Genomic DNA, 144,179 nt, shown 5'->3' with positions numbered 1-144,179 from the left:
CGGTGTGGTTGTCACGGAAGAAGTTGACCGAGTTTTGAAATCAGTGGAATGCCTGGTGGAAGCAGAGAGATGATTGCCAAATGCGGAGAGTTCAAAAAGAGAACACCGAAAGAAGACTGTTGTATAAAACACTTGTCTTTGGATTACATCTTCAAACTAAGGGCAACCATGGCAGACTACTTTCTTTGCTACTAATTTCATACTGTGAATCCTTAATGAGATGGGTGGGGCTAAGGCTTAAGAGGGTGTGAACGATGCTGAATGGGTGTAGACAAAGAAGAGCTCTCCAGTAGAGGTACCAAAACATTCACGGGCTATTTTCTCAAAAGTGGGGTTACAAGTTTATAAACTTTCAAAGCAGAATTACTTTCCTATTGTTCTTCAACTGCAGTGTATGATATACCATTTTCTAGCTCAGTCTCTACTTTTATCCAACAATTATTTTCTTCACATTTTACTACATAGGACTGAATCCAGGTGGTGGGTCACATTTGTACAGTTCGTGAAGCTCTGACTTTCAGCTCTCCTGTCTTGTGTTGCTATAGCAACCTCTAAGCTGATTAAATGTTTATTTTATGTGGTCACAGACAACCACACACTCAGCTAACAGCATCCTGCCTGCCAGTCACAGCATGAAGTGATAAACCCGCAAAATGTTCACAATGGCTTTCAAAATAGATACGATAAGGGCAATGTTTCTAAGGGTGATGTTTCTCTGCTAAAGGTTGTGTTTCTGTCTTACCGGACTGAGAACCTTAGCAGCCTTGAGGTGGGGGACCTGGTAACCCAGAGCTGTTACTGTTATAGCAGCAGTCCCAGACTGGTGGTGGACAAGGACCGTCTGACGACCTGACAAAGAGGACATTTCTGTTGGACAAAACTGTTGAAATTGCCTGCAAAAACACCTGGTATTACACCTGGTTTCACCTGGTATTAGACTAAAGAATAAAAACAAAATCAAACAAGGACACCATCATGAGAAATATCAAAGCCGTACCATGAAGTTTCTTCTGTTTGTTGCTGTCCTGTAGTAGTTCCAGTCCCATAGGCATGGTAGGTTCGATACTGGCCAGGGACACCTTGGTCGACTCCCAGACGATACTCAGAGAGCTGAAGTTGTCAAACTTCCTGCCTTGCTGGTCAAAGGCAGCCAGGTCCAGCACAGGGTTGCGGTAGTTTGAGACAGGCACCTGCAACAAATAATGTTCCACACAGTTTTCCCCCCACTCTATTTCTTTCTTTCTAAGTTAAACTGACAGGGAGGCAGACATTCAATACAACTTTATTTATCCCCCCATGTGCAATTAAGAGGCAGAAAGGCAAACTTGACATGACCTTCTCTTTAGTTGTCCCCCATGATGAATTTCTCTCTATAGTTGTCCCCCACAATGAAATCGGGGAGGGGACTGTGGATCTGTCTCCATCCGTCAGTATGTTCGTTCGTACATTAGTCACACGCGATCGCTCAGACAACACCGGCACTTGGGTGAATGACGCGTCTTGCCATAGAGATCCGGCATATACAAAATTACACTGATTGGCTAGATGGTGGCACTATTACAAGAGTTTGAAAATGCTAACTTTTTAAGGTCACCCCGTTTGGTACATAAGTCCCTCTCCTCACAAGGAACAAAATTTGCCTCGGGGACCCCTAAGGTCGCCATGATGGATTTACCGCCATTTAGAATTTTGTGAAAAACACTTAAAACGCTACTCTTCTGGCACCGAATGACCACTCTGCACTAAAACTTGATATGTGGCATCTATGGACAAAGATCTACATTTTCCAGACTAGTACCTAAAACAACATGGCCGCTATTGACCAATACACATTCACGTGGTCTGGCACATAAATGCATATAAATCAGTCAAGGATATCCGTATTGTAACAACATTTGGTACACATGTTGCAAACACTGTCAAGACTCAACATGTGCAAGAACATTCATATCGAGCTGACGTGGTGCTATAACAGGCACATATATCGCTTGATCTATTGGACTCAGAGTGATGAAATTTGGCACACTTGCTCAGGGATATGAGTCTAGCTAACCCACGCGATATCTCAGCAACCACTGGCCCAATTTTTTACTAAACTTGGGTGAATGATGCGTCTTGCCATAGAGATCACTTACAAAACGACACTGATTGGCCCAAGGGGGATGCTGCATCACTCGTGAGGGACGACATGTTTACCGTTGCCTTGTTTATTTTTGTCTAGCTAGCTCCTGTGCCAAGTGTGTTTGTTTGTGTGCTGTGTAAACACTGCCTTTTTCTTTCTCTTTTTCTCACCAGTTGTTTGTTCTGCTGCAGTAGAGGGCAGGTGATGTCCAGCTGGGGACCTGTGTACACAGGGACCAAGGTGAGGCGAGAGGGAGGGGCGCACACAAACATCACCACCGCCGGCTCCACCGCAGGATAGGGATTGGTCAGACTAGGCTGGTTCCCCACAGTAAGTGCCAATACCTGGAGAGGTACAGTTATAACACGCTTATTACCTGTTCATAACACACTTATTAATGTTTGTAACAAAGCATTTCATCTACAAGGTATCTTAAAGAGCTAGAACGTTTGTTTAAAGCCTAGGGTCATATTCAGTAGGTGCCAAACAAGGAAAAGCCCATTCCCTCACCTGTTCTCCCAGGGCTCTACAGGTGGCTCTGACCCAGTGTCGGAGGTAGCTACGGGAGGTGGGCGCGGTCAGAGCCAGGCTAACACTGTTCTCATCCTCAGCCTTCAGGTTCCGGAAGAACTTGGAGGGTTCTAGGACCCAGGGCTTGGGCCCGCCCTCAAACAGCATGTCCTTAGAGGAGCCCAGGGTCACCAAGGCAACAGAGGCAGGGTCCACAGCCTGCACATGACAACAGGTAGAGCATGTACAGGTTAGTGAATGGAGAAGTGATATACTGTATGTTGTAAAGTCAAATTATATTTGATGAAGCACATTTACTGCTTATTTCTTGCTGGTCCACCTCCACATTTGTTAGATTTTTTCTAGATAAAGCTCAGAGGTTTGACACTGCCAATCCTAAATGGTTCAACTTCAGGAGGTTTTGCAACCCTCTCTGGGGAGAGTGCATGAATGTGTTCAAGTCAGACAGCCAAACTAGGTCAAGGAGGTTGACAGACAGACAACGTGGTAAAAGGTTGGTAAGGTAAATGCTACAGTAGCTATTTGAAGGGAGCGTGAACTCCTTCTCTGAGTAAGAGTAATGACTGGCTCACTCAGAAGCTTATCTTTACCTCCTAAAATAAAACAATTTCCCGTTAGTGTACCAAAGAGTACTGTCTTTATTTTTTATTATTTTAGGGGGTAGATCAGCCTTAATATTGCAGATAGATTGTAACTTCCATCAATGTAATTGTCTGCATCACTTCCAATCCCCCATATGTTTTTTCCCCCTCGTAATATATATATATCCTTTAAAATATATATATATTTCCCTTTATTACCCTCCAACCCCACCACCCCTTCCCTAATTGGAGCAAACTAGTGAACAACAATGCTTAGGCCTCTACTTCCAGTTTATACTATATACACAATCCATTTTACAATAATTCTAATTTTTTTTTTTTTTCTCCTGAACTTCCTCTACCCTCAACCTCTCTGATGTCCATCCGGTTTGCTTCTATATGCCATATCTTTCTAACTGTGCTCTTTCACAAAAGCTCTCAACGTATAACCTATATACTTATTATGGACACAGTATGCTTACATTATTAGTTATCTTGTTGTTATTAGCTGTTGTTAGTTGTTATTAGTCCCATCCTTCAACTCCATTCAACACCACCCATCTATCTCTTAACACCATCCATATTGGATTTCTATTCGCCATATATTTTAACTGTACTGTGGTTCTAAAAAAGTTCTGAACCTTTCTATTCTCATTGTTTCTATAGATTGTAAATTTAAAATAATTTTTTTTGCTAAAAGTATTATATTATTGATCGACTATGACTTTTCAGATCACCCAGTAATGCCATCTGCAGGGTTAGCTCCAGGTAAATATTGCAATCCTTAAGCCATTCCAGGACCTGTGTCCAAAAACAAGCTACAAATGGACAGTACCAAAACAAATGATCTAATGATTTTGTCTTACCATGCACTTGGGTTAATGGGATGAAAACCCATGGTAATGGAAGAGAGTATGCATGACAAAATTATGCATGCATAGAAATGGAGATGCCTCTCCCATAATGCCTCTCTGCTTTACATAAATTGTCCATTCTATGGGCCTAGTTGACATTAATTCCATTACAGTAAAGTACTTGAGCCAAAGCAGCAGGAGAGAAAACAAATCAGTGTATTGAGTGCATGAGGGCATAATTAAAAATGCACAAAACACTGACGAAACCAAGGAGGAGGTAATTTAACACTAGCTGATCCTTGCACTTCTGCCCTGATTGCAGAGAGAAAATGTGTGTGTGTGTGTGTGTGTTGTATTGTGAAAGTGTGTGTGTAAAGGCGTCCGCATACTGGTTCGGTTTGCTCCTAGCAGAACTCGGCTAGGCGAAGCGAACGTCTGTGCCTCGCTTAAAAGACCTTTGCTTGAAAAAAGAGACATAACGGCAATATTACGGTTTGTCCTGCTTGAGACGCCGTAGCAACAACATAGCCAGTATACACTTCCTCAAAATAGTCAGAATGAATAAAAGATAAATAAAAAAAGATTGGTAATTAAATTGTTATGTTTTTGCAGAGGAGGTCTTAGTCGCACAATTTTACATCTAACTAAGATGTTTGGTGCAGTAAGTGAACAAATTGCATGAAAACTAGTTGTCTCTTGTTGAGTGGCAGCACTTCATTGAATAATCCCATCTATAGTTCCCACTCCTACTATGAGTAGTACTGTTGACCAATCACCGACGAAGGGGCGTAGACTGGGCGTACATCACTGGGGCCGAGCTCCCTGCCATCCAGGACCTCTATACCAGGCGGTGTCAAGAGGAAGGCCCTAAAAATAGTCAAAGACTCCATCCACCCAAGTCTTAGACTGTTCTCTATGCTACTGCACGGCAAGCGGTACCGATGCCCCAAGTCTGGAACCAACAGGACCCTGAACAGCTTCTACCCCCAAGCCATGACTGGAAAATAGTTAGTTAAATAGTTAACCAAATAGCTACCCGGACTATCTGCATTGACCCTTTTTGCACAAACTTTTTTGACTCATCACATATGCTGCTGCTACTGTTTACTATCTGTCCCTTTATTCCTAGTTATATGTACATATCTACCTCAATTACCTCGTACCCCTGCACATCGACTCTGAACTGGTACCCCGTGTATATAGCCAAGTTATCATTACACATTATGTATCTATTATTACGTGTTTTCCTTCTCTATTTTCTTTCTCTCTGCACTGTTGGGAAGGGCCCGTAAGTAAGCATTTGTTTTGCTGTTAGTCCACAACTGTTGTTTATGAAGCATGTGATGAATAAAATGTCATCTGAATTTACTTCGGCAACCGAACTTCGACTTCCTTAAGAAAATGTTTTGTGTGTGCGAACAGCTGAATACACAAAAACCAACAAAAAAAGTCACAACATTTCGTCATAATACAGGCGTGAACTGTTTCGGCTGGGAAGCATGCGACCGGCTTTAGCTCGAAAGTGTGTGCGTGTCCCAACCTTCTGCTAATTAAGAGAGAAAGGCTCATTTCTGCTCTGGGGAGAGTTGGCTGGGAGAGTAGAGTGACTGAAGATCACTGGGCAGATTTGAGATAGCATCACAACAAAGAAGACAACTCATCAGGGTTTGTAGGTGCAGGGGTTAAAAACAAGCTTTACAAATCAATACAATAGTACAAAACACAGCTACAAAACTACTTCAAGCTCAAGTCTCTTTTTGTGCTTTTGACCAGGGAAGAGATTGAAGTAAACCAATATGAAATGAATGTGTGTGAATAGGCCATGCCCTACGGTACAGGTAGGGGGGAATGGACTCACTCTGAGTGGTGGGTAGGCAGCGATGGTGATCTTGGCGCTGAGGTGGACGTTGCCGTGGGTGTAGCTGACCGTCAGGGTTGTGTATCCTGGGGCTAGAGCCTGGGCCCTTACACCACTGCAGTGGTCCTGCCCTGGAGCCAGTCTACCTGTAGGGAGTGAGAGAGAGAGAGAGAGAGACATACGGCTGCAATTCCGGTCCTAGAGGACAACAAAGTCTACCTGCTTTCATATACATCTCTTATCCAACACAGACGCACAACAGACAACAATAAGATGCTTCAAGTCCAAGGCTAATCATAAAATGTATGAGGCGATTGAAGTGGTAGATATTATGCTCCTCCATGGATCAAGGGAAATTAAAACCGTAGTGCCAATCTGAGAAGGACATAAAAGACACTACAGAGGCTCTTTGTGAAGGCTCTGCCTCCCAGCTAGGTAAAGTATGGTCAGGGTTTTTCCTACAGGTTTCTATGAGCAGTGTATGGGGGCATGCCTCACCCTCCAGCAGCTGGAACACTCCCTGGGTCTCCTCCTCCACCTGCAGGCCAAAGTGACTGCAGTCGCTCAGCATCACCCGCTCCTCCACTCCCCACTTTCCCCCCTCCCCTAGCAGGCTAAAGATCCGGAGGGGCAGCTCCAGCACCAGGCTAATGCGGGCCTCCACCGGGCAGGGAGAGAAGTCCATCCCCACGGGCTCTACAACGTACACCTGGGGGTGGGGGTTAGGAGGACAGTGAGACCGGTCAGAAGAAACAGCTGAAGTCGAGACAATGGGAAGAGATCTTGTTACATTTTTCAATGGACTTGTTTAATTCTTTCATTTACGTAATATTCTTCCAAACATTATAGATTGACTAACCAGTACAGTTGTAATATCAGTTCATAAAGACGTAAGATAGGTAATGAGGTCATCTCACCTTCATCATTCCATAGTGCATTGGGTTGCGTACATCATGGGCGTACACCACACTGACGCCGATGTCACTGACTGTCGTCATCACTCCTTTCACTGTCACTGTGGCAACGGCTAGGTTAGAGGAGGACCAGCTGAAATTCCCACTGCCTCCCGCTGCCTGGGACACAATGCAACATGGGTAAATATTGACGCAGAGAAAATACAATACACCAACATCGAGAGACACTTCAACTTTTATCTGTCATTTTAAGCCAGTATCTGGCCATATACGAATTAGAAGGTAGTAATAAGAAGTAATGAAAGATGACAATATAAATGTCTAAATATTAAGGCTGTCCCCGAAAATACACTGCTCAAAGAAATAAAGGGAACACTTAAACAACACAATGTACAGTGGGGGAAAATAGTATTTAGTCAGTCACCAATTGTGCAAGTTCTCCCACTTAAAAAGATGAGAGGCCTGTAATTTTCATCATAGGTACACGTCAACTATGACAGACAAATTGAGATTTGTTTTTCCAGAAAATCACATTGTAGGATTTTTTATGAATTTATTTGCAAATTATGCTGGAAAATAAGTATTTGGTCACCTACAAACAAGCAAGATTTCTGGCTCTCACAGACCTGTAACTTCTTCTTTAAGAGGCTCCTCTGTCCTCCACTCGTTATCTGTTTGAACTTGTTATCAGTATAAAAGACACCTGTCCACAACCTCAAACAGTCACACTCCAAACTCCACTATGGCCAAGACCAAAGAGCTGTCAAAGGACACCAGAAATAAAATTGTAGACCTGCACCAGGCTGGGAAGACTGAATCTGCAATAGGTAAGCAGCTTGGTTTGAAGAAATCAACTGTGGGAGCATTTATTAGGAAATGGAAGACATATAAGACCACTGATAATCTCCCTCGATCTGGGGCTCCACGCAAGATCTCACCCCGTGGGGTCAAAATGATCACAAGAACGGGGGGGACCTAGTGAATGACCTGCAGAGAGCTGGGACCAAAGTAACAAAGCCTACCATCAGTAACACACTACGCCGCCAGGGAATCAAATCCTGCAGTGCCAGATGTGTCCCCCTGCTTAAGCCAGTACATGTCCAGGCCCGTCTGAAGTTTGCTAGAGTTCATTTGGATGATCCAGAAGAGGATTGGGAGAATGTCATATGGTCAGATTAAACCAAAATATAACTTTTTGGTAAAAACTCAACTCGTCGTGTTTGGAGGACAAAGAATGCTGAGTTCCATCCAAAGAACACCATACCTACTGTGAAGCATGGGGGTGGAAACATCATGCTTTGGGGCTGTTTTTCTGCAAAGGGACCAGGACGACTGATCCGTGTAAAGGAAAGAATGAATGGGGCCATGTATCGTGAGATTTTGAGTGAAAACCTCCTTCCATCAGCAAGGGCATTGAAGATGAAACGTGGCTGGGTCTTTCAGCATGACAATGATCCCAAACACACCGCCCGGGCAACGAAGGAGTGGCTTCGTAAGAAGCATTTCAAGGTCCTGGAGTGGCCTAGCCAGTCTCCAGATCACAATCCCATAGAAAATCTTTGGAGGGAGTTGAAAGTCCGTGTTGCCCAGCGACAGCCCCAAAACATCACTGCTCTAGAGGAGATCTGCATGGAGGAATGGGCCAAAATACCAGCAACAGTGTGTGAAAACCTTGTGAAGACTTACAGAAAACGTTTGACCTGTGTCATTGCCAACAAAGGGTATGTAACAAAGTATTGAGAAACTTTTGTTATTGACCAAATACTTATTTTCCACCATAATTTGCACATAAATTCATTAAAAATCCTACAATGTGATTTTCTGGAATTGTTTTTCTCATTTTGTCTGTCATAGTTGACGTGTACCTATGATGAAAATTACAGGCCTCTCTCATCTTTTTAAGTGGGAGAACTTGCACAATTGGTGGCTGACTAAATACTTTTTTCCCCCACTGTAACTCCAAGTCAATCACACTTCTGTGAAATCAAACTGTCCACTTAGGAAGCAACACTGATTGACAATACATTTCACATTCTGTTGTGCAAATGGAATAGACAACAGGTGGAAATTATAGGCAATTAGCAAGACACCCCCAATAAAGGACTGGTTTTGCAGGTGGAGACCACAGACCACTTCTCAGTTCCTATGCTTCCTGGCTGATGTTTTGGTCACTTTTGAATGCTGGCGGTGCTTTCACTCTAGTGGTAGCATGAGACGGAGTCTACAACCCACACAAGTGGCTCAGGTAGTGCAGCTCATCCAGGATGGCACATCAATGCGAGCTGTGGCAAGAAGGTTTGCTGTGTCTGTCAGTGTAGTATCCAGAGCATGGAGGCGCTACCAGGAGACAGGCCAGTACATCAGGAGACGTGGAGGAGGCCGTAGGAGGGGCAACAACCCAGCAGCAGGACTGCTACCTCCGCCTTTGTGCAAGGAGGAGCAGGAGGAGCACTGCCAGAGCCCTGCAAAATGACCTCCAGCAGGCTTACAGCCCAACACCGTGCAGGACGTTTGGCATTTGCCAGAGAACACCAAGATTGGCAAATTCGCCCCTGGCGCCCTGTGCTCTTCACAGATGAAAGCAGGTTCACACTGAGCACATGTGACAGACGTGACAGAGTCTGGAGACGCCGTGGAGAACGTTCTGCTGCCTGCAACATCCTCCAGCATGACCGGTTTGGCGGTGGGTCAGTCATAGTGTGGGGTGGCATTTCCTTGGGGGGCCGCACTGCCCTCCATGTGCTCGCCAGAGGTAGCCTGACTGCCATTAGGTACCGAGATGAGATCCTCAGACCCCTTGTGAGACCATATGCTGGTGCGGTTGGCCCTGGGTTCCTCCTAATGCAAGACAATGCTAGACCTCATGTGGCTGGAGTGTGCCAGCAGTTCCTGCAAGAGGAAGGCATTGATGCTATGGACTGGCCCGCCCGTTCCCCAGACCTGAATCCAATTGAGCACATCTGGGACATCATGTCTCGCTCCATCCACCAACGCCACGTTGCACCACAGACTGTCCAGGAGTTGGCGGATGCTTTAGTCCAGGTCTGGGAGGAGATCCCTCAGGAGACCATCCGCCACCTCATCAGGAGCATGCCCAGGCGTTGTAGGGAGGTCATACAGGCACGTGGAGGCCACACACACTACTGAGCCTCATTTTGACTTGTTTTAAGGACATTACATCAAAGTTGGATCAGCCTGTAGTGTGGTTTTCCACTTTAATTTTGAGGGTGACTCCAAATCCAGACCTCCATGGGTTGCTAAATTTGATTTCCATTGATAATTTTTATGTGATTTTGTTGTCAGCACATTCAACTATGTAAAGAAAAAAGTATTTAATAAGATTATTTCATTCATTCAGATCTAGAATGTGTTATTTTAGTGTTCCCTTTATTTTTTTGAGCAGTGTATATTGGTCGACCAAGAGTAGTCTGTTCTTTCGAACAGTCAAAATGTTAAAAAGTGTATTTTTTCATATAGACACATCCTATGTGTTTTAAATCATATCAACTATATGCACTGAGCTTGTCTGATGCTTAAAGTGCACTGTTTGATGAAGTAAAGAACACACACAAATTACTAGAGGGAGCAATTGATTTGACTGTACTCAGACTTGCTGCACAGTTTATCACGCTGTCCATGTTGCTGAAACTGCAACATACAGTGCATTCATAAAGTATTTAGACCCCTTCCCCTTTTTTTTATGTTCATCAACAGCCACACCATACCCCATAATGACAAAGTGAAAACAGTTTTTTTTTTTTTTTTACATTTTTGCAAATGTATTAGATGGGGCTTTATTCAATTGGCTGTGCTGATCAGCGTGGCTTTGTATCACATGGCTCTTAGAGGTCGTGCTAGAAATTCAAGGGAATAATTTTTTTAATAGGATCATACTCAGATTCACATAGCTTTGTGTTTCTATGATCATTCTATTATGGATGCCAGTCACACAGCAGTTTGGTGTTCCCAGTATTTCTCAACCAACTGAGCCATCAAGACCACATTTCAGAGCTACACAAGCTACATTAGGAATCTGTCGGCGCATAATGGACACTCCTCTCACTCTTAATGGCCTCTCCACTACACCTTTACAGTACATACTTGGTCAGTTTTACAAGTTGACAGTATCATACAGTGCATTCGGAAAGTATTCAGACCCTTTCCCCACATTTTGTTACGTTACTGCCTTATTCTCAAATCTACACCCAATACCCCATCATGACAAAGCGAAAACAGGTGATCCAATTTTTGCATATGTATTAAAAATAAAAACAGAAATACCTTATTTACATAAGAATTCAGACCCTTTGCTATGAGACTCGAAATTGAGCTCAGGTGCATCCTGTTTCCATTGATCATCCTTGAGAAGTTTCTGCAACATGATTGGAGTCCACCTGTGGTAAATCCAATTGATTGGAAATTATTTGGTAAGGCACACATCTGTCGATATAAGGTCCCACAGTTGACAGTGCATGCCAGGGCAAAAACCAAGCCATGAGGTCGAAGGAAATGTCCCTAGAGCTCTGAGACAGGATTGTGTCGAGGCACAGATCTGGGGAAGGGTGCCAAAACATTTCTGCAGCATTGAAGGTCCCCAAGAACACAGTGGAACCAAGACTCTTCCTAGACGTGGCCGCCCGGCCAAACTGAGCAATCAGGGGAGAAGGGCCTTGGTCGGGGAGGTAACCAAGAACCTGATGGTCACTCTGAAAGAGCTCATCTGTGGAGATGGGAGAACCTTTCAGAAGGACAACCATCTCTGCAGCACTCCACCAATCAGGCCTTTATGGTAGAGTGGCCAGACGGAAGCCACTCCTCAGTAAAAGGCACATGATAGCCCGCTTGGAGTTTGCCAAAAGGCACTTAAAGGACTCTCAGACCATGAGAAACAAGATTCTCTGGTCTGATGAAACCAAGATTGAACTCTTTGGCCTGAATGCCAAGTGTCACGTCTGAAGGAAACCTGGCACCATCCCTACGGTGAAACATGGTAGTGGGGATGTTTTTCAACGGCAGGGACTGGGAGACTAGTCAGGATCGAGGGAAAGATGAACGGAGCAAAGTACAGAGCTATCCTTAATGAAAACCTGCTCCAGAGCGCTCAGGACCTCAGACTGGGGAGAAGGTTCACCTTCCAACAGGACAACTACCCTAAGCACACAGCCAAGACAATGCAGGAGTGACTTCGGGACAAAAGTCTTTGAATGTCCTTGAGTGGCCCAGCCATAGACCAGACTTGATCCCGATCAAACATCTCTGGAGAGACCTGAAAATAGCTGTGCAGCGACACTCCCCATCCAACCTGACAGAGCTTGAGAGGATCTGCAGAGAATGGGAGAAACTCCCCAAATACAGGTGTGCCAAGCTTATAGCGTCATACCTAAGAAGACTCGAGGCTGTAATCACTGCCAAAGGTACTTCAACAAAATACTGAGTAAAGGGTCTGAATACTTATGTAAATGTGATATTTCAGTGTTTTATTTTTAATACATTTGCAAAAATTTCAACAAAAAAAACTGTTTTTGCTTTGTCATTATCGGGTATTGTGTTTAGATTGATGAGGGGAAAAAAACAATTTAATACATTTTAGAATAAGGCTGTAACGTAACAAAATGTGGAAAAAGTCAAGGGTTCTGAATTATTTTCGAATGCACTATAATTACAGCCATTTCTGACTGAAAAGTTCTGTCACCGAAATCCCTCATTTGTTTAGGAAAAACATTCCCTATTCCCTCAACCCTTGCTCTCTTTACATGACACATGTATGCATCGCATGCACGTGACCAATAGGGGAATGTTTACTGGTTGCTCCAGAGGTAAAAGAGAAGTCGGATGTGTGTAATAAATTTGACTAGTTGTGGGAAATACTGGAGATCAAGAAAAAGAACGTACGGAGCAAGCGCTGCGTGCATATTTTGTGTGCTGTTATATTACAATATAATTTTTCTGACAGTTTGGAACAATGTAAACACAAAATAAATTATAGCGTACCAGAGAGTCTGTTGTAATGTTTTTTTTGTTGTTTTTTTGTAAAGCCTTTATTACAGCAAAGACTAAAAACAGTCGCATTCATTTGTGAATGCAATTTCCGAAATGGAACGGTTTATATATATATATATATATACACACACATACACACACACACACATACATACACAAGTATTGAAATATAGGCTTAATTAAGTTACGATATTAAGACTAAACAGGATGCGCTCTTTGGCCTACAACTCGATGGTGGTTATACAAGGCTGCTATACTAAGATTACTAATGAGAACGACATTAGGCCGGACAAAACTGATTCACTGTTTAACGGATTTTCAGTACTAAGGAATAACAGGACTTTACCACATTGTCCTAGGCACTTATGCAGGCTCTAGGCCTAATGTGAACCTCAAGAGTTATATTATTCCATACCAAAACCTACACTATTTTTATTTAAAAGAACGCAGATGTTACAATGTTGTAATAACCATGAGAAATAAGACAATGTGACAGTTTCTTTATTCCTGATTTAAAAAAAGATCTCTGATAAAAATCAAGAACAGCTTCACAAGACACCATAACTAAAGTTGGCCATGTGCAGTAGATCACCTACTGGGTGTCAACAAACAATGGCGATTCAACACGTGGAATCGTCTGGAAATGAAAATGACGGCCAATGTTCTGTGGTCAGAGGCAATAGCACAATCACCTGCTGCTTTTTACTGTTCAACAGCACGGTCCGTTTAGTCCTTTATTTGTTTATTCTGGTCTCTAAGATGTCCATTTCTTTTTAAGATTTATTGGAGCTCTCGTAATGAATTGCTTCCCTTCTTGATGACACACTGGGCACATTGGCCTGACATGTTGGAATTGTTGTTTGAGCCTCACCACCTCTTCCCCCTCAAGAACATCTGGACATCCACAATGGACAAACACATCTGGGAATGACACTGTGATTTCTGAGTAATATTGTGTCTCCACTTGCATTCCACAGGTTAGCCCCTTGAAAGCAACTATCTGCTCGTGATATGGATAATCTTCTTGGAAAAGCTCTGAACCACATGTAGAAATGTTCTCGTCCCGAATGTGTTGGGACTGCTTTCTGTTCTTCTTTAGACAGCTTGCTTTAGGCATACAAGCACCTTGGTTTCTCACATTCAACACAGTTGATGGTCGCTCTCACCTTTGCACTGACCACGGCAGCACTCATCTTTACATTTTCTATATTTCTATATCATCCACACATAACATTTCACAGTCCTTCTGCAACATGCAGGCAAACTGTTTAATGTAGTTCCACTGTACTGTAACAAACTTTGGGTCTTGATGTCCTTTTCTTATCACCCGAGACTGGACCATGAACTTGAGGTCAAACATTCCGGTGTACTGGAGAGCAGACATGAACCATGGATTCTTGGGTGTAAACTGCTGTCTTAGCCACTGTATTGATGGGATTTTAGTTTCTGGTGGAAGCTGCTTTTCCACTGTGTCACGCAAGTCCTCAACTGATATAGCAAAAGGTAAGTACAAGTACTCCCCATGTCTGTGATCATTGACCTGAGCTGTGTATTCGTTAAAATACTTCTGTACTTCATCCCAAAAGGGCTGGAATGAGGATTGTGGTTTGCCATTCAGTTTCCTTAAATCCATGATCAGTTCTGGGTCATCACCATCAAGGAGGAACAAGGATATTCTCTCATCAAGTAGGCCCTGTTCATCATCGTTTGCTGAACTCTTGTCATCTGTCAGAAACCAATACATTTCTCTCAGGAAGTAGCTGTTCACTTTGGCAGCATGTGCGTATTTGTTGAGGAATGCTTTTTGCATTGCTCTAGTGTGGTATGTTGGTATTTATTTTCTCAGTGGGGAGATGACAGAAGCTTGCCTGGTCTCATGAACGCCATTGCTATGTGAGGATACCATCCATATGAAATGTCATATGAGTGCCTAGGTAGTTACCACAGGCATACTTGTACAAAGTGAAAGTCAATGGAAGTTTCAAATTGTCAATCCATTTCCTTCTCTGGAATCTATCCTCAGGAGCAAAGTCCAGTAGAAACAGGGGGTGGTATTGGGGCACTTTCTCCAAAGCTTGTAACAGAGTGCTGTACTGGGGGCTGACCGGTTCGCATTATGCTCTCACAGTGTAGCATAAAACATCAGACTCTGGTGTACGTAGGGGAGTGGGCTGTTGGTGACGTCTGGACATTGCTTGATTCACCTTCTCCAAGTGGGATGCATAAGTTGCTATGGACTCTGTTAGATGCACCACATCTTCTCTGAGATCTAATGTGAACAAGTAGGCAGGCAGTTTTAGTTCAGAGCTTTAAAACAAAGCTTACACTTACTTTTGAAAATAAACGTTTTACATTTCCTGAATAAATGGTGACATTTTACAATAGACACAGTATGTTTAACATGAATCTAAAAGGAGTAGTAGTGTGCCACAAACTTTATTGATATAGAAAAATGACAATACATTCATTAAAATACCTGTGAAGTGATTCCGGTGTGCCCAGGGCTGGGATATTGAGATAGAAAGCTGACTGCAATTATCCCGAAACTGATCTTGACTTAGTTTTGGTGCCTTGTGTCGTGTTTCCTGGTATCTGTTGTAGGATCCAAGGCCTTGAGGTAATTGCAGGAATCTGTCTGGTATGGCTAAGCCTCTCTCTTTTAACTTCTCTAGATGGGGGTCCATATACCAGAGTGCTTTTATAATCGGTTAATTAATGTCCAGGATACATGAAAAATTGGAGAAATCTGATTATCAGATTTTTATTATTAATACACAAATTAACATTAATGAACATTATTCACATATAATATTGCGTTCTATTATACATCCTATCATATTCTAAAAATGTTGGGGGAAAAAAGTAATGTATGAATGTATTATCAGTTCATTAATCTACTTAATTGTATAGCCTAACAAGGCTTTAACAAATTAAGACAATGCAAATATAAAAGGCCTATCATAGACTACCCTTTCTAGGAAAAATATGCTATTGTTAATAAAGGACAATCATTCGAATTAGGTCAAATGAATGTAACACTGGAAAAAGCGGAATCCAATCTCGTAATTTAATGTTATGTATAGGGTAATAGAGTAGACTATAAAAATACAAAAATCTAATTCAAGAATGATTAACAATAAATAATTGTAATCAAATTAAAATGCTTATGTATAATAATGAGTTCATTAACTGAATGCATCTCTATAGCCTATAGGTGTTAACAAAAGATTCATACAAATATGATTAGGCCTCTCATAGACTAGGCCTTGTAGGAAGAGGGTCAATCAAGTTACATCTGCCAAATTAATGTAGCATTGGAAGAAATACATAAAATCAAGCCATAGAGTATAGCCTGTCATCATCAAAATAAAAATAAATGGTTTATAACATGCACAATTAGAAGCATCAATCTATATAGAGCAAGCTTGACTAAATTCGAGCCCAGTAACTTCGCTCAACGCACCCTCCTTCGATTGTCTCGTCTGGCTGCTACCAAAAGCCCCCACCTTGGAGACCGTCGAGCACATCATTGTGCAGCTGCTGATCTGCATGAAGTGTGTGCGTGCTTTGCTGGACATGCTAGCTGTTTTCGGCGGCGCACCATCACTTCTAAACGCATTCCGTCTTGATGTTATCGGTTGGCCTACTATTACTGGTAGTACCGGTAAAACGTAAGTTATGAATCGCAAATCAACATACAGCTGACACTTCGTTTTCATCAATCATTTTGACTTCAATTTGGTTGTCCAAAATACTATCAGCTTGCACTGCATCTTTACTGATGAATGCCCTGATCTCTGGCCAGTCAATGGATTCAATGACATTGTTGTTTCGTCTATTAAAATCGCTTCTAATAGATCTGAAAATGATGCATTACCCCTGAAATTAACCGACTGTTTGTTTATGAGGGACGGCCCACGTTTAACCTGGAAACATAAATAGTAGGCATTTGCGCTGGCTTCAGCCATGACCACATGAGAGAGAAATGAAACATCTGCACGCCGCCTGCAGGTGCGAGCGTGTGTGTTACACTGTCCAATCCGAGGCTCGAACACGACTGTCCAATCCGAGGCTCGAACATGATCTGAGCGCGTGATCTGAGGCTGTTAAGTCTCTTGAGCATCAACTTGGGAAAGCCAAGGGAGAGCGGACAGTGCATTACAAACAAAGCTCCGCATATATTGCCCAAAACATTACACTTTATTTTATTTTTGCGGGGTGTGGAGAAAAGTAAGGCGGGGCATCCGTTAAACAGCAATTCAACTTTGTCTGGCCTTACTTATTATTATAACGATAATAATAATAATAATAATAACAATAAGGAGATCACGAAAAATGAGGGTTAGTATTAGAAATACTATTTCTTACAATTTGGACACTAAATAAAATACCAAAGAGGCTGTTCTAACGAAAATAAAGTATAAAGCCTTTATTACAGCATAGCAAATATTAAAAACAGCCAGATTTGTGAAATTGTTTATCCGACATGTTGTGGTTGCGTTAGGCTTGGTACTCACGGAATCAGTAGGTGTTAAACAAATACTCAAACAGAAGCAGGATCTGAATTACTTCTCCAGTCAAAAGTTTCAAATATAAAATAGCCACCCTTTGCCTTGATGACAGCTTTGCACACTCTTGGTATTCCCTCAACCAGCTTCACCTGGAATGCTTTTCCAACAGTCTTGAAGGAGTTCCCACATATGCTGAACACTTGTTGGCTGCTTTTCCTTCACTCTGCGGTCCGACTCATCCCAAACCATCTCAAGGTCGGGGATTGTGGAGGCCAGGTCATCTGATGCAGCACTCCATCACTCTCCTTCTTGGTAAAATAGCCCTTACACAACATGGAGGTGTGTTGGGTCATTGTCCTGTTGAAAAACAAATGATAGTCCCACTAAGCCCAAACCAGATGAGATGGCGTATCGCTGCAGAATGCTGTGGTAACCATGCTGGTTAAGTGTGCCTTGAATTCTAAATAAATCAGAGACAGTGTCACCAGCAAAGCATCCCCACACCATCACACCACCTCCTCCATGCTTTACGGTGGGAACTACACATGCGGCGATCATCCGTTCACCCACACCGCGTCTCACAAAGACACGGCGGTTGGAACCAAAAATCTCAAATTTGGACTCCAGACCAAAGTACAAATTTCCACTGGTCTAATGTCCATTGCTCGTGATTCTTGGCCCAAGCAGGTCTCTTCTTCTTATTGGTGTCCTTTAGTAGTGGTTTATTTGCAGCAATCCGACCATGAAGGCCTGATGCACATAGTCCCCTCTGAACAGTTGATGTTGAGATGTGTCTGTTACTTGAACTCTGTGAAGCATTTATTTGGGCTGCAATTTCTGAGGCTGGTAACTCTAATGAACTTATCCTCTGCAGCAGAGGTAACTCTGGGTCTTCCATTCCTGTGGCGGTCCTCATGAGAGCCAGTTTCATCATAGTGCTTTATGGTTTTTGCGACTGCACTGGAAGAAACTTTCAAAGCTCTTGAAATGTTCCGTATTGACCGACCTTCATGTCTTAAAGTAATGATGGACTGTCGTTTCTCTTTGCTGTTCTTGCCATAATTTGGATTTGGTATTTTACCAAATAGGGCTATCTTCTGTATACCCCCTTCTACCTTGTCACAACACAACTGATTGGCTCAAACGCATTAAGAAGGAAAGAAATTCCACAAATTAACTTGTAAGAAGGCACACCTGTTAATTGAAATGCATTCCAGGTGACTACCTCATAAAGCTGGTTGAGAGACAAGAGTGTGCAAGGCTGTCATCAAGGCAAAGGGTGGCTATTTGAAGAATCTCAAACATAAAATACATTTTGATTTGTTAAACACTTTTTTGGTTACTACATGATTCCATATGTGTTATTTCATAGTTTTGATGTCTTTACTATTATTCTACAATGTAGAAAATAGTAAAATGTAAGAAAAAACCTGGAATGAGTAGGTGTGTCTAAACTTTTGACTAGTACTGTATATATGGATGATCTATAATGCCAGGCATCTTTAACAGTTAGGATATTGATTATAGGCCTAATTAAGTTGGCGTTTCCTCTCTCCTCACTTTTCGTAGACAATTAAGACAAGTGCTGTTTCTCGTCTCCTAACGCCGCTGCTGCCTCCGCCGCATTGTTCTCAACACCAATATGCCATTCTGCACATAGTAACATGGTCTAGGAAAAGACGCCAAATCAATAGCGCACTGATGTTTCAGAGCCACAGACAGCGACCGCTATCCAATGCGGGAGAAAGCGCATTCGTTATAAAATAATATCATTTGTATTAGTGTTGTACCATTCTTCTTACGTAATATAACCATATACAATTTCACGTCTTAGTGATGGACTGTGCCATCCCCACGGCCTCCACGATAGATGAATCCACTCAGACAGGCACCAATCAGACAGGTACACCATTCAATTGTTATTATTTTTTGCTACTGCTTGACTAAAGAAATCTCAGTCGACCAACAGCCTATCAACCAAACAATAGACCAGTCGACTAAATGGGGTCAGCCCTACTAAATATAATCAAATCATACACAAACACACAACTTTATGCAAATCTAGAGGCTGATTTGAGAGATTCTTCAGCAACATGAGGTTCCAAAAGAAAGGACATCAGTGAACATACACTGGCTTGTATTAAAAAGGGACAAATACCTGTATTGTGTACTGGTAGGCTCCAACCTTTGGCTGCCATGGAAACGTGAGGATACTGGGACTGAGGACTATGGGATTGTAGATTTCTACATCCTGTTCATTGTGGACTGGGTTGGCCAGCTCATGGACTCTTCCATTCTAGAACAGAAAAACAACAACCTTGTTAAGACATAGCCAAGCTATTTTTAACTAATGATAATGATCTCTCCACAGTTGGATATAAGACAGTATAAAGTACTAAAGATAACACATACTCAAAATATCTGCGAAGAAACTAATTCAAGGTTATGACAAAACTCACTTGATCCACCACAGATTTGAGCACAGCTTCAATTAGTGTTAGCCCGTTTTTCAGAGCCTTGACACGGTGGTAGGACCCATTCAGGGAGGACTCCAGAATCTCAAAGTACTCCTCTGGAAAGGCAGCATCGATCCGAATGTTCTGCAGACAGAAACAATCAAGATAGTAGCACTTAAAAATACAGAAGGAAATAAGACAAAGAAGAACTGTTTTAAAGTGTGGAAAAAACAACCATCAAAGAGGACAAAAGATATAGGACAAAAATGTCCTAAATCTTCCTTTCCAGTATTTTTATGTCTCCCAGCTGTATTTCAGTCTGCAGTTCATTAAACATCAAGAGGAAGATGCCAAATTATACTGACAATAAATTCATTTTTCCATTTTATAAGTGGGAGAAGATTATGGAGAGTGACAGTGTTACAGATCTAACAAACAGATCAAACAAACAAACAATGACGGTATAGAATGAAGACAATTTAGGCAGAGCTTACTTACATCAGATAAGTAAATCCTATTGCTTGACTTGTCAAACACTTCGATGAGGATATTATACACTCGTCCTGTTTCCAGGACCCAGCTCTCTCCAGGATTAATCTTAAATCCTGGGAGAGAAAGACAATACAAGTTCAAATTTGAAGTGGAACAGTTTACTTTAAAATTAAAATCGCTTATACACGAGGATGAAAGCCTGCAAACATACCCAAGTATCCCGGTTCCACCACATACAGAGTCCCGTTGGGCAGGCGAGACACCCCTTGCATGCGAAGGCCTGAGCAATTGTTATTAGGGACAATAACATTAGGTACACAAAGAGTGGCATTCTTGGACCGTTTTTTTTTTTTGTTATACAGCCTCCTCTGACAACACGGTTCATGTCTCGTGTTTGTCAAGTGCACAATAAGACCCTAACCCAGCGGGTTGTAAGTAGAGAGCTTTAGCTAGTCAGTCTGTCAAGTCCTGTTATATTACTGCCCGTCTCTGCTCCACTAGGCGAACTCACCTCCTCTCTACATACAGATAAAGCACTGCAATCCACTGAGGAGGATATATTTAAGCACTAAGGCCCAATGTGGTGTAGTATATGGCCAATATACCACGGCTAAGGGCTGTATCCATGCACGACGCAACGCGTGCATGGATTAATCAACAGGAAAACGCTCATCCAGATGCAGCGCTCCTAGTGGCCGGGGACTTTAATGCAGGGAAACTTAAATCCGTTCTACCTAATTTCTACCAGCATGTTAAATGTGCAACCAGAGGAAAAAAAACTCTAGACCACCTTTACTCCACACACAGAGACGCATACAAAGCTCTCCCTCGCCCTCCATTTGGCAAATCTGACCATAACTCTATCCTCCTGATTCCTGCTTATAAGCTAAAACTAAAGCAGGAAGCACCAGTGACTCGGTTAATAAAAAAGTGGTCAGATGACGCAGATGCTAAGCTACAGGACTGTTTTGCTAGCACAGACTGGAACATGTTCCGGGATTCTTCAGACAGCATTGAGGAGTACACCACATCAGTCACTGGCTTCATCAATAAGTGCATCGATGATGTCGTCCCCATAGTGACCGTACGTACATACCCCAACCAGAAGCCATGGATTACAGGAAACATCCGCACTGAGCTAAAGGGTAGAGCTGCCGCTTTCAAGGAACGGGACTCTAACCCGGACGCTTATAAGAAATCCCGCTATGACCTCCGACGAACCATCAAACAGGCAAAGAGTCAATACAGGACTAAGATTGAATCGTACTACACTGGCTCTGACGCTCGTCGGATGTGGCAGGGCTTGAAAACTATTACAGACTACAAAGGGAAGCACAGCCGCGAGCTGCCCAGTGACACAAGCCTACCAGACGAGCTAAACCACTTCTATGCTCGCTTCGAGGCAAGCAACACTGAAGCATGCATGAGAGCACCAGCTGTTCCGGATGACTATGTGATCACGCTCTCCGTAGCCGATGTGAGTAAGACTTTTAAGCAGGTCAACATTCACAAGGCCGCAGGGCCATACGGATTACCAGGACGTGTACTCCGAGCATGTGCTGACCAACTGGCAAGTGTCTTCACTGACATTTTCAACATGTCCCTGACTGAGTCTGTAATACCAACATGTTTCAAGCAGACCACCATAGTCCCCGTGCCCAAGGACTCTAAGATAACCTGCCTAAATGACTACCGACCCGTAGCACTGACGTCTGTAGCCATGAAGTGCTTTGAAAGGCTGGTCATGGCTCACATCAACAGCATTATCCCAGAAACCCTAGACCCACTCCAATTTGCATACCGCCCCAACAGATCCACAGATGATGCAATCTCTATTGCACTCCACACTGCCCTTTCCCACCTGGACAAGAGGAACACCTACGTGAGAATGCTATTCATTGACTACAGCTCAGCATTCAACACCATAGTGCCCTCTAAGCTCATCACTAAGCTAAGGATCCTGGGACTAAACACCTCCCTCTGCAACTGGATCCTGGACTTCCTGACGGGCCGCTCCCAGGTGGTAAGGGTAGGTAACAACACATCTGCCACACTGATCCTCAACACGGGGGCCCCTCAGGGGTGCGTGCTCAGTCCCCTCCTGTACTCTCTGTTCACCCATGACTGCATGGCCAGGCATGACTCCAACACCATCATTAAGTTTGCCGACGACACAACAGTGGTAGGCCTGATCACCGACAACGATGAGACAGCCTATAGGGAGGAGGTCAGAGATCTGGCCGTGTGGTGCCAGGACAATAACCTCTCCCTCAACGTGACCAAGACAAAGGAGATGATTGTGGACTACAGGAAAAAAAAAGAGGACTGAGCACGCCCCCATTCTCATCGACGGGGCTGTAGTGGAACAGGTTGAGAGCTTCAAGTTCCTTGGTGTCCACATCACCAACGAACTATCATGGTCCAAACACACCAAGACAGTCGTGAAGAGGGCACGACAAAGCCTATTCCCCCTCAGGAGACTGCAAAGATTTGGCATGGGTCCTCAGATCCTCAAAAAATTCTACAGCTGCACCATCGAGAGCATCCTGACTGGTTGCATCACCGCCTGGTATGGCAACTGCTTGGCCTCCGACCGCAAGGCACTACAGAGGGTAGTGCGTACGGCCCAGTACATCACTGGGGCAAAGCTTCCTGCCATCCAGGACCTCTATACCAGGCGGTGTCAGAGGAAGGCCCTCAAAATTGTCAAAGACTCCAGCCACCCTAGTCATAGACTGTTCTCTCTGCTACCGCACGGCAAGCGGTACCGGAGTGCCAAGTCTAGGTCCAAAAGACTTCTCAACAGCTTCTACCCCCAAGCCATAAGACTCCTGAACAGCTAATCATGGCTACCCGGACTATTTGCACTGCCCCCCCACCCCATCCTTTCTACGCTGTTGCTACTCTGTTAAGTATTTATGCATAGTCACTTTAACTCTACCCACATGTACATATTACCTCAACTACCTTAACTAGCCGGTGCCCCCCGCACATTGACTCTGCAACGGTACCCCCCTGTATATATAGCCTCCCTACTGTCACTTTATTTTACTTCTGCTCTTTTTGTTCTCAACACTTTTTTTTTGTTGTTGTTTTATTTTTACTTTTTTTTGTTTAAAATAAATGCACTGTTGGTTAAGGGCTGTAAGTAAGCATTTCACTGTAATGTCTGCACCTGTTGTATTCGGCGCATGTGACCAATAAAATTTGATTTGATTTGATTTGATATACCACAAACCCCTGAGGTGCCTTATTGCTATTATAAACTGGTTGCCAACGTAATTAGAGCAGTAAAAATGTATGTTTTGTCATACCCGTGGTATACATACCACGGCTGTCAGCCAATCAGCATTCAGGGCTCGAACCATCCAGTTTATAAGATAGAATGGAACACTCAACTTCCTCCCTTCCTACACAGTACACCATTCATTTTACACACCATTGCATGTCATTACATTAACATAAACCATTATGCAACCCTGTTGATTTGACAGTGTTGTGACATGATTAGGGCTGTTACGGTGACCGTATTACCGACACACCGGCAGTCACAAGTCATGACCACAGTCAAATTCCACATAACCATTGAGTCACAGTAACTAGGCTTCTCCAAAACTGCGCTCTGATGGTCATTAGTAGCCTACCAAACTTGCTAACGGCCAGTCGCTAATGTACAGTATTTTCCCTCTAATCACTCTGACATCAATGCAAATGGCATCGAAAATCTAATCAAATACTTAATGAGAGCCCTGGCATTCAGAGTTTGAGTAGAATAGGATCACCTGTCGCGCAGCAAGAGCCAGCTCCTCATAGCTGGTTGATGCATGGAATGAAATAAGTGTTCCTGTAAGCCCATGTTGCACAACATTTCTATAGGCTATGCTATGCTATGCAATTGCGTGAGAAAACAGTGTTTTGATGGTCTATTAAAAAGAGGAAGATCCCATCAGCTTTCTATAGGCTAGGCCTACTATATTTATTTCTCAACATACCTAATATTAAGCACATTGCTTCTCTTTACAACCGGAGTAGCCTACCTGGCTGGCATGAAAATGAACCGAGGGAAAAGCGTCCTCCATTTGCTATTAAAGTGCATATGAATTACATGTCTTTTTTTACCCTGCTCCTGTTCCAACAGGTGCATAATAATGGCCCATTCTAAATCAAAACTAATTTCACACATATATTATTTAGTATATATAAAGACAAGATTACATTGAGAATAGTCTGATGGGTGACAATATTATCACTTGTGTGCAGTCTAAGGCATTTTTTTGTCACTTTTTCCAAATGATAGTCGCATGCATCATGTAGCCTAGCCCATAGGCCTATATGTTTTGAAAAGGTTTTGTATCACAATGCCTATAGGCCCAAGACCCCTGGAACACAGTTAGAGAGCACATAGCCTACGGAGCCTAGTGAAACACGTGTTCTTATAAGCCCTGTCAATGCGCAATCGTGTGTGAAAACAGAGTTTTGACTGGCCACTATTTAAAAGAGGATCCCAGCTTTCTCATGCTGCTATATTTATTGCTCAATTCTTAAAATTTAGCCCATTAATCCGCTTTACAAACAGTGTAGCTTACCTGGCATATTAAAAATTAAACGCACTAACCTCCATTCGAGTGCAGGCTACGATTACATTTTGCTTCTCCTCACATTTATTAGTAGGCTATATGTAAAGACCTGATTAAATTGAGAATAGTCTGATGGGTGAGAATATTATCAAGTGCTTGTCAAATTGTGAATGAGAGACTGATTAAGTGTGTGCGGTCTGTGCAAGAAACAGAACCGAGTGCTTGCCTTTCATGCAACTTTTTTCAAATCAGCATCAGTCACATCATGCAGCCTTAGAATGTATTAGAAATCAAAACATCAAGCTTAACGTTTGTATCTCAACTAAAGTTGGATAAATTACACTAAATTAAGCATATACGAGGACCTGTTTCTTTGTTAACTGCTCAACACAGAATAGCCGCATTTGCACACTCCATCAGAAATCGTTTGGGAAAAATATCCTTTCTATTTTATTCAGCTTTGTTCAATTGTATTGTTCTTCCTATAAAATAATGCCACTGGAACTAAGCAAATCTTGTCTGCTAAATGAACTAGTGTAGCCCACAGCCATATGGCATAGTCAGATCAGGGCTTAACATAAGGATGACTCAGAATACGCTATTCTGTTCTTCTGAAATAGGCTACATTTTCTTCATATCATGTTTGCATAGACTTACCTAAAAAAAATAATGGCATTATTGTGATGGTGTAGGCTATATTAAATGGATTTATTCAACTTTTTTAAATGTAGATGTTCCAAAAGGTCCACATCAGTGGCTTGTGGGCTATGGGTGGAAGCCATAGACGCAAAACGTGTTTATGTTAATTGACGGACAATTACCATGAGACACACTGTTATTTGCATGACAATCACCGGCTGACAAAATTTCATGATCGCCACAGCCCTAAATGTTGTTGTATAATTCCCAACTAATGTCATAGCACTGTAGAGGAGTCCAAAACTAATCAAGATCATGTAAAGTGTGATATGTCTTAAAGGATACTCTTATGATCCAGCACCACATTGATATGTCCCAGGTGCAGGGCATTGACAGTGGAGGTGCTCTGGTCCAGACTAGCCACGGCCAGCTCTGGGTTTCCATCAGGCCCTGCCACACTGTTCTGGAGGTGCAGCTCATACTGGTCACAGGGCATAGATAACTCTGGAACACAACAGAACTAACCTGGGTTAGCTCTTTATAATAAAAACCCATCTCCATCATTTACTTCATACACTTGTAACATGCCACCCTGAGCTGTGATATGAATATAATCTAACAATTTTTGGTACATGTGATTCAATACGTAATTTATTGTTAGTTTGCTTGACTGAGTAAGTTCAGACCCACCTGCGATCTTTCCCTGCCTGATCTTCTGGACCTTGTATTGGATGGATGTGCCCACCAGCAGGTAGACATCATGTGCAGGGCTCAGTAGGATATTCTCCAGAATCAGCAGTTTCACCTCTGCTGCACCGACATCCTGTGTGAAGGGCAGATACCATAGTTACGGCACAGCAAACGACACATGCCTTTTGACACGTCGAGAAACCAGACCAACTCGGTTACAGTATGATTCACACGCCATCAATAGCTCCCAACACTCCATCATGTACAAAACGACTTTAAATGTTTTGTATATACAGTGAGGGAAAAAAGTATTTGATCCCCTGCTGATTTTGTACGTTTGTCCACTGAAAAAGAAATGATCAGTCTATAATTTTAATGGTAGGTTTATTTGAACAGTGAGAGACAGAATAACACCAAAATAATGCAGAAAAACGCATGTAAAAAATGTTATAAATTGATTTGCATTTTAATGAGGGAAATAAATATTTGACCCCCTCTCAATCAGAAAGATTGAAGATTAGATTAGAAGCACACTCTTAAAGGGAGTGCTCCTAATCTCAGCTTGTTACCTGTATAAAAGACACCTGTCCACAGAAGCAATCAATCAATCAGATTCCAAACTCTCCACCATGGCCAAGACCAAAGAGCTCTCCAAGGATGTCAGGGACAAAATTGTAGACCTACACAAGGCTGGAATGGGCTACAAGACCATCGCCAAGCAGCTTGGTGAGAAGGTGACAACAGTTGGTGCGATTATTCGCAAATGGAAGGAACACAAAAGAACTGTCAATCTCCCTCGGCCTGGGGCTCCATGCAAGATCTCACCTCGTGGAGTTGCAATGATCATGAGAACGGTGAGGAATCAGCCCAGAACTACACGGGAGGATCTTGTCAATGATCTCAAGGCAGCTGGGACCATAGTCAACAAGAAAACAATTGGTAACACACTACACCGTGAAGGACTGAAATCCAGCAGCGCCCGCAAGGTCCCCCTGCTCAAGAAAGCACATATACAGGGCCGTCTGAAGTTTGCCAATGAACATCTGAATGATTCAGAGGAGAACTGGGTGAAAGTGTTGTGGCCAGATGAGACCAAAATGGAGCTCTTTGGCATCAACTCAACTCGCCGTGTTTGGAGGAGGAGGAATGCTGCCTATGACCCCAAGAACACCATCCCCACCGTCAAACATGGAGGTGGAAACATTATGCTTTGGGGGTGTTTTTCTGCTAAGGGGACAGGACAACTTCACCGCATCAAAGGGACGATGGACAGGGCCATGTACCGTCAAATCTTGGGTGAGAACCTCCTTCCCTCAGCCAGGGCATTGAAAATGGGTTGTGGATGAGTATTCCAGCATGAAAATGACCCTGAACACATGGCCAAGGCAACAAAGGAGTGGCTCAAGAAGAAGCACATTATGGTCCTGGAGTGGCCTAGGCAGTTTCCAGACCTTAATCCCATAGAAAATCTGTGGAGCGAGCTGAAGTTCGAGTTGCCAAACGTCAGGCTCGAAACCTTAATGACTTGGAGAAGCTCTACAAAGAGGAGTGGGACAAAATCCCTCCTGAGATGTGTGCAAACCTGGTTGCCAACTACAAGAAACGTGTGACCTCTGTGATTGCCAACAAGGGTTTTGCCACCAAGTACTAAGTCATGTTTTGCAGAGGGGTCAAATACTTATTTCCCTCGTTAAAATGCAAATCAATTTATACAATTTTTGACATGCGTTTTTCTTGATTTATTTGTTTTTATTCTGTCTCTCACTGTTCAAATAAACCTACCATTAAAATTATAGACTGATCATTTTTGTCAGTGGGCAAACGTACAAAATCAGCAGGGGATCAAATACTTTTTTCCCTCACTGTAATTGACTATTGTACAATACACCCTTCAGTGGTACTGTAATCTCTCTCTGTAATCGAAATGAGGCCTACCCTATAACTGTGGAGTCTCATTTCACATCATCTTCTCTATCATACTATCCAGGTCTGTGCCCAAACAGCTTGAGCTTCTACTTCTAATAATCCACCTTTCCAGAAATAAGTCTCTCACTGTTGCCGCTTGCTACAGACACCCCTCAGCCCCCAGCTGTGCCCTGGACACCATATATGAATTGACTGCCCCCCCATCTAATTTCTACAAGCATTTTGCAACGGCTGGCATGCTTTCCACCTGGCTACCCCTACCCCGGCCACCAGCTCTGCACCCTCTGCTGCAACTTGTCCATGCCCACTGGTTTCTCAAATGACTGCCTCGCCTGGTTCACCAACTACTTCTCAGATAGAGTTCAATGTGTCAAATCGTGGGGCCTGTTGTCTGGACCTCTGGCAGTCTCTATGGGGGTGCCAGAGGGTTCAATTCTCGGGCCGACTCTATTCTCTGTGTATATCAATGATGTCGCTCTTGCTGCTGGTGACTCTCAGATCCACCTCTACGCAGACGACACCATTTTGTATACATCTGGCCCTTCATTGGACACTGTGTTAACAAACCTCCAAACGAGCTTTAATGCCATACAACACTCCTTCCGTAGCCTCCAACTGCTCTTAAACGCTAGTAAAACTAAATGCATGCTCTTCAATCGAACGCTGCTTGCAACCGCCCGCCAGACTAGAATCACTACTCTCGGCAGGTCTGACTTAGAATATGTGGACAACTACAAATACCTAGGTGTCTGGTTAGACCGTAAACTCTCCTTCCAGACTCACATTAAGCATCACCAATCCAAAGTTAAATCTAGAATCGGCTTCCTATTTCGCAACAAAGCCTCCTTCACTCATGCTGCCAAACATGCCCTCGTAAAACTGACTATCCTACCGATCCTTGACTTCGGCAATGTCATTTACAAAATAGCCTCCAACACTACTCAGCAAATTGGATGTAGACTATCACAGTGCCATCCGTTTTGTCACCAAAGCCCCATATACTACCCACCATTGTGACCTGTACGCTCTCGTTGGCTGGCCCTCACTACATATTCGTCGCCAAACCCACTGGCTCCAGGTCATCTATAAATCACTGCTAGGCAAATCCACCTTATCTTAGCTCATTGGTCACCAACTACCTCATCCCCAAATTGTTATTTATTTTGCTCATTTGCACCCCAGTATCTCTATTTGCACATCATCTTCTGCACATCTATCACTCCAGTGTTAATACTAAATTGTAATTATTTTGCACTATGGCCTATTTATTGCCTTACCTCCATAACGTACTACATTTGCACACACTGTATATAGATTTTCTATTGTGTTTTTGACTGTACGTTTTGTTTATCCCATGTGTAACTCTGTGTTGTTGTTTTTATCGCACTGCTTTGCTTTATCTTGGCCAGGTCGCAGTTGTAAATGAGAACTTGTTCTCAACTGGCTTAGCTGGTTAAATAAAGGTGAAATAAAAATAAAAATGTCAGACGGGCTAGACAGACTCTACTAGCTGTGACATCACAGATAAGGCTGGAGAGGAGACATCACTGTTCCGCAAGTCAAGATTGTTATGTATAGCAGTCTATGCCCCTGGAGGGCTGCTGGGATGAACGGATACTACTTCAACTAAGCTCAAGTTCTTATACCCCTCTGATGTTCCCTTCCCTCGCTTCTAAAAAGATACTTCTGATTTGAGGTCCTTAAGCCAGTATTTAATTATTAACTATACAGTATGATAATCCAGCTACAGTCTACTTCAAAAACAAGGTAAGAGATTCAGGAAATTTTTTAACAGAATACCTTATACAGAGATTCTTGTATTTTAGCCTTAAGCTTAGCGTGGCCCGTTTTCAGTCCTGACACCAAGATGATATCTCCCTGTTTCCCCACTTTCTCCATCTCAGAGATGTAACCAGGGGGGGTGTACGTAGACTCAGAGAATTTAAGAACCCTTGAGGGAGGGAAAGGGATTGGAAAACACATTACAGGCCTATTATCGACAGTGACAAATGGACATATTACAATTAACCTCTACATACAGAAGTAATATGTTAGACCTGTGATAAGAACCTGAGGCCTATCCTAAGCTGTAGTTTAAAGGTCAATTCTGGCACAAGGCAAATCATAACCAAATGTATTTAAATAACCTGATAAGTCACAGGTAAGATTGAATTTGCATTGAATTGCCATCCTTAAACCAGTTCTTGTTATAATGATGTTGTTGACCATTTACTTTACATTCACTCTAACAGGCAGGTTATTTTCTCCATGATGGAGTGCATGGCAACGCACCTTAATGAGTTGTAGGAGTCAAGGAATCCATCCGTGTCTGCATCTTTCACTATGGTCCAGTCAAACACCAGGCTTGCTAGAGTGCTGAAGGTGTTTCCTGCACAATCAACAATTTGGGGGTGAGAGACATGGCTAAGCATATGCTCCCATTGCTTGGGATTTGATTTATCGTACATACAAATGTAGATGGTGCAATTTAAGTATCAACATTAAAATATATATTACACTGCTACATGCAAAACATTGTCCTGTGAATTTGTGTTGAAAGGACTTAAATCCCTGTGGACAAGAAGGCAAATACAGCACACCACTTTGACAAGTCCCTAAAGGTTGCAGTCCTATAAACCCAAACACCAATAATCCTCTTTCAACACAGTATTTCAGCTATTCCATTTGACAGATCTGAGAGTAGTACACATAAAGGCTAAAACAAACAACAAAATGCAGCGCGCCTTAGGGGCCGTCATCAAAGAGAATCAGGTTGGGGCTTCAGCTCATTTAACAGAGTGTGTCTGTGCCTGGCCCAAATGGAACCAGTGAGACAGAACAAAGAGAGACATTTAACCGCTGCCTGAGGACAGGGAAGGCCTGCCGTGGGGGATCACAGTCATCCCTACTGGAAAAGTCATTAAACTGGCTAGTCCACACAACAATACTGTGGATCTCTCTACGCATTATACTTAACGCTGGTAGCACTTTAAAGTTGTTCATATATCTGTAGTAATGCTGTAATTACTCTACTAAGAACATTGTATTAACATGTTGTTGCATAGCAATTTAGTCATTACATTGTAAAAAGTTTACACAAGTGGAATATCAGGACATTGTTGATACAATGTTACTACAGTAAGTGCACTGTTACTACATAGGTAGGTATAGAGCAACTAAATGTAAAGTGTTGTGATGACAGTATACCATGACGTAAATGTCTCTGAGCAAAAGACAACTAATGCTACAAGCTGTCCAATAACGCATAACAGTGTATCCTTGAACACTCCTCACCCTCAGAGTCCAGTGCGTGGATCTTCAGTTCCAGTGGTGAGTCCTCCAGGTGCAGCTCCCTGGTGGTGGACACTATCTGGATCTCACTGATGATGTCCACGATGGCATCACAGCGCAGTACCTGTCCCGTTACTGAGTACAGGAGAAGGGGACAGTCACACACAGGTAATGCAGCCAGTTATCATCAAACGCACCAAACCTTAGCAATGAGTGATACAGTCCTCGAGGTGTATTCAATTCAAGAAAGGAAACAGCTCAGAGGTCATTCTGTGATGAGCGATGGGCTACATTCAGTATTACTACACCGTTCTGTGCAGTTTCAACATGACTGTTGTTAGAGAAGTTTATAAGAAAGGCATCTGAAAGGGCCTGTGTTTTAGGCACTTCTAATTACAGCCTGTATCGCCAATGACTGCTCCATGACAAGCCAATAGCGCTGGAGTAAACATCTGGCTCGCAGTACTATCGCACAATACTATAAAGCAGCGTTTTTCGTTCCTTTTTCTGGGCCCCACAGGGATGCACTTTTTTGTTCTAGCCAAGCACTTACAAACCGGATTAAGCTAATAAAGGGAAATGTTTCAACATATAGTTCATAGGGTCGACTTGAGCAATACACTGAGTAGATTATCTAGTTTTGGCCTATAGACTAAATCACCTCAACTTCCATGGACTGAAGCATAACAACCAGTCCTTACCATGAACCAGGTTTCCCTCCAACCCTTTGTGAGTAAAGCATGTTGAATACAAAATGTCACGACAGACCTAATGGAAACAGCAAATATGCTAGACATGGTGGGAACTTTTTTTTCAGTTTATTAGATTACAGATTAAATCAATTATGATGAACTTCACAGGGTGGGGAAAGTGCAAGGTGATGAGCTTGATACGCCTTTCCAATAAATAGAGGGTGTTATTCTGTTGATATGATGATCAATGCTTGGCTGCCATTTGACACATTTTTATAATCTCGCTCTTTTGTCCATAATAATGTCATCATGTAGGCTACACCCGCACTGTATCTGTGAGCGGTTGGCTAGAGAGTACATGCCAATAGCATTCACTATATAAAGCAATTTTCTTTGTGACAAAACCATCAGTAGAGTTGAAAATGCGATGGAAACCCATTTAACTAGTATTTTTTATTCGGTACATGGGAATTTAACCGCAAAAGTCATTTTTATGTGCACTACGTCATCACGCATTGACTTTTATCTGCAACTAGTCAATTTGATGGAAACACATCTCTGGTAGGAAAATGCGCATATTTTAAGTATGCGTATTTTAGAATATTCTCATGGAAATCTGTCACCATTGGATGGAAACTCATCTATGTAGAGATTAGAGAATAGCCTATGTGAGAATATGCTCTCTCAATTCTACCCTCATGAACTTCCGGATTAGCAGGTAGGCCCATTTCACCTGTTCATGTTAGTCTCGTTTTATGCTGGTTGACAAGGCCCTCCATGGTTGTTTGACCAAAAGCTTAGCCACAATAAAGACACATTTGCATCTCTCTTCATCCAACAGGTACTGAACTCACCGACATCCTCAGCCAGTATGATGCTGGTGAGTCTGGAAGGCTGGGTGGAGCGGGCCTGGAGGACAGCTCTCTGGGAACACTGTCTGCTGATGTCAACTTCCACAGCCTCGATGCTGGCCACCTCCGGTCTGGTGGAAGACCTAGAGGTATGAAAGGTATTCAGACACTCTCTGGGGACAATTGAAGTTTATACAGTGGCTTGCGAAAATATTCACCCCCCTTGGCATTTTTCCTATTTTGTTGCCTTACAACTTGGAATTAAAATGGATTTTTGGGGGGTTTGTATCATTTGATTTACACAACATGCCTACCACTTTGAAGATGCAAAATATTTTTTATTGTGGAACAAACAAGAAATGACTTGAGCGTGCATAACTATTCACCCCCCCAAAGTCAATACTTTGTAGAGCCACATTTTGCAGCAATTACAGCTGCAAGTCTCTTGGGGTATGTCTCTATAAGATTGACACATCTAGCCACTGGGATCTTTGCCCATTCTTCAAGGCAAAACTGCTCCAGCTCCTTCAAGTTGGATGGGCTCCGCTGGTGTACAGCAATCTTTAAGTCATACTACAGATTCTCAGTTGGATTGAGGTCTGGGCTTTGACTAGGCCATTCCAAGACATTTAAATGTTTCCCCTTAAACCACTTGAGTGTTGCTTTAGCAGTATGCTTAGGGTCATTGTCCTGCTGGAAGGTGAACCTCCGTCCCAGTCTCAAATCTCTGGAAGACAAACAGGTTTCCCTCAAGGATTTCCCTGTATTTAGCACCATCCATCATTTCTTCAATTCTGACCAGTTTCCCAGTCCCTGCCGATGAAAAACATCCCCACATCATGATGCTGCCACCACCGTGCTTCACTGTGGGGATGGTGTTCTCGGGGTGATGAGAGGTGTTGGGTTTGTGCCAGACATAGCGTTTTCCTTGATGGCCAAAAAGTTCAATTTTAGTCTCATCTGACCAGGGTACCTTCTTCCATATGTTTGGGGGAGTCTCCCACATGCCTTTTGGCGAACACCAAATGTGTTTGCTTATTTTTTTCTTTAAGCAATGGCTTTTTTCTGGCCACTCTTCCGTAAAGTCCAGCCCTGTGGCGTGTACGGCTTAAAGTGGTCCTATGGACAGATACTCCAATCTCCACTGTGGAGCTTTGCAGCCCCTTCAAGGTTATCTTTGGTCTCTTTGTTGCCTCTCTGATTAATGCCCTCCTTGACTGGTCTGTGAGTTTTGGTGGGTGGACCTCTCTTGGCAGGTTTGTTGTGGTGCCATATTCTTTCAATTTTTTAAATAATGGATTTAATGGTGCTCCGTGGGATGTTCAAAGTTTCTGATATTTTTGTATAACCCAACCCTAATCTGTACTTCTCTACAACTTTGTCCCTGACCTGTTTGGTGAGCTCCTTGTTCTTCATGGTGCCCCTTGCTTAGTGGTGTTGCAGACTCTGGGGCCTTTCAGAACAGGTGTATATATACTGAGATCATGTGACAGATCATGTGACACTTAGATTGCACACAGGTGGACTTTATTTAACTAATTATGTGACTTCTGAATATAATTGGTTGCACCAGATCTTATTTAGGGGCTTCATAGCAAAGGGGGTGAATACATATGCACGCACCACTTTTCCGTTATTTATTTATTCACATTTTTTGAAACAAGTACCTTTTTTCATTCCACTTCACCAATTTGGACTATTTTGTGTATGTCTATTACATGAAATGCAAATAAAAATCCATTTAAATTACAGGTTGTAATGCAACAAAATAGGAAAAACGCCAAAGGGGGTGAATACTTTTGCATAGCACTGTAGATAAATAACTTATTATTTATTAAAAACCAAAGCAAAGCAGCACACTCTAGGAGATCAGATGCAATAATTGAATAACCTAATAACCACATGTGAATTAACCAATGCTATCAGGCCACACCCAGCCATGATTACAGACACCTGTGTGTGTGTCCTTTGACACTATATAAACTAGTGAACCCGCAGTGTTTGTCATTATACCCTGATGAAGACAGCTTGTGTGTCGAAACGTTGGTTATTAGGTTATTAAATTATTACATCTGAGCTCCTAGAGTGTGCTGCTCTCCTTTTCTTTTTCAAGTGTTCTACTCCGTTAGCCAGCACCTCGCCTAAACAGGTGTGCGTTTATTTCGCCTCTATAATACTCTTCAGTATAACCTGATGAACATAAAGCGGTCTAATAACGGAGATTAGGCTAAATGTGAGTTAACCCAGAACTGAAGTCTTGCGTAATTGGTCAGATGGTCGATTAAGTTTTGGGTCCATAATTGTTAAGAATAGCGATTGAACAAGGATCGGAATGAAGAGCTCCACACAGCTCCACCCGATCTCTTTGCAAGTTACAGGCAAGTCTGTGCCAAATGTCCCCTCCCATTCCTAAATTGGAAAGATGCTAAAGTGAAATCGTGATTTGTCCAAAGCACTGGAACTAATACTGCTCGTTATCGCATATTTCCCATTGAATCATGACAGATCTACGGTCCCATTTATGTTTACCTAGTCTGTCCACGAGAGATTATATTTTGCCCAAGGACATGTGGTTATCTATCTAATGAAAGGAAATAATTAAATCTGTTTTGACAGGAAATGTCTATGATTGATGAGGCACAGATTCTAAAATTAAAAGCATAAAGTTTATTTCATTTGTATCTCTCTATGCACACTCACGCTCCAACACACACACATAGCATGCACACACATTTAAACTGACTCTACACACACGCTCACACTCACATACAATCTTCATTTAAGCTGCTGCTATTCTTTTTATCATACATCCTGATGCCTATTCACCTTACCCCTATACATACAGTATCTACCTCTATCACTCCAGTATCCATGCACATTGTAAATATGGTATTGGAACTGATCCTGTATATAGCTTCTTAGTTTCTCGCATTCTTCTTATTTCTATTTCTTGTGTGTTTTTGATCTACCTTATGTTATATTTAGTACTACATTGATATTGATTACTGCATTGTTGGGTTTAGAGCTTGCAAGAAAGGCATTTCACTGTACTTGTGGTCATGACATTAAAACTTGAATTGGTAGGGTCAGCTCTGAATGAGAGTTTGAGAGTCTGTACAGTCTAGCTGGACAACTGGGGGTGTATTCATTCGTCAGATTTCGTTGCAAAACGTTTTGCAACAGAAACCGTTTACTATAGGAACCAAAGGTATTTGCAAACAGTCTAACCGTAAACCTTAGCCATTTTAAATTTCAACTTCAATAGGCTCGGGACATCCCAAGAATCCCGGATAGCACGGACCATTTGTGCAAACAGAAAGAAACGGAGAGGGACCTACCTAAATTTGTCCAATTTTTCGTTTGGAGTAAACCTACTAATGAATATACCCCAGAACATGTGCCACTGACTATCACTAAGAGTGGACACTGGACACCGTTTATGGGGGGCACGTGGCAGGGGCTGGGCTCATGTCCATGTGCATGATCACCAGTATTTTCCAGACAGGGTCATGCCTGTTTGATAATACCCAAGCCACAACTATTGCTTCCATGAATATATTTACTTTCTATCAAATAAAACCATTATTCTGATTTAAGATTTAGCTATATGCCACAGTGCACAGTAATGACCTAGTATGTAAAATGATACATGCGCGGACCAAGCAACTCTGTTTCCTGGCGGGTAATATTCTAGGAAAGATACCTATCTCTTTCAAGATATTCACTTACCATCTGTAACAGCCTTCAGTTGCCTCCAGTGTGAAGTTAATTCTAGTGCTTCGGGCAAGTGGTAATAAAACTTTGGGGATATTCAACTTTGAGGCACACGTGGTGTGAATTGAACTACATATCAATAACAAAAACACTGATAGTGAGCTCAGCGCAAAAACCGCCATTTCCGACAGCCAGATAGATTGCAGATATATTATAAAAATAAAAAAAGCTATTCAAATTGTTAGAGGTTATAGCCTATTACAGTGCAATAATTGTATCATTCTTTGATCCTCAATTAGCATTTCCGACTGTGAGTGATCACCAAGAGGTACGCGTTACATTAAACTAACATTGCTACTGTAACCATTTCCTTCAGCAAATATTATAACCATTGATAGGCTACTTAGTTTCAATTCCTTAGACTAACGGAGAGCCGCGACAGCATGACTATGATAATTTCGCTTGTTCCCCTAAATTTACGCTTTCAATTCAAGTTCCCTACAAAGCTCTTAGATAAAATATACAGTAGACTTTCCCCTAACGTCTAAATTAAGGATAACATTAATTTAGACAAAAAATATAGTTCACAGGACTTGTAGAAATACCCGCCATTACAAATAATTGGAGCTGCAGCGTGCATGCTGGGAGTCAGTTGACGTCATTTACAAAGTCGAAATGTGAGGCGATGATGACGCTTTGCCTTAAAGATGCAGAGGTCCGCTTTTTGCCGGAACCATTTATGCCTAAACGTTTTATTGTACATGAAGAGCTCTGCTTTAACTCACCAGCATTCCAGCAACATACAGTAGGCTGCCTATGCCTCACCACCACTTACTTACCACTCACATACTAACAACCTACTATGCAGTCACCTATTGTGAAAGACAACTCAGTCAGTGCATTTGCTCATTAGGTGAATTATGCATGCTCCTTATAACAGGGACAAATATGTCCAGGTGTGATCGGGACAGGTTACTATGTCCCTTGTATAGCCTATCTCAAGATATGAAACTACCGGTAGTCTGATACATAGTCCTACTGATAAAAGCATTTATAGTGTGGTTTCAAAACACTGATTGTACTCATGTCTGTGTTTCTCTGGGGAGAGGAAACATTGCCTTGATCTCTGCTTTGACCCCAGATTGCTGAGGATCACTGTAGTACTGCATCATTCCTCAATGTGATTGTTGTTCAGGAGGTCAGCAGGTTTAAACAACTCTCAGCAACCGATTTTCTTCCTTTAACTACCAGCCGCTCTGTCTGAAAGAGAGCGACCCAGCTCTACGTATTTTACTGGTTTGTGACCCACAGACAAAGCCCCCGGTTAGAGGGGAATAAAGTAGCCCAAGAGTTAACACACACACAGGGAACTTGAATTAAACACACTGAGGAAGATGAATATGGGATGTACATGGGGATGAACAGTGGGAAAGGTAGTGGAATGGTAGTGGTTCTGTAGAAGGAAATGAAAGGCAATGAAGATACAATATCACAAGAGCAGTAATAACAGTAATACATGACTGTATAAATGGCATATAATCCCTGAACATGTTTACAGGTTACAAGCTATACAGAGGCAGTATACATAATGTAACAACAAAACAACTAACTATTAAGACCAATATATACATGTCACACAACTCACTTTGGGTACCCACACCCTCCCACAAGTCCAGAGATATGAGTGAGTCCAGTTGTTGATGGGCAGAAACAGAGATGTTGCTCTCTGCCACAACTTGAGGGAGACTACATGTATTGTGTGACCTGTATAGTCAAGAGGATGGGCAGATATCCGGCCCCCTAGTAACCTCCCTAGCAACCTATCAGGGCACAGGTCACACAGGTTAGAGAGAGTTTGAGAGGCAGGTTTATGGTACCCCTAAACTCTCATGGTCCTGTTGTGGGGGATGTGAAGTGGAGTGTGCATCTCAGGGTTGTGATGTGAAAACAGTCACTGGCAAGGAATTCGTAACACTGTCACTCTGCTCACTAGTCACCACCAGCAGCCTCAGAGGACTGAGTGAAATAAGTGCATGTCCTATGGATTACTCATTTATATTCATTAGTGCCAATCTAAACCATGGAATTGGTTGACACTGAAATGAGAACACATATAGCTGGCCACTAACCTTTTTGACTCATCACATATGCTGCTGCTACTGTTTACTATCTGTCCCTTTATTCCTAGTTATATGTACATATCTACCTCAATTACCTCGTACCCCTGCACATCGACTCTGAACTGGTACCCCGTGTATATAGCCAAGTTATCATTACACATTATGTATCTATTATTACTTTTATTATTACGTGTTTTACTTTCTATTATTTATCTATTTTCTTTCTGCATTGTTGGGAAGGGCCCGTAAGTAAGCATTTCACTGTTAATCCACAGCTGTTGTTTACGAAGCATGTGACAAATAACATTTGATTTAGATTTTTAGATGTTTGGCCCCAACCATTTACAACTAGACGAGTTGAGTAAATCAACTGGGAGCAAGTACTTCAAGATCAAACACAGACCTTTTAGTGCTGCTGGGTTTAAAGCAAACCGCTACTCTGTCAGATGTACAGTATGGCATAGTATTTCTAAGGTGCACTGAGCACTGTCAAAATAGATATTCTTATCCTCAACTGAGATAATGTGGCCCAGTGCAGGCAGCCCATATCTGTTGAAGGCAGCCCTCACTTGAAATAAGCCCATCTTTTCCCAACAAACATGCATACATTGGCCCAATGTGGGCTAAAATATTGGCCCCACGTAGGCTGCCCACATTGGGCCGATGCGCTGTTGCTATTTAATAGGAATTTATTTATTCATGACAATTTTAATTAAATGCATAAATTGCATACTTTTCAAGCCCTTAAAGGTATTTAGGGAATGTGATACATTTTATCAGAAAGACAACCAAGTTGTTACAATCATACATATAATGTTTACAAGACAAACTGTTAAGTGTCTCATATGTCACATGCACTTATTTAAGTATTTTTAAAGACTTCATCATATTGGGCTGGCTGTGGCTAGTCTGTGTTGGGCTGTTGTAGGCTAGCGAGGGCCGGATTACTGAATGGGCATGCAATGGGTGGGGGGGATTAATTGCAGGAAATTAGCTTTAAAACTGCAACATTTTCTCATAGCCTCATGACAAAATGTGTAGATTGACATTATAAAACCGCAAAGTTATTCAACACAAACTGTCGGGGTCCCAAATGCAGTAGTCCGGCCCTGAGGCTAGCCCGTGTTGGGTTTAGTGTGGGCTAGCCTGTGTTGGGCTGGTGCAGGCCAGCCTGTGTTGGGGTGATATGGGCTGGCCATTGTTGGTCTGGTGTGGACTAGCCTGTGTTGGGCTGGTGTAGGCTAGACTATTTTGGGCTGGTTTTGGCTAGCCTGTGTTGGGCTGGTGTAAGCTAGCCTTTGTTGGGCTTGTGTGGGCTTGGTGTGGGCAAGCCCATGCCATCCTTGCCCACCGAATACACACATGGGGCCAATTGGGTAATGTTTGCTAGGTTCTTGTCATTTTGTACAATCACTGAGCTATCTGAATCAGCTTTTGGCTCTGCATAGTAATTGTTATATGATAAAGGTATAACAAAAAGTCGAATAATTTTCTGTTCATTACTTGGCAAAGGTGAAGCAAAAGATTAAAGTCATAAGTAAAGTACATTTTTACATTTTAGCAGACGATCTAAGAGCGACTTACAGTTAGTGAGTGCATACATTTTCATACTGGCCCCCCGTGGGAAACGAACCAAGCTCTACCAACTGAGCTACAGGGGACCTTGTGTATGATATTATACATTGTATATTTGACCAAGTGATGCATCTAACTGCATGCAGTGCACCTCTTTCCACCCCTAGATGTCACTAGCTAGATTTCCATCCAATTGGCGACAGATTTCCATGCGAATATTCTAAAATCCGCATAAAGAAAATATGCGCATATGCGCGTTTTCAGACCAGTGGTGTTTCCACCAAACTGACTTGTTGCAGATCAAAATCATTGCGTGATGAGGTATGAGAGAGACCCTCGACATTTATTGGATAGGAGCATCAAGCTCATACCATGCACATTCACCACCCTGTGAAGTTCATCATAATTTTTATTTATTTATCTGTAGCCTAATAAACTGCATGGTTTCCCGAGTCGTAATGGGAGGACCACACACCATGTCACCGCGTGACTCCCAAGTTTACTTCAATATGATGGTTATTATATCAATATTTGCGCATAAAGGCGTTTCCACCGTCATTTCTCGCATAATTCATTTTACCGAAAAAAAGATCCCACCATGTCGAACGAACAAATGATCTGTAGGAATTTATACAATTGTACCGAAATTTCCTGTTTTCATCACAGCTGTCTTGATTTTTCTTTTTTTAAATATGGTATGGCTTTACTCACATAAAAACTGTGGATGGAAACGTGGTTTGTGATAGCTGTTTTAACTGTGTTCTTCAGAGCCTTCAAATGTGCAGGAATGGGTCATTCAGCACTCTTTGGGAGTTCTATGTTTATGTTCAAATAGGCGTATAGAGATAGATATACCATCAAATTATATACTATTTGTTCTGAAATTGGGTGCTTTTGAAACGTTGTTCTTCTATTCTATTCCATTCTATTACATTATATTCTAGTCTATTCTATTCTACACTGAGAACAATAAGAACACCTGCTCTTTCCATGACATAGACTGATCAAGTGAATCCAGGTGTACGCTGAACTACATAACCAAAAGTATGTGGACACCTGCTCGTTGAACATCTCATTCCAAAATCATGGGCATTAATATGGAGTTGGTCCCCCCTTTGCTGCTATAATAGCCTCCGCTCTTCTGGGAAGGCTTTCCACTAAATGTTGGAACATTGCTGCAGAGATTTGCTTCCATTCAGCCACAAGAGCATTAGTGAGGTTGGGCACTGATGTTGAGCGATTAGGCCTGGCCTGCAGTCGGCGTTCCAATTCATCCCAAAGGTGTTCGATGGAATTGAGGTCAGCGCGCTGTGCAGGCCAGTCAAGTTCTTCCACACTGATCTCGCCAAGCCATTTCTGTATGGACCTCGCTTTGTGCATGGGGGCTTTGTCATGCTGAAACAGAAGAGGGCCTTCCCCAAACTGTTGCCACAAAGCACAGAATCGTGTAGAATGTCATTGTATGCTGTAGTGTTAAGATTTCCCTTCACTGGAACTAAGGGACCTAGCCCGAACCATGAAAAACAGCCCCAGACCATTATTCCTCCTCCACCAAACTTATCAGTTGGCACTATGCATTGGGGCAGGTAGCGTTGTCCTTGCATCCTCCAAACCCAGATTTGTCTGTCGGACTGCCAGATGGTGAAGCATAATTAATCACTCCAGAGAACGTGTTTCAACTGCTCCAGAGTCCAATGGTGGCGAGGTTTACATCACTCCAGCCGACACTTGGCATTGCACATGGTGACCTTAGGCTTGTGTGCGGCTGCTCAGCCATGGAAACCCATTTCATTACGCTCCCGACAAAGAGTTATTGTGCTGACATTGCTTTCAACCACATAAAATATGCAACCAAGAACAACTTTCTTATCAGAAACGTGTTTCATCGTTTTCTCAGCTTTTCATTTCCCTAAAACCGGTCAAATTTGGATATTTTGCAGAGGACCACCATTCTTTCCACTGTTTTGGAGTTATTGTATTTTCTGCCCTGTCCCAAACGAAACAGACAACTTTACCAGTGTTAACTAGATTACTAATGCATTCATTCTATAGATTTAAGATATTATTCTGGTGAGCACCAGACTATATTTAGTCTCATAGGGCAACAAGGTATGATAAAAGAGAAGCTGCATGTACAGTGGGGAAAAAAAGTATTTAGTCAGCCACCAATTATGCAAGTTCTCCCACTTAAAAAGATGAGAGAGGCCTGTAATTTTCATCATAGGTACACGTCAACTATGACAGACAAATTGAGAAAAAAAATGCCAGAAAATCACATTGTAGGATTTTTAATGAATTTATTTGCAAATTATGGTGGAAAATAAGTATTTGGTCACCTACAAACAAGCAAGATTTCTGGCTCTCACAGACCTGTAACTTCTTCTTTAAGAGGCTCCTCTGTCCTCCACTTGTTACCTGTATTAATGGCACCTGTTTGAACTTGTTATCAGTATAAAAGACACCTGTCCACAACCTCAAACAGTCACACTCCAAACTCCACTATGGCCAAGACCAAAGAGCTGTCAAAGGACACCAGAAACAAAATTGTAGACCTGCACCAGGCTGGGAAGACTGAATCTGCAATAGGTAAGCAGCTTGGTTTGAAGAAATCAACTGTGGGAGAAATTATTAGGAAATGGAAGACATATAAGACCACTGATAATCTCCCAAGATCTCACCCCGTGGGGTCAAAATGATCACAAGAACGGTGAGCAAAAATCCCAGAACCACACGGGGGGACCTAGTGAATGACCTGCAGAGAGCTGGGACCAAAGTAACAAAGCCTACCATCAGTAACACACTACGCTGCCAGGGACTCAAATACTGCAGTGCCAGACGTGTCCCCCTGCTTAAGCCAGTACATGTCCAGGCCCGTCTGAAGTTTGCTAGAGTGCATTTGGATGATCAATAAGAGGATTGGGAGAATGTCATATGGTCAGATGAAACCAAAATAGAACTTTTTGGTAAAAACTCAACTCGTCGTGTTTGGAGGACAAAGAATGCTGAGTTGCATCCAAAGAACACCATACCTACTGTGAAGCATGGGGGTGGAAACATCATGCTTTGGGGCTGTTTTTCTGCAAAGGGACCAGGACGACTGATCCGTGTAAAGGAAAGAATGAATGGGGCCATGTATCGTGAGATTTTGAGTGAAAACCTCCTTCCATCAGCAAGGGCATTGAAGATGAAACGTGGCTGGGTCTTTCAGCATGACAATGATCCCAAACACACCGCCCGGGCAACGAAGGAGTGGCTTCGTAAGAAGCATTTCAAGGTCCTGGAGTGGCCTAGCCAGTCTCCAGATCTCAACCCCATAGAAAATCATTGGAGGGAGTTGAAAGTCCGTGTTGCCCAGCGACAGCCCCAAAACATCACTGCTCTAGAGGAGATCTGCATGGAGGAATGGGCCAAAATACCAGCAACAGTGTGTGAAAACCTTGTGAAGACTTACAGAAAACGATTGACCTGTGTCATTGCCAACAAAGGGTATATAACAAAGTATTGAGAAACTTTTGTTATTGACCAAATACTTATTTTCCACCATAATTTGCAAATAAATTCATTAAAAATCCTACAATGTGATTTTCTGGAATTGTTTTTCTCATTTTGTCTGTCATAGTTGACGTGTACCTATGATGAAAATTACAGGCCTCTCTCATCTTTTTAAGTGGGAGAACTTGCACAATTGGTGGCTGACTAAATACTTTTTTCCCCCACTGTATCTAACTACAGTTGACAAATAAATGGCCTACCAAATTATGGAAATTATAATATGGCCTACCAAATGTCGGAAATTATAAGGAGAAACTTGTCTAAATTAGGGGTGAAAGTAGCCAGTAGGCTATACGGTCCAGTATGGAGTATCAGCAACATACATTATTATGGTGGATTGAACTGCGCAGGTAGCCTACTTTTTGAAGTGATTTGTTTAATAATCAGATGAAAACGTCATCACACAACATGATATGCGAAACTTAGCCTGCGCAGACCGCTAAAAACAACAGCAAACGGGATCAGATGTTTACATGCCACAGTATTGTGTCTAAGATCAGCATATCCCAGGCATCTTATCCGGGTTTCTCATAACCGGGATACAAGCTTTTTCGGGATATTGTAATCACGATATGATGTTTATATCAACTCAAAAACAGAATATTTGAGTATCCCGAATAAAAACGGGATATTAGTGCACTTGTAAATGTGGTCAGTGTAGATGAAGGGGTGGAGACAGTTTTAAAATGATTTTTAAGCCTTGAGACAATTGAGACATGGATTGTGAATGTGTGCCATTCAGAGGGTGAATGGGCAAGACAAAAGATTGAAGTGCCTTTGAACGGGGTATGGTAGTAGGTGCCAGGCGCACTGGTTTGTGTCAAGAACTGCAATGCTGCTGGGTTTTTCACACTCAACAGTTTCCCGTGTGTGTCAAAAATGGTCCACCACCCAAAGGACATCCAGACAACTTGACACAACTGTGGGAAGCATTAGAGTCAACATGGGCCAGCATCCCTGTGGAACGCCTTCCACACCGTGTAGAGTCCATGCCCCGACGAATTGAGGCTGTTCTGAGGGCAAAAAGTGGTGGTGGGGGAAGGTGTTCTTAATGTTTTGTACTCTGAGTATACCAAACATTAGGAACACCTTCCTAATATTGAGTTGCTGATTGAAGTGGATTTAACAAGTGACATCAATAAGGGATCATAGCTTTCACCTGGATTCACCTGCTCAGTCTATGTCATGGAAATAGTTCTTAATGTTTTGCCCACTCAGTGTATATCTCTAATAGACAGTTAATTTGCATACCCCCTAAGGCAGAAAATACTAATTATCAGAAAAAAACAGATTTACTAATCACGGGCAACATAATTATGGGTTTGTTAACTTATTTCTATTTTACTTGGGGGTCATAATTAAGAGATCCAATTTTGAATGCAAATCTGGCCATTGGAGAGGCAGGAGATTAGCAGTGCTAGGGATAAAAACAAGATTAATACAGACAGAGAATGTGCATAAAGTTAAATGTAGAAATGTTTAAGTGATTTAAGTCTTTAAATAGACAATAGCTAGATCATGGGAATGCAAAGAATCAAACTCATATCACGATAGACAGTGGCCATGGGAGTGCTTGAATCCTTTTCATTCTTCAAACGTGAAAAATGAAATGCTATAGAGTCGAAAACAGAGACATGATTACGGTGTCTAATTGCCACCTGTGCCAAAGAGAGAGACAAGAATTTGTAGTCAAGCAGTGAAAGCTATAATCAAGTCAGTTATTTTACAAGAAAGGTCTATCATGCATGCACAGCACCTGCTTTCTCCATGGAATATCAGTCGAATACAAGACACTGAAGGAGATGGTGGTACAGTTCACATAAATTAACCCTCAAGCACATCAGAGAAGATGAAAACTGGACAGAGCTGGTTTAGTAAAATGACATCACGTTAGGGAACGTCTTGACAGGGAATAAACAATAAACCAGATAGACGGACAAGTGATGTATCCTTCATCCCTTTGTGTATGTGAAATCATTTGTTGGCATTGCAGCTTATGAGCTCATGCAGGTTAATGAGTTAACACTCATGGACTGATATCAGATTGTTTATCCTACAGTCTGAATTAATCTCTCTATGTCTCCTCTGATTCCAAAGTGTACCCCCTTTCTCTTTGATCCTGTAACCACAACGTTCAGTCCAGATTGTGTTGCTGGTTTCCTGGACACTGGGAGATGCACAGCGTAATTCACAGCAACATTTGTTTTAATGTGTTTTAGATAATGTCGTGACGTTCGTGACATATTGTATTAGTCAGAGAGCATTACCAGTGAGACCAGTGAGATCGCTAACTGCTGGCCATAGTGGCGTCGCTGCATTCCAGTCAGAATAGTTGGTGAGATGTGTCACGACTTCCTCCGAAGCTGCTTCCCCTCCTTGTTCTGGCAGGCTTCGGCGTTCGTCGTCACCGGCCTTCTAGCCACTGCTGCTCCATATCTCATCATTCCATTTGTCTTGTCTTGTCAATTACACACACCTGGTTCATATTCCCCTCATTAGTACGTGTATAAGTGTTCCCTCTGCCCCCTTGTCCTTGTGGGTGATTGTTCATTGTGAGGATTAGTAGCTCGGTTGAGCTCAGTATTTTGTATTGCTGGGGTATTTTCCCTGTGTGCATGTTTGTTCCAGTGCGCCTGTTTTGCGCACTGGACTGGTTACGCTGGATTACGGAATAAACTCTGTATGCGGTGATTTACCCTCCTGCGCCTGACTCCTTCAAATCACGCATCAGAAGATGGTCATCTTTAAGTTCAATACATCCTTAAGTGTTAAGTCTACAGTATAAGGGGAGACCTTTACCAATCAAGCACAGCTTGGGTACTGTACCCTCTGGCACTTGACTAGACTCGAGTTCTAAATCTTTGTTCAACTGAAGAAAGAATATTGGTCTTGGTACGGCTTGGAATGGTCTCCAGACAGTATAGCAAGAGTTGATAGAGGTATGGTGACACCTGAGGATGGTAAAACATATTTATTTGTTTGCACTTGGCATCTTTGTGTAGATCTAATTTCGGGGGATGTGTGGGCAGTGTTGGTACAGATGTCTGGTACAGTGCTGCTGATGTAATGCCTTAGCAAGAGGAAAACAATACCTCATGCAGTGTGTCTGTAAGCAATTCCTCAGAGGGACTGCCCCTCACATCTAGACAACAAAAGGGTTGAGTACCAGAATGACCTCATGCAAAGAAGGCCTGTAATGTGGGGCTGGTTCCTTGCCTTGGAGAGATGGGCCTGTGATATCCTCAGTTCCAGTCTGCTAGGTAGTGTTCACAACTAAGCTGCCATGAACTATACTGAACAAAAATATAAACGTAAAGTGTTGGTCCCACTTTTTCGTGAGCTGAAATAAAAGATCCCAGAAATTTTCCATATGCACAAAAAGCTTATTTCTCTCAAATGTTGTGCACAAATTTGTTTACATCCCTGTTAGTGAGCATTTCTCCTTTGCCAATATATTCCATCCACCTGACAGGTGTGGCAAATGAAGAAGCTGATTAAACAGCACGATCATTACACAGGTGCACCTCATGCTGGGGACAGTAAAAGGCCACTCTAAAATGTGCAGTTTTGTCACACAACACAATGCCACAGATGTCTCAAGTTTTGAGGGAGTGTGCAATTGACATGCTGACTGCAGAAAGGTCCAACACCCATGGCTGCGCACCTGCCAAGTCATGTGAAGTCCATAGATTAGGGCCTAATGAATGTATTTAAATTGACTGATTTCCTTCTATGAAGTGTAACTCAGTAAAACCTTTAAAATTGTTGCATGTTGTGTATATATTTTTGTTCAGTATAGGTCCAAGGATTAAAAAAAAGGGGGAGGTCTCAAATGTCAGGAAAAAAACACTGAAACCTTTTTAGCAGTGAGTTCCCTGTGTTTTGCGGTCTAACTTCTACAAATGGCATGGTTCCTAGTTTCTGTAAAATGTATGTAGGCTGGTCTCGTAAACTCTGAGAGGTTGTCTCTCACAGAGGTGAAGGCGAGTTGGTTGGGAGGACTGGGATTGAAATTTTATATTTGATTTGTTTAAATAACATGCACTGCAGATATTCTCTAATACAGGCTCAGACCACAGGCCACCCACCTTGATATTGGTGGTGATTATTTTGCTCTTTCTGGCATTTCTAGCTGGAGTGCCTATAGGACTTTGGCAGTCCATGAGAGAAAACACCAACAGGGCACTGTGGAGAGTCTTAATCGAATCCAATTGTTTCCCATATCCCACTAGCACAACAGCTGCCCTGCACTTCTTCTCTCTGTAATCTAGAAGGACACTCCTGAGCTGCAAACCGATATTTAATGGCAAAATTGGTTAACATTAGGTTTAGGTTAGGGTTAGGGTTAAGGTAAGGTCAGTTTTAGACTTTGGTTAGTCATTTTGCAGGTCAGCAGTTTCCTTATAGTCTCTCCCCTCTGCAATGCCTTACTGGCCACTTCCTGGTGTTAACAGGGTATTGTCATTGGTCGCCATGCTTTGTTTACTTTGAGAAGGCATTCCCAAGACAGAAGGTTATGAGAGAGCAAAAACAGACACTTTAGGATCGCACACAATTATAGGTCAGAATCAACTGGAGCGCCGTGGGCCATATCCTTAGTGGGTCATAGGAACATTTTAAAGGCTTTAGATGGGTCGCAAAACCAAATTGTTTTGGAGTGTCCTCTAGCTGTGAGGCGCAGTAAAGAGTGTGCTGTATAGGTAGACATCATAAAAGGTGTTACAATACTGTGAAATCAGGCCTTGCCTCAGGGAGGCATTCTGTGTGTTCCAAGAAATACTAAAGAGGGGAAGGAGGTGGGACTACAGTAGCAGAGGTGATCAGCAACTAACCAATGGCAATGGTCAATGGAAGAGTTCTAAAATATGCCAGAATTTTGATCCTTTTTTTCTTTCTTTCTTCGCATCCTTCAAACTTGTTTTTTTTCTGTTTACATCTTAATTGTCACATACATGTTCAAATCACATACTGTAAGACTCAAAACCCTGAACGTGCTGTTGTAATGTGGAGCTGAATTCTCTGGGTCAGAAAGGTGGCTTTAGAGAGCTGCATTCAAGGTGTTAAATAGATTTAGAGAGCTGGATTCAAGGTGTTAAATCCCTTTACGTGTACTTAGTTCCAGGCTTTAAATTCCCTCGTTATTTCCATGGAGCAGGCATTAAGTGGAAAGAGATGAAAAGCGTTGTATTTTGCAGCTCCATGCACTCCTAATCATGGACAATAGCGGATAATCTCACTAAAACATTTCCATGTGTTCCCAGACTAATGTATTCTGACTTTTGTTTATTTAACATATTTAAAACCCAGGAGATGTATTTCTTCATCTGCATCAATATAGTAGTTCACATATGGGTATCAGAGGTAAATGCTTTACTGAAAAAATATGATGATTCATATTATATGGCATGTAGAATACAGGCCTATTCTGTATGTCAAACTTTTTTTTTTAAGGGGGTAGATCATCTCTCTATCTTACCCTATATGTTTTCATTCTGTTCATGACATACAGTCAAATATATTCATTATTACTATTAAGACTGGATGAAATACCTAAGTTCAAAGATTTCACTTTGGTAAAACTTTAACATCCCCGTAGGGCCTAGAAACTTTTTACAAGACGCAGGTGTGCTCTCACTTTCATTATATTCACCCTTAATTTCCCATTGTGTACCCCCCTGCAGTGCCACAATGCTCTGTCTTTACTGGGCTGCATTAAAGACTTCCTTCCCTCACTTCATCATTGACCTCTCACTGATAGAAAACACATTGGGCTGCACCTAGGGAGAATGGCTGGCTTTTAGAACAGAGGGACTCAAACATTTTATTGACCAATAGCCTACAGCTGAAGCCACATGTGGCGGCAGGTGGCCTAGCGGTTAGATCATTGAGCCATTAACTGAAAAGTTGCCAGTTCAAGTCTCTGAGCTGATAAGGTGAAAAATGTGTTGTTCTGCCCTTAAGCAACAACTCCCGGGCGCCCAATATGGCAGTACTCTGTACCTCTCTAATTCAGATGGTTAAAAATGGAAGTGAAGTTTCAGTTGGACCTTGAATGGGATTGTACACACCAAACATTAGGAACACCTTCCTAATATTGAGTTGCACCCCCCCCCCCTTTTTGCCCTCAGAACAGCTTCAATTCGTCAGGGCATGGACTGCGTTCCACAGGGATGCTGGCCCATGTTCACTCCAATGCTTCCCACAGGTGTGTTAAGTTGGCAGGATGTCCTTTGGGTGGTGGACCATTCTTGATACACATGTGAAACTGTTGCGTGAAAAACCCAGCAGCGTTGCAGTTTTTGACACAAACCGGTGCGCCTGGCACCTACTACCATACCCTGTTCAAAAGGACTTCAATCTTATGTCTTGCCAATTCACCCTCTGAATGGCACACATACACAATCCATGTCTCAGTTGTCACAAGATTTAAAAATCTTCCCCTTCATCTACACTGATTGAAGTGGATTTAACAAGTGACAGCAATAAGGGATCATAGCTTTCACCTGGATTCACCTGGTCAGTCTGTGTCATGGAAAGAGCAGGTGTTATTAATGGTTTGTACACTCAGTGTAAGTTGCCCATTAGTATTATGATTTATGTTTCTATCTCATTTACTTCTGTTAATGTTCATGATTTGTACTGTTTCATGGATGCTTTTCCAAAATAGTAGAGTGTAAACAGTTTGTATGCATGAGTCCAATTCTGCACACGCAATAGGGCCTACCCAGTAAGCAAATTACATTGAAAAGACGTTGAAGTTAGGTTCACTTTAAGTTCTGAATGGAAAGTGAAAATGTGTATTTTCCGGACATTGAAAATACGTATTTTCCGGATATTGAAATCAGGTTCATTTTCTGTTCTGAATGAAAGTTGAAAATACGTAATTTACAGACATTGAAAATACATTGTTATTATGAGCTAGGCCTCCTGTAGCTCAGTTGGTAGAGCATGGCGCTTGCAATGCCAGGGTTGTGGGTTCGATTCCCCTGGGGGGCCAGTATAAAAAATGTATGCACTCACTAACTGTAAGTCCCTCTGGATAAGAGTGTCTGCTAAAATGTAAATTATTAGTTCCATTTAATATAGGAAAGAGGAGCCAACTGAAAATTGCAACAGAATATGTATTATTGTTCCCATCTGTCACATGCACTTATATTAGCTTTTTCAAAAGCTTTAAAACTGTCAGCAATGACTGTGATACAGTGGCTTGCGAAAGTATTCACCCCCCTTGCCATTTTTCCTATTTTGTTGCCATACAACCTGGAATTAAAATTGATTTCTGGGGGGTTTGTATCAACTTGAGCGTGCATAACTATTCACCCCCCCCCCAAAGTCAATACTTTGTAGAGCCACCTTTTGCAGCAATTAGAGCTGCAAGTCTCTTGGGGTATGTCTCTATAAGCTTGGCACATCTAGCCACTGGTATTTTTGCCCATTCTTCAAGGCAAAACTGCTCCAGCTCCTTCAAGTTGGATGGGTTCCGCTGGTGTACAGCAATCTTTAAGTCATACTACAGATTCTCAGTTGGATTGAGGTCTGGGCTTTGACTAGGCCATTCCAAGACATTTAAATGTTTCCCCTTAAACCACTTGAGTGTTGCTTTAGCAGTATGCTTAGGGTCATTGTCCTGCTGGAAGGTGAACCTCCGTCCCAGTCTCAAATCTCTGGAAGACTGAAACAGGTTTCCCTCAAGAATTTTCCTGTATTTAGCGCCATCCATCATTCCTTCAATTCTGACCAGTTTCCCAGTCCCTGCCGATGAAAAACATCCCCACAGCATGATGCTGCAACCACCGTGCTTCACTGTGGGGATGGTGTTTTCGGGGTGATGAGAGGTGTTGGGTTTGTGCTAGACATAGCGTTTTCCTTGATGGCCAAAAAGTTCAATTTTAGTCTCATCTGACCAGAGTACCTTCTTCCATATGTTTGGGGAGTCTCCCACATGCCGTTTGGCGAACACCAAATGTGTTTGCTTATTTTTTTCTTTAAGCAATGGCTTTTTTCTGGCCACTCTTCCGTAAAGCCCAGCCCTGTGGAGTGTACGGCTTAAAGTGGTCCTATGGACAGATACTCCAATCTCCACTGTGGAGCTTTGCAGCCCCTTCAAGGTTATCTTTGGTCTCTTTGTTGCCTCTCTGATTAATGCCCTCCTTGCCTGGTCCGTGAGTTTTGGTGGGTGGACCTCTCTTGGCAGGTTTGTTGTGGTGCCATATTCTTTCAATTTTTTTATAATGGTTTTAATGGTGCTCCGTGGGATGTTCAAAGTGGGTTCAAAGTTTCTGATATTTTTTATAACCCAACCCTGATCTGTACTTCTCTACAACTTTGTCCCTGACCTGTTTGGAGAGCTCCTTGGTCTTCATGGTGCCGCTTGCTTGGTGGTGCCCCTTGCTTAGTGGTGTTGCAGACTCTGGGGCCTTTCAGAACAGGTGTATACTGTATCTACTGAGATCATGTGACAGATCATGTGACACTTAGATTTACATTTTTTATTTCACCTTTATTTAACCAGGTAAGCCAGTTGAGAACAAGTTCTAATTTACAACTGCGACCTGGCCAAGATAAAGCAAAGCAAAGCAGTTCGATAAAAACAACAACAACACAGAGTTACATATAGAATAAACAAAACGTACAGTCAATAACACAATAGAAAATCTATATACAGTGTGTGCAAATGTAGTAAGTTATGGAGGTAAGGAAATAAATAGGCCATAGTACAAAATAATTACAATTTAGTATTAACACTGGAATGATAGATGTGCAGAAGATGATGTGCAAATAGAGATACTGGGGTGCAAATGAGCAAAATAAATAACAATGTAAATAACAATATGGGGATGAGGTAGTTGGGTGGGCTAATTACAGATGGACTGTGTACAGGTGCAGTGATTGGTAAGCTGCTCTGACAACTGATGCTTAAAGATAGTGAGGGAGATAAGTCTCCAGCTTCCGAGATTTTTGCAGTTCGTTCCAGTCATTTGCAGCAGAGAACTGGAAGGAATGGCGGCCAAAGGAGGTGTTGGCTTTGGGGATGACCAGTGAGATATACCTGCTGGAACGCATACTACGGGTGGGTGTTGCTATGGTGACCAATGAGCTAAGATAAGGCAGGGATTTGCCTAGAAATTATTTATAGATGACCTGGAGCCAGTGGGTTTGGCAATGAATATGTAGTGAGGGCCAGCCAACGAGAGCGTACAGGTCACAATGGTGGGTAGTATATGGGGCTTTGGTGACAAAACGGATGGCACTGTGATAGACTACATCCAATTTGCTGAGTAGAGTGTTGGAAGCTATTTTGTAAATGACATCGTCGAAGTCAAGGATCGGTAGGATAGTCAGTTTTATGAGGGCATGTTTAGCAGCATGAGTGTAGGAGGCTTTGTTGCGAAATAGGAAGCCGATTCTAGATTTAATTTTGGATTGGAGATGCTTAATGTGAGTCTTGAAGGAGAGTTTACGGTCTAACCAGACACCTGGGTATTTGTAGTTGTCCACATATTCTAAGTCAGAACCGGTTGCAAGCAGCGTTCAATTGAAGAGCATGCATTTAGTTTTACTAGCGTTTAAGAGCAGTTGGAGGCCACGGAAGGAGTGTTGTATGGCATTGAAGCTCGTTTGGAGGTTTGTTAACACAGTGTCCAATGAAGGGCCAGATGTATACAAAATGGTGTCGTCTACGTAGAGGTGGATCTAAGAGTCACCAGCAGCAAGAGCGACATCATTGATATACACAGAGAATAGAGTCGGCCCGAGAATTGAACCCTCTGGCACCCCCATAGAGACTTCCAGAGGTCCAGACAACAGACCCTCCGATTTGACACATTGAACTCTATCTGAGAAGTAGTTGGTGAACCAGGCGAGGCAGTCATTTGAGAAACCAAGGCTATTTAGTCTGCCAATAAGAATGCGGTGATTGACAGAGTCAAAAGCCTTAGCCAGGTCGATAAAGACGGCTGCACAGTCATGTATTTTATCGATCGCGGTTATTATATCGTTTAGGACCTTGAGCGTGGCTGAGGTGCATCCATGACCAGCTCGGAAACCAGATTGCATAGCGGAGAAGGTACGGTGGGATTCGAAATGGTCGTGATCTGTTTGTCAACTTGGCTTTCAAATACTTTCGAAAGGCATGGCAGGATGGATATAGGTCTGTAACAGTTTGGATCTTGAGTGTCACACCCTTTGAAGAGGGGGATGACCGCGGCAGCTTTCCAATCTCTGGGGATCTCAGACGATACGAAAGAGAGGTTGAACAGGTTAGTAATAGGGGTTGTGACAATTTCGGTGGCGGGGGGGCATGGGCAAGTTGCAGCGGAGGGTGCAGAGCTGGTGGCCGGGGTAGGGGTAGCCAGTTGGAAAGCATGGCCAGCCGTAGCAAAATGCTCATTGAAATTCTCGATTATCGTAGATTTATCGGTGGTGACAGTGTTTCCTAGCCTCAGTGCAGTAGGTAGCTGGGAGGAGGTACTCTTATTCTCCATGGACTTTACAGTGTCCCAAAACTTTTTGGAGTTAGTGCTACAGGATGCAAATTTCTGTTTGAAAAAGCTAGTCTTTGCTTTCCTAACTGATTGTGTATATTTGTTCCTGACTTCCCTGAAAAGTTGCATATCGCGGGGAATGTTCGATGCTAATGCAGTATGCCACAGGATGTTTTTGTGCTGGTCAAGGGCAGTCAAGTCTGGGGTGAACCAGGGGCTATATCTGTTCTTAGTTCTGCATTTTTTGAATGGGGCATGCTTATTTAAGATGGAGAGGAAAGCACTTTTGAAGAACATCCAGGCATCCTCTACTGACGGAATGAGGTCAATATCCATCAAGGATACCCGGGCCAGGTCAATTAGAAAGGCCTGCTCGCTGAAGTGTTTTAGGGAGCGTTTGACAGCGATGAGGGGTGGTCGTTTGACCGCGGACCCATTACGGACGCAGGCAATGAGGCAGTGATCGTTGAGATCCTGGTTGAAGACAGCGGAGGTGTATTTAGAGGGTATATTAGTCAGGATGATATCTATGAGGGTGCCCATGTTTACGGATTTAGGGTTGTACCTGGTAGGTTCCTTGATAATTTGTGTGAGATTGAGGGCATCTAGTTCAGATTGTAGGACGGCCGGGGTGTTAAGCATATCCCAGTTTAGGTCACCAAGCAGTACAAACTCTGAGGATAGATGGGGGGCAAGCAATTCACATATGGTGTCCAGGGCACAACTGGGGGCTGAGGGGGGTCTGTAGCAAGCGGCAACAGTGAAATACTTATTTCTGGAAAGGTGGATTTTTAGAAGTAGAAGCTCAAACTGTTTGGGCACAGACCTGGATAGTATGATAGAGCTCTGCAGGCTATCTCTACAGTAGATTGCAACTCCGCCCGCTTTGGCAGTTCTATCTAGATGGAAAATGTTGTAATTCGGGATGGACATTTCTGAATTTTTGGTGGCCTTCCTAAGCCAGGATTCAGACACTGCTAGAACATCAGGGTTGGCAGAGTGTGCTAACGCAGTGAATAACTAAAACTTGGGGTGGAGGCTTCTGACGTTAACATGCAAGAAACCAAGGCTTTTACGGTTACAGAAGTCAACAAATGATAGCGCCTGGGGAGTAGGAGTGACACTGGGGGCTACAGGGCCTGGGTTAACCTCTACATCACCAGAGGAACAGAGGAGGAATAGAATAAGGATACGGCTAAAGGCTAAAGATTGCACACAGGTGGACTTTATTTAACTAATTATGTGACTTCTGCACCAGATCTTATTTAGGGGTTTCATAGCAAAGGGGGTGAGTACATATGCATGCACCACTTTCCATTATTTATTTTTTAGAATCTTTTGAAACAAGTTATTTTTTTCATTTCACTTCACCAATTTGGACTATTTTGTGTATGTCCATTACATGAAATCCAAATAAAAATCCATTGAAATTACAGGTTGTAATGCAACAAAATAGGAAAAACGCCAAGGGGGATGAATACTTTTGCAAGGCACTGTATGTTGTTGTTTACCTAATTTAGTTGAATGCACTGACTGTAAATCACTCTGGATTAGAACGTCTGCTGAATGACCTAAATGTAAATGTAAAACAAACACTTGCAAAGCTTACTGGTATTATTCTAATGAGCTCCGTCCCCAAACAAGTACAAATTTGGTCGGTCCGGACCAGACCAAATCTGAACGAATCATAGACGTTTAGGCTGTGTTTCACAAGTTTGAACAGCACAATAGAGTACAGCACAGTTCAGTACGGCACAGTACAGGACAGTAGAGTTTTATTCAGTAGAGTAGAGTACAGCAGAGTACAGCAGAGTAGAGTAGAGTTCAGTACAGTAGTTTAATTCAGTAGAGGACAGTACAATATAGTACAGTACAGTTTAGTTCAGTAGAGTAAAATACCTTAGAGTAAAGTAGGGTGCAATACAGTACATTATACTGTACTATACTCTACTGTGCTGTACTGTACTTTACTGTACTGAACTATACTTTACTTTTCCGGACCGGACCAAATCTGAACCAATCATAGACGTCTATGTTTGGACCAAATCAAGGCCGGTCTGGAGCGGACCAAAAATCTGACCAAGAATCTACGTCTGTGGACGTTGAAATCCAGGCTTGTGCCGACCGCACCAAGAAAAGAAAAAGAAAAGACTGCCGGTCAAAAAAAAGACTTACAAAAGACGTCGACGTCGGTTCATGCCTCGCGGGTAGTGGCATTAGACACACAATGAGGTGATAATGGACAACACTAAGGATGAGGCAATCTTACAACCCTACACTATATGTGACTATTGTAGACTTGCAGCTCGGGAATCCCTCTCCACCTGTTCAAACAGATGGGACGTCAGCACATTGTTTCACGCAACAGGAAGATAATGTTAATTAACACATGCTGCACTCAAGGGGTCCCTAGTAGTGCTAGACAATGATGTTTACTTCAATGAAAAGAATGTGGATGTACAGATATCTACAAGCCAGCTCTGCCCTGTCCATGGTGAGAATGAACCAACTCTGGTCAGAAGAAAGAGATGTTATTAACATTTACTAAACTACTCCCAAAGTTCTTTGCAAAATGTGTAATGGTGGAAATTGCTGGAGAGTTTCCGGAGGGACCCCTCATTAAATGGTCCCCATTAGGTGGATTATTAACAGGCGGGACTGCGGGCGGTAGGGTGGGTGAATTGATATTGGCAGAAGTCACCATTCAGACATGCATGACTGGGAAATAACAACAGGGTGGGGTGCAATTACCTTTCCCAAGTCATATCAGGTTACCCTGCGCTGAGAGGCATTACCGCAGTCAGGTCGCCAACTGGGAGCCTCAGACGAGCACTCATAGGTCAACTACTGTGGAGCAGCCTGCCTCTCTGGCCACTGCCTGCTACATGATGACGTCTTTCACAAGTCACGTGTCAAAGGTTGTAAACTTTCTTAGTAGAAAAACGGATACATCTGTATTATGAAGATGTTATTTTGAGGATTTGGTTAAGTCACACCCTGTTGATTTAGTAACTTCAAGTTTTGCTTTGTTTAAAGAATATGGAGAGGATTGCATATTTTCCCTAATGAAAGCATTATTAATCATGATTAATGAGTCTTTAAATTGTTAGGCTACACACAATTGGTTTAATAATAATAATAATAACATTAATAATAATAATAATAATAATATAATCAGGGGCGCAACTTTCACTGGGGACAGGGGGGATATTCTGAAATTGCATTTTTGTCCCCCCCAGTTTTATCATTGGAATGTGATACAAAACGATTCAACGGTGTGCTTTAGGACCATGTGGACGCCTTCGAGCAGTCGGGTAGGCTGTTTGGAGTGTTTATCCGACTGGATAAAAAAATACACTAATAATCATACAGTGAGGGAAAAAAGTATTTGATCCCCTGCTGATTTTGTATGTTTGCCCACTGACAAAGAAATTATCAGTCTATAATTTTAATGGTAGGTTTATTTGAACAGTGAGAGACAGAATAACAACAAAAAAATCCAGAAAAACGCATGTCAAAAATGTTATAAATTGATTTGCATTTTAATGAGGGAAATAAGTATTTGACCCCCTCTCAATCAGAAAGATTTCTGGCTCCCAGGTGTCTTTTATACAGGTAACGAGCTGAGATTAGGAGCACACTCTTAAAGGGAGTGCTCCTAATCTCAGTTTGTTACCTGTATAAAATACACCTGTCCACAGAAGCAATCAATCAATCAGATTCCAAACTCTCCACCATGGCCAAGACCAAAGAGCTCTCCAAGGATGTCAGGGACAAGATTGTAGACCTACACAAGGCTGGAATGGGCTACAAGACCATCGCCAAGCAGCTTGGTGAGAAGGTGACAACAGTTGGTGCGATTATTTGCAAATGGAAGAAACACAAAATAACTGTTAATCTCCCTCGGCCTGGGGCTCCATGCAAGATCTCACCTCGTGGAGTTGCAATGATCATGAGAACAGTGAGGAATCAGCCCAGAACTACACGGGAGGATCTTGTCAATGATCTCAAGGCAGCTGGGACCATAGTCACCAAGAAAACAATTGGTAACACACTACACCGTGAAGGACTGAAATCCTGCAGTGCCCGCAACGTCTTCCTGCTCAAGAAAGCACATATACATGCCCGTCTGAAGTTTGCCAATGAACATCTGAATGATTCAGAGGAGAACTGGGTGAAAGTGTTGTGGTCAGATGAGACCAAAATGGAGCTCTTTGGCATCAACTCAACTCGCCGTGTTTGGAGGAGGAGGAATGCTGCCTATGACCCCAAGAACACCATCCCCACCGTCAAACATGGAGATGGAAACATTATGCTTTGGGGGTGTTTTTCTGCTAAGGGGACAGGACAACTTCACCGCATCAAAGGGACGATGGACGGGGCCATGTACCGTCAAATCTTGGGTGAGAACCTCCTTCCCTCAGCCAGGGCATTGAAAATGGGTCGTGGATGGGTATTCCAGCATGACAATGACCCAAAACACACGGCCAAGGCAACAAAGGAGTGGCTCAAGAAGAAGCACATTAAGGTCCTGGAGTGGCCTAGCCAGTCTCCAGACCTTAATCCCATAGAAAATCTGTGGAGGGAGCTGAAGGTTCGAGTTGCCAAACGTCAGCCTCGAAACCTTAATGACTTGGAGAAAATCTGCAAAGAGGAGTGGGACAAAATCCCTCCTGAGATGTGTGCAAACCTGGTGGCCAACTACAAGAAACGTCTGACCTCTGTGATTGCCAACAAGGGTTTTGCCACCAAGTACTAAGTCATGTTTTGCAGAGGGGGTCAAATACTTATTTCCCTCATAAAAATGCAAATCAATTTATAACATTTTTGACATGCGTTTTTCTGGATTTTTTTGTTGTTATTCTGTCTCTCACTGTTCAAATAAACCTACCATTAAAATTATAGACTGATCATGTCTTTGTCAGTCGGCAAACGTACAAAATCAGCAGGGGATCAAATACTTTTTTCCCTCACTGTAATAATTAAGTCCCCCCCACTTCTAAAGCCAAAGCTGATAATAATAATAGATTTACACTGGTGTCCTGGCAAAATGTCCAAACTGGCCCTCATACCATCATGGCCACCTAATCATCCACAGCTTCCAATTGGCTCATTCATCCCCTCTCCTTCCCCTTCTAACTATTTCCCAAGTTGTTGCTGTAAATGAGAATGTATTCTCAGGTTTATCTGGTAAAAGAAGGGTTAAATCTGTACGCACTACAAAAGTCCAGTTAGACTTCATTACAGAAATACTAAGGGGTCTTGTATTATATAATCTGTATCGAATGTACCATTGCTCCAGAGCAAAAGCAGACTTAAGACCAGGCAACACACCCTCATAAGGGTTCCCCCTCCCCCACTTAATCATAACACAATCAACTTTTACCAGCTGAATGTAGACACAAATATAATACTTTTTTTGTATTTTAAATGTTCTGAAATATTGTATTAAAATATGCAAAGGAGGCGATATCTCATTAAATATGCACATATGTATCACGACTCAGGATAAGACCCAGATGCAGACACAGGAGGCGGATGGTTCAGTTCTCAGATAATTTATTATAACACGGGTGGTAGGCAAAGGGCAGGTCGAGGACAGGCAGAGGTTCGTAACCAGGTCAGAGTCCGACAGGTACAGGACGGCAGACAGGCTCAGGGTAAGGGCAGGCAGAAAGGTCAGTACCGGGAGGACTAGAAAATAGAAACTAGCGCGACTGGAAACCGGGAAAACACGCTGGTAAGACTTGGCAAGACAAGACGAACTGGCAACAGACAAACAGAAAATTATACATACACAGGGGATAATGGGAGACACCTGGTGGGGGGTGGAGACAAGCACAAGGCAGGTGAAACAGATCAGGGTGTGACAATATTTGCATATCGCACAAATCCATTTTTTAGGACAATGGATGAAGTCAGCCTAAATATTTTGGTTTCATTTTGTTAAGATACTCCAGGACCGGACTTGTCCAGAGCAGATTGTGGATAAATACTTTTGAAATCTTTCTAACTGTAAAATACTAAAGATATTTTTCCAAAGAAAATGTTATCTAGAATACAAAATGTACAACATATCAACAATTCCCTCTGAGCAAGTCTGGAGAATATATCTAAGGATAACCACACAAAATCTGGTGAATGCTTCTGAAACTGAGAAAAATGTGTTGCCGTGTGGGAAGAGTTAAAGACAAGTACGCTGAATTTAGACTACCAAAGGCAAATGCCTTGTCGTGGAAATTACCACTAAGGACTCCAAATCAAAGTTAAATGAACAGATTTTTATTATCACGGCCGGAGAGGTTACAACAACGTAAGTATTCCCTGAATACTTACCTACTCCCACAGGACCCAACCCACGTAGTCCATTTTTTAAAAGAGAACCAATCCTGTGACCCAACAGGGATGCTGAAAAATGCATTGGCCAAATCTATAACCGAAAAACAACAGCTCCCTGGGGGAACTTGGGAAAGAATAGTAACTGTGTTCGGCACTAGGGGTGCTCTTGCGTGAACAGCATCATTAACTATTCTTGCACAAAACGATATTCACCAGATGGCTTCCTAACAGGTAAAATAGGGCCTGATGGATGGGAATAATACCCTTTTCTGCTTCTTTGCTAAGACGGTACTGAGCTTCACAGTTGAAGTCGGAAATTTACATACACCTTAGCCAAATACATTTAAACTCAGTTTTTCACAATTCCTGACATTTAATCCTAGTAAAAAAATATCTGTCTTAGGTCAGTTAGGATCACCACTTTATTTAAAGAATGTGAAATGTCAGAATAATAGTAGAGAGTGATCTATTTAAGCTTTTATTTCTTTCATCACATTCCCAGTGGGTCAGAAGTTTATATACACTCAATTAGTATTTGGTAGCATTGCCTTTAAATTGTTTAACTTGGGTCAAATGTTTCGGGTAGCCTTCCACAAGCTTCCCACAATAGGTTGGGTGAATTTTGGCCCATTCCTCCTGACAGAGCTGGTGTAACTGAGTCAGGTTTGTAGGCCTCCTTGCTCGCACACGCTTTTTCAGTTCTGCACATACATTTTCTATAGGATTGAGGTGAGGGCTTTGTGATGGCCACTCCAATACCTTGACTTTGTTGTCCTTAAGCCATTTTGCCACAACTTTGGAAGTATGCTTGGGGTTATTGACCATTTGGAAGACCCATTTGCGACCAAGCTTTAACTTCCTGACTGATGTCTTGAGATGTTTCTTCAATATATCCACGTAATTTTCCTTCCTTATGATGCCATCTATTTTGTGAAGTGCACCAGTCCCTCCTTCAGCAAAGCACCCCCACAGCATGATGCTGCCACCCCCGTGCTTCACGGTTGGGATGGTGTTCTTTGGCTTGCAAGTCCCCCCTTTTTCCTCCAAACATAACGATGGTCATTATGGCCAAACAGTTCTATTTTTGTTTCATCAGACCAGAGGACATTTCTCCAAAAACTACAATCTTTGTCCCCATGTGCAGTTGCAAACCGTAGTCTGGGTTTTTTATGGCGCTTTTGGAGCAGTGGCTTCTTCCTTGCTGAGCGGCCTTTCAGGTTATGTTGATACAGGACTCGTTTTACTGTGGATATAGATACTTTTGTACCTGTTTCCTCCAGCATCTTCACAAGGTCCTTTGCTGTTGTTCTGGGATTGATTTGCACTTTTCGCTCCAAAGTATGTTCATCTCTAGGAGACAGAACGCGTCTCCTTCCTGAGCAGTATGATGGCTGTGTGGTTCCATGGTGTTTATACTTGCATACTATTGTTTGTACAGATGAACGTGGTACCTTCAGGCGTTTGGAAATGTCTCCCAAGGATGAACCAGACTTGTGGAGGTCTACAAAAAAAATTCTGAGGTCTTGGCTGATTTGTTTTGATTTTCCCATGATGTCAAGCAAAGAGGCACTGAGTGTGAAGGTAGGCCTTGAAATACATCCACAGGTACACCTCCAATTGACTCAAATGATGTCAGTTAGCCTATCAGAAGCTTCTAAAGCCATGACATCATTCTCTGGAATTTTCCAAGCTGTTTAAAGGCACATTCAACTTAGTGTATGTAAACTTCTGACCCACTGGAATTGTGATACAGTGAATTATAAGTGAAATAATCTGTCTGTGCACAAAGTAGATGTCCTAACCGACTTGACAAAACTCTAATTTGTTAACAAGAAATTTGTGGAGTGGTTGAAAAACGAGTTTTAATGACAACCTAAGTGTATGTAAACTTCCGACTTCAACTGTATATGGTCTGTTATTATTCTTCGGGACAACTTTCACTGGGGTGGCACCTCTCATCTTCCCTAATATTGGTATTGGAGACAGCCCAGAGCTGTTCTGGCACTTCTTCCAGCCACGGTTTGTGGGAGTTATCTTGGGACACGACCATCATACTTTTGGTAGGATTGGTTCTTTCTTCGGTATTGTTCGAGTGGTAGCCCAGAAAGGGGACAAAAAGGTCGCTGTTGATGGTGACCACTTCCCATCCCCCTCCCAGGCCACCCAATCAGTGGCTGTCATCACAGTCTTCATCCAAGGTCCAACATCTTTCCATTCTCTATTTTTGTTGTTGTTGACCTCTACAGTGTGGGACAGCACCTGTTACTTCATACAGAGCTCTCTGTACATCAGACAGCAGAACTCCGGCCGCTGTAAATTCCTCACCGTAGTATATTCCATAAATTGTCACTTCCACTCTTCTTTTCTGCTTTGTCCATCTTTGTTGATATTCAGGGTCTTCTTCACACGGGGGGTCAGCTGCTGTGCAGTGAAGATGTTCCAGGACCTCCCATGCACAGTGGTGTGGGGAGGTAAGTGATCTCTCTCGTAGTTGACCTTCCACCTCAGGATCGTTCAAATGCCAGGCATAATAACACTGGGATATGCATGGGTATATCCCGTTTGTAGGGGAACGGAGGGACAAGCCATCAGCAGTGCATGCAACAGTCAGATTAATCTTGCACATCAGATCTCTTCCCAGGAGGTTTACAGGACAGGCGGAGGAGTACAGAAATGTTTCCAACTTCCAACTTCCCATTTAATTTGCAGGAGGTAAGTGAGGCATTCTTCTGAGGGAATTCCTAATGCTCCAACAGTGTGGATTTTTTTTTTTTAGAGGGGATTACTTTCAGGCCAGATTGTTTCAACACTGAGATAGCAGCCCCAGTGTCTACTAGGAATGGAATCTTCTGGCCAAGTATTTCAATTTCTATCAGGGAATTTTCAGTTGTAAAGGTAGTAAGTTTCAGCATCTGGCATACTTCTTGTGGGTCTTCATCATCTGAGTCTTCCTCTGTTTCCACCTCATCCTATGTTCTTTGCCCACCAAAGGGATTTCCAACCCTTACATCTTCAGGTGGTCCTGGCCATTCACGCTGGTCATCTCCATCACCAGGACAGTCCCTTGCAAAATGTCCTGGCTTGCCACAGTTGTAGCAGCTCCAGTCTCTCCCTCCAGAGGCGCCTTGCGCTCCTCACCCTCTGCCTCTTCCCCTTCCTTTACCTCCTCCTTGGCCTCGTCCTTGACCTCCACCTCCACAGTATCCTCTTCCTTCTCCTCCTCCAGCGAAAAACATCAACTGTGTAGCTTGTAGTTTAGCACCAGTCTTGGAGTTCTTCGACCTGATCGGTCTTTCTGCATGGGTGATGTGAGGTTTGACATCAGCAAGGGTCTTTATCTCCCACCCAATGCATGTAGTGGTCACAGCTGTCTTCAGGTCTTGTCACAGGTCAGTAATCATGGCATTGCACAGCAGGCTGCCATATGATTCTTGGTCAGGGGTCAGACCAGATTGCTGGAGGAAGATCTTCTCCATTCGTTCCTGATAGTCCTCAAAGCTCTCATCGGCCTTCATCATGGTGGAATGTATTTTCTGCCAGTCTGTGTGCTTTGGGTATGTTGCCTTTACATTATCAAACACAGCAGTGAGTTGGTCAGCACGGTTGGCTCTGGTTGCATCACTGTTCCAACATCCCTTACACTAGTTCCACTTGAACACCGACAGAGTATTTCCTCAATTTCACGGGTGCTGGGGTTATACATGGCAATGATTGCTTTCACCTCTTCTTCAAACTTCACTGCTTCTTTCGCGGGGTCAGTCATGTCATTTACAATGGCTTTTACCTCATCCACGTCCCAGAGTCAATCCACAGTCATAGCAGCTCCCCCCTGAGGGTTTGGATATGATATCAGGGGGAAAAGCTTATTGAGTGGGGGTGGCTCGTCTCCTTTGCAGTCTTTATCATCATCGTCATCATCATCAGAGCTGGATTCTGGAGGGCTTTGTCCCTTCGTCTTTGTCTAAGGTCGTAGTCAGTCTTTGGTTTTGGCCTTATCTTGGGTTTTTCATCTTTTTTGGGTTTCACCTCTTCTACTTCGGCTCCCGCCCCCTGCCAATAATAGGCTGGGGGTGGCTGTGGTGCGGGCAGGTTCCATGGTTGTGGCCTGGCTGTTGGTCACCCCCACCAAGAGGTCCTCCCAGAGGAACCGGAGGGGGTGGTGGCGGTGGCGGTGCTGTTGCCAAGATTGGATGCAGTCGTTCGAATTCTTCTCTCAGCCTTCTTCTACTTCTCTCGTCTTTCTCTTGCACTTGCTTTACCATCAGTCCTTTTACTGTTTTCTCCTTCAGAGAATCTGCTTCTCTCTCCCACTTTCTAAAATCATCCCACTTCACTTTAAACTTCTTATTACTTTTCTCTTTATTTTCCAGCTGCTTTCTTATTTCTCCAATTTGTCAAGGATCAGGGTTCCATCCTCAGGGAAACCTCCATCAGTCCATGCTGTCCAATCTTCTATCTGGCACAGTACCCCCTTACTAAACATTTTTGCCATCACTTTACTGGGTCTGGGTCTTCATATCTACTTTTACTGTTCCCTTTCCCCATTATTACTTTTAATTATGCCTTATCAATTTACTTGACTCTAACAATTATCACAATCATACCTCAATCATTCTGGAAACTAATTTCCCTTTTTCAGTAAATTAGTCAATCATACAAAAATCATTCCACTCAATCACTTAATCTTCTCTAAATCCTAAAATGGAGTTCCCAGAACTTCCATGTAGTTCCCAGAACTACGTAAATATTCCCTGAATACCTATAGACAACGTTGCCGACGGGGTCTCTCTACCCCCGCCTAGTCTCCTCTTGGGACTCTGGATCCTTTTCTAAGCTTCTCAAAGCAGTTCTTATTGTTCAAAATTCATTTACATTTACTTACTGAAATTCAGTTGTCAGTCCTTCCAGGTTTCGTAGATTATGTGTTTTCTCCCGGGCAGCCCACAGTGAGTGTCTGGTCTGGGCGGGTCCTTGTCGTCATTGGTCAGACAGGAATCTACCTTGCACGCCTTCACATGGAATGCGCCACCAGTGTTCCCTCACAGACCCTCACTGCCGAGCTCCACAGGTAGAATCAATCATCCTTATTCGTGACGCCAAATAGTAGAAGAAATGATCACTAAGGACTCCAAGTCAAAGTTAAATGAACAGATCTTTATTATCACGGCCAGAGAGGTTACAACAAACGTAATACTCAAAGTATAAGTCTTTCATAAGATCTGAAGGGATGCTCTCCCTTCAGCACTCTTTATAATCATGCACAAACTAGGCATCTCTGCTCTCAGGGTGCAACAGGCTGATCATGACCTTGCACACATAGTTTCTAGGCGTTGAGCCAAAGTAACAATGTGATCCCTTCTTTCTGTCATTCTATCAGTCCCGTCCCTGAGAGCAGTCACAGAACATGCTAACACAATAACAAGAAACAATACGCTACATGTAGTCATGCATTTGCAGAGACACAGAGGACACTAAACATTTCCACTACAGCCTATTTAGACCCAATCACCCTCTGAAAGTAAGTTACAACATATAGTCCTGTTTGTAACACTCGCTATGAAATGGCCTTTGAAATTATGTGTCATTGAATGTAGTGAGCTTTGAAATGATTGATGTATGTCCATTTTAAAGTGGTTAAAATTCATTAAAATGTTGATAACGGTAGTATGATAACCTAAAGAAAATATACATTTCCTGAAGTTTTATTTACATTTTTATGTTTACTTTTTGAAAATACTCATATTAATGGACCAAAATACCAACAAATCTCAAAATTGATAGGTAAATGCAGAAATGTCATATCAGCCTGTGGTGCATGGCCTTAATAGCAGGGTGTAGCAGGGTATTTGAGAGGCATTCTGGAGCAGGGAGCAGAGTGACACCATGCAGGCTCCCCTGGGCATTAGTGAGCTGAGCTGAGCTACACAAATCTATGTGTTTGTCTCCAGTGCGGTCACTATTATAGTATGTAGTCAGTCACGATACACATGGACACACAGTGGGGGGAAAGACTTGACCTACACTGGACAATATCCATAGATGCTGGTGGACAATGAGGGCAAATGTTTTATCCAGTTACAGAATAGCACTGAACCACACATGGACTACACTTGTATGGATTTGTACGGATTTGTCTATAACACAGTTTGTTCAACCAGTGAAGCCTGACTAAGGGGATTTCTGAAAAAGAAAAATCTTGCCATCTTCATTTAGTCTCTATACCCTTACAGAAAAAGCAAGCTTCTGGCAAATGTTGTGGCAAATGTTTGGCCAATTGCAAGAAGTTAGCCACAACAAATTATGCAGAGATTTTACATACTATATAAGATCAATAGTTTAGAGGAAGATGTATGATCTCCATCTTGTTTTCACTTTTCAACAATGTGCACACAAAAACAAATGCTGGAGCCATTGACTCATCCATGTAATCGATTTGTCGTGGGGGTGTCCCTAAAACAAAGCCACCAGTGGCACCATAACCCCTTGTGTCTGTCTCATTTAACCACGGCAAGGTGACTGGGAATATGGTTGAGTACAAACAGTCCAGTTACGCCCTCCGTAAGGCAATCAAACAGTCAAAACGTCAGTACAGAGACAAAGTGGAGTCGCAATTCAAAGGCTCAGACATGAGATGTATGTGGCACGGACTCCAGACAATCACGGATTACAAAGGGAAAACCAGCCACATCGCAGACAAGCTAAATACTTTCTTCTCCAGCTTCGAGGAAAACACAGTGCCGCCGATGCCAGCCACCTCCACTTCCAAGGACTGTGAGCTCTCGTTCTCCGTGGCTGAAGTGAATAAGACATTTAAGCGTGTTAAGCAAGGGGCCCTGGGTCTGAACCCTGCCCTGTGCAACTGGGTCCTAGACTTCCTGACAGGCCGCCCCCAGGTGGTGAAGGTAATCATCCAGAAGGCGAGGTCAGTACAGGTGCATCAAAGCTGGGACCGAGAGACTGAAAAACAGCTTCTATCTCAAGGCAATCAGACTGTTAAATAGTCACCACTAGCCGGCCCCCGCCTAGTACCCTGCCCTGAACTTTAGTCACTGTCACTAGCCAACTACCACCCGTTTACACAACCCTGCACCTTAGAGGCTGCTGCTTATGTACATAGACATGGAACACTGGTCACTTTAATAATGGAACACCGATCACTTTAATAATGTTGACATACTGTTTACCCACTTCAAATGTATATACTGTATTTTAGTCAAGGCCTATCCTATTTAACTATTGCTGCCCATATTCTATTCTATCCTACGTATTCTTCAGATATACTACATATTCTATCCATATAATGTCCATAATGTCTATCTGAGAGTGTGATTTGAAGGAGTCAGGCGCAGGAGGGTAAATCACAGAATACAGAGTTTATTCCGTAGTACAGGGTTACGCTGGATAGCGTCAACAGTCCAGTGCGCAAAACAGGCGCACTGGAACAAATACAGGCACACGGGGAAAATATACCCCGGCAATACAAAGTACAGGTAGCTCCACCGAGCTACACTCATCTCACATGCAACAATTACCCACAAGGACAAGGGGGCAGAGGGAACACTTAAACACATACTAATGAGGGGATAAGAACCAGGTGTGTGTAATTGACAAGACAAGACAAATGGAATGATGAGATATGGAGCAGCAGTGGCTAGAAGGCCGGTGACGACGAACGCCAAAGCCTGCCCGAACAAGGAGGGGAGGCAGCTTCGGAGGAAGTCGTGAAAGTCTATACATCCCATCATATATATACTGTATATATAGTGCATTCGGAAAGTATTCAGACCCCTTGACTTTTTCCACATTTTTTTTACGTTACAGTCTTATTCTAAAATGAATTAAAAAATAAAATCCTCACCAATCTACACAAAATACTCCATAATGACTAAGCGAAAACAGGTTTTTAGAAAATGTTGCACATTTATTAAATATCAAAAACAGAAATTCCTTATTTACTTAAGTTTTCAGACCCTTTGCTATGAGACTTGAAATTGAGCTCAGGTGCATCCTGTTTCCATTGATCATCCTTGAGATGTTTCTACAACTTGACTGGAGTCCACCTGTGGTAAATTAAATTGATTGGACATGTCAGAGCAAAAACCAAGCCATGAGGTTGAAGGCATTGTCTGTAGAGCTTGAGACAGGATTGTGTCGAGGCAAGGATCTGGGGAAGGGTACCAAAAAAAACATCTCTGCAGCACTCCACTAATCAGGCCTTTATGGTAGAGTGGCCAGACGGAAGCCACTCCTCAGTAAAAGGCACATGACAGCCTGCTTGGAGTTTGCCAAAAGGCACCTAAAGACTCTCAGATCATGTGAAACAAGATTCTCTGGTCTGATGAAACCAACATTGAACTCTTTGGCCTGAATGCCAAGCGTCACTTCTGGAGGAAACCTGGCACCATCCCTATGGTGAAACATGATGGTGGCAGCATCATGCTGTGGGGATGTTTTTCAGCAGAAGGGACTGGGAGACTAGTCAGAATCGAGGGAAAGATTAACAGAGCAAAGTACAGAGAGATCCTTGATGAAAACCTGCTCCAGAGCGCTCAGGACCTCAGACTGGGGTGAAGGTTCACCTTCCAACAGGACAATGACCCTAAGCACACAGCCAAGACAACGCAAGAGTGGCTTCGGGACAAGTCTCTGAATGTCTTTGAGTGGCCCAGCCAGAGCCCGGACTTGAACCCGATAGAACATCTCTGGAGAGACCTGAAAATAGCTGTGCAGCGACTTTCCCTTCCAACCTGACAGAGCTTGAGAGGATCTGCAGAGAAGAATGGGAGAAACTCCCCAAATACAGGTGTGCCAAGCTTGTAGTGCCATACCCAAGAAGACAAAAAGGCTGTAATCACTGCCAAAGGTGCTTCAACAAAGTACTGAGTAAAAGGTCTGAATACTTATGTAAATGTCTTCTTTTTTTATTCTTTATTTTATACATCTGCAAAAATTTCAAAAAAGCTGTTTTTGCTTTGTCATTATGGGGTTTTGTGTGTAGATTGATTAGGGGGGAAAAAAACACTTTTAATCAATTTTAGAGTAAGGCTGTAATGTTACAAAATGTGGAAAAAGTCAAGGGGTCTGAATACTCTCCGAATGCACTGTATACACATACTCCGGACTCTGACATTGCTCGTCCTAATATTTCTAAATTTCTTAATTCCATTCTTTATTTTTTTTAGATTTCTGTGTATTGTTAGATGTTACTGCACTGTTGGCGCTAGGAAGACAAGCATTTCGCTACACCCGCAATAACATCTGCTAAATATGTGTATGCGACCATTAACATTTGATTTGATTTGATTTGATCCATTTGCTGAGTGGGCTTTTGTCTCTAGGACCATTCTCACTGATGGCACCCATGACCCCTAACATAATAGGGATTGGACAACAGGACATATGTGAGTGTGTGTGCACGTGTGTGTCAGACAGTGATGGAGTTGATGGTTGCTGACCTATCCTTGGGGGTTATTTCAGCGGTTAGTCCACATCACAGGAGCTTACTCACAGATAGACTGAGATTGGACAAAATCTTATCACCACTCCAGACACCATGTTTGTCTATTTGAGGGAGAGCAGCGAACCAACTCCATTGAATTACAGTTACACACAGACATAGGCTATCTTAATCTCTGGGCCAAAAAAACCTGAAGAGCTGCAGGGATCATGTGATATTTTTTTATTGAGTGAGAAGATTTGCAGGAGAGTTTGATTATTGTGTGTGACTTGTAGGCTTTTTAGCCTATTCTTTATCCTTTTCAAGTTATGTACATTAGATGGGCATAACATGGGCATAATAGTTAAGAGTTATTCACCAGCACAACCTACTTTTGGGTGAATCATCTGGAATGACAATACACAACGTCACAATAATGACAATATAAATGGGGAAAATGACTGCATTCGTCAAATAAACCGAAGTGCAAAGGCTAATATTGGAAGGTGACACCAAGCAGCCTATTTCACTAAAGTAAAACAGCAGCGAGATGCACATATTGAAGCGATTGGAATTCGTTCAAATGTGAATCAGCAGCGTAATGAAATAGAGGCGCGAAATTATTCCTGACCTCTAACTAAATTGCCAAAGGCTTCGGAGGGCAAAGAAAGTTTTGGTCCCACCCCTATCCTCTCTCCTTTTGCGGAGAGCGCTTGCACATCCCCCTTCTCTTTAGAACGCGCTCAGCTAATTTTGGGCAGCATACATGATACCGGTCGCACACTGACATAACTGAGAAGTAAGGTAAAGAAAAACTTTTCAATCACTGCCTCACTGCCTTTGCACGCTTGTTTGTGAGTGTGTTTATGTGCTAACCTTATGAGATACTGCATGTAAGATGTAAAAATTATGGTTTTACTTTCCAACATTTCTACCCGTTAGTTGTGTGCATGGCTCGGCATGACAGGATGTCACATATAACTTTGGCAGGTTATAGTTTTGATTAATTCTCCACATAACTAAGAACATTTCGGCAGTTTATTTATCCTCTATTAAATGATGCCTGTTTCATTTTCACACTTAACGTTTATTGTTAAAACACAGAGAAAAATGTTGTTTAAGTCATGTTTCCAATATCAAATTATGGAGTATTCTCAGCCCTAAAGTATATTGCTTATGTCCATTTGTATGTAATGACAAAGCATAAACAGTAATATTTGTAAAAAGTGATTTGGCTCTATGTGAGTTTGTGCACCTTAGGCTACTCACGTAATTACATTCAAGTCATACTTCACAGCCTAGCAGATAGACTGACATTATCTTGTAGGCTATCTTTAAATCTTTACACCATTCAGCAAATATAGTATTTCAAAACGCTAAGACTCTAACACCCAAACATCACCATTGAGAACTGTTCCTGATGTTCATTATCATGTTAAAACACATGAAAACAATGATTTCTGTGTCCTGGCAAGAGCTGTGGTTGACAAAGATCAAACTCCTGGCTACTAGGAGAGATACATGAGCAAGCCATGTACACAAACGTTGTTTGGAAAACTTTGGACATTGTTTTAGCTGATAGAAAAAAAACTATGTAATTTGTTTCATTGAAATACATTTGTCTTATCTAGGTCAGAAAGATACAGATTCTGATAGTGGTTGTGAGTGACAGATGTTAATACAATTAGTTTGATTTTCCCAGACCAACTTTCTCTTTCTTTTTTGAATCTCACTGTCAGCTGTGGCAGACATAGGAACTCTGAGCCTCAGCCTTTGATGCAGTACATCATGCCATGTCTTCGCATGCCATGTGCTGAATTCAACATCATTAAAACACCAAACTAGTGGGGCACATGCCAGTCAAGACTGTGAGACCTGTTAAAATGATTCCTTACCCGCTGCATACAAAGCCATCATTGATTGTCTAAGTGGTGCATTCGTCTGTGCTGCAGTCCTTCTCATTCTGTGGTCTGGTATGATGACGTGAGAGAGACATAGCCCCAGATGTGAGAGAAGTAGCCAGAACCAATGTTTTACTTCCAATTGGATGTCTGATGGCTCTCAAAAGCTTAGAATTTGAAGAAACTTTGAATTCGGAAGGGGAGATTGTAATATTTCATTTTGAAAACCTCTGCACTTGGCTGTGACTGCCATAACCTGTGCTTGGTTGACTTTGACACTGAGGGGTTGTGTTAGTGATAGAATCCTCACTGAAGGGAAGCCAGTGCATGGTCCCCTACATAATCAGCACTGAAGGGGGAATTTGCACCTAGATAATAGGATGCCTCAACACAGAGCAGCACACCATAACTAGGTCAACTCAACATTCTTATTAAAATATATTTAAACATAGTCATGGAACCAGGACATAATATGTCAGGGGCATAGTATTTTAGAATATGTTGATATAGAAAACAGAGGGACTGTATGTAGATGCAGAGTTATGAGTTGCTGCTGAGAGTTTAAAGACGTGTCAGTGCAGGCTTCTTCATACAACCAATGTACACATGAGCGTGGAGGGTGTCTATTGAGGAAAATATACCATGTCAACACTGGGTGACTTTTTCCCTCCCAAACTGCTCCACCATATGTTGGAATCCATGCACCAGTATGCTGTTTCTAAGCACTATGGGGGCAATGAGTCTGTGCTGTTGTGCTATGTGTGTGTCTTTTGAGTCTAACTCTGTTCATATTCCTCAACTGAGTTAAGCTCAGCGTTAAAGATGAGTAAAATGTTAGGACTACATCAAATCTTTGTTTTATACACATAATGTTTCACTTAGAACAGGAATGTATTTTGAAAATAACTTGTAGAATCGTACAACAGATTTCTTTGCTTGAAACGTCGCAGTGTGTCTTAGGACTGGACCAAGCACATGAACAGTTGAGAAAAACAGGAAAAGTGAAATAGAAAACACCTGGTTTTCAATATGTTCTCTGATTTGTAGTCACATCACTGACTTGGTTCACACAAGAGTTTAGAATTGGCTGAATATGGATCACTGCAAAGATTGTTCAGTCTAAGTTGTCCAAATGTTCCCCTATCCCTAGCCGGCGTGACCTGTAGCTAAATTTCCATGCCAATGTAATGCAAACCACAGCATGCATGCCGAGCTGTCCTGTGACCAGAGAATGGGCATGGAAAAACATACATTAGCCCAATGGTCAATTTAGTCTACGCCTAATGACAGTAATGGTAGCTAGTTGAAACACTGGAGACTAGTGGGACCCAGTTCAATGACAAACGACATGGTGATGATCTTGTGGTTCTGTCACTACAGTAACATAACAGTAATGTCATGTTATTTCTCTTTCATTCTCAGAGGTTAAAGGAGGCCATTGGAAATCGGACCTTCAACATCATTCTCACTCCAGGTCGACTGCAGACTGTGGACAATAGTTATCATCAAATTCAATTTTCAACATTTGTTCTTGGGTTCAGGGACTTTTAAATAAAATGAACCAAGAGAAACTGCTGCTGTTTCAATGTGCGCTCCTGTTGTGCCTGGGCATCTGTCTAAGCCAAAGGGACTGTACAGGCGTGGATTGTCCAGTGTTGGACAACTGTATTGAGGAAGTTTTGGAGAAGGGCGCTTGCTGTGCCACCTGCGTTAAAATAGGATGCTCATGTGAAGGTTACCAGTACTATGACTGCATCCATGCAGGCTTCCGGAATGGGAAAGTTCCAGAGGGAGAATCTTACTTTGTGGATTTCGGAAGCACAGAATGTTCTTGTCCACAGGGAGGCGGGAGGATCGGGTGCCATTTCATCCCGTGTTCCGAGATCCCTCCCAACTGCATCGCTGTCGTGGAACCCGCAGATGGGTGTCCACAGTGTGAGAGCATCGGTTGTGTCCAAGGCAACCAGAAGTATGAAGCGGGCCACTCCTTCCAGATGGACCTGTGTCAGGTGTGTCACTGTCCTAACAATGGCGGGAGCCTGATGTGTTCTCCTATCCCTGACTGTGACCCTCGTAATGTTAAGAAGCCGATGTTAGCAATGACCACACAGAACAACAACCCTCTGAGAGACCTCAATAAACAGACAAGCCCACTAGACCCATTCGCCCCCAGTAACACCATACCTCTTTACAAAGAGGACCCACCTGTCCTGGATGAAGATGAAGATTATGACTACACACTGCCTGACCCCACATCTACTACTCCACAAGACCCGGTCCAGCCAACAGAATCTACCACGGTGTCACCATCCTATGCTGAGACAAGCTCTCCTACTTATGAGATCTTTAATGACCTGAGGCAGGAGCTGAGAACGAGACTAGGAACATATGATCAGGAGAAAAGAGAGGAGGCGACCATTACCGAGGATCCACATCTCATGGACCAGACCACCTTAAAGGTCCAGGGGGAGACAACAACATCAACAACAACTAAACAGGAAGTTACTTTAGAGAGCCACAGGCGTCAACAGGACGTTGTTGACCGGGACAGCAGGCATCACAGAGACGGTGACAGAGTGATGAAGAGTGACACTTCGAAGGACGTCACACAAACTGTCCGTAGTGACAAGGGAGTGAGACACACTGGCCGCCACGAACACAGAGACAGCCAAAGCAGTCACCACCATGATGGCAGTCGTTCATCCCAAAGCAATGGGCGGCACCATGAGAAGCACCTTGAGGAGCACCTTGAAGAGCAGCGTGAGGAGCCCAGAAAGCCCCAGAGTAAACTCGACCAGGAGTTCCCCGCAGTGAAGTTCAGCCCGACCAGCAGAGCTCCTGTCATGAGGGAGGAAGGAGACCAGCCAGCCAGGAGACAGTCCCAGATCCTCTTCAACTACCAGGGCCGGAACGAACAGTCTCGAAACACTGAGGGTAAGTCAGCATTACATGGCCACTCTACCAGTCCACAGTCTAAAATAATAGTGTGTTGCTGATATGTTTGTATACATTTTTTAAAATAATTACTGTACTTGTATTTAAGGTGAGTAAATCTCCTACAATGTCCTTTGAGACCTAGTTAAAGGCACGAGGCCTATACATAAAAGCAGTTATTTCATATGCATTTTTGGTGTTAATTAAATGATAGGAACCACATTCATCAAATGTAATGGTTTATAAATGTGTGCCTGTGACAACAGTAGCCCAGTGTTAGAACCTCAGATGATTTACTGTCCTCTTTCTCTTACATCCTATGTTAGGTCTAGGAATTCTTAATCAGTCTATAGTAGCTGCTAGCTGACACTGGTCCAGGAAAAACTAGGATTCATGGAAAGCATATGGCCCCTAGACAGTGACAGTGTAGCTTCTGTAGCAGTGTCCCTCATATAGAATCGTCAGTAGGTTCAGCGTTAGCAGCCTTTCCCCAAGGCATAAATACTGTACATCTAGAGGAGCTTCTGAGATGGAAAACAGATGATGAAGAGACTAGCTAAATGTCTGGAGGATGGGTTAAGAGAGTACAGTATTCATAGAGCAGGGATCATCAACAGGAGTGAGGCCGGTGGGCTGCCATTTGGGGACCCCTATTATAGAGAATACCTACTGTATCTCTGCTTTGAGATTGGGGTTGTCTGTGACACATATTCATAGGTAATACCTGTGATTGTGTATGACCACCAAATGACCACTTATGGGGCCTCCAATATGTTGGATTATCTTTTCATGAAAGCTAGGTTTCCCCCTGGGAGAAAAAATCCTCAATCAGATCACGAGACTCGAATAAGGTTTATGGGTTTACCTTTCATAATATCAGTACTACTATGGATTACACATAATAGGATTTCAGTGTACTGCACTAAAACTGCACTAAAACTTCTCCTTTTGATTTCATCACTGCCACAGCTACTGAATTACAGTACAAACTAGGTCAGAGCTATGGGAATTCAGACTCTTGCACTGTACTGTAAGTAGGTATCGTGTGACAAACAGTCAACTGTGGATTTTCCCAGCCTTGGCTAGCCACCCTTCTTTACTATACTATTACTGTTGAGACCTGTTGGGATTTTTCTCTGCTTTCAGCACTTGGTCTCCATAGGAATGTATAGTGTATGTATTAGCTGTATGGGGTGTTTCTTTGGGAGTTAGCATGAGAGGTACCTATCACGTACATTCCATGCAGCGAGGACTCACGAGAGCGAGAAGAAAGAAATATGCCAGGTCATCATTGCCGTTGGTGTTTACCATTCACGCGATTTGTTTATAAAGGCAAGGCCAAGGTCAACTTCTCCAGTATGCCTTGTGAGTGGCTCTGAGTTAATATCCCCCAGGCTGCCTTGGATGCAGTGCAACACAAAGATTTGTCTTGACAGATGCCCTCAGCTGTTTTCCAAGCTGCATATCCGAATATTAGGGTATCATCCAAGAATGAAATGGTAGATTACTGTTGCTTCACAGTAGGCTGACTGAGAGAGTCTAAGTTCATTCACATCCATGTCTGTCCAGCATACTCTGAGTATCTCTGTTCCATTTGGAGCAGCACATTCCAGTGGCAGTGGAGACAGAGATGACTGGCCTGGTTACTGTCCAGCCCCCTGGGTCAAACTGACATTGTCAAGGGTCAGAAGTCATGGTCACTGGGTGAAGGGAAAGAGGTTCCAGCATGGTGACATCCTTAAGGACAGGAAGAGACTCAGTCGATAAGATCCCTGAGTAATGCCTGTTATCAACCCCCATTAGGGCAGCATGCCAGAGTCGTTGGGAGAGGAAAGGAGAAAGCATGCACTGCAAAAACAAACAAATGTTCACTACACATAAACGGGCCTGGTTTCTATTGAAAAGCGGCCCAAGGTAAATGTTTTTTCTTTCTGTTAGAGTCGATAACTACCCTGCTCCGTCTAGAGTCTGGGCTACGTCCCTCCCTCTACCAACTACATGGTATTGGGGTTTCTAGGCACTCCGTGGTGGTCATGGTCGTGGTGGCGTAGGATGTCTTGGGGGTTGTACTTGAAAAGGGCATAATACGGAAGTGATGAATGAGACCTCTGTTGTAGCCTGATTGCCAGACGCTACTCGCTGCTCCCTCATGAGCCGCTTTGATTACTCTTCTCCCATGAGGCACTGGGCCTCCCAATCCAACCAGTAATCACTGCAGCTCAGCAAGACTACACCTTCACACTCACTCCTCCTGCTCATTAGGGAACCCACTTACCCTACTCAACCAAGCTGAAGCCATTTTGGGATCGATTTGTTAAACAAGCGTGGGAAAATGTCAGATGTGTACAAAAGTTCAAGTCCATTTTGGATCATTTTCAGTGGCCACTTTGCTGTAATTGTCACCCTCAGTATTTGTGTCAGAGATAGAGCAACACTGGCTCAGTATTCAGGTAGGCTATCCATACACAATCATGCAGCCTAGCCTATGGCTATGATGCTGCCCTCAGCATAAGACAATGATATGGACACCCCCTCAATTGGGTAAAAGGAACACTATTATTGTTGTTGTTATTATTATTATTATTATTATTATTATTATTACTGCACATTTGGACATTACTATTATTGTATCGTTTATGGTCCAGGACATTTAGCCAATGATGACACCACACCAATTATTGAGCAATGGACAATATATTGAAGTGTATAGAGACTGGGTCTGCTTCCTTGTAGGGCTTCAGCGCATTGCATTCTTAAGGGCTAAATATGGCAATATAAATTGGAAGCTGTTCCCCTACTATTTTCATTGTATTATTGGATAGATGGCCAGTCCCATATGGGCTACCATACAATTCACTTCATGTTAATGGCTGTCCCCCTCCGTTTACGCTACTAAATCTATCTCCCAGGGAGGACTTGGCCTACAGGCCACGATTAAGTATTGTGAGATCTAGATTATAGACTGCATTTCTTCCACATACCATCTTATTTTTTTGTACATACAGTGGCTTGCGAAAGTATTCACCCCCCTTGGCATTTTTCCTATTTTGTTGCCTGTCACGCCCTGACTCATGGGACTCTTGTATGTTGAGTCAGGGTGTGGATATTCTATGTTAGTATTTCTGTGTTGCATTCTAGGTGTTGTAGTTCTGTGTTTGGCCGGGTGTGATTCCCAATCAGAGACAGCTGTCGCTCGTTGTCTCTGATTGGGGATCATACATAGGCAGCCTATTGGCACTCATTAGTTGTGGGATCTTGTTCCGTGTGGAGGCTTGTTTTGTGTTTAGCATTAGGACTTCACGTGTCATTGGTTTGTTGTTTTGTTTGTGTGTTTATCGGTGAAATAAACATGTACGCATTTCACGCTGCGCCTTGGTCTGACCCGTCCTTAAACGAACGTGACATTGCCTTATAACCTGGAATGAAAATAGATTTTGGAGGGGTTTGTATCATTTGATTTACACAACATGCCTACCACTTTGAAGATGCAAAATATTTTTTGGGGTGAAACAAACAAGAAATAAGACAAAAAAACAGAAAACTTGAGTGTGCATAACTATTCACCCCCTCAAAGTCAATACTTTGTAGAGCCACCTTTTGCAGCAATTACAGCTGTCTCTATTTTACATTTTAGTCATTTAGCAGACGCTCTTATCCAGAGCGACTTACAGTTAGTGAGTGCATACATTTTCATACTCTATAAGATTGGCACATCTAGCCACTGGGATTTTTGCCCATTCTTCAAGGCAAAACTGCTCCAGCTCCTTCAAGTTGGATGGGTTCCGCTGGTGTACAGCAATCTTTAAGTCATACCACAGATTCTCAATTGGATTGAGGTCTGGGCTTTGACTAGGCCATTCCAAGACATTTAAATGTTTCCCCTTAAACCACTCAAGTGTTGCTTTAGCAGTATGCTGTCAAAAGAACTGATGTGGATGTGGTGGAGGAGTCAGGCGCATGACACAGAGGCTTCGTCCAACAGACTTTACTAGTCAAAAGTGCAAAATACAATACACGGCCTCGAAAACAAACAGAGGCGAGCGATTACGCAAACCATGCGTAAAAACACCAAACAGAGCGAAAACACGCAGCTCCTATCGACAGGCAGACAATAACACACAACACAAGACTAACCAAACGAGAAACTTATAGGAGACATAATTAACCAAACAGGAAACAGGTGTACACAATCAGACAAATCCAAACAGACATCGAAAACATCAAACGGTGATAGCTAATACTCCGGGGACGACGACCGCCGAAACCTGCCCAAACAAGGAGGAGGAGCAGCCTCGGCCGAAACCGTGACATATGCTTAGGGTCATTGTCCTGCTGGAAGGTGAACCTCAGGTGTCCCAGTCTCAAATCTCTGGAAGACTGAAAAATAATTTCCCTGTATTTAGCACCATCCATCATTCCTTCAATTCTGACCAGTTTCCCAGTCCCTGCTGATGAAAAACATCCCCACAGCATGATGCTGCCACCACCATGCTTCACGGTGGGGATGGTGTTCTCGGGGTGATGAGAGGTGTTGGGTTTGCGCCAGACATAGCGTTTTCCTTGATGGCCAAAAAGCTCAACTTTAGTCTCATCTGACCAGAGTAGCTGGGGAGTCACTCCCACGTGTTTGCTTATTTTTTCTTTAAGCAATGGCTTTTTTCTGGCCACTCTTCCGTAAAGCCCAGCTCTGTGGAGTGTACGGCTTAAAGTGGTCCTATGGACAGATACTCCAATCTCCGCTATGGAGCTTTGCAGCTCCTTCAGGGTTATCTTTGGTCTCTTTGCTGCCTCTCTGATTAATGCCCTCCTTACCTGGTCTGTGAGTTTTGGTGGGCGGCCTGGTCTGGGCTTTGACTAGGCCATTCCAAGACATTTGAATGTTTCCCCTTAAACCACTCAAGTGTTGCTTTAACAGTATGCTTAGGGTCATTGTCCTGCTGGAAGGTGAACCTCCGTCCCAGTCTCAAATCTCTGGAAGAATGAAACAGGTTTTCCTCAAGAATTTATCTGTATTTAGCGCCATCCATCATTCCTTCAATTCTGACCAGTTTCCCAGTCCCTGCCAATGAAAAATCAGGTAGATCAGCTTAATATTGCAGATAGATTGTAACTTCCATCCATGTAATTATCTGCATCACTTCCAATCCCCCATGTTTTATATATATATATATATATACTGTACATATACATACATACACATACACATATATATATACACATATATACACATATACACACATACACAGACACATACATACAGTGGGGGAAAAAAGTATTTAGTCAGCCACCAATTGTGCAAGTTCTCCCACTTAAAAAGATGAGAGAGGCCTGTAATTTTCATCATAGGTACACGTCAACTATGACAGACAAAATGAGAAAAAAAAATCCAGAAAATCACATTGTAGGATTTTTAATGAATTTATTTGCAAATTATGGTGGAAAATAAGTATTTGGTCAATAACAAAAGTTTCTCAATACTTTGTTATATACCCTTTGTTGGCAATGACACAGGTCAAACGTTTTCTGTAAGTCTTCACAAGGTTTTCACACACTGTTGCTGGTATTTTGGCCCATTCCTCCATGCAGATCTCCTCTAGAGCAGTGATGTTTTGGGGCTGTCGTTGGGCAACACGGACTTTCAACTCCCTCCAAAGATTTTCTATGGGGTTGAGATCTGGAGACTGGCTAGGCCACTCCAGGACCTTGAAATGCTTCTTACGAAGCCACTCCTTCGTTGCCCGGGCGGTGTGTTTGGGATCATTGTCATGCTGAAAGACCCAGCCACGTTTCATCTTCAATGCCCTTGCTGATGGAAGGAGGTTTTCACTCAAAATCTCACGATACATGGCCCCATTCATTCTTTCCTTTACACGGATCAGTCGTCCTGGTCCCTTTGCAGAAAAACAGCCCCAAAGCATGATGTTTCCACCCCCATGCTTCACAGTAGGTATGGTGTTCTTTGGATGCAACTCAGCATTCTTTGTCCTCCAAACACGACGAGTTGAGTTTTTACCAAAAAGTTCTATTTTGGTTTCATCTGACCATATGACATTCTCCCAATCCTCTTCTGGATCATCCAAATGCACTCTAGCAAACTTCAGACGGGCCTGGACATGTACTGGCTTAAGCAGGGGGACACGCCTCGCACTGCAGGATTTGAGTCCCTGGCGGCATAGTGTGTTACTGATGGTAGGCTTTGTTACTTTGGTCCCAGCTCTCTGCAGGTCATTCACTAGGTCCCCCCGTGTGGTTCTGGGATTTTTGCTCACCGTTCTTGTGATCATTTTGACCCCACGGGGTGAGATCTTGCGTGGAGCCCCAGATCGAGGGAGATTATCAGTGGTCTTGTATGTCTTCCATTTCCTAATAATTGCTCCCACAGTTGATTTCTTCAAACCAAGCTGCTTACCTATTGCAGATTCAGTCTTCCCAGCCTGGTGCAGGTCTACAATTTTGTTTCTGGTGTCCTTTGACAGCTCTTTGGTCTTGGCCATAGTGGAGTTTGGAGTGTGACTGTTTGAGGTTGTGGACAGGTGTCTTTTCTACTGATAACAAGTTCAAACAGGTGCCATTAATACAGGTAACGAGTGGAGGACAGAGGAGCCTCTTAAAGAAGAAGTTACAGGTCTGTGAGAGCCAGAAATGTTGCTTGTTTGTAGGTGACCAAATACTTATTTTCCACCATAATTTGCAAATAAATTCATTAAAAATCCTACAATGTGATTTTCTGGATTTTTCTTTCTCAATTTGTCTGTCATAGTTGACGTGTACCTATGATGAAAATTACAGGCCTCTCTCATCTTTTTAAGTGGGAGAACTTGCACAATTGGTGGCTGACTAAATACTTTTTTCCCCCACTGTACATACACATACAAATCCTTTAAAAATATATATATATTCCCCTTTATTACTTTCCAACCCCGCCACCCTTTCCCTACTTGGAGTAAACTAGTGAACAACAATGCTTAGGCCTATACTTCCAGCTTATATTTACTATCTACATTTTATGGACACAGTCAATTTTACAATAATTATATTTTGTTTGTTTTTTCTCCTGAACTTCTTCTACTCTCAACCTCTCCGATCATTTTCATGATGTCCATCCGGTTTGCTTCTTTATGCCATATCTTTCTAACTGTGCTCTTTCACAAGAGCTCCCAACCTACAACCTATATACTTATTATGGACACAGTATGCTTACATTATTAGTTATCTTGTTATTATTTGTTGTTAGTTGTTATTAGTCCCATCGTTCAATTCCATTCAACACCTCCCATCTATCTTTTAACACCATCCATATAGGATTTCTATTTGCCATATATATTTCAACTGTACTGTGATGTCTTACAAAAGTTCTGAACCTTTCTATTCTCATTGTTTCTACAGATTGTGAATTGAAAATAAACATTTTTGCTAAAAGTATTATTATGTTATTGATCGATTGACTATGACTTTTCAGATCACCCAGTAATGCTATCTGCAAGGTTAGCTCCAGGTAAATATTGCAATCCTTTAGCCATTCCTGGACCCGTGTCCAAAAACAAGCTACAAATGGACAGTACCAAAACAAATGATCTAATGATTCTGTCTCTTCGCAGCAAAACATGCGGAGCTGGGAAGATTGTATCCCCCATATAGATAACATTCTATTGGTAGCAAGAATTTTATATAATAATTTAAATTGAAAGATTCTAAGTTTTGAATCCGGTGTCGTTTTGCGTATCAGTTCATAAACACTATGCCATGGGATCGGTACGTCAAAAATCTCTTCCCAACTATTTTGTAATCTATATGGGACGGCTGTCAATCCTTTGGTCCTTAAATGAAACTGATATACTTTTTTATTTATCACAGTTTTCCTTAACCAATTATGTTATTTAATGCAAGGCCGACAGACAAGTTCCTTACTTTCTCCCCCTTCCACTTTCCTCTTCCATTTTGCAGTAAGGCTGCAATTATTTGGTTGTAATTTTGGGTAGAGCAGACATTTCCATATGTTTTTGTTAGCTGCATCACCATGCTTCATTGTGGGGATGGTGTTCTCGGGGTGATGAGAGGTGTTGGGTTTGCACCAGACATAGAGTTTTCCTTGATGGCCAAAAAGCTCAATTTTAGTCTCATCTGACCAGAGTACCTTCTTCCATATGTTTGGGGAGTCTCCCACATGCCTTTTGGCGAACACCAAACGTGTTTGCTTATTTTTTATTTTAGCAATGGCTTTTTTCTGGCCACTCTTCCGTAAAGCCCAGCTCTGTGGAGTGTATGGCTTAAAGTGGTCCTAAGGACCAGGTTTGTTGTGGTGCCATATTCTTTCCATTTTTTAAATAATGGATTTAATGGTGCTCCGTGGAATGTTCAAAGTTTCTGATATTTTTTTATAACCCAACCCTGATCTGTACTTCTCCACAACTTTGTCCCTGACCTGTTTGGAGAGCTCCTTGGTCTTCATGGTGCCGCTTGCTTGGTGGTGCCCCTTGCTTAGTGGTGTTGCAGACTCTGGGGCCTTTCAGAACAGGTGTATATATACTGAGATCATGTGACAGATCATGTGACACTTAGATTGCACACAGGTGGACTTTATTTAACTAATTATGTGACTTCTGAAGGTAATTGGTTGCACCAGATCTTATTTAGGGGCTTCATAGCAAAGGGGGTGAATTATTACTCTTTCCGAAGTCAAGACAGCATGTTGATAAGACAGAGAGCAGAATTTGCCATCCATCGAGTTAGATTCAACCATTACTTCCATGGTAATTTGTCCCAATCTTTTACTGGCCAACAAGCTACACAGTAATGATAAATTAGCTGATATAACAACTATTGAATCTGAAACAGGGGAATTACTATCAGAACCCAAATTAATCAATCAAAGATTCTCCCGCTTCTATAAAGAACTGTACACCTCTGATTGTAAATCCACACCAAGCCAGACAAAGTCATTTCTAAAAGAATTAAGAACTCCTCTTCTCTCAACAGAGGAAGCTGCCTCGCTGGGAGCCAAAATCTCTCTCAATGAACTCAAAAGGGCATTGGATAGCATGAATAAGGCAAATCACTTGGATGGGACAGTATTCCTCCTGAGGTCTATTTGAGGTCCACTATTGCTTGAAATAATTAACACAGCCATTCACAAAGGTTCATTTGGGAGAGATGTGAATACAGCAGTAATTTCACTTTTATTAAAAAAAGGTAAAGATGATGATAAACACAGATATTAATCTATTTTCCAAAATGTTGTTGTCCCGTCTCGAGACTTAGTTACCCAAATTGGTCCACACGGACCAAAGTTGGTTTGTTAATAAACTTTTATCCTCAGATAACCTCCATCGACTATTACATACAGTAGGGAAAAAAAGTATTTAGTCAGCCACCAATTGTGCAAGTTCTCCCACTTAAAAAGATGAGAGAGGCCTGTAATTTTCATCATAGGTACACGTCAACTATGACAGACAAAATGAGACAAAAAATTCCAGAAAATCACATTGTAGGATTTTTAATGAATTTATTTGCAAATTATGGTGGAAAATAAGTATTTGGTCAATAACAAAAGTTTCTCAATACTTTGTTATATACCCTTTTTTGGCAATGACACAGGTCAAACGTTTTCTGTAAGTCTTCACACACTGTTGCTGGTATTTTGGCCCATTCCTCCATGCAGATCTCCTCTAGAGCAGTGATGTTTTGGGGCTGTCGCTGGGCAACACAGACTTTCAACTCCCTCCAAAGATTTTCTATGGGGTTGAGATCTGGAGACTGGCTAGGCCACTCCAGGACCTTGAAATGCATCTTACGAAGTCACTCCTTCGTTGCCCGGGCGGTGTGTTTGGGATCATTGTCATGCTGAAAGACCCAGCCACGTTTAATCTTCAATGCCCTTGCTGATGGAAGGAGGTTTTCACTCAAAATCTCACGATACATGGCCCCATTCATTCTTTCCTTTACACGGATCAGTCGTCCTGGTCCCTTTGCAGAACAACAGCCCCAAAGCATGATGTTTCCACCCCCATGCTTCACAGTAGGTATGGTGTACTTTGGATGCAACTCAGCATTCTTTGTCCTCCAAACACGACGAGTTGTGTTTTTACCAAAAATTTATATTTTGGTTTCTTCTGACCATATGACATTCTCCCAATCCTCTTCTGGATCATCCAAATGCACTCTAGCAAACTTCAGACGGGCCTGGACATGTACTGGCTTAAGCAGGGGGACACGTCTGGCACTGCAGGATTTGTGTCCCTGGCGGCGTAGTGTGTTACTGATGGTAGGCTTTGTTACTTTGGTCCCAGCTCTCTGCAGGTCATTCACTAGGTCCCCCGTGTGGTTCTGGGATTTTTGCTCACCGTTCTTGTGATCATTTTGACCCCACGGGGTGAGATCTTGCGTGGAGCCCCAGATTGAGGGAGATTACCAGTGGTCTTGTATGTCTTCCATTTCCTAATAATTGCTCCCACAGTGGATTTCTTCAAACCAAGCTGCTTACCTATTGCAGATTCAGTCTTCCCAGCCTGGTGCAGGTCTACAATTTTGTTTCTGGTGTCCTTTGACAGCTCTTTGGTCTTGGCCATAGTGGAGTTTGGAGTGTGACTGTTTGAGGTTGTGGACAGGTGTCTTTTATACTGATAACAAGTTCAAACAGGTGCCATTAATACAGGTAACGAGTGGAGGACAGAGGAGCCTCTTAAAGAAGAAGTTACAGGTCTGTGAGAGCCAGACATCTTGCTTGTTGTAGGTGACCAAATACTTATTTTCCACCATAATTTGCAAATAAATTCATAAAAAATCCTACAATGTGATTTTCTGGATTTTTTTCTTTTCATTTTGTCTGTCATAGTTGACGTGTACTATGATGAAAATTACAGGCCTCTCTCATCTTTTTACATTTACATTTAAATCATTTAGCAGACGCTCTTATCCAGAGCGACTTACAGGAGCAATTAGGGTTAAGTGCCTTGCTCAAGGGCACATAGACAGATTTTTCACCTAGTTGGCTCGGGGATTAGAACCAGCGACCTTTCGGTTACTGGCACAACGCTCTTAACCACTAAGCTACCTGCCGCCCCTTTTTTTTAAGTGGGAGAACTTGCACAATTGTTGGCTGACTAAATACTTTTTTCCCCCACTGTATCTTACATGCTTCATCAGAAACAACAGCTCCTTGGGCTGATTTATCTCTCGATGTAGAAAAAGCTTTTGATAGACTAGAATGGTCATATCACTGGTCTGTCTTGGAACATATGGGAATTGGCTCCAATTGTATTAATACGATTAAAATACTATATGCCAATCCCTCAGCCATTGTTATAACAGGCAATATCTGCTCTGTTCAGATTCAAGCAGCAGATAAGGTGATCCAATTTAAGGTGATCTCCTTTGCTATTATTATTTTCCATGGAACCCCTGGCCCAGGGAATTCGTAAATCGAATGAAATAACACCAATTTCCCTAATATTATTATACGCAGACAATATTTTAATATATCTACACAATGTATCTCAATCGATCCCAAACGCATTGAAGATCATAGATAAATTCAGCTTCATCTCAAGTTATAAAATTAATCTAACCAAATCAGCCCTACTGCCTCTCAAGACCCCGAACGAGGACTCCATCTCTACTTATGGAATCCCAATTGTTTCCCCTTTTAAATATTTGGGAGTAGATATATTTCCTTCCTTAGATAAAACCATTGCCAGAAACTTTAACAGAATGCTCAAATCAATTCAATTTGACCTCAGTAGATGGACTAAAATCCCAGTTGCTTTAACTGGCAGAATATCTATTGTCAAAATGAATATATTGCAACGGCTGAATTTCTGTAGTTCAATGCTTCCCATATCTCCCCCTTCTGGCTATTGGGATAAAATTCATAGTGCGGTTTAAAATTGTATATGGCAAGGTAATCGATCCCGTATAAAATTAACAAACTTACTAAGAGGGAAAGACGTAGGAGGACTATCCATACCAATTGTATTTCTAGGAACTAGCATTTTGCCCCATCTTAAATTAGTTTAAACATGATTATTCCGCCCCCTGGCTGAGTATAGAGAGAAATATGGTGTCTCCTATTGCCCTGGAAGAGGTGGTCTTCATTGATATATCCCTTAAACAATGTAAACTACGCTTTGGTCCTATTATTGCTCACACAATTTCTATTTGACATAAAATTGAAAAACAATTTAACTGGAAATCAAAATGGCATACTCATACTCCATTACTTCACAATAACGCCTTGCGATCTGGAGGGCGGCCTTTTGCATCCCCCCAGTGATCCAAATGAGGAATCCGTACCCATGCCAATATCATGGACAGGCAACTCCTTTTAGGTCACCTATGCTGGCCTATGGAGTCCCTTGGGAAACCCAACTACCGAACCATCCAATTATGGGATTTATAAATACATTATCTGGGCGCCTGAAAGGACTGATCTCTATCATATATAAACAACTTTTGGAAAGCTCATATTCTGAGCTAGCCATTAAACAAGTATGGTCCACAGACCTAAGTGAATCTGAACAACCCTTTAACTGGAACACAATATGGAGAAATATGACCTTGGCATCACATAATGCGAACCATTAACCTACACATTTTAAGTTTGTTCACAGACTGTATTTAACACCAAGGAAAAGTTTTACAATGAAATTGGCCCCAACTCCCAACTGTTCACTGTGTCTCCTAAATCAGGTAGGCACATTCCTTCATAGGATGTGGGAGTGCCCTGCAGTTAAATGCTTAGATGCAGGGGGCTGGACTGAGACATGTTGGGCTGGGGGGAATGGGATGGGGAGTTGGAGATGTAGGCCTACCTTGTTTTGTTTCTTTTTCTTTACATAGCAGTTTTACTATTACAAAATCCTGCTTGTTCAATATGATAATTTCTCTATGTATTTCTTACTTTTGTTTTTCTTTTGCGTGGCAGCCCACGGTTACATGTTATATAAACCGAATATATGAATTGAAATTGATATTGTACCTGTAAACCCCCCAACAACAAAAAATGTGGTAAAAAAAAAGAGATAGAGCAACATGTACTGTCACAACACATACTGTAGCATCTGGGAGTGAACTAGGCAGATATGTAATTTAGGTGAGGATGAAAAGGAGTGTGAATTCCAGACCTGGCCACATCAGGGTTCATCTCTACCACTGCTGTCAGGATGGGCTTGGAGGTGGTTGACTCTCTAGCCAATCTAGGGGGGTTTCCAGGTCATTTCCAGGAATTAAGGCATATCTCATTATTGCAACATATCCTTGCCGTAAACCGGCAAACGGATCCGCAAAACCACTCATAATTAAAAATACTAAGCCGACATGCCCATATGCAGAAACCAAATCAACAAGACCTATAAGAAGCATGTGATTGGTGATAAATTACAACTGAATAACGGCTCTGCCACTTGTATCCATCTGCAGTACAGTCATTGCAATTATGGTTAAGACCAATGACTTGCAGCTATTTCCAACCAACCATAAATCTGTTCTCATGGCTAAAGATGAGACTATATACTTTATTATTCTTCATTGATGTGTTGTGATTTGGCAGTAAAACATTTGCATTGGGCCACATAAGATTAGAGGGTCACCGGCATAACCACAGATGGACAGCTCCCTGAAATGCAACCCTCTGGAGTGTGTGTGTGTGTGTGTGTGTGCGTTTTATATTTGGTAAAGTTATTGCAGTATAACTAATTGGGTTTGTAAACATATGAAATATACATGTAATCTTCAGTATATCATGAAAAATGGGGCCCTGTTAGCATAAAGGCAATAATGAAAAGGAAACTCTCTAATACTGTAGGAAATAAAAACTGTTATTTCTATACAGTAACATTCCAGTCTGCATGGCTGCATATAAATGAGACTGTTTTAACTGCAGCTTGCAAATCCAACCGTGAAGAATTGGACAAGTTTTGTCCCGTGGTATTTGGTGTTATGTTGTCCACAAAATGCAAAATCTGGATTTGGATGGATTTGCAAAGGCATGGAATTAGATAATGTCCTGCCTGTTGACTTGTGATGACTGGCTGTGATATATTACCCATAGAACACCAACAGGAAATGGCTCCTCAAGTTAGAGTAAATTAGAGGTCTGGTGAGGGTGTGCTGCATATCTTACCATTACTCTATATATAGGGAAATAATCACATTCAACAGCTCTATCTATTTTAGTCTGTTTCAACGTAAATCAAAATCAAATTAGTTGTATTTATTTACATTTTTCACATAAATATTTGACAGAATTCTGAGTAAAGCATCCACAACCAGACCCTAAACCAGACTCCTTATATAACATTGGTTGCAAACCTGTAAATTCTAACCTTATGGGGCTCATTCTGATCACCAGAGCCAATCAGGAACTGCAGAGCCCCAGGAGGCGGGACGAGGCGATGGCACACTTCAGTGTGTGTCTGTGCCGCATACTGGTCTGGTCGTCCATCCAACCACATGGAAATGCAATGGGATTGGAGGTTAGAGAGGGAAACCATCAAAGACAGTGTAGTCTGGATGGCCCTTAGGGCTCCTGTCCACAAACCACAGCCCAGTCAAGAGTTCAGACTCCAGAGAGACGGATGGATCACACATGTCCTGCTATCTGTCCGGCTATCACTATCAGTCACACTGTCAGGGAGATTAGGATAAATAGCTGTTGAAACACTGTCTTCTTCAATATGCTTCAGCTGGCCATGGAAATGAAGTCATACTGATAGGGGAAGCCCCTCTTCCCTGTTATGTCATCGACAGCTGCTGTTGGACAGGCCAAGCAGTGCAACTAGGACAGGGTGATGTGTTTTATTTACAAGATGGAGTCATCTCTGACTTGTAGATATGATGGCAGATGTCAAAGCTATAAACATCATGGCTTCAACATATCTGCTAAGCTTATGTAACGTGTTGGCTTATTCACTCACATGTGCATATGATCATCTCAATATAGCTTACCTGGATGGAGTCTGTCACGTGTACCAACCCTCACTCTCAGAGAGCATCCATTCATTCCTTTTGTGTGACTGTGGACACCCCACCTATACTGTAAATCAGTGGCATGCCTGGAAAGGGAAAGCGGGAATGAGCCATTCGTTTTCATTAACACACAAGGTGAACTGTACGACAGCGACGGCCACCGATTTATGGCACGAGGATGGAGACATGTCAGGACGGGAGCTGCTCTCCCCTTGTTTTTTGCTCCTCTCGGAGGATGATGTCATTGGTGTTGGATGTGGGCAACAGCGCCGTGTGTGCTTGATGTTACCGTAACTTAAAGGCTGACAGACAGATGTAATGACAGGCCAAGAAAAGAAAGACGTACCTCGAACCACCTATCAAGCCCACCTCCACAACTCTCCTCCTAACATGATAAATCAGCCATGGGGGTGATTACACACCTGAATGGAACACATTTGCTTTAGTTCCCTGATTAGAAGGCTTGTCAGAGGGATGCAGGATATTCACAGGCTGAGCTTAGACATGGTTCAGTTACTCCAGGTAATTGTTTCAAAACCATCACTGTAAAGTGTCTGTTTCAGTATTCATGTTTGACCTTTATCTGCAGTGTCCCTTTTCAGAGCCTTTTTGATGTTACTCAAAGGGCTCAATTCAATCAAACCCGCATTGTGGTATTTTCACAGTAGCTCTTTTCCCCATGGTCAAATAAAACCGCACTGGTAGATGCTTCCAGATATCAGAATAAGAAGTATGTGTTTCTGGACAGAAGTTTATAAACAAAGACAGTGCACAAACATTGCTTTGGCAGGTTTAACTGAATTCCAGTCAAACTGCTGATAATATCTTACCTTCTTGAAGAGCACATGGGACCATTCTGTACTGTGTTTCATGATGACTGAACTGATCCCACCTGGAGAGAAAATGATAGGATGCAAATGAAACGGATGACTGATGAAGTTCTCTGTCTTCTAATAATAACAAATTCATGCAGGTTCAAAGAAGCTTGTCATATGGTGCGACTGGGGACAGATATTTATGCATCAAAGAGGCCTTGCATCCTCTAAGGTTTCATCTCTTCTCATTTCTAAACCTATAAATTATGCACTGCTGTGCAGCACATTCTCTGCTGGAAATGAACGGCTTAGTGCTCACATGAAAAGGCATGTCAAGGAGAGTGGACCATTAGGACTAAAACAAAGGAAAATAAATCACTAAGAAAAGTTATGGTGAATAAAAAGAGATAATTAATGACGAGTTAGTATAAGCTCCTTCCACCAATGAATATTTTTGTTGATAAATGTTTGTTTTTTCTTGCTTATGTGTTATACTATACAAACGTGTCATTATTTCTCCTGTCTGGCTGTTTCTTTAATTGGACTCATGCTTTAGTTGATTGTGTAGACTTGTGAAGTTTTCACAAATCTGTGTGGAGTTTAATCATGTGGAATTGGAGAAAGATCTCCACTTGGCACCTTTTTCCCTACTTCCTCCAGCTGTTCATTCTGTTAAATCAAATGCTACATTTGAATCAGCCTACATAATCATTCACAAATTAGTTTAAAAGGTATAGAAATGAGTTTTTTCCAGTCTGCTGGTTTAGAAACAGGGCAGCTGGAAGGTCCATTAACATAAAACTGTTTTAGAACAATGTCCCAGTTTTGTGTTTCACAAGGGTAAACCACTTCATGCCGATTGCCTTCAATGATATCGTGACGGTTTTAAGATTTTAGGGGTGGCAGGGTTGGACCGTTTTTAGAAATCAGTTACTGATTACAGATTACATGTCAATAAAAGCAATTACTAACACACTCCATTGGATAACTCGAAATGAATAATGTAATCTGATTACTTCCTTGGTTAGAAAGTATCTTCCTCCTCAATTTATGCTGCAGACCAATCTCAGTTCGCTCTCTAATTCTGCCCACCCATCCCCCGGCATCCTTGGGCAATTGCTGTCTCAATTTCCTGCTGCATCTTCCCGATGTTACACCCAGCCACCAAGCTGATTGTGGCCAGTAAAAGAGGAAATGGTCATTTGAGTGTCTTACCCACCCCTACAAAAACAGGGAAGCACAGAGCAAAGTTATATTTCTAAGATAGCTGCTGGGATGGTGTAAATACAACTAGGCTGCATTATACACTGCAATGGATATTCCAAACCTGATTCCAGCCTGCTCTTCTCTTGCTGATCAAAACGTTTTTGTGTGCTGCCTAACCAATGGCTGTGCTGTGTAGGCCTATGGTGGCAGTTCAGGAGGAGAGTCAAAGGCTTCGTCTGATTTGTTGTTTTGATTAGGCCTAGTCAAAAACATTTTGGGGGATTAGGCCTTGTCAAAAAGAAATGGCGTGCCGACTACCCTATAGCCTATGTTCTGTTCAGTTTGAGAAGGAGAGCGCGAAAAGGATGACCGGAGGTCAACTTTGATAGCTTGCTACTACTAGAATTTATTTGATTAAAAACAATATGTTTCTTGTCCATTATGTATTTATCAGAGTTATTGACCTCACAATAAACCAGATTCAAGTAATTTACATTGTGGTGCTGAAACTGGAACCGCAGCTGCTGTGCAATCAATCGGAAATAGATAACTTGTGGTGCTGAAAGTAGGTAAATTCGAGTAGGCTTAATTTACTTGTGTTGGAGCCTAACTCTTCCTATTGAAGAAATAAGAGGTAGGCCTACCTGTTTGACAGACGAAATTAGGCTATAGGCTGGTATATCCATAGATTTGTTGGTCAATTCCTCCACCCACCATGCACTCTTTAAATAGCCTACCTCCGTGTCAGTGAAAAACTGTTAAGTTAAAACCAATACTCGAATTGAGGGGCTGTGAGAGGGTAAGAGAGGGTATGCCATAGGCCTACCTTTTATTAAAGAAAATGGCAAAAAGCAAAGGCCTACCTACCCATTGTTATCTTAAGATTTTGAAGAAAATAAAACAGATCTGATTATATAAAGTGATCTATGACAGCGCTTTGGTCCGCAATGCTTTACGCTAGAAACAAGCTGTAAAATACCTGGGAAAGACGTGACTCTGATGTACAGTGCTATGAAAAATGTTGGCCCACTCTTCCATGCAGAACTGCTTTAACTCAGTGACGTGTGGGTTTTCAAGCATGAACTGCTCGTTTCAAGTCCTGCCACAACATCTCAATTGGGATTAGGTCTGGACTTTGACTAGGCCATTCCAAAACTTCCAATTTGTTGCTTTTTAGCAATTTTCATGTAGACTTGATTGTGTGTTTTGGATCATTGTCTTGCTGCATGACCCAGCTGCGCTTCAGCTTCAGCTCACAGACGGATGGTCTGACATTCTCCTGTAGAATTCTCTGATACAGAGCAGAATTAATGGTTCCTTCTATTAAGGCAAGTCGTCCAGGTCCTGAGGCAGCAATGCATCCCCAAACCATCACACCACCACCACCATGCTTGACCTTTGGTATGATGTTCTTACTGTGGAATGCAGTGTTTGGTTTTCGTCAGGCATAATGGGACCCATCTCGTCCAAAAAGTTGACTCAAGTTTGCCAAAAAGCACCTGGATGATCATCAAGACTCTTGGAAGAACGTTCTATGGACAGATGATTCAAAAGTATAACTTTTTGGACGACATGGTTCCAGTAATGCCTGGCAAAAACCAAACAAAATTTGGTTGGAGTCATTGCAGCTAAAGGTGGCACAACCAGTTATTGAGTGTAAGGGGGCAAATATTTTTCACACAGGGGAATTGGGTGTTGCATAACTTTATGAAATAAATGTGTAATTGTTGTGTTATTTGTTCACTTATGTTCCCTTAATATTAGGTTTTGGTTGAAGATCTGATAACATTCAGTATCACAAATATGCAAAAGTAGAGAAAATTAGAAAGGGGGCAAATACTTTTTCATAGTACTGTATATGGGAATATCATTGTTTAGTTTCTTTGACATTCAGAGGCTAAGCTACAACCTTCTATAGCCCAGGAGACAAAACATTGTCTTTGCTTGGGAAGTCATCTCATTGTGTCACTATCAATTGATTAAGCTGTTCCCTTTCTGTACAATAGAAGATGTTTAAACCCAGACAGCTTTTAGAGAAACACTTGTGACCTTCTCTTGTTAGGTTAAACCACAGAAGAAGAGTAGCAGGCAGTTAAATCTTACATATTTCTGTGTCGGTAGGCCTACCTTGTCTGGGGTGGAAAGTTAGGCCTAACTTTTGAAAGTACCATGCTCAGATTCCTAATGATGTCTCAGATGTAATTATTTTCATTGCAAATAAGACACTGATTTGGCATTGGAGAAATATAAGATTTAACACATAGGCCTATCTCTCTGTCCATTCTAAGCCTGTAATTTGGGTAATTTGTGTGTTATTAAAAAAGATTAAGCTAATAAGTAAAATGACGTAGAATTTTCTCAGACCTGCAAATACGATGCTAGATTAATTTACATTTACATTTACATCATTTAGCAGACTTACAAATTGGTGCATTCAACTTATGATAGCCAGTGGGACAACCACTTCTTTTTTTTCTTTTCTTTTTAATGGGGGGGGGGGGGGGTAGAAGGATTACTTTATACTATTCCAGGTATTCCTTAAAGAGGTAGGGTTTCAAGTGTCTCCGGAAGGTGGTCAGTGACTCCACTGTCCTGGCGTCATGGGGGAGCTTGTTCCACCATTGGGGTGCAAGAGCAGCAAATAGCTTTGACTGGGCTGAGCGGGAACTGTGCTTCCGTAGAGGTAGGGGAGCTAGCAGGCCAGAGGTGGATGAACGCAGTGCCCTCGTTTGGGTGTAGGGTCTGATCAGAGCCTGAAGGTAAGGAGGTGCCATTCCCCTCACAGCTCCGTAGGCAAGCACCATGGTCTTGTAGTAGATGCGAGCCTCAACTGGAAGCCAGTGGAGTGTGTGGAGGAGCGGGGTGACATGAGAGAACTTGGGAAGATCGAACACCAGACAGGCTGCAGCATTCTGTATAAGTTGTAGGGGTTTAATGGCACAGGCAGGGAGCCCAGCTAACAGCGAGTTGCAGTAATCCAGACGGGAGATGAAAAGTGCCTGGATTAGGACCTGTGCCGCTTTCTGTGTAAGGTAGGGTCGTACTCTGCGAATGTTGTAGAGCATGAACCTGCAGGATCGGGTCACCGCTTTGATATTAGCGGAGAACGACAAGGTGTTGTCCAGGGTCACGCCAAGGTTCTTTGCACTTTGGGAGGAGGACACAATGGAGTTGTCAACCATGATGGCGAGATCATGGAGCGGGCAGTCCTTCCCCGGGAGGAAGAGCAGCTCCGTCTTGCCGAGATTCAGCTTGAGGTGGTGATCCGACATCCACACTGATATGTCTGCCAGAAAGGCCGAGATGCGATTCGCCACCTGGTTATCAGAAGGGGGAAAGGAGAAAATGAATTGTGTGTCGTCTGCGTAGCAATGATAGGAGAGACCATGTGAGGATATGACAGAGCCAAGTGACTTGGTGTATAGAGAGAATAGGAGAGGGCCTAGAACTGAGCCCTGGGGGACACCAGTGGTGAGAGCACGCCACCTGGTAGGAGCGACCTGTCAGGTAGGACGCAATCCAAGAGTGAGCAGCGCTGGAGATGCCCAACTCGGAGAGGGTGGAGAGGAGGATCTGATGGTTCACAGTATCAAAGGCAGCGGATAGGTCTAGAAGGATAAGAGCAAAGGAGAGAGAGTTAGCTTTAGCAGTGCGGAGAGCCTCCGTGACACAGAGAAGAGCAGTCTCAGTTGAATGACCAGTCTTGAAACCTGACTGGTTTGGATCAAGAAGGTCATTCTGAGAGAGATAGCAGGAGAGTTGGCTAGAGACGGCACGCTCAAGAGTTTTGGAGAGAAAAGAAAGAAGGGATACTGGTCTGTAGTTGTTGACATCGGAGGGATCGAGTGTAGGTTTTTTGAGGAGGGGTGCAACTCTCGCTCTCTTGAAGACGGAAGGGACATGGCCAGCGGTCAAGGATGAGTTGATGAGCGAGGTGAGGTAAGGGAGAAGGTCTCCGGAAATGGTCTGGAGAAGAGAGGAGGGGATAGGGTCAAGCGGGCAGGTTGTTGGGCGGCCGGCTGTCACAAGTCACAAGATTTCATCTGGAGAGAGAGGGGAGAAAGAAGTCAAAGCATAGGGTAGGGCAGTGTGAGCAGGACCAGCAGTGTCATTTGACTTAATAAATGAGGATCGGATGTCATCAACCTTCTTTTCAAAATGGTTGATGAAGTCATCCACAGAGAGGGAGGAGGGAGGGGGAGGAGGAGGAGGATTCAGCAGGGAGGAGAAGATGGCAAAGAGCTTCCTAGGGTTAGAGGCAGAGGCTTGAAATTTAGAGTGGTAGAAAGTGTCTTTGGCAGCGGAAACAGAGGAAGAGAATGTAGAGAGGAGGGAGTGAAAAGATGACAGGTCCGCAGGGAGTCTAGTTTTCCTCCATTTCCGCTCGGCTGCCCGGAGCCCTCTTCTGTGAGCTCGCAATGAGTCGTCAAGCCACGGAGCAGGAGGGGAGGACCGAGCCGGCCGGGAGGATAGGGGACATAGAGAGTCAGAAGATGCAGAAAGGGAGGAGAGGAGGGTTGAGGAGGCAGAATCAGGAGATCGGAGGGAGAAGGATTTAGCAGAGGGAAGAGATGATAGGATGGAAGAGGAGAGAGTAGCCGGTGAGAGAGAGCAAAGGTTGCGACGGCACATTACCATCTGAGTAGGGGCAGAGTGAGTAGTGTTGGAGGAGAGCGAGAGAGAAAAGGATACAAAGTAGTGGTCGGAGACTTGGAGGGGAGTTGCAGTGAGATTAGTAGAAGAACAGCATCTAGTAAAGATGAGGTCAAGCGTATTGCCTGCCTTGTGAGTAGGGGGGGGACGGTGAGAGGGTGAGGTCAAAAGAGGAAAGGAGTGGAAAGAAGGAGGCAGAGAGAAATGAGTCAAAGGCAGACGTAGGGAGGTTAAAGTCACCCAGAACTGTAAGGGGTGAGCCATCCTCAGGAAATGAACTTGTCAAGCTCATTTATGAACTCTCCAAGGGAACCTGGAGGGCGATAATTGACAAGGATGTTAAGCTTGAATGGGCTAGTGACTGTGACAGCATGGAATTCAAATGAGGAGATAGACAGATGGGTCAGGGGAAAAATAGAGAATGTCCACTTGGGAGAGATGAAGATTCCTGTACCACCGCCGCGCTGACCAGATGCTCTCGGGGTATGCGAGAACACATGGTTAGACTAGGAAAGAGCAGTAGGAGTAGCTGTGTTTTCTGTGGTAATCCATGTTTCCGTCAGCGCCAAGAAGTCGAGGGACTGGAGGGTAGCATAGGCTGAGATGAACTCTGCCTTGTTGGCCGCAGAACGGCAGTTCCAGAGGCTCCCAGAGACCTGGAACTCCACGTGGGTCGTGCGCGCAGGGACCACCAGATTAGAGTGGCAACAGCCACGTGGTGTGAAGCGTTTGTATGGCCTGTGCAGAGAGGAGAGAACAGGGATAGACAGACACATACTTGACAGGCTACAGAAAAAGGCTACAATAATGCAAAGGAGATCGGAATGAAATGAACTAAACATCTGGGAAAGCAAGAGAGCGGGCCTCCCTCACTTACGTTTCACTGAACACTCAAATATAACTCTCCCAACTTCCACTTTAGAAATTATAATTGCTGTAACTACAGCGGTTCAATGTTTTCTATGAATAGACTCTAACTTAGTTTATTCAGCTAGCTAACTTGGTACAGATTCATGCAATGTTTTAACTATAAAGGAGATCTTTCCACCCCTACTCTTGTCCACGGTGGTCTGAAAACTGACAACCTTCTGGCTCGCAGCCCTGTGCGCTATCAAAGTTCCTGCGTTGCCATGTAATGCTTACAGGACGACGAACAGTTTCTAAAAGTCTGCTATCCACTTTGTTTTAATTATTATTTTGGGTATAGAGGAGGGTCACTTGTTTTTTTTTTCAAGCATTCAGGGAGGGTTTAGATAAAATATATTTTTCTGAAGGGAGGGCCATCCATTTTCATTTCAGAGAGGTCGATTTTCTCCATGTAACCCTTATTATAAATAACGTTTACTCCCTAATGAGTGCGTCGTTGCCTGACTATATTGTTGAAGCATGCCAGATCTGGATAGGTATTTTACATATAAGCTAACCGTATGATATGTTATAGCAATATGGTGCCCGAAGGCACAGCCCACTGGGCACAAACTGGTTCTATCAACATTGTTTCAACATAATTTGTCAACGTATTGTGATGTGGAATCTATGTGGAAAATACATTGGATTTGAAAAAAGTAATCAAGGTAAACTGTTGTTTTGAGGGTGAGATTTCAACCAAAGGATTATGTCATCATGATAACCAAATTTCTACATAGACAAACCTTGTATAAAATATGTTGAATTTGTACCTTTAAAACAACATCAGATCTTCAATGTAATATCAACTATCAGAAAAAAAACTGCAGGCTGGGCAGCACCTCCTACTGAATAATTGATTTATCTACAGCTACCCTTTGATTTCCCATCCAGGGTTTTAACCAAGCCCTGCTTAGCTATGATATTTGTCACTTACTATTACCAAAGTGGTATCATGAGAATGATACTTGTGAAATCTCCACTTAAAAACTAAATAGATTCACTGTTGCTATCAAAGTCATTCCAAAGGGTTGGTTTAACATAGCAAATGAAATTTGACCATACTTTGTTTCTTATTTTTCTTTTTACATTTCTTTTTTTTCTGCATCACTTCCAATCCCCCTGTGATGAGTGTGATAGAAGGAGTCAGGCGCAGGAGGGTAAATCACCGAATACAGAGTTTATTCCGTCGTACACAAATGCGGTGGATAGCGACACACGAAAACAGGCACAGGGGAAACTATCTACCCTGGCAATACATGGTATGGGATACTCCAACAATATACAGGCGCAGGGGAAATATCTACCCCGGCAATACAAAGGGAGAGTAGCTCCACCGAGCTACACTACTCTCACAAATAACAATCACCCACAAGGACAAGGGGGCAGAGGGAACACTTATACACAGACTAATGAGGGGATAAGAATCAGGTGTGTATAATTGACAAGACAAGACAAATGGAATGATGAGATATGGAGCAGCAGTGGCTAGTAAGCCGATGTTGACAAACGCTGAAGCCTGCCCGAACAAGGAGGAGAGGCAGCCTCGGCAGAAGTCATGACACCCCAATATGTTTTTTTTCTTTCTCGCATATATATATATATATATATATATATATATACATATACATACATACACATACATATACACATACATACATATAAATACATACAGTGGCTTGCGAAAGTATTCACCCCCCTTGGCATTTTTCCTATTTTGTTGCCTTACAACCTGGAATTCAAATTGATTTTTTGGGGGTTTGTATCATTTGATTTACACAACATGCCTACCACTTTGAAGATGCAAAATAACAAAAATTGTGAAAGAAACAAGAAATAAGACAAAAAAACAGAAAACTTGAGCGTGCATAACTATTCACCAGCCCAAAGTCAATACTTTGTAGAGCCACCTTTTGCAGCAATTACAGCTGCAAGTCTCTTGGGGTATGTCTCTATAAGCTTGGCACATCTAGTCACTGCTCCAGCTCCTTCAAGTTGGATGGGTTCCGCTGGTGTACAGCAATCTTTAAGTCATACCACAGATTCTCAGTTGGATTGAGGTCTGGGCTTTGACTAGGCCATTCCAAGACATTTAAATGTTTCCCCTTAAACCACTCGAGTGTTGCTTTAGCAGTATGCTTAGGGTCATTGTCCTGCTGGAAGGTGAACATCCGTCCCAGTCTCAAATCTCTGGAAGACTGAAACAGGTTTCCCTCAAGAATTTCCCTGTATTTAGTGCCATCATTCCTTCAATTCTGACCAGTTTCCCAGTCCCTGACGATGAAAAACATCCCCACAGCATGATGCTGCCACCACCATGCTTCACTGTGGGGATGGTGTTCTCGGGGTGATGAGAGGTGTTGGGTTTGCGCCAGACATAGCGTTTTCCTTGATGGCCAAAAAGCTCAATTTTAGTCTCATCTGACCAGAGTACCTTCTTCCATATGTTTGGGGAGTCCCACCCACACGTTCGCTTATTTTTTTCTTTAAGCAATGGCTTTCTTCTGGCCACTCTTCTGTAAAGCCCAGCTCTGTGGAGTGTACAGCTTAAAGTGGTCCTATGGACAGCTACTCCGATCTCTGCTGTGGAGCTTTGCAGCTCCTTCAGGGTTATCTTTTGTCTCTTTGTTGCCTCTGATTAATGCCCTCCTCGCCTGGTCCGTGAGTTTTGGTGGGCAGCCCTCTCTTGTCAGGTTTTTTCCGGTGCCATATTCTTTCAACCCTGATCTGTACTTCTCCACAACTTTGTCCCTGATCTGTTTGGAGAGCTCCTTGGTCTTCATGGTGCCACTTGCTTGGTGGTGCCCCTTGCTTAGTGGTGTTGCAGACTCTGGGGCCTTTCAGAACAGGTGTATATATACTGAGATCATGTGACAGATCATGTGGCACTTAGATTGCACACAGGTGGACTTTATTTAACTAATTATGTGACTTCTGAAGGTAATTGGTTGTACCAGATCTTATTTAGGGGCTTCATAGCAAAGGGGGTGAATACATATGCATGCACCACTTTTCCGTTATTTATTTTTTATAATTTTTTGAAACAAGTAATTTTTTTCATTTCACTTCACCAATTTGGACTATTTTGTGTATGTCCATTACATGAAATCCAAATAAATATCCATTTAAATTAGAGGTTGTAATGCAACAAAATAGGAAGAATACGGCAGGTAGCTTAGTGGTTAAGAGCGTTGTGCCAGTAACAGAAAGGTCGTTGGTTCTAATCCCCGAGCCGACTAGGTGAAAAATCTGTTGTTGTGCCCTTGAGCAAGGCACTTAACCTTAATTGCTCCTGTAAGTCACTCTGGATAAGAGCGTCTGCTAAATGACTAATTATTTTTATTTTTTATGTACATTTCATAGTTCGTGGTCCTCTATAGCTCAATTGGTAGATCATGGCGCTTGTAATGCCAGGGTAGTGGGTTTGATCCCTGGGACCACCCATAAGTAAAAATGTATGCACGCATGACTTTAAGTCGCTTTGGATAAAAGCGTCTGCTAAATGGCATATTATATTATTACTTTTGCAAGGCACTGTATGGGGGATACAACCATCCCAGCTCTGCAGATTTAGCTGCAAATAGACAGAATAATTTGATAGTTTGTTTTGCTACTGTCTATATGTAGCTTGTTTTTGGTTGTAGGTTCAGGAATGGCTGAAGAATTGCAACATTTACCTGGAGCTAACTCTGCAAACAGCACTGCTGGGTGATTTAAAAAGTAATAGTCAATCGATCAATAATATAATAATACTCTTAGCAAAAATGTTTATCTTTAATTCACAATCTGTAGAAACAATGAGAATAGAAAGGTTCAGAACTTTTGTGAAACATCACAGCAAAATATATTGCAAATAGAAATCTAAACTGGAGGATCTTCAGAGATAGATGGGAGGGGTTGAGGGTAGCTGAAGGGTGGGACTAAAAACAAACAAAAGATAACTATTGTAAAATATACTGTGTCCGTAAAATGTATATAGTATGTATAAGATGGAAAAAGAAGCCTAAGTGTTGTTGCCCATTAGTTTACTCCAATTTGGGGATCGGTGGTAGGGTAAAAAAAACCAAAAAAACAATTATTGATATGTTGGATTCACGTCTCTATCTCAACCAAAAATCTAAATAAAAAATTTGAATAAATCAAATCAAACTTTAAATGCACTTTAAATAAAGTTTAAGTTGATTTAGGTCTATTCTTCAACTTAGATTTTTGGTTGAAATGGATACGTGAATCCAACATATCAATTATTAATTTGTAGACAAACTGGAATTAAAGCCAGACTAAGTCAGTGGCACTGATGGAACTATCCAAGCAGAAGATACACCTCCTTCAAATGTTGATATTTGGTTGCGTTGACAACTAAACACAATTCAATATCACTTTTGCAATGCATTAAATAACCTATTAACTTGTCGACAAATTAACAAATTATATGTTGGATTCACGTCTCCAACTAAACCAAAAATAAAAGTTAAAGAATAGGATTAAGCCAGTGCCTCAGATGAAACTATCCAAGCATTGGATACATCTCCTTTAAGTTTTAAAATTTGGTTGCATTGTCAATTCGATAATACTTTTGTAATACAGTAAATAGCCTAAAGGTAAGGCTATCTTACAAATGTAACAGTTTTTATTCAACCTTAAAATTAGTAACCGATCCATGGCCACATGGAGCTTACTGTAACTATAAAAGTATTATTATGTAATCATAGAAAGTGTGTATGTTCAAGATAGCATGCAAAGGTCGCTGGTCTGTGGGTTTTTCAGGATATAAATATCTGTGCAGAATCTCGAACATCATTGATCACTTGCACTATGTACTGTGAATGTAATCTCAACTGCAATCCAGGTAATTTTGGTATGCTATTAGATGAAGCACATTAAGTTATTGTATAAATACAAAATATCTCCCATTTGAACTTTGTTGTGCTTTTAAATGGTTTAAAGTGCATTGATAACACATTTAGATGACAACAAAACCAAAAATCTGATATTGTTTTTCCATTGGAATTTGGTTGTGCTAACACATTGGGAATTCAACAAACTTCAGGCTGTCTTTTTGAGTGGGTGAATAAAGGTTGAAATCTCATCGGTCAACATCTCAACCAAAGATTACCCACATTTCCACTGTGAAATGACATGGTGTGCCCAGTGGGAGGCCTTGGTTAGCAAACATGTTACATTAGCAGCAAACTTTGTATCAAACGATGAGTTTGTCTGGGAGAAATGGCCGGAAAGAGGCACATCATAGATTCACCTAATTATACCAACCAGAGAGATACAGTATTGTAGGCTACAGGCCTACCTTTTCAGCAGGCATGGCTACACTAGGAAACATATCTTTATCCTAGAGGGTTAGGTTCAGTCTGTCCAAAGAACTACAGCACAGGAGGCACCAATCAAAGTTGGAATCGATGATCTGGAGTCATCATAGCCAAGCATATTTGAACTCTAAATGAGATGCTATGTTTTCTCGTCTGTCTGTTCCTAGTGATGAATGGGGGTGAAAATGTGTTGCCTGAACACTGATTAGTCTTCATGCTAAAATGTTGGCTGCATTGGCTCTGAAGTATACTTTATAGAGTCTAAGGTTTCACAGTGCTCCCTGCCAGGGAAACACAGAGAGAGGGAGACAGAGGTGGAAAAGAATAACTTAATTTGTTCCTCATGCTGCTGAATGTGTATTCAGTCTATTCACCAAAAGCACATTCAGACCAAAGTCAACAACTCTTAAAATACATTGTGGAACAGTAACAGTCAAGCTGGGATGCAGACACACTCTCAATAAACTTCCTAGGATTTATTTCTCTTTTGATATTGCATAGACTACAATCGTACACATTAAAACCTGACTTCCATGAAGGACTGAGTAAGATCTATAGCATGAATGATACAGTCTGAGAGTCTGAGATTGCCCTGTCCAATGGTGATCTCTTCTTCATGATCTTCTATGACTTTTTTTTCATTTCACGTTCCCTCTGAAACACTGACTACAACCCCATCTGTGTGTCTGTCTGTCTGTGTTTCTGTAGTTTCTTCCAAGGAGTTGGTGGAGATCTGCTGTGAGACTGGGGAGAAGTGGGCCTCAGCGAACGGCCACTGCAGCAACATGGAGCTCCCCAGAGAGGATAGACACTCCATCTGTCGGTAAGCCCATGGAGACACACTGGACACAAGTACTAGGATGCCCAATTCCTGTGTAGTAATTCCTCATTGGTAGGGACCTGAGTTTTTCCTGGTCATGCTCAGGGTCCTACTTAGCTACAGAACGTCTTATAAATGTCAGCTTTACTGCTTTCACTATGCCAATGAGGGATGGCCTGTCTGCCAAGTTTGTTTCTGCTTCAGCCAACTTGTCGTTGATGGCAATGCAACTATGCATTAATTTAGTTCATTCTAATTTGTGTACTTTTTTAGCGTACTTAAAATATGATCATCTAATAAATGTATTCTTAGGTGGGCCCATGTCATTATTGTATAGCATGATTCAATGAAAGTTAGTAGTATTTGTCGTTGATGTTTTGAATATGAAGGGAATGATATGACTTTCTATCTTCAATTTGATTACCAGTGCCAATATCAAAACCAAATATTTTACAGGCCCTCTCATAATCTTTCGAAAATGACATTATATTGCACAGCATACTAGTGTGAATGTTTGCCTTAATAGACTTCCAATTTGGTTCCATAACAATTCCAGACAATGCTGGTTTTGGCCAGAGGTAGGCACAGCTAGCCAACCCACCATTAGTCTAGGACCACAGTTAGGCCTAGGTACAGTCAAAACACTGCCTCACATTCTAACATCTCTCCTGTGTTTCTCTCTTTCTCTGCCAGGACGGCTCAGAAACAGTGCTGTCTGGGCTCTCTGAAGGAGAGTCGCTGTTTCTCTGGTATGACTGCAGCCAGAGAAGGAACTGTGTGTGAGGTGGACAACAATGACGAGTGTGGAGCCGATTCCTACAAGGTAAAGGTGCTTCCCATGGTTCAGTTGGTTGTTTGCTGGTGCTACATCAGAGTTGTGGGTTTGATTCCCACATAGGCCACATTACATACAGTGCCTTGCAAAAGTAGTCATCCCCCTTGGCGTTTTTCCTATTTTGTTGCATTACAACCTGTAATTTAAATGGATTTTTATTTGAATTTCATATAATGGACATACACTAAATAGTCCAAATTGGTGAAGTGAAATGAAAAAAAATAACTTGTTTCATAAAATTATAAAAAATGAATAACGGAAAAGTGGTGTGTGCATATGTATTCACCCCCTTTGCTATGAAGCCCCTAAATAAGATCTGGTACAACCAATTACCTTCAGAAGTCACATAATTAGTTAAATAAAGTCCACCTGTGTGCAATCTAAGTGTCACATGATCTGTCACATGATCTCCGAATATATACCTGTTCTGAAAGGCCCCAGAGCCTGCAACACCACTAAGCAAGGGGCACCACCAAGCAAGCGGCACCATGAAGACCAAGGAGCTCTCCAAACAGGTCAGGGACAAAGTTGTGGAGAAGTACAGATCAGGGTTGGGTTATAAAAAAATATCAGAAACTTTGAACATGCAACGGAGCACCATTAAATCCATTATTTAAAAAATTGAAAGAATATGGCACCACAACAAACCTGCCAAGAGAGGGCCGCCCACCAAAACTCACAGACCAGGCAAGGAGGGCATTAATCAGAGAGGCAACAAAAAGACCAAAGATAACCCTGAAGGAGCTGCAAAGCTCCACAGCGGAGATTGGAGTATATGTCCATAGGACCACTTTAAGCCGTACACTCCACAGAGCTGGGCTTTACGGTAGAGTGGGCAGAAAAAAGCCATTGCTTAAAGAAAAAATAAGCAAACACGTGGGAGAGACTCCCCAAACATATGGAAGAAGGTACTCTGGTCAGATGAGACTAAAATTGAGCTATTTGGCCATCAAGGAAGACGCTATGTCTGGCGCAAACCCAACACCTCTCATCACCCCGAGAACACCATCCCCACAGTGAAGCATGGTGGTGGCAGCATCATGCTGTGGGGATGTTTTTCATCGGCAGGGACTGGGAAACTGGTCAGAATTGAAGGAATGATGGATGGCGCTAAATATAGGGAAATTCTTTTTCAGTCTTCCAGAGATTTGAGACTGGGACAGAGGTTCACCTTCCAGCAGGACAATGACCCTAAGCATACTGCTAAAGCAACACTTGAGTGGTTTAAGGGGAAACATTTAAATGTCTTGGAATGGCCTAGTCAAAGCCCAGACCTCAATCCAACTGATAATCTGTGGTATGACTTAAAGATTGCTGTACACCAGCAGAACCCATCCAACTTGAAGGAGCTGGAGCAGTTTTGCCTTGAAGAATGGGCAAAAATCCCAGTGGCTAGATGTGCCAAGCTTATAGAGACATACCCCAAGAGACTTGCAGCTGTAATTGCTGCAAAAGGTGGCTCTACAAAGTTTTGACTTTGGGGTGTGGGGGGAGGGTGTGGGTTGTCTTATCTCTCGTTTGTTTCACACATTTTTTTATTTTGCATCTTCAAAATGGTAGGCATGTTGTGTAAATCAAATGATACAAACCCTCAAAAAATCAATTTTAATTCCAGGTTGTAAGGCAACAAAATAGGAAAAATGCCAAGGGGGGTGAATACTTTCGCAAGCCACTGTATAGTGAGTAATGTTCTGTTGTTCTTGCCACAACCAACTCCTTGAAAAAGATGCAATGCTGTGCACATGACTCCTACTTCTGTTTTAACACTGGATATATGTGCTTGGATTTGGATGAAATAATTTGTTAAATGTCCAGATATTCTAATGTGACCCTGTTTCCTGAACTGTTCAACGAGCTGACCGAATGTACACTGTCAGTCCCCAGAATGATTTAAGGTTAAACATAGCCTACCTGGATTGAATTTAAATCAAACCAAATATCTCTACAAGACATGAATAGCCACAGTTTCAATGTATAGTACAGAGACAACTTTAAAAGTAGTTAAAAGATAACCTCCCTGCAGATTTCGACTGGCCCTAGTTATTGCCAGTGAAGACCACACCAATCAGGAGGACCATTTAGAATCCCTCTGTGATTCAATTACCTCTCATTCAATTTAGACAATTTAGAGAGGAAGGACCATGTTTGTGGCCAAGGTTCCCACAGCTTTATGGTTCACAGTCATGAAACGAGGTTGCAGTACTGCAGGAGATGTCTCATACCTTTTTCACCATCCTCTCTAAATCAATAGCTTGTACTCGCTGGTATTTTGGAAACAGCAATGATACTGTATTTAATATTTCTGGGAAATGTATAGCTATGTAGGCCAAGGTCTGTTATGGTTATCAGTGAGAGTAAAATCGTTGTGATGTAGTTTGGAGTAGAAGCGTATTAGCCCATATTTCCTGAACCATTAATCTGCCATCATACCTGTGTTCCAGGAAGTACCCAGAGCGCCCAAAAGAAGGGGCCATTATATAATCAAGGCCTTGGTGTAATGTTAAATATTGTTTTTTACCACCCCACCATGGGCTCTACATAACTCAAGTCGTATAACACTTCTGCACAGCCACACTATATCCTGATGGTCACTATTTCAGTTTTATGTTTCACTCTCCCCCATGTAGCCTGAACGATATCCTGCTGAGGGCTGAGAGGGAGGGAAGATAGAGGGTTGAAATGAGGGAGAGAGGTGGGGATAGATGTGAAAGAGGAACTCTGAGTTCTGAGTTTTATATGAAACTCCTTAAACATAGCATACAGTATATTGTTTGACCGTACAGTCTTCTTCCAGTCAGGCACACTTGATATGGTACACACGGTAGTCTGATGTTGAATCTGTCCACCATATAGGAGTGTTGTAGCTGCTGCTCTCTGGGGCTGAGGTTCCGTAGCGAGGGCCACCGCTGTGAGGCTCACAAGTACCTGGGTTACCCCTGCAGCCACGTCTTCCTCACCTGCTGTGAGGGAGAGGAGGGGAGGGCAGGGGAGGAGGGACAGGGAGGAGAGGGAGACGGCTGGGACACGCTCAAAGAGAGACCCGCACTGGACCCCACTGCAGTGGCAAAAAGAGGTAGAGTCTTGCAGACACGCACGCACACACTACACACACCACTGCACTCTCAAGGGGTAGTGTAACACACCAGTGTACTGCCAAAGAAAGGCACAAACGAGAGCCTCTTTACCTCTCCTTACTAAAGAGAGGCTTTGTAGAGGACTCTTCCCACTTTGTGCACCACACTGCCCTACCAGAGTGAAGGTAGGTTATTACTATACTGTACAATATTTTACAAGTGATAGAGTTCCTGTTCTGTATTCTCTTGTATCCAACTGCCTTGGTTCATCTGCTTTACTTGACTCTATTATACTGTACAACATAGAGGTAAGGCTATTAGTGACAGTCCTCTCTCCTTGCTCTGTAGTGTCAGACAGCCCGTTCCCTAAAGAGGCCTTCTCCATCGGGGAGGAGGAGGAGCAGGAGAGGGAGAACACGGTGGAGGGCCCTCCGGAGGTGGAGGATGTAGATGAGTGCCAGGTGTACCAGAGGACACTGTGCCACCACAGGTGTATCAACACCCCTGGCTCCTTCAGGTGTGCCTGTTACCCTGGCTATGTGCTGCAGCAGGACACGGCCAGCTGTGTACCAGGTAAAGGAAAACTGCTCGTAGGTTGTTAGAATATGTCAGACCATGCACCTTACAGTACTCCACTATACTGTATGTGAAAGATCACTTCGCTAATAGCCTGGGTGTCTGACTGTTTCGGCATTCAATAACGGCACACAGTTGCCTTAATTGGCAAGACGACGGCAAGTTGGAGAAAGTGGAAACAGATTGGCACCCCTAAAGTATATAACAGTTATGTAAATGTAAGTCCATAAAACCACTGAGAGAGGGCTGATTCTGGAGTGTAGTACCTTTGTGACAGGTACGTTGTGCCAAATAGATAGATGCTGTACCTGTATATCGTTAACGTCTCATACTGTTTTGATAAAGCCTCTTGTCACAGTTATTATAACAGTAGCCTACATGCATTTAGATAAGTAAAGAAAGTATTTCCAGGTATTTCCAACCTGCTGTACTGTAGGCTACTGTAAGTGTGCCATACCTTTAATGGGGCTTTCACCAGCACAAGCCTGTCTCAACAGGAATCTGATGTGAGACCTACTTTACAGAAAATGACAGTTAGTCCCAATAATAAAAACAGGTTTGTCTGCAGACCATGCCTTTTCCTGTCGTACCCCAACTCTCTCGCTTTCTGAGGGAACTTTCATCTGTGCTCTGTTGCTGTCTAGCCTCATATCTGTGGATGAATTGAAGGCATTTCACAGATTTCTCCTTATCCGCAAAGATAGGATGACTCTGGGTGGTTTGTTGGTTATACTGTTTAATTAGTATTTTCCGTGATGAGAATAGTCCTGTTTTCACAGAGACGGTGGATGAAGAGAACAGACTGAGAGAGGATGACAGGCCAGAGGTTGAGTCTACCTCCACCGTACCCCCCACCACTCCAACCCCTGTAAACCCATGTGAGGGTGAGTAGAACCTGACTGTAGGCCAGGGTGGTGCCTATCTACTGTAAACCTGGCAGACCCCAATGTCTACTGTGTTTTCATATGTTCAAATCAGTGATTAGTTTTGATAGGAGAACCCAAATGCATGTCTGGAACCATTAGGGAACAGCCTATTAGGTAGGAAACAGTCATTAGACAGCCATCCGGTCCCTTAAGAGACCCCAAGGCCCGTAAGGTTTTCAGTTATGCACCCTTCTATTGTGATTCATGTCACATTCCTTCACATTACCGTTTTTTCCTCAATACCATTCGATACCATTCCATTAATTCCGTTCCAGCTATTACCATGAGCCCGTCCTTCCCAATTAAGGTTCCACCAACCTCCTGTGGTTTAAATGTCACATACAAGTATACAGATTGCATCGAAGGCCATGAAGCTCCTGTGTGTATTGAGAAGTCTCCAGCTATCCCTGTGTAGTCCAGCATATTATATCTAGTGGGGAGGTCTCCTCAGGGTGTTTGTTTGCCTCCATAACTCAAGGGTGGGGTCCGGTCCCAGCGGGCCACAGGAGGAAATACAATACGAACAGGTCAGGGGTCAAAGTGGAAACAGGAAATGAGTGAATAGGGATACAGAAAATCACACCAAGGTTATCTAACACACACACGCAAGGCCAGGGACTTGCCCACTCTGACTTATGTCACCCTGACTACTGTTGTGTTTTGGTGTGATGTTGTGCCCCTCTGAGCAGGAAATAGTCCCTGTATGCAACAGTGCTCCCCAGTGGCCAGAAGGCCTCACTGCTCCTGTTTCCCAGGGTTCTCTCTGATGGCTGACAGGCAATCCTGTGACGGTAAGGGACACACACACACACACACACACACGCACACACACACACACACACTAATCCCCTTTTTTTCACAATGACACTGGAGGAGGAGACGCTCGGCTGCAGACAAACAGAACCTTATATTCAGAGGCAGGCTCCACTATGGGATTAAATGAGTTTCTATCTATGCGATCTCATACTGTACCTACACTACTACACGTCACACACGTCTACTGGTTGAGATCTCCCTGAGCAAATCAAATCAACACACAATATGGGATTGTGTGGTTGTATGGTTCAGTGGCGGTCGGTGCCGTTTAAGATGAGGGAGGACGATTTTTCTATTTTTATGAGCATGGCCTTATTTCTATTGCAGCATATTGGATGACTGTCATTCATATTCCATTCACCCAGTTCAATGTAACAGCGGTTTAGGCTACTACATGATACTCAAATTTTCCCTATACCCATCATGAGGTTGCTACAACCTTGCCATGGAATGAAAGTTTACAACGTAGGTGCACACAGGTCGAGAGAAAAAGTTGAGGTGACAGACAGTGACACATTCAATACCGCCTTGCACACTCTTGCCTGCATCTAGCTGATCTAGGGTGTAATCATTAGTCCAACAGTTGCAAATTAGAGTTTCTATTGGACAAATTCAGGTATGTTTATCCCAGTTTCGTTCCGTTTAAGAAACGTTTTTCAACAGAATCGGCAGAATGAATACACCCTTGATCACGCGTAAACACAGTTCACTGTCATAGCAGCCACGTTGTGTTCCTTCTCGAATCTATGCGCTTTCCTCCTCTCACCGTTTCCCTTCGCTTGTGGACTTCAATGCACAACACATCAGCTGTATGTGACAAGGCAAAAAAAACTTTACAAACCATATCATAACCGCTACACACATCCCACATCGTTGTTACCATATTAGGTAAAGTAACGTCATAGTCAACATAGCTAATATAACTAATGCATTAGTAAACCCACTACAATCATGCATTAACGTTACACTGTACAGTCAGTAAGCAGTTTAGCACTTACACCGTCGGGCCCCGGTGGCAATACATTAGTAAAATCAAAGCTTACTTTGACTTGGAAGAGTTCCAGTGTTGTGTTGGATAGTCATAGCCAGCTAGCTAACATAGCATCTCTCTGTTTGAGCAGGGTAATTGAGTAGGCTAAACTAGCTAGCTGCATTTGCTAGCTCAATAAGTGAAACTGTAAAAAAATGACTATCTCTCTTTCTTGCTTCTTCTTCATTTTGGAAGAAATGTATTTGTTCAAAACTGTTCAACTATTGTCTTTCTCTCTCTTTGAGTCAACTACTCACAACATTTTATGCACTGCAGTGCTAGCTAGTTGTAGCTTATGCTTTCAGTACTAAATTCATTCTCTGATCCTTTGATTGGGTGGACAACATGTCAGTTCATGCTGCAAGAGTTCTGATAGGTTGGAGGACGTCCTCCGAAAGTTGTCATAATTACTGTGTAAGTCTATGGAAGGGGGTGAGAACCATGAGCCTCCTAGGTTTTGTATTGAAGTCAATGTACGCAGAGGAGGATGGAAGCTAGCTGTCCTCCAGCTACACCATGGTGCTACCCTACAGAGTGCTGTTGAGGCTACTGTAGAACTTCATTGCAAAAAAGAAAGTGAGTTTTAGTCAATTATTTGGGGATGTAAATGTATTTAGTATAGTTTCATCTAAAAAGGATAACTTTTTTAATGTTTTACCATTTTTATTTTTATGAAATTCACTGAGGAAGATGGTTGTCGTGACGTGCCTTTCATTATTGTGATGACTATTATTTACTGAATAATTACCTACTATGTTTAATTGTTACTAGATTAAATTAATCATGTAACAATTAACTCATTAGAAATGTGGGGCACCACGGGAAAAGTTGTTTAACGAGTTACCGTTTCCCGAATTAACTCTAAAGGTATCTTGATATCTCTTATCATTTAACAGTAATTTATTAATCATTTACCTCATATCAGTCTCATTGTGAAAGTCGTAGACTTTTTAATTCTGCACGAACCCGGGTCTTACTGATCATTCCGTACCACACAAATTTAATTATTTATTTACTAACTAATTAAAAATGATAACACAAGATACAAACACATACACGGTATAGGTAAGGATTAGAAACTAACTAACACAATATGACACTTGTTACAAAAGATAACGATTTAAAGAGAGAGAGAGTGAGCGAGAGAAAACACTTGGATACACATGGACCTATACTCCTAGTAATCCTAATAATTTGCCATGTACTGCCGCCCGTTTGGTAAGAAGTAATGCATGTATTTACGTGTTTGTCTTCGTTGTCTCTGTTGGACCCAGGCCTTCGTGGGAAGGGTCGATTGGGCCTTCTCTTTTCGGATGGCCTTTTAGATGTAAGGTTCAGATGTAAGGCTCAGATTGTCCACAAGAGGTCACAATGTCCTTCTTCTTAGTCGTCTGTTTACTTTCACTCGTTCTGGAAGTGGTCTTCTGAGGACGGCTAATCAGCTGTGTCGATGATCCCCTGTGTGGTGATGAGAGCAGTGCAGTAGACGATGGTTTGAAGAGAGTAACATGATGGTCCCACTTAAATTCACCTTCTTAGATACAGTACTTAGAACAGCTACTCAGCCGTAACATTGATTGTTAGTGGAGGCAACTTTGTCGTCTTCACTTCGTGTTGATTTTCAGGGTCGGGACCAATATGGACAACAGCTGCAGCTTGAGGTCCGTCTAGTCTGATCTGATAATTCTTATCGCAGTCTTTTATGCACTCTGGTAAAGAGGGGCGTTTCCGTCATACTGACACGCTCTCTGAGCTCCCTCGGGCGTGGCTAGTTACGAGGCAAAAGTATTATCATCACTATGATCTTGTTAGAAAGCTAAAATCACATTCCTATATTCACGAAAACATTGTCTTCCTCCTTGATATTTTCTACCCAATGTAAAGGATGTATACCTGATGTACACAGTGTAAAAGCTCTTCAAGTCACAATGTTTTCATATAATGCCTTTATACCATTTTTAATGACATTACAAAATAGACATACATTTTACATATTCCATTTCTCATCATTCCCAACATTTGGAGGTTGAAATATATTGTCCCAATGTTCATTGTTGGATGTTGAGGTTTTTGGGCGGCGAAAGTCTCTGAAACAAAGGACATTCCTTTCACCGTACTACAGGGCCAGAGATAGATGATGTGTCAAGACCGGCACAGCCCCCCCCCCCCCGTGGGTAAGAGGGTCTGGTTGTTGTCGACCATTGTCTTGGCTGATATGAGGCCTTTGATCCTCACCCAGGGGGAGTCATGACATGGTCCTCCACTGGTATGGTTGTGTGGTTGTATGGTCGTGTGGTTGTATGGTTCTTATGATGAAGCTGATTAGTGAGCTACAGTATCTGTTTAAGTCGTCTCGTAGAATGCATACGTTATGTCACACTGTGTTAGAGATTGCTCTGATTCCACATTAAAGGGATAAGCCATCTCTTCTTGCAGACTAAGACTTCCTGCTTGATGGCGGTGGACTGTTCTGTTGTGACATGGTGAATGGTGGTGCAGTGTGTTATCGATCTCTCCCCAATCCCTTCTCTCTGTGGAGGCCAAGGCCAGGGCCATGCAGACTGCTTAATCTAGCTGGGACTGGCACTGTGTTGCACTGAGAATTACACATGACTAGAGGTGACTATAGGGGTTATTCCAATGTGCTTACTTTCTCTCTGTTCTCTCTCACTCTCTCGTTCTCTCTCTCTCCCTCTTCCTCTTTCCCCCCCTCACTCTCTTTCCACACAGATATCAATGAGTGTATGATGTCCACCCGTACCTGTCAGATGAACGAGCGCTGTGTGAACACGGCTGGGAGTTTTGAGTGTCAGCGTCAGATCACCTGTCCTCTGGGTTACCAGATCAGCAACGATGTCTGTGAAGGTACTGTAGCTGCAATTTGTAGCAGCGCCCAAAGCATTCACTCTCCGGTAGGCCCATGTATAGTTGTAACTTGTAGCAACACAACAACTGTGCATTACCTTGACCTTTCACAATGTGATAGGCAGCTCCCAACCTTTCACAATTGTTTAGTTTTACAGTCATAGTTGCCAGCCTTGGGAGTGACTATGAGTCAAAGGTTTGGAGCTGCCTATCAGATCTGGAACCATTCATCATGTAAGCTACAATGCAGTTATAACACAATTTCGCAACTGACCACCAAACAAGTGTTTTTGATACTGAACGTGATTACAGACTAGATAATAGCATTATGTTGTAGTTTCGTTTTTTTTGCCTGCATACCCTCTGTCTCTGTACGAAGAACTCACTTGACTTGTGTTTATGTTGGTTGAGGCCACTGCTCCATTGTCAAAGGAAACCTCAGAGCGTTCTTCATTATTTCCATAACCCACACATGGAAGGGGATGCTAACGCCGGGCTCTTACACACAGCCGGTGTGCTCTGAGATAGATCTGTGAGATGAGCAGGTTGTTAAAGTCCTGTTGGTGAGCACTGAAGGATGAGTCTCAATGGGCTCTGGTGGCGGCTTCAACGTAAATTAAACTCATACAGCGGTGAACCAAATGAGCATTAAACTTCCCAATGGAACTTTCCAATGGGCTCATAACAGCTGCCACTTCAGACGGCTGGTTGGAGTTTGGTGTGTTTCTACTCCCCTTTGAATTCCCTGCCCATTACTTCCTACACATCGACCAAACTCCACTCTGGACTGAAGTCCCCTCCCCTCCAGCATCTTACAAAGAGAGCAACTTCCTCAAACCAGGAGCAAAATTCTCTCCTCATTGCTTACTCCAGGAGTTGATTGCCTTCCCCAATTTCTTAGCCAATAATTGCAGTCCCTGCTTGGGGAGAATGAACTCCCTGGCCTCTGTGAGCTCATCGAGCCAGCTCCCTTCTTGATTTGTTGTGAGCCAAATACCTTCCTACAGTATTGCTTTGACTGGGATTGAACACCCTGCCAATCTCTCACATGTTTATCCCTAGCCACTGTCTCTCTCTGTCTCAGTGTGTCTGGGTCTGTCAGACCTGTTCTAGCCTTATCAGGCATGTGTCAGGGCCGGGATGGTCTTAATAAGCTAGTTAAGCCCTGCCCTACCCAGGGGACATGCTGGGGCTTTAGCGTGGCACATACTGTATCATTTCCCTACAGGGATCATGGAGCCTCACGCACGCATACAGTACATGTGGTTTCACGCACAGAGTAGGACACACACTTGGTTGCTTGCTGCATGCACACACACACACATACACACACACACACACACACACACACACACACACACATATATATATACACACACACACACACACACATGCACACACACAGTCTTGTATAACTAACCTTGTTGGACACAATTCAGTCCCATTCAAAATCCTATTTTCCCTAACCCCTAAACCTAACCCTAACCCTTACCCTAACCTTAACCCTAACCCAATAACCTAACCTTAACCCTAAACCTAACCCTAGCTCCTAACCCTAACCCTAAAACTAACCCTAGCTCCTAACCCTAACCCTAAACCTAATTCTAACCCTAACACTAATTCTAACCTTAACCCTAAACCCCCTAGAAATAGCTTTTGACCTTGTGGGGACTAAAAAAAGGTCCCCCAGTTGGTCAAATTTTTGTTTGTTTACTATTCTTGTGGGGACTTCTGGTAAAGTTAAATACATCCACACACACACACACACACACACACACACACACACACACACACACACACACACACACACACACACACACACACACACACACAAAGTTGGCTCTTTAAGTCCTGTTTATGACAGATGTGATTTCCCTACAGTGATGAGGCTCTGTACAGCAGCAGATATGTCAGGATGATTGACAGCTGGGGAATCCCAGTGTAGACAGGTGGAGGAGCTGCAGCACAGAGCTGGGTCGTTCCACGAAATGGGTGGTCCCTTTTATATTTTAAGTAGAAATTGTGCACCAATATTGCACCAATATTGAATTTTAAAAGCCTATTATATTAAATGAAGTGCCCTTTATTATAGACCCCATGGATAATTGAATAAAGACTTGCTAAAGGGCCAAAATGCAGCATGTCCCGCCGTTTCACCTCTAGGAAGATTTTAACCCACTTAACCCCAACATCATTCACCATCATTGTAAAGCCCTAGTTATTTTGTTGCTTTGACAATCATTTCTGAAGATTATTATTTATTTCATGTTGTTAGTGATTCATTTACATCTGTCCCTCATTTTAAGGTCAACCCTGCTACGTGAACTGAATTTTTTTCTTCAAAAGAAACATTGAACGTCTAATAGTCAAATCATAGTGTAAAAGCAGGTGAGCTGGTTATACTCTTCTTGGCCATTTCTGGTGTTTTGTGGTGGAAAACTGAGCGGATCGAGCATAACACGTCAACCCTGTTACCCATAGATAGACATGCTAGAAATGTTTTAACAATTTCATTTGTTTTGTGAAGCTTGCATTTAATTGCCACTCCCTGTTGCACACAACAAGCTTCCATTTCCTCTGTCACAAGGGAATATGTCTGATTAAGATGAAGTCGTCAACCCTGAGAACACTAGAGAACAGGAAGACTAATGCACATCACTATTGTCTGCCGGGCTGATTTAATAGAGATAGTCGCTCTGGATAAGAGCGTCTGCTAAATGACGTAAATGTAAATGTAATAATTCCTCATGTAGAAATAAAAAGCTCTACCTGCTGTGGAACTACTGCAATGAGGATGATTGGTGGTGGGAACCTTCCTAGGATCCTCTCCGAAGTTGGAAAATGAACCATTTTATTGTTGATGGTTTCCTTAAAGGGGAGGAAGAGTGTTTGAATAAATCTATGTGAAATTATTTATCTGGCACTCTATCTCAAAGCCACTCGATCTCAAAGCCACAGTGACACAGTGACACCCAGTGGTTACAGTAGACATAACAATAACAGGCTTGCAACGTATAAGTCGTTTTGTTTCTCTTCTAAGCAACTCAATGGATTACAAACTGACAATAGTTCACCAACCAAAAAATGTGTCATATATTAGGTTTTATTTCTAGCCTACATCCTGTTTATAATGACTGTCTCTGTCCACAGATATTGACGAGTGTGTTCAGGGGACTCATAACTGTGGGCCAGGCTTTGAATGTGTGAACACTGAGGGCTCGTTCAGGTGTAACGCCAAACCTCACTGCTCCATGGGCTTCACACAGGACACACATGGGAATTGCATCGGTAAGAAGGGCTGTCCGGACCGACTGGGTGGGCTAGGCCTGGGCAGACCTGGGCCACTGTTAACAAGTGTAATAGTATGCACAAAACAATATGAACATAACGATAGTAGTGTGTCAATATGAATGTAATGGTTTACCCAGTCCAGATCAGGTACAGAGGGGTTAAATGCCACACAGATAGTGAGGTTTAATCCAACATCCAGCAGTTCAGATCAGGTAAAGAGGGGTTAAATGCCACACAGGTAGTGAGGTTTAAACCAACACCCAGCAGACCAGACCAGGTACAGAGGGGTTAAATGCCACACAGGCAGGGGATTAGAGGGGAGCACAGCAGGCTGCAGTGGGGCGGATGAAAGCCAACCCTCCTCCTCCAGTCAGTACATTCTGATGCTGAGGAATGAGCCTGAGGGACAGGAACTGGGGCATGTCTAGGCAGTTCTGAACCACTGTAAAACAGTGTAAAATGCACAGTTAGAAGATTAGAAAATAGAGTTACACACACACGCACCAAAATGATCCCAGGGAATGGAAGTGTCTGCTGTGTGTCTGCCTCTGAGTAACACAGTGTGACTAAATGGCTGACAATCTCTCTCACTCTCTTTGTCCCCTCTTTCTCCCTGTCCTCCGGTGTTCCTCTGTTCTTCCTTTTCTATCCTCCCTTCTCAAACTGCCCCTCCACACACCCACATCCCCTGTTCCCCCCTCCCCCTATGTGACCGATCCTCCCTCTTTCCTTCCTCCATCACCCCCCTCTCCATCCATCAGACATAGATGAATGTGGTGTAGTGGGCCAACCCTGCAGTCCTGGCTTTAACTGTATCAACACAGTGGGATCCTACAGCTGCCAGAGGAAGATCATCATGTGTAACCGTGGTTACCACGCAAGCCCTGATGGAGCCAGGTGCATAGGTAGGAGTAGTAAACAGATCTGTGGTTTTCATTTTCATGGTCACCATCAACAAGATCTCTCCTCTCTTCCTCTCGCCTCGCTTCCTCTCTCCCTCACTTCCTGTGTCCAGATTTGGATGAGTGTCAGAGCGCTCTGCATCGCTGTGGGGAGGGACAGATCTGCCACAACCTGCCCGGCTCCTACCGCTGTGACTGCCAGACGGGCTACCAGTACGACATGTTCAGGAAGATGTGTGTGGGTAGGTACTTTATGGCCTACTGACCTCAAGCAAAAAGAAGTTCCCGCTTTTCACTTGCTCATTGAAATGAAATCTTCGTCAGAATAGTCCTGGATGGTTTTGGTAGGATGCTTGCAATATGGATTAACATGTTCAGATGTTCTTCTGTCTCTATCTCTCTATCTTAATTTGAGAAGTAGAATATAGTCCTCTCTCTCTCTCCGAGCACCCCCACCCCACCTTCATACTGTTCCTGTAACATACCGGGGTATATGGTATTACCAGCAGTGCACACAAGGGCCACTATTTCTTTGCAAATGTAAAAAATAACACAAAAATACAATCCAGGAGGGGATTGATTGTCTCTGCTGTATATGGTATACTGCCCATGCCTGTTTTGTTCCTCTCCTGGTCTTCTCTGTATTGTGTGAGAGTTGCTGCAGTTAGTCTCCCAGGCAGCTCACTTCTGCTGCAGTCTTATCTCCTGCTGCTCTGCTCTTTTCCTCTGGGCTGCAGTCAGCCAGCCAGTCAGTCAGCCAGCCAGCCAGCCAGCCAGTCAGCCAGCCAACCAGCCAGCCAGCCAGCCAGCCAGCCAGCCAACCAGTCAGCCAACCAGCCAGCCAACCAGCCAGTCAGCCAACCAGTCAGCCAGCCAGCCAGCCAGCCAGCCAGCCAGTCAGCCAACCAGCCAGCCAGCCAGTCAGCCAACCAGTCAGCCAGCCAGCCAGCCAGCCAGCCAGCCAGCCAGCCAGCCAGCCAGTCAGCCAGCCAGTCAGCCAGCCAGCCAGCCAGTCAGCCAGCCAGCCAGCCAGCCAGTCAGCCAGTCAGCCAGCCAGCCAGTCAGCCAGCCAGCCAGTCAGCCAGCCAGCCAGCCAGCCAGTCAGCCAGCCAGTCAGCCAGCCAGTCAGGCAGCCAGCCAGCCAGCCAGCCAGTCAGCCAACCAGTCAGTCAGCCAGCCAGCCAGCCAGCCTCTGCAGAGAACAGTGTGCTGATTCACTGGGTTGTGACTTCAATAATAATGGACTCCAGTGGAATGTTTAGACTATCAGCAGGCAGCATTTCACACCCCTATTCACACACACTAAGGAGGTGTACGAACACATACATACATTTTGTATACACACTTTCTCTCTCTCACACACACATTCTCTCTCTCTCTCTCTCTCTCTCTCTCACACACACACACACACACACACACACACACACACACACACACATACACACACACTCACAATCTCCCTCCACTCTCGTCAGATGTGAATGAGTGTTGGCGCTTCCCCGGCCGCCTGTGTGCCCAGACCTGTGAGAACACCCCGGGATCCTATCAGTGCTCCTGCACCGCCGGCTTCAGCTTATCCGGCGATGGCAAGAACTGTGAAGGTGAGTGTGTGTGTGTCCTGTTACATTCCCAGTAGGACAGAGAAGGCTTTTGTTCCCCCTGTCACACCTCTAGAGGACTGTGTGATTGGACTGATAGTCTAAAGCCAGTAGTGGCTGTTGGTGGAGAGATATAGAGACATAAACATATTGCATTCTGTGACGTCATGGACATCATGACATTGTTTCAAGAGTTACTTTGAAATGGTACAGCAACGGTCTTCTTCCATCTTTGAATGTCTTACAGATGTGAATGAGTGTCTAACCAACCCCTGCAGTCAGGAGTGTGCCAACATCTACGGCTCCTACCAGTGTTACTGCAGACAAGGCTACTACCTGAGGGAAGATGGACAAACCTGTGAGGACATTGATGAGTGTGCCCAGAGCATTGGCCACCTGTGTTCCTTTAAGTGTGTGAACGTCCCAGGGAGCTACCAGTGTGCCTGTCCTGACTATGGCTACACAATGTCTCCCAACGGACGCTCCTGCAGAGGTGAGGAAACACTGATACACACATGACATACACCTAATACATACACACATTACCGCTGAGCTGACTATGGTTTGGGTTACAGACATAGATGAGTGTGCCATCGGGGCCCATAACTGCTCATTGGCTGAGACCTGCTACAACATCCAGGGAGGCTTCCGCTGTCTGTCCTTCGACTGTCCACAGAACTACCGCAAATCCTCTGATACGTAAGTTACTGTATCTCAACTCATCGGTTATCCCAGGACTCCTTGGAACAGAGTTGAACTACAGTTGAATTGAAGACTTTTAAGCTTCTGTGTTGTTGGAAAAGCAAAAAAAATGGCATTTTCAACTGCGTTTTCATGTTGCCCTCTGGGGCTGGTCAACTGTGTTCTCTTGATTTCCTCAAAGTTCAAAGATCTTTTGAGGTCTTTCTCCAATCTAGTGGAGTGTATGCGGGAAGGAACAATGTTTCCCTTGAGGGTAATGTGTCAGGCTGGGTAATCTGATCAAAGCTGTGAAACAGAAAGGCCACAGTGGACGGAGGCCATGATACATCAGCTAGGAGTCGGAAGATCTGTCTGGAATCACACTATTGAGTTTATGGCTTCATCTCTCTTCTATTTCTCTTTGGTCCTATTTTGAAATGACCTGGACAAACAGTCATGTTTTGCCTATGAGATTCTGACCCTTTGACCGCTATTATTTGATGTGTTGATTTCATGACTCTGACTCTCTGACTCGTGGTTTTACTATACGCATTCCTTCTTTTTTAATATTGTTTTTCATTATAGTGATTATGTGTGATTCTGACTCTCATTGGCTGGTCCTCTAGGCGCTGTGAACGACTGAGCTGCCCCAACTTCCTGGACTGTCAAAACTCTCCTCTGAGGATCACCTACTACCACCTGAGCTTCCAGACCAACATTGTCATCCCCGCACAGATCTTCCGCATTGGCCCCTCCCCTGCCTACTCCGGGGACAACGTCATCATCAGCGTCACCCAGGGCAACGAGGAGAACTACTTTAGCACGCAGAAGCTGAACGCCTACACAGGCGCAGTGTACCTGCACAGGCAGGTACGTGAGCCCCGGGACTTCCTGATCGACGTGGAGATGAAGCTGTGGAGACAGGGCACCTTCACTACGTTCCTGGCCAGGCTCTACGTCTTCATCACGGCTAACTCACTCTAACAGACTGGCCCCCAGCCTCCCCCTACTCCTACCCATCCTTGTCCCCCCCCCCCACTCTCCCCCTAATGGACAGCCAGTTCCCATCTGACCTCCTAGCCCTACCCCTCAATGGACAGTATGAGTTTTGACAATAAGTCAGTCAACTTCAATAATCATACCAGTTGCCCAATTTTATAACACACTGATGATTAGGTTTGCAAAATCCCTGGAATTTTCTATAAATTCCCTGGTGTTCCCGAAATCCCAGTTGGAGGATTCCCGGAATCAGGAGGGAATAAGATGGAAATCTGGAATTTCGGAAATCCGAATTCAAACCAGGATTTCTGGAAAACCAGGGAATTTATAGAAAGTTCCAGGGATTTTAGAACCCTACTGGTAATAGCAAAAGTAGTTTTGCACTGTAAAAATAAATATGTTTCAACTTTTAAAAAAGAAGTGACCTGGCTGCCTTAGAATTGGTAATGTCAACTCAGTAGTTGAAGATGAGTTGACAAAATGTAATATGAGTGACATTAGTTGATTTAACTTGATTTTAAGTCAGTGGGCTAGAGGTAACACTCGTTTTTACATCCTAAAGCAGGGGTAGGCAACTAGATTCAGCCGCAGGCCGATTTTTGTCGGAGCGGATGGTCGGGGGGCCGTAACATAATTATAACAATTTGTACACTGCAAATTGACCACAACTAAGCCCAAAAAGAGATTGTATTTGAAAAGAACAATAATTTCCATACCTTGATTACATTGAGACATGATCACATATGTCTCTTTTCTTTCGTGGAAATACTTGGGAATAGATTTCCTAAATGTATTTTTTTTACTAAATCACTTGTGGGCCTGTTGCTAAAACAGGTTGTGTTGTCAGTCAAAAAGTTACTGTATCAGTGCCTCACCCCAAATTATCATTTTGTCTTTATTTTCTATCTCCCTTAAGCTGCTGTTCCCTTCTATCCTCTTGAATAATTTTGTACCACTATGCTAATTTAATATCACAGTATATTATGACATGTATTTGTACCTCTGTATTATTCAGACACATTATGCCTGGATGTATCATATTTCTGCTGGTTTCGTAAGCTGCAAATATTTTTGGGTAAAAACTAAAACTACACAAACTGTTTGATGTTCCGTGTCTATATAACCAATAACAGTATCCATATCCGGCGAAAAGATTCAAATGAAATACCAGGCACATTTTTTTACACTTAAAATCCAATTTATGAAAAGTAATCAATTCAATGTACTTAAAAGTAAACCAAATTACTGCTACTCCTATCAATGTTCACACAGTACAAGTGAATCCAGACATGAATTTTCAACTTGTGTTAGACTTGCAGGGTGAAGTGGTTACACTATGTCAGAACATGTCATACTGCAAATATACATGTATATTTACATACCTTTTCACACCTCCCTAGTGAGATCACCACCGTGAGAGAGCCCTTCATTTATACAATCCACCCACAATATAAAGACACGTTTTACAATGACTAATACAAACAACCTAATATTATAGTGTGAAATGCCTGTAATAAAAACATATAATGATCTTAACGTATAATAATATAATGAATATATGACGCAGATTATGTTAAAACTTGTTTCTTCTCCCACTGCCACTTTTTGACAGAGCAACATCTCCATCTACAGGATATAGTGTGCTTTACACAGTCTATAGTCATACACCAGTGACGCATGGCTGGAATTCAATCAAACTCACAATGGCAATGTTTAGTGTCTGTTGACAAACTGCTGCCCACATACACTACGTGGGACAGTAGTAGGTTTTCATAGAATCCAAATTCATTCTGTGAATTAGTTTGAACATGGCACAGAGCTACTGTGTTAATACCACAATGCAGGTTTGATTCGATTGAGCCCATAGCTACTGAAATGTTTCCCAACCACGTTACTTGCCAGTGGGATCTTGTTTTTTTACATTTTGGTTTTATCTGAAGGTCAGAAAGAATGCAGAACTTCACATCAATTCTACGGAATGTGGGACTAATATCATTAGAATCTCTGAATGTCAACTTTTTTTAAATGGAGTGTATAAAAAATATTAGATGCCCTCCCTGTTTTCATATGAGCTTCAGTTTGCACTGAGGTCATCTGCTCCTCTAGCCCTGGGCTCTGAGGACCTCCCTTACCATTGTAAACACGGAAAGGGTGTGAGTGGCTCCTTGACAACTCTATTAATGTATATTACACATCCAAACAGAGACGTTTGCCAGTTATCTGCTCACTAGAATGAGTTATATTTCCAAAGGTCATTTCAACAAAATAATCTAAATTACATTTTGTTTTCCACTCTCCCTAGTCTAATTTTAGTCATGAGGCCTTCTCTTGGCTCTGAGAGCAAATGGGATAGCAATTATGAGGCATATGCTTCATAGCTAAACTGTGTATTCCACACAGGGGAGATACTGAGCTATAGTGAGGTAAGATAACTAGCACTGTGTGTACCTGTGTCGTTTTGTAGCCTAGTACACAGAACAAAACACTAACAAATGTCAACATAGACAAATAGTAATGTACATACAGTGGGGAAAATAAGTATTTAGTCAGCCACCAATTGTGCAAGTTCTCCCACTTAAAAAGATGAGAGAGGCCTGTAATTTTCATCATAGGTACACGTCAACTATGACAGACAAAATGAGAAAAAAATTTCCAGAAAATCACATTGTAGGATTTTTAATGAATTTATTTGCAAATTATGGTGGAAAATAAGTATTTGGTCACCTACAAACAAGCAAGATTTCTGGCTGTCACAGACCTGTAACTTCTTCTTTACGAGGCTCCTCTGTCCTCCACTCGTTACCTGTATTAATGGCACCTGTTTGAACTTGTTATCAGTATAAAAGACACCTGCCCACAACCTCAAACAGTCACACTCCAAACTCCACTATGGCCAAGACCAAAGAGCTGTCAAAGGACACCAGAAACAAAATTGTAGACCTGCACCAGGCTGGGAAGACTGAATCTGCAATAGGTAAGCAGCTTGGTTTGAAGAAATCAACTGTGGGAGCAATTATTAGGAAATGGAAGACATACAAGACCACTGATAATCTCCCTCGATCTGGGGCTCCACGCAAGATCTCACCCCGTGGGGTCAAAATGATCACAAGAACGGTGAGCAAAAATCCCAGAACCACACGGGGGGACCTAGTGAATGACCTGCAGAGAGCTGGGACCAAAGTAACAAAGACTACCATCAGTAACACACTACGCCGCCAGGGACTCAAATCCTGCAGTGCCAGACGTGTCCCCCTGCTTAAGCCAGTACATGTCCAGGCCCGTCTGAAGTTTGCTAGAGTGCATTTGGATGATCCAGAAGAGGATTGGGAGAATGTCATATGGTCAGATGAAACCAAAATAGAACTTTTTGGTAAAAACTCAACTTGTCGTGTTTGGAGGACAAAGAATGCTGAGTTGCATCCAAAGAACACCATACCTACTGTGAAGCATGGGGGTGGAAACATCATGCTTTGGGGCTGTTTTTCTGCAAAGGGACCAGGACGACTGATCCGTGTAAAGGAAAGAATGAATGGGGCCATGTATCGTGAGATTTTGAGTGAAAACCTCCTTCCATCAGCAAGGGCATTGAAGATGAAACGTGGCTGGGTCTTTCAGCATGACAATGATCCCAAACACACCGCCCGGGCAACGAAGGAGTGGCTTCGTAAGAAGCATTTCAAGGTCCTGGAGTGGCCTAGCCATTCTCCAGATCTCAACCCCATAGAAAATCTTTGGAGGGAGTTGAAAGTCCGTGTTGCCCAGCGACAGCCCCAAAACATCACTGCTCTAGAGGAGATCTGCATGGAGGAATGGGCCAAAATACCAGCAACAGTGTGTGAAAACCTTGTGAAGACTTACAGAAAACGTTTGAACTGTGTCATTGCCAACAAAGGGTATATAACAAAGTATTGAGAAACTTTTGATATTGACCAAATACTTATTTTCCACCATAATTTGCAAATAAATTCATTAAAAATCCTACAATGTGATTTTCTGGATTTTTTTTTCTCATTTTGTCTTTCATAGTTGACGTGTACCTATGATGAAAATTACAGGCCTCTCTCATCTTCTTAAGTGGGAGAACTTGCACAATTGGTGGCTGACTAAATACTTTTTTTCCCCACTGTACATGATGACTATGCTATCATACTGACATTCTTTCTCGTATAAAATTGTTTAACACAAGATAAGAAGTGGCCAAGCAGTTTTAGCTATAGTGACCAACCCTACAGTACACTACATGGGTGTGTTGGGCAGCTCTTCCCTCCACATTTATTAGAGTCAATGGCAAGCACTTCCTGCCATTGAGGTGCCATCCGACACGTACTTATGAGTGCACTGGCCTTGATCGATGGTCCTTTTCCACAATTAGCTTTATCTGCTGCTCTAGATTGGCTTGTGTTGTGTTTCAGGGACTCAGTGAATCACACATCCCAGAGAGGGGAAGTTAGGAGACATGCGGATATAATGGTTTCAAAGGACCGTCACAGGAAGTTATGAGACGAAGGGAGAGGAACAAGAGAAAGTTCTAGGATAGATCATGTGGAGACATTAAGCCAATGAAAATGATACCAGGTCAGAAGGCCAGTAGTGTTTTGGCATTTGTGTTTCAGGGGAGGCCTTGACAGTGTTTATAATCAAACAAGGCAGCATCAAATTAATGTTAATGAGACAGTTTGAAATTCCATTCGTTTGGAACGAACCTGATGGAATCTTTAGCCTTATATACTGTAATCCCAATTGGCTCACCCCCCCTCCTCTCCCCTGTAACTATTCCCCAGGTGGTTGCTGTAAATGAGAATGTGTTCTCAGTCAACTCACCTGGTCAAATAAGGGTTAAATATATATTTTTTAAACTAAACACATTCCTTACACTATTCAGACGCCACCTCAGCATCCTTGTCCTAACATTACGATGAGCAGAAATATGATGACCAAAATCGAATGTGATTCTTTCAGAAGCTTAGGCCTACCTCCCAAGTGTAGAGAGATCTCTCTTGGGTGAATTGGATCAAGTAAATGCAGATAGTTTGTTTTCTCAGACTGTACATAAGCACTGTGTCAAGCTGTAGGTACAAGTGAAGATTGAGGGTGTTTATTAGTTTATACTGTACTTTACATTAATATCACTATCTATGGTCTGTGAGGAGGGGATGTGTGTATGTGTGTGTGTGTGGGGGGGGGGGGGGGGGGGTTGTTGCAGACACGGTTGTCTTTGATAGCTCAGGTGGTCACCACCTGAGGGGGAAAGAGTGTTAATGGGCATTCTCAGCTCCAGACAAGCACAGGCTAGTGCACCCTCTCCTCTGGCTGCCTTACACTGAGGGTAGTATGCATCATTAGAGACACTGGAGTTACTGACTACACAGAGTTCTGGTGCTCAGGCCGACCCCGTCACTAGCGCAGTTGTCACACACACACACACACACACACACACACACACAGAGAGAGAGAGAGAGAGAGAGAGAGAGAGAGAGAGAGAGAGAGAGAAGAGAGAGAGAGAGAGAGAGAGAGAGAGAGAGAGAGAGAGAGAGAGAGAGAGAGAGAGGAATTTGCATGAGGTAAGGTATGTGAGAGTACCTGTCACACCGGGACTCCTGTGTGTGTGCTGTTATCTCTACCCCTCTCTCTGATCACAAAGAACTGGACTGTATCAAATAACAAATAGGGTAATAGCTCCACTTACCCTTCTGGTGGGCCAAATACTATTCATTGTCGTAGTTCTTACATCTCTATCCAAACTGGGGTGATTTGGGACAAGGGGTAGAAGTGCTGAGCGATTAGTGCTTTTTCAGGACAGTTATAAAAAAAACAAATTAAACATTAAATTCATTATGAAATAATGACATTAAAATGGTTTTGAGCTTTTTAATGGAAATTCCAAAGCCCAAAATAGCGATCAATAAATTGCCAAAACATTTAAAACATCCCATTGTCTCTGTCAGGTCCACATCAACAGAAAGAGGAAATTACTATGAAATAATACAATATTTTAGTTGTGTATATTACTTCGTTTTTATTTGATGACGTAATTATTTTTCATTCCTTAAAATCATCATCTCATCTCTGCTCAGGCAGTAGCAGCCAGCCAGCCAGACAACCATCTAACATTATCTCTGTGCTCCGCCATACTGTACTGTCTTTGAGTCATCCTATTTAGCTAGGCTAGTAGCCTAAGTATGCTGCAGAGCTCTCTGCCTAAATCATTTTACTAGTTCTTTAAAGTACGTAAGGCATACTTTCAAGACTGCTTATTACCAACTACTACATCTATCAATTGGGTAGCGCTACCTCACAAACTGTCTCTATCCCTCTGGTCATTGGGTTGTGTACATTCCTCTCGTACGTCTGTGTATAGGCTATACTGCTCTGTCCAAGCTGGGAAGAACAGGCGTAATGAATTATGGTCATTGTAGTTAATTAGCACATTTCTGCGCTAAACTAGGTTGAATATTTGACTAATGAAAACGACAACTCCCTTCAGCCCAGTGTCCCACAAAGTTCTTGACTTATGCCACTTTCAGGTGCTATCGGAAACGCGTAACCTCCGAGTTCAAATTAATGTAAGTTATTTGCGTAGAGCTTCCTATTTGTTGATTCTGATACCTCCTAAGTGGGAACCTCAGGATCCAACTCTTCTGCCTAAGTTAGCAAGTCGGAAATTTCGGCGTTTCCTAGTTCCGACTAGCACATTAATTTATTTTGTGAATGATTTGTTTTCTCACTAAAGAAACGGCGCGTTGAGCTCACAAAAAAACTAAATGGAATTGAAGTAATTGAACCGCCGTTAGTCAATTAGTTGTTTAATAACGAAAGAAGAAAATAAGATGTTTCATCACTCAGCACTAGGGGGTAGTGGACAAGGGCAGAGGGAAGGGAACAAGAGAGCAAGTGAATGAGCAAGGGAGCATATTGGAATCCACCCCAGGGCTTTAATTAGACATGAAAAGGTGTGTTCATCACTGGAGAGGCCTGACCTGCAGGAATTTCAGCCCAATGCTCCCTGGGTGGGGAGATTTACTGCAGTCCTAATCACAGGTCTACACCTTTGCAGGCCCTCTGTTCAATACGAGGCAAGCTGGAGATGAAGAGTTTCTTTGTTAACTGCCATTTTGACAGTGTGCAATGCCAGACATCTGTGGCATGTGTGACTTTTGAATCTTCACCATTGACAAATTTCATGCAGAGTAGATTGTTTAGTTTAATTAGTAATGGCAATATTTCATGAAATGTGTTTCATTATTGATTTACAGTAAATAGCTAATTACATTTTATTCTCTTGCATTGAGATAGAAATTACAACTCCATACACAGTATATACATAAATCAAATAAAACTACTTATTAAATGCTTACTTTGAGGCATACATTTAGAATGTAATTCATGTTGTGTTATCTAACACTTGATAAATGACAGATATTACTCAATTTACCCACTTATTCAAACTGCACCATACTAGTTCAAACCAAGAGTAAACTGTTTTTGGGGGTTAGTAAGTGTTGAGACAACAGTGTGAACTGCTATCACTTACTTGTGTTTGCTATTTTCTTTTGTATATAATATATAAAACATGTAATTGAGCATCTAGTGATAGCAATACATCTGATTTAACATGCAGTCCCACAGTAAATGGGTAAAAACAGGCCTCCTTTGGATAGTTGGTAAAATGGTACATTTCAGAATCTGAATTTTACAAGATGCAGCAGGTACTGTAATGCTTTCAAGGCTGTCTGCATACCAGGGTGACCGCAGAGCAGTCTAACTATTACTCTCTTCATCTCTCCCCCCTCCGGCTCTCCCTCTGCGTCTTCCTTCAACAACACAAAAACATCTTCGGGATGTGTAGATTTGTTTGTGTTTAAGCCCAAAGCAACGTCTGTTTATGGCAGTTAACAGTCTTCCAATTAGAGAGTGTTCAGAGAGAATGAACATTGAGTTCTGAAAGAAGCGTCTTTTACATCTCTAGCGTCAAGAAGCAGTGGTTCCCAACTTCGGTCCTCGAGTACACCCGACAGTACACATTTTGATTGTAGCCCCGTACAAGCACACCTGATTCAGCTTGTCAACTAATCATCAAGCCCTCAATGAGTTGAATCAAGTATGTTTGTCCAGGGCTGCAACAAAAATGTGTGCTGTTGGGGTTACTTGGGCTGGAGTTGGGAACCATTGGTCTAGAGCAGAGTTTCCCAAACTTGGTTCTGGGGCCCTCCCTGGGTGCACATTTTGGACACCAGGATGGACATAACCTACAGATCTCATACATTACCTGAGCAGCTGTAGGGTTGGATTCATTTGCAGGCATTACAAACAAATGTAAACATTCCCACTTGCTGTTGTTCTTGTCTCTGTCATAAGTTTACTGGTCTGTTAGAGAGATTGATGCCTGTGTGTTTATCTATCCTCTCTCTGAGTGACTGGCGTATTCATAAACACAAACAGCAATCAGCATAAATCTTTTACACAATACGCTTGAAGAAATATTATTCTAAAGACGAGCCTGATTCCTTGTTATTTCTATCTAATTATATAACTTGTCACTGATGCACGCTCTTATGACTCAAACCAAACACGCCCAGATAATGGTCTTGTTTGAGGGGGAAATTTCCCTAACTCTTCACATTAACTTATCTACCCAATAGCCTGTGGAGATGTATGGACGCCCGTCTACAGCCTAGAGGATCCACAACCTCTGTTTTGGAAAAGAAGATCTCATCAGACTGGTACAGTGTCACTGTGTAGGCATGATGGAGGATATGTTCTGAGGCCTGTCAGTACCTCAGCAGTCTGGCATGGGTCAGCAACGTCACATGGATGTCTCGAGACTTTGAATTTAGGTCATGGATTGTGTTAAGTATTGTCAAATATTATGTTTATGCCATAATGCCCACATAACCGATAATCTGATTTAAGGCAATAGACAGCACTCATTCACAGTAATTTAACTGTAGTGTACATGTCCTTTATGTTTCCTCTGTTACAGTTTAACTGTTGCTTAATTTAACTATGTGGCCTTGTGGTTAGGGTGTCTGCCCTGAGATTGGAAGGTTGTGAGTTCAATCCCAGGCCAAGTCATACCAAAGACTAAAAATGGAACCTGGAAATCAGCATTAAGGAGATAGATTGGGGGTAAGGCCCTGTGATAGACTAGCGGCCTGTCCAGGGGGTGTACTTGTATATCAAGCTACTACTTACTAACTAATTGAACTATACAAAAAGTAAGGCATGTCAAACAGGTACAGCGACCTGGGAATAGAGAGTGAGACATTAGTTACTTGGCAACACACTATACTCTCTTTATCTTCCTTAAAATCCCTTTACAGGTGCACATATCCTTTTTCCTCTTTCGTAACGTCTGAGATCCCCAGAGATTGGAAAGCTGCCGCGGTCATCCCCCTCTTCAAAAGGGTGACACTCTTGATCCAAACTGTTACAGACCTATATCCATCCTGCCCTGCCTTTCGAAAGTATTTGAAAGCCAAGTCAACAAACAGATCACCGACCATTTCGAATCCCACCGTACCTTCTCCGCTATGCAATCCGGTTTCCGAGCTGGTCATGGGTGCACCTCAGCCATGCTCAAGGTCCTAAACTATATTATAACCGCGATCGATAATAGACAGCACTGTGCAGCCGTCTTCATCGACCTGGCCAAGGCTTTCAACTCTGTCAACCACCGCATTCTTATTGGCAGACTAAATAGCCTTGGTTTCTCAAATGACTGCCTCGCCTGGTTCACCAACTACTTCTCAGATAGAGTTCAATGTGTCAAATCGGAGGGCCTGTTGTCTGGGCCTATGGCAGTCTCTATGGGGGTGCCACAGTGATCAATTCTTGGGCCGACTCTTTTCTCTGTGTATATCAATGATGTCGCTCTTACTGCTGGTGTCTCTCAGATCCACCTCTACGCAGACGACACCATTTTGTATACATCTGGCCCTACATTGGACACTGTGTTAAAAAACCTCCAAACGAGCTTCAATGCCATACAACACTACTTCCGTAACCTCCAACTGCTCTTAAACACTAGTAAAACTAAATGCATGCTCTTCAATCGAACGCTGCTGGCACCCGCCCACCCGACTAGAATCACTACTCTCGACGGGTCTAACCTAGAGTATGTGGACAACTACAAATACCTAGCTGTCTGGTTAGACTGTAAACTCTCCTTCCAGACTCACATTAAGCATCTCCAATCCAAAGTTAAATCTAGAATCGGCTACCTATTTCGCAACAAAGCCTCCTTCACTCATGCTGCCAAACATGCCCTCGTAAAACTGACTATCCTACCGATCCTTGACTTCGGCGATGTCATTTACAAAATAGCCTCCAACACTCTACTCAGCAAATTGGATGTAGTCTATCACAGTGCCATCCGTTTTGTCACCAAAGACCCATATACTACCCACCACTGTGACCTGTACGCTCTTGTTGGCTGGTCCTCACTACATATTCGTCGCCAAACCCACTGGCTCCAGGCCATCTATAAATCACTGCTATGCAAATCACCGCCTTATCTTAGCTCATTGGTCACCATAGCAACATCCACCCGTTGTATGCGCTCCAGCAGGTATATCTCACTGGTCATCCCCAAAGCCAACACCTCCTTTGGCCGCCATTCCTTCCAGTTCTCTGCTGCTAATGACTGGAACGAACTGCAAAAATCTCTGAAGCTGGAGACTCTTATCTCCCTCACTAACTTTAAGCATCAGTTGTCAAAGCATCTTACCGATCACTGCACCTGTACACAGCCCTTCTGAAATTAGCCCACTCAACTACCTCATCCCCATATTGTTATTTATTTTGCTAATTTGCACCCCAGTATCTCTATTTGCACATCATCTCTTGCACATCTATCATTCCAGTGTTAATACTAATTGTAATTATTTTGCACTATGGCCTATTTATTGCCTTACCTCCATAACTTGCTACATTTGCACACACTGTATATAAATTTTCTGTGGTATTTTTGACTTTATGTTTTGTTTTACCCCATATGTAACTCTGTGTTGTTGTTTTTATCGCACTGCTTTGCTTTATCTTGGCCAGGTCGCAGTTGTAAATGAGAACTTGTTCTCAACTGGCTTACCTGGTTAAATAAAGGTTAAATAAATAAAAAAAATATAAAAAAATATCCCATAACCTTAGTATAAAAGCTGTTTTTACCACTCTAAAACTGACCAAGCCTGGACCTGCCAGTTAAAATATGAAGACTATGTCAGTTCTGTTGGTGTCTCTGGGTCGCATGTTCAGAATGATAGCCATGAAGAGTGAAAGACATCATTCCCCAGGTGTCCTACTTTATGTAGACAGCCAGAGTAGGGTGGATGAAGAGCAGATTGACAGGCTGGGAACTGAAGCTGAGGGTGACCCTGGTTCTGAGCTGACGGGACAGACTGCGATCTGGGCTGAGCTGAGGGCATCGGAGAGACATGATTGTGGAGCAGGGAGTGGAGCTGAGGTTCACGGAGACCAGAGTGACAGCTGCTGAGAGCCACGTGAACCAAGTTAAGAGAGAGATTGAAGGTGAGCTGAGAAAAGAGACATGTTTATGTAGTATATACAGTATGTACACTGAGTGGACAAAACATTAAGTACACCTTCCTAATATTGAATTGCACCCCCCCTTTAGCCCTCAGAACTTCCTCAATTCGTCAGGGCATGGACTCTACAAGGTGTCGAAAGTGTTCCACAGGGATGCTGGCCCATGTTAACTCCAATGCTTCCCACAGTTGTGTCAAGTTGGCTGGATGTCCTTTGGGTGGAGGGCCATTCTTGATACACACAGGAAAGTGTTGAGCGTGAAAAACCCAGCAGTGTTGCTGTTCTTGACACACTCAAACCGGTGCGCCTGGCACCTACTACCATATCACGTTCAAAGGCACTTCAATATTTTGTCTTGCCCATTCACCCTCTGAATGGCACAAATACACAATCCATGTCTCAATTGTCTCAAGGCTTAAACATCCTACTTTAACCTGTCTCCTCCCCTTCATCTACATTGATTGAAGTGGATTTAACAAAATACATCAATTAGGGATTATAGCTTTCACCTGGATTCACCTGGTCATGGAAAGAGCAGGTGCTCCTAAAGTTTTGTACAGTCAATGTATATGCACTTTAGCAGTTGCTTTTATCCAAAGCGACTTACAATAGTGTGCTCATACATTTTTGTATGGGTGAATTTAGATTAGTTTAGATTTATCCATCTCTTGTGGACCGACTACGTAACATATTCAAGCATCTGACGCAATTGCGTAATATTTTGGTTCTGGGTGTCCGAGATTAGAATAACAGTAACAACAATATCTTGTTCTTGTCATTTCAGCTCAAGCAGACAAGCTGATGGACATAGAGGCCAAGATGGCAGCTGCTGAGAACCACGTGGAAAAACTGCAGACAGAGAATGAAGGTAATTCATGATACATTAGATTAGATAATCAGGCAACAGTAGAATGAGCATTTATTTGTAATCTTATATTAACCATATTTTAATACATTTGTCATTTTAGCACGAGCTGACAGACATGGGAGCCAGAATGAAAGCTGCTGAAAGTTGGGTGGAGGAACTGCAGAGGGTGAATGAGGTAAACAATGTCAATCAAATACAAAACAGATACAACTAACCACAAGAAACATGTACATTTCTAATTAGATTTTTTGCAAAAGCACAAATGATGTTTGGCCATCTCAATGCTGGCTGTGATACATTAAGAGGACCACAATGGAAATAAGCCTACGGCCTTTATTGTGTTTTTATCTTCAAACATTTTAATGAATGTATTGTTGTCTCCTCCTGGAGAAACCAAATACTTTTAATTATCAAATAAATCAAACATTTAAGCAGACAGTCTTATCCAGATCGACTTACAGGAGCAATTAGGGTTACGTGACATGCTCAAGGGCACATTGACAGATTTTTCATCTAGTCGGCTCTGGGATTTGAAGCAGCGCCCTTTCAATTACCTCTCGGTTACCTGCTGTTGACAATAAATGAATTCCTGTTTTCTTTAGTCCAAGCAGCGGAGCTGCGTTCAATGAGAGAAAATGTGAATACCACAGAGAGCCAGGTAGAGGAACTCAAAGTAACTGTCCAGTGAAAATCTCACTTTTAAAAGTTCATACTCTGTTAACACATACCCAAATAATTTTGTTGACTCGTCTTATACTCATATTTGTGGCCAAAGCATAAATTGGAGAAAAAACACTTCTAAAACCCCACCTCAAACTTGTATCTCAAACAGACTGTTTGAATGCTTGCTGTTTCCTCATAGTGGATGATGTCATCCTCCTGAGGAAGATGAGCTGGCCAATCAGTGGTCTACTCTCATGAATATTTTTAATGACCGGTATAAACCCACACCATTGTGTTGTTGGGGTACACCCACACCATTCCAACACAGAAAAGCTGCTTTATAACATACTTAATTACCATTTTTGGGAAGGAAAATGATTTCACTCATATTGTAATTAATTATAGGTCATATTTCATAGAAATCTGGAAACACTGTACAGTTACTTGAAGACAGACAGTGACAGTAAGTAAACTCACATGGATATAACATGTTTTCTTCTCTCTTAGTTTTGGGAGATTATAACTTGACTAATTGCTCTGCTATAAATGTAATTTCAGCTCAAACTGCAGAGCTGGGTGTCACTAAGGTCAAGCTAAACTCTGTGGAGGCCAGATTTACAGCCTGTGAGAGCCAAGTGGATGAACTTGAGAGAGAGAAGGAAGGTAAAATGCAGACTGGGGAGTAAGCCATGTGCAGTGCAGTGATTAAGCAATCATGGGAGTTCAGGGCTAAAAAACAGTTTATTACTTGGTTTTAGCACAAGCTGAGAGGTCTGTCTGTCAGGTCAAACATCAAATAGAATCAGGTGGCTGAACAGAAGACTGTGGTGGTGAGGCTGGAATCATCAGTAGAGGCTTAATGTCTGATGGTAAATTATGATTGCGCTGGAAAGTGTGTGAATGGTGAGTGTGTGAGCATAAAAAGTGTAAGAGTGATAGGGGGGGCTGTGTTTTTGCATATGTGTGTGTATGTGTGTACATGTGTGTTGATTCGAATTTCTTTGAAAACCAACTTGTGTTGCAGGAGGGAAGGTGGCATTCTCTGCTTCACTTTTGGTATCTGGTCACAGAAACACAGGACCTCATGACTATGAAACCAAACTGATCTACAGAAACGCCTTCACAAACATTGGCAATCATTACAACTCAGGCACAGGTACGGTATTTATGTTTTATTTGTGGGTGGGGGTTCTAATTCAATCTTGTTCTGTTCCCATTATACTCTACATAATTGTCTAGTTTTCTGCTAACACTTGGTAACAACAATGCCCACAGAAAAATGCCAATTGCCTAAACTGCATTTAATGTCAATTTAATGCTTTTGTGTGAATTCTTATTTCCCCAACATCCAATGACAGCCACTGATACTCCTTGGTTTAATGGACTGACTTTTCTCTTTCGAAAACACTTGACTTCACAGCACCAGTGAGAGGGGTTTACTATTTCAGATTTATCGGCCATTTTGTGACTGAAAGAATGATGGCATTAAGGTTGTTTAAGAATGACCAACCCATTGTGATTAAAGGTGATCGTGCCTTCCTAAAGATGTTGAGGATAGTGCGTCCAATGGTGTTGTTCTGCATTTAGGAGTGGGATATGTGGTGTCAATGAGGCTTATGCTTGGAACCCACATATGGGATGACCAATATCAAAGAACCACCTTCAGTAGCTTCCAATTGGAGAAGATTGTAGTACAGAGAAGAAAATTGCACAGTGTCACACTATAAAGTTGATGATACAAAAGCACAGCATGAAAACTTTGATTCAATCAAATCAAAGAGCCACATAATTTGTTTTATTGAATTAGAGTTCTGTTACTTGGATTGGGTGTGTTATGTGAATCAATAGTTTGAGCAGAACCACAATATTTCTGTAATAAATCTGGTATTTCAATCTGCAAAAGTTGTTGTCTCCTTAGTAGCGTACTGTTCTGTTACAGTCATGGTATTCTACATCTTACATTTTTATTCTGACATTCAATGGGAACATCATTATTGCTTTATTGCTATTAGGTTGAGAAAAATGGCAATGAACAAAATGGCCAGCCTAGCATTGTGCAGGTAGGCTACTATTTACCTACTCACTCTGTACCTGTTTCAGTGAGCATAAGGTCAAGTCTCAAACACTGCCCTTTAACAAAGGGACACTTTGGTTGAGGCGGGCATATTACGTTATGAAAAAACCCCAACAAATTCCTCAGATAAAAGAGGAGGAAAAATGACATCTCATGAATGTGATCATTGTTTCCTTCCCTTTGGTGTTTCACATCATAAATCTCTCGGAATGCAGCTGCATCACCGTTTGAGCTTTGACTCAAATCCATTCAGACGCTTTGTTGTGCAGTATGGACACACACACACTCTGCACACTGCCTTCTTTATCAGTCATCTACTACGGCCCCGATAACCATGGTGAACACCAAAAAGAGACGTGCAAGTATTCCAGGTCCCTCCATTCACTGCCAGTGGCCGTGGTTACAACAGGTTAAGTTGAGAAGTAGCATTTAGTCTCTCCCCCCCTCTCTGCTATCTCCCATAGCGAAGACTGCTTTGTGCATGTCTGTATCTCGGTGACGATGAATGATGTGAGCTAAGATCTCCACAGAGATTTCAACATGGTGTCAAAGCATGCACTCACTGTATTTGTGTCACATGCCAAGTTATCATACTGACAGATTGGTTAAGGACATAGTAGCATATCTACAGTGGGTTGCGAAAGTATTCACCCCCCTTGGCGTTTTTCCTATTTTGTTGCATTACAACCTGTAATTTAAATGGATTTTTATTTGGATTTCATGTAATGGACATACACAAAATAGTCCAAATTGGTGAAGTGAAATGAAAAATATAACTTGTTTCAAAAAATTCCAAAAAATAAATAACGGAAAAGTGGTGCATGCATATGTATTCACCCCCTTTGCTATGAAGCCCAACAATAAGATCTGGTGCAACCAATTACCTTCAAAGTCACATAATTAGTTAAATAAAGTCCACTTGTGTGCAATCTAAGTGTCACATGATCTGTCACATGATCTCAGTATATATACACCTGTTCTGAAAGGCCCCAGAGTCTGCAACACCACAAAAGTATTCACCACCCTTGGCATTTTTCCTATTTTGTTGCCTTACAACCTGGAATTAAAATAGATTTTTGGGGGGGTTTGTATCATTTGATTTACACAACATGCCTACCATTTTGAAGATGCAAAATATGTTTTATTGTGAAACAAAAAAAAAAACAGAACTTGAGCATGCATAACTATTCACCCCCACCCAAAGGCAATACTTTGTAGAGCCACCTTTTGCAGCAATTACAGCTGCAAGTCTCTTGGGGTATGTCTCCATAAGCTTGGCACATCTAGCCACTGGGATTTTTGCCCATTCTTCAAGGCAAAACTGCTCCAGCTCCTTCAAGTTGGATGGGTTCCGCTGGTGTACAGCAATCTTTAAGTCATACCACAGATTCTCAATTGGATGGAGGTCTGGGCTTTGACTAGGCCATTCCAAGACATTTAAATGTTTCCCCTTAAACCACTCAAGTGTTGCTTTAGCAGTATGCTTAGGGTCATTTTTTCTGGCCACTCTTCCGTAAAGCCCAGCTCTGTGGAGTGTACGGCTTAAAGTGGTCCTATGGACAGCTACTCCGATCTCTGCTGTGGAGCTTTGCAGCTCCTTCAGGGTTATCTTTGGTCTCTTTGTTGCCTCTCTGATTAATGCCCTCCTTGCCTGGTCCGTGAGATTTGGTGGGTGGCCCTCTCTTGGCAGGTTTGTTGTGGTGCCATATTCTTAATTTTTTTTAAATAATGGATTTAATGGTGCTCCGTGGGATGTTCAAAGTTTCTGATATTTTTTTATAACCCAACCCTGATCTGTACTTCTCCACAACTTTGTCCCTGACCTGTTTGGAGAGCTCCTTGGTCTTCACGGTGCCGCTTGCTTGGTGGTGCCTCTTGCTTAGTGGTGTTGCAGACTCTGGGGCCTTTCAGAACAGGTGTATATATACACCTGCAAGGCACTGTACTTCCTCAAAGTATGATAGGCACTGTTTTAAGATGTACGATAAACAACAGAAACAGACTTTTCTAATGCTGAAAGTCCTACTACAAACAATGATGCTTTACAGTCAGTAGGCCTACAACAATTCCTTCTCATACAGTATGGAAAATAAAAAAGGCAGGCCTAAGTGTTTATGGAAAGCGCCTGCAGTGCCAGGGAGAAGCGGTGGCTCCTTTGAATGTGCTGAGAAGTTTAGATACTACCACCAGCTACAACAAGAGAGAGAGTTCTGCTTTGCTGCACCGAGGCTGATTAAACAGCTGCCATTGTGAAAGAGACCGCCATATCTTCTCTGACAACCCACGGCTGTGTGAAATGAATGCACCTTTCTTGCTTCCCACTCCTCTCACTTCACGCTCACTCCTCTCACTTCACGCTCACTCTCCGGTTGGAAAAATGTTTTCATAATTGCATTTAATTCTACGTAGCGTGTCCCCATTATGCAACTTTAGAGGGTTTGGATAGGGAGTTTCAAGACACTTGAGACCAGGGACGGCCTGTTCAATAGGGCGATATGGGCGACGCACTGCCAAACGGGAAAAGGAAGGGATTTTTTTTCTAATCAATTATATCACGGCAACAGTAGTTATCAGTGTTGTAATCTGATCTGACTGCCACTAAATGTCAAATCAGGCTAAAGTCGTGCTTCAAATGGCCCCGCCCGTTTTTGGGCGATTTCAGTCAGGTTGAAAATCGCCCAGAAGTCTCTCATAGCCTGTCATGTAAAATCTATTTTTTTCAAATTTCAAAGCTTTCAATACATTCTCTATGGGTGTCTGTGGGCTTGCACTTACGCGCTTTCGTCATACGTGACGTAACCATGAACGTAACTAAGCAAATAGCGGCTAGCAGCGTCTCTGTTGCGACCTGCAGTGTGGCGTTATTTTATGTTTTTAATTTGTACACTTAGTGGCGTTATTTTATGTTTTTAATTTGTACACTTAGTTTACAAACATTCTGCCAACCATGGATTTCCAGTGGTGGGTTTTGGACTGATCTTGTTGATCGTGTACATACCCGCTACGAACGGACTAAATAATGAAAACGTTGCTGGCAGCGGAATCCAATACAGCTGGGAGACTTGGCTGGATGACAGAGTCCCGGACAGAGAAGTGGAGCCGGCCGGCTTCACCCTGGTCGGAGCGGACCTCGATCTGACAGTCACAGGGAAAATCGATCCTGGTAAGAGAGCGACTCTGTACCCCCGAGCCCCGACATTGAACTGCTTTCTGTGTCACTGCGACCTTACTATCTGCCCCGTGAGTTCCCCCAATTGTTTGTTACCGTTGTGTACTGTTGATAATCACAAGTTTACTGGAGAACTGAGACCAAGTAGAGACTTTGGACAGGGTGGATATGGTATAATAAAGGCAGTTTATTCAGAGGTAAAGATATCTGGAATCGCGTGCACGGACTCGTTCGTCAAAAGAACTGAGAGACCTATGGCGTGGGTGTTGTCCTTGGCCACCTGCTGACAAGGCTGACAAGATAGGACTCTTTTGTCCATTGTTATAGGATAGGAACAGCATTGATTGAAAACAAACGCCCAACACAAAATGGGTCATGCACAAGATTTTAGTCAGACCAAGCTATAACATTATATATTTACTACGACAGTACATTCAACCAAAAGCTAATATAACAAAGGCATCAGAGATTATTTATAATCTGTCACAGAAACTGGAATCCATCTCCCCAGATCAGTCAATAAATGCTTCTGGTATTGACTTATATGCTGCCCCTGTCTTCATGTTGTTGCTGGACATATCTTTTTTAAAATGTGTGTAGGTCACCTAAATCATCAGAAAAATTGCCCCTCCTGAGAATTTTTTCAGGAGCCGCCACTGCTTGAGACTGTTCAGAGAACCTCACTTCTACAGAGGTTATGACTCACAGAGTCATGTACTATCAAAGACATCAGGCCAACTTATTACAGCATTCCCCCTGAAAACACAACATCCATATCCACGTGAATGTGTCGTCCATCATATTCCCAGACTCCTTTCACTCATGTTAACTTTTAATTGTGTGTGCAGCTGTGAAAACCCCCTGGATTATCAACTCTTAATTGTGTGGTTGATAAATCAGATGGGTAAAAGAGAAACTGAGCATGGTTAAGGCATGTAAATTACCATGGGAATTCCCTATTGGAAAAAGTAAATCACAATGTTTAATTTGAGCAAAGACTTTCATCTAGGTGATTTTCTTTGTGGGATTATTGAGGTGTGAAGGCTCATTAATGGTGAGAGTGTTGGGCAAATTGCGTGCCATCTCTCTCTCTGATGGCTTAGCTATAGGGATTTATTAAACTGTGAATGTTATGGTTAGGGCTGGGTTCACCCATAAACCACAAGTACAAGGGGCAGAACTGTGTGGTTTCATGGACATACGCACACAATAATCAAGCTTGTATGTGTATGTGTGTGTGTGTGTCTGTCTGTCTGTCTTTCTGGGGGTTTCATGACTTCTGTTACAGCCATGAACTTTGTCAGCCCTTCACAAGCTTTGCATCTCATTAATAACATATACATCAACAATCTAGTGTATTTGCACATACAGTAATAGGACATTTCTGTTTGTAATTTGTAGTTCATTGCTATAAAACACTGTATACTGTCAGGTCTGAGATCAGAATTGGAGTGGAGCCATGGTAGCAGCTTCTGCTAGTCATAGGCCCATGAGTTCCCCAGTGGGTGCTATTAGTGCACTTTTCTCCACTACAAAAACATGTTTGGTGCAAGCAAAGCCCCGAGGCTGAGCTGACAGTAGACGTGCATTCCATTCTGCCCGATTTAAAAGCAGAGTCTAATCTTTTTAGGAATTAACTTGATCAGAGATGAGCATGAGGCATTTTCTTGATCAAATAAAAATGGGGTATAAAGAAAGGTAGGAGTCATGTTACCGTTCAAGGGAACCTACCACTGATGATCAAAGCGTTAAATCTTCAATCACTCTGTTAAAATGATATGAGTCTATGTCGGGAGCTTCAGTGAAAATATGGTCGAGCCCAAGGGCTTCTGAGACGCGAATTCAAGCGTGTTCCATGTGTTTCAGAGTTTTAATTACCACACACACACATACACACACACACACACACACACACACACACACACACACACACACACACACAGCTACTATGATATACAGTATGACATTATGTAAATATATTATCGCATAAGAGCCAGATATAATTGTGCAGTGACAGAGAAACCCCTGGCTCCTGATGGCTTGTCTGTCGGCATGTTACTCTGCACAGGTCTTTTTAACCTACCACTGGACCCTGTGTGATCTGGGAGCAGGGAGGTGCACACACACACAGCCAGAGCCGCTCAAAGCCAGCGGTTTCCATGGAAACGAGGCCTTGTACCGTGGCCAGAGCCTGAAGATGCATATCTCCTTAGAATCCTGAAAACACCTGATTGTACTCAGATTCAAATGAATCGCACTGAACCAGACATAGAGGGGCTGTTCACACAGGAATTCCTTTCCCTCTTGTCCGTGGTAACAGGGCGTATGAAATTCTATCAGAGACCAATACACTGAAAAACAATTATAGTTGTCTATGCTTAGTTCTCTTTCATTTTATAGTCAGACTCTTGGACTTGTGTAACACCAAGCATGATGAGAGGGCACTGCATTCAAAACAACAACACTTAACAGGTAGTTGAAATTATCCTATTTCAAGATGTTTTGACATCAATACAGGGTCCTACTTTCAGTGATACCCTAATAAAACATGCCAATAATGTACTGTCATTACATGTTCCATTTACTGTTCAAACATTACAAATTATACTTGTCTGCATGATGTTACACAATAATGAGACTTAAATGCCACACAGGGTCATCAGTGGTTTGGTGACACTATAATGCGTCATCTGAGAAATAATATCTTCCAGTCTAAATTACTCTGTTGTGTTGTGCAACCTTCTGAGTCCACTTTTTGTCTTCCACCACAGTCTCCTCTAGGCAAACAGTGATACAATGTCCATATTTACCTTGGTGCTCATCTTCCTTATGAGAGACATAGTTCTGGGTGGCCTCAAAGGTCTTTGTGAGGCGATGCTTCGATACAACTCTGCCAATCTGGCCAAATTTCAATCACACTTTGAAGTCTCCGGAAACCTGTATAGTATCTTAAAAAGATGCCACCCTTTTTATACCAAGTGACCCGGTCCAGTGTAACTTACGTGTAGTGATAGTATGTTGTGAATGGTTGGATGTGTTTTTCTTCAAAACCTCAGCTGTCTAAGGATGAGAAATGTTGACCTTTGACACAGGAAGTGATACTTGGTCTGGGTGATGAAATATCACTGCCTATCAATCATGTTAGAAACCCCTCATTTGGCTGGACTGCTGAGTTATGTCGCGATCACTAGGAATAATTTTCTTCCTTAGGTATGCAGCTTTTTGTTGTATTTAGACTTTAGAAGCTCTGAATTCCTAACTGAGGAATAAGTGTTGTGTTTCTGCAGTAGCTTTATGACTAATTGAACAGGCCCAGCATTTGGAATAAGCAGTGCTACCTGCAGGGCTCTCTCGGTTTTTCCTATTCTGCCTCATTGACTTGAACATGGGATTCCTCTAAAGGTTATCTTGTTCCCACGGGAGGTGATGACTCAAAACTTTGTAAATGATGCATCATGGGAGCGAGGCGAAACTTAGGTTGTGAAACAGCTTGATTTGTGTTGTTCTAAAACCCCTTATCAAACAACGGAGTAAATGTCACTCACCACAAATGAGTCTACCTAGAAGATGTTGTTACTCACTTAGTTTGTGTCAGGAATGCTTCAGTCATCCCAACTCTACACACAGAAAGGCCTAGCTCTCTCTGTTCTACCTCTCTGTTGCAACAGTGGGACACCCCTGTAGTTGATCAATACTTTTTTATTGTTTGAAAAAGACTGGATAGGTGAAAGCAATACAACGGAGAACTCTCGGCCATTTTGTTTTCGCCTATCCACGGTAGACGTAGATCAGTGGTCATACACCTGGAAAGGAATCCATGTGAGAATGTTGGGCCTTTTTGCCTGACACCTCTCCTCTGCTCTCCTCTCAGCTGGTGTCATGCATTCCAGAGAGCTTCCTTTTGTGTCTCTCCCAGGCCCCCAGTGTCTAGTCTGGAACGTGAAGTCACAAGTCAAAAGCCCTGGTCTGCCCAAGAAAGCCTATATAAATTACGATATGTTTTTTAGATGGCCGGTTTGGGCTCTAAAATGTGTTTATTATGATAAAGTTCAATACCCATGGTGAATTCTTTTAAAGTTTGCTACAAGTCGAGATACTGTATTTAATTAAATAGTGATCCAGTTTGACTATTACATTTGTCGTCGCACAGGACCACGTGCTGACACAGACCAATCACGGGCCGGCAGGCTACGAGGAGGCACCATAGACACTATAACATGCCATTTAGCAGACGCTTTTGTCCAAAGCGACTTACAGTCATGCGTGCATAATTATTTTTTTTTTGTGTATGGGTGGTCCCGGGGATCGAACCCACTACCTTGGCGTTACAAGCGCTGTGCTCTACCAGCTGAGCTACAGAGGACCACACTAAGGTTGACTCTGTCAGGCAGGATGAAATCGACCATGATTCTTTGCTAGTGTAACAGATGTGATCTTTACGCTCTCTCTCTTGCGTTGTGTAATAAAGAAAAGAAGGCCAGCCAATGATCTGTAAAATATTCTGCGACAATAGACAGCACATCAGATGTGCATAGATCGATGATGT

General features: G+C 42.7%; 2 protein-coding genes across 3 annotated transcripts in view; one reads left to right on the top strand and one right to left on the bottom strand.

Moving 5' to 3' along the window:
• Positions 1-37,291, bottom strand: part of nup210 (nucleoporin 210) — a 57,883-nt gene extending 20,592 nt beyond the window's left edge. The window contains exons 1-18 of the mRNA XM_084185168.1: positions 36,715-37,291; positions 32,989-33,128; positions 31,446-31,577; positions 30,444-30,540; positions 29,952-30,102; positions 26,226-26,358; positions 25,881-26,039; positions 20,531-20,599; positions 20,326-20,432; positions 19,831-19,971; positions 19,530-19,667; positions 6,864-7,019; positions 6,445-6,655; positions 5,947-6,092; positions 2,633-2,851; positions 2,293-2,466; positions 998-1,190; positions 743-849 (exon numbers count right to left, since the gene is read on the bottom strand). Coding sequence (XP_084041294.1) covers positions 743-849; positions 998-1,190; positions 2,293-2,466; positions 2,633-2,851; positions 5,947-6,092; positions 6,445-6,655; positions 6,864-7,019; positions 19,530-19,667; positions 19,831-19,971; positions 20,326-20,432; positions 20,531-20,599; positions 25,881-26,039; positions 26,226-26,358; positions 29,952-30,102; positions 30,444-30,540; positions 31,446-31,577; positions 32,989-33,128; positions 36,715-36,881 — 2,640 coding nt within the window. The 5' untranslated portion in view covers positions 36,882-37,291. The remainder of the gene's footprint in view (positions 1-742; positions 850-997; positions 1,191-2,292; positions 2,467-2,632; positions 2,852-5,946; positions 6,093-6,444; positions 6,656-6,863; positions 7,020-19,529; positions 19,668-19,830; positions 19,972-20,325; positions 20,433-20,530; positions 20,600-25,880; positions 26,040-26,225; positions 26,359-29,951; positions 30,103-30,443; positions 30,541-31,445; positions 31,578-32,988; positions 33,129-36,714) is intronic.
• Positions 37,292-70,955: 33,664 nt separating this feature from the next.
• LOC311147359 (fibulin-2-like) lies at positions 70,956-122,901 on the top strand. Of its 2 annotated transcripts, none has more exons than XM_084184046.1 (16): positions 70,956-71,004; positions 73,529-75,040; positions 103,614-103,728; positions 104,419-104,548; positions 107,414-107,633; positions 107,983-108,207; positions 108,990-109,094; positions 109,826-109,927; positions 113,713-113,847; positions 116,998-117,135; positions 117,900-118,043; positions 118,154-118,282; positions 119,516-119,641; positions 119,886-120,131; positions 120,214-120,337; positions 120,946-122,901. In XM_084184046.1, exons 2-16 carry the CDS (start codon positions 73,663-73,665, stop codon positions 121,301-121,303), a joined length of 3,675 nt encoding a protein of 1,224 aa, XP_084040172.1. In that variant the 5' UTR covers positions 70,956-71,004; positions 73,529-73,662; the 3' UTR covers positions 121,304-122,901. The 2 variants fall into 2 exon arrangements, with proteins under 2 accessions (XP_084040172.1, XP_084040171.1); XM_084184045.1 differs by having other exon boundaries at positions 70,956-71,009.
• Positions 122,902-144,179: the final 21,278 nt, after the last annotated feature.

The sequence above is a fragment of the Coregonus lavaretus genome (genome assembly GCF_964263955.1).
Source record: "Coregonus lavaretus genome assembly, chromosome: 20".
Lineage (NCBI taxonomy): Eukaryota > Metazoa > Chordata > Actinopteri > Salmoniformes > Salmonidae > Coregonus > Coregonus lavaretus.
The sequence above is the reverse complement of the archived record's forward strand: the minus strand, read 5'-3'. Positions and strand labels throughout refer to the sequence as shown.

Bases quoted from the DNA above. Each gene is read 5' to 3' on its own strand.
- LOC311147359 (XM_084184046.1), top strand. From the start codon at position 73,663: ATGAACCAAGAGAAACTGCTGCTGTTTCAATGTGCGCTCCTGTTGTGC. The intron at 103,729-104,418 runs GTAAGCCCATGG...TTTCTCTGCCAG, and splicing joins GATAGACACTCCATCTGTCG to GACGGCTCAGAAACAGTGCT. The intron at 117,136-117,899 runs GTAAGAAGGGCT...TCCATCCATCAG, and splicing joins CACACATGGGAATTGCATCG to ACATAGATGAATGTGGTGTA.